The sequence below is a fragment of the Hydra viridissima genome, unplaced genomic scaffold (genome assembly GCF_058129835.1).
Source record: "Hydra viridissima isolate aposymbiotic clone 2 unplaced genomic scaffold, HvirCarnegie_v1 scaffold_11, whole genome shotgun sequence".
Classification (NCBI taxonomy): Eukaryota; Metazoa; Cnidaria; class Hydrozoa; order Anthoathecata; family Hydridae; genus Hydra; species Hydra viridissima.
The window spans coordinates 7,857,825-8,002,003 of record NW_028324310.1 but is presented as its reverse complement, the minus strand read 5'-3'; the positions used below and the strand labels follow the sequence as shown (position 1 = coordinate 8,002,003).

General features: G+C 30.8%; 10 protein-coding genes and 5 pseudogenes across 21 annotated transcripts in view; 10 read left to right on the top strand and 5 right to left on the bottom strand.

Annotated features, from left to right (window-relative positions):
• Positions 1-8,049, bottom strand: part of LOC145191197 (uncharacterized) — an 8,395-nt gene extending 346 nt beyond the window's left edge. The window contains exons 1-6 of the mRNA XM_090066645.1: positions 6,244-8,049; positions 3,857-4,045; positions 2,285-2,360; positions 1,331-1,365; positions 492-1,150; positions 39-383 (exon numbers count right to left, since the gene is read on the bottom strand). Coding sequence (XP_089922771.1) covers positions 39-383; positions 492-1,150; positions 1,331-1,365; positions 2,285-2,360; positions 3,857-4,045; positions 6,244-7,821 — 2,882 coding nt within the window. The 5' untranslated portion in view covers positions 7,822-8,049. The remainder of the gene's footprint in view (positions 1-38; positions 384-491; positions 1,151-1,330; positions 1,366-2,284; positions 2,361-3,856; positions 4,046-6,243) is intronic.
• Positions 8,050-10,009: 1,960 nt separating this feature from the next.
• On the bottom strand, positions 10,010-13,875 carry LOC149882005 (52 kDa repressor of the inhibitor of the protein kinase-like; annotated as a pseudogene). Its single transcript, XR_016445076.1, has 2 exons — positions 13,624-13,875; positions 10,010-13,095 (listed from the first exon to the last, which is right to left on the bottom strand). The product of XR_016445076.1 is annotated as a 52 kDa repressor of the inhibitor of the protein kinase-like (transcript).
• A 12,207-nt stretch (positions 13,876-26,082) lies between these two features.
• Positions 26,083-29,274, top strand: LOC145191335 (succinate dehydrogenase [ubiquinone] cytochrome b small subunit, mitochondrial-like). The gene is made up of 5 exons (XM_090067334.1): positions 26,083-26,241; positions 27,696-27,755; positions 28,448-28,501; positions 28,610-28,760; positions 29,001-29,274. Exons 1-5 carry the CDS (start codon positions 26,172-26,174, stop codon positions 29,161-29,163), a joined length of 498 nt encoding a protein of 165 aa, XP_089923460.1. The 5' UTR covers positions 26,083-26,171; the 3' UTR covers positions 29,164-29,274.
• An 8,327-nt stretch (positions 29,275-37,601) lies between these two features.
• LOC145191726 (alpha-1A adrenergic receptor-like) lies at positions 37,602-46,542 on the top strand. 5 transcript variants are annotated; one of them, XM_090066669.1, is made up of 3 exons: positions 37,602-37,926; positions 43,547-43,759; positions 45,029-46,542. In XM_090066669.1, exon 3 carries the CDS (start codon positions 45,064-45,066, stop codon positions 46,219-46,221), a length of 1,158 nt encoding a protein of 385 aa, XP_089922795.1. In that variant the 5' UTR covers positions 37,602-37,926; positions 43,547-43,759; positions 45,029-45,063; the 3' UTR covers positions 46,222-46,542. The 5 variants fall into 5 exon arrangements, with proteins under 5 accessions (XP_089922795.1, XP_089922792.1, XP_079925007.2 ...); XM_090066666.1 differs by having other exon boundaries at positions 37,636-37,926; positions 43,878-46,542; XM_080068881.2 differs by lacking the exon at positions 37,602-37,926 and having other exon boundaries at positions 43,450-43,759.
• LOC145191040 (uncharacterized) lies at positions 38,336-43,023 on the bottom strand. The gene is made up of 2 exons (XM_080067973.2): positions 42,364-43,023; positions 38,336-41,505 (listed from the first exon to the last, which is right to left on the bottom strand). The coding sequence occupies exons 1-2, from the start codon at positions 42,497-42,499 to the stop codon at positions 38,477-38,479; spliced, it is 3,165 nt and encodes a 1,054-aa protein (XP_079924099.2). The 5' UTR covers positions 42,500-43,023; the 3' UTR covers positions 38,336-38,476.
• Positions 46,543-49,399: 2,857 nt separating the features above from the next.
• LOC149882004 (uncharacterized) lies at positions 49,400-51,600 on the bottom strand (annotated as a pseudogene). Its single transcript, XR_016444944.1, has 2 exons — positions 50,940-51,600; positions 49,400-50,868 (listed from the first exon to the last, which is right to left on the bottom strand). The product of XR_016444944.1 is annotated as an uncharacterized LOC149882004 (transcript).
• Positions 51,601-53,018: 1,418 nt separating this feature from the next.
• LOC149882003 (BAG family molecular chaperone regulator 1-like) lies at positions 53,019-63,143 on the bottom strand. Of its 2 annotated transcripts, none has more exons than XM_090066638.1 (7): positions 63,057-63,143; positions 62,184-62,300; positions 58,334-58,416; positions 58,042-58,155; positions 57,807-57,914; positions 53,666-53,728; positions 53,019-53,536 (listed from the first exon to the last, which is right to left on the bottom strand). In XM_090066638.1, exons 1-7 carry the CDS (start codon positions 63,115-63,117, stop codon positions 53,474-53,476), a joined length of 609 nt encoding a protein of 202 aa, XP_089922764.1. In that variant the 5' UTR covers positions 63,118-63,143; the 3' UTR covers positions 53,019-53,473. The 2 variants fall into 2 exon arrangements, with proteins under 2 accessions (XP_089922764.1, XP_089922766.1); XM_090066640.1 differs by having other exon boundaries at positions 62,184-62,339; positions 63,057-63,133.
• Positions 63,144-63,338: 195 nt separating this feature from the next.
• LOC149882002 (dynein light chain Tctex-type protein 2B-like) lies at positions 63,339-73,555 on the top strand. Its single transcript, XM_090067606.1, has 5 exons — positions 63,339-63,499; positions 66,063-66,196; positions 66,387-66,456; positions 68,198-68,261; positions 73,396-73,555. The coding sequence occupies exons 1-5, from the start codon at positions 63,432-63,434 to the stop codon at positions 73,441-73,443; spliced, it is 384 nt and encodes a 127-aa protein (XP_089923732.1). The 5' UTR covers positions 63,339-63,431; the 3' UTR covers positions 73,444-73,555.
• An 8,646-nt stretch (positions 73,556-82,201) lies between these two features.
• On the top strand, positions 82,202-83,998 carry LOC149882001 (uncharacterized; annotated as a pseudogene).
• Positions 83,999-84,038: 40 nt separating this feature from the next.
• Positions 84,039-85,006, top strand: LOC149882000 (uncharacterized; annotated as a pseudogene).
• Positions 85,007-85,329: 323 nt separating this feature from the next.
• Positions 85,330-87,763, top strand: LOC149881999 (uncharacterized). Its single transcript, XM_090066947.1, has 3 exons — positions 85,330-85,457; positions 85,582-85,824; positions 86,235-87,763. The coding sequence occupies exons 2-3, from the start codon at positions 85,787-85,789 to the stop codon at positions 86,710-86,712; spliced, it is 516 nt and encodes a 171-aa protein (XP_089923073.1). The 5' UTR covers positions 85,330-85,457; positions 85,582-85,786; the 3' UTR covers positions 86,713-87,763.
• A 103-nt stretch (positions 87,764-87,866) lies between these two features.
• LOC145182685 (uncharacterized) lies at positions 87,867-95,867 on the top strand. 4 transcript variants are annotated; one of them, XM_090066945.1, is made up of 10 exons: positions 87,867-88,445; positions 89,074-90,669; positions 91,376-91,648; positions 91,850-92,124; positions 92,196-92,395; positions 92,577-92,736; positions 93,100-93,692; positions 93,854-93,907; positions 94,004-94,180; positions 94,470-95,867. In XM_090066945.1, exons 1-7 carry the CDS (start codon positions 88,402-88,404, stop codon positions 93,225-93,227), a joined length of 2,676 nt encoding a protein of 891 aa, XP_089923071.1. In that variant the 5' UTR covers positions 87,867-88,401; the 3' UTR covers positions 93,228-93,692; positions 93,854-93,907; positions 94,004-94,180; positions 94,470-95,867. The 4 variants fall into 4 exon arrangements, with proteins under 4 accessions (XP_089923071.1, XP_089923072.1, XP_089923070.1 ...); XM_090066946.1 differs by lacking the exon at positions 94,004-94,180 and having other exon boundaries at positions 94,948-95,867; XM_090066944.1 differs by having other exon boundaries at positions 93,854-94,180.
• A 5,110-nt stretch (positions 95,868-100,977) lies between these two features.
• On the top strand, positions 100,978-102,072 carry LOC149881998 (uncharacterized). The gene is made up of 2 exons (XM_090065875.1): positions 100,978-101,753; positions 101,847-102,072. Exons 1-2 carry the CDS (start codon positions 100,978-100,980, stop codon positions 102,070-102,072), a joined length of 1,002 nt encoding a protein of 333 aa, XP_089922001.1.
• Positions 102,073-104,734: 2,662 nt separating this feature from the next.
• On the top strand, positions 104,735-106,472 carry LOC149881997 (uncharacterized; annotated as a pseudogene).
• Positions 106,473-141,482: 35,010 nt separating this feature from the next.
• The window catches only part of LOC149881996 (uncharacterized), an 8,717-nt gene continuing 6,020 nt past the window's right edge, over positions 141,483-144,179 (top strand). The window contains exon 1 of one of the 2 annotated variants that reach the window (XM_090066715.1): positions 141,483-141,563. The gene's annotated coding sequence lies outside the window, so the exon portion shown is untranslated. Of the gene's footprint in view, positions 141,564-143,887; positions 144,047-144,179 lie in introns of those variants that run through there. The other variant, XM_090066714.1, reaches the window with a different exon arrangement.

Here is a 144,179-nt window from a genome sequence, read left to right as displayed (position 1 = left end):
TGTAAATTAAATACCTATTAACTTAGAGATTAACTCACCTAGATCTTTTCATATTTTGACGGACTTCTCGAATTTTGACCTGTAAACTCCAACGCGTGGGAAAATATTCTTTATATTTTAACTGGAAAGCTACAGTTACAGTTTCTGGAGGATAAAAACCATGCTGTTCAAAAAGTGATAAGACAAGATTACGTCTCTTATCTAAACTAACTCGCTTTGATGTTTGAGAAGTGGAAAAGTTTTGATAAGTTGCCACACCGTTTATGTTTTCACTTGGGTTTTCAACCTCAATGCCATTAATTGTTTGTGAAGAATTAAAAAAATTTTCTAAAACGGGATTACATTGTGCAACCTGATCGTTGGAATCAATTTCTCCCAGTAGTCTATTAGAATAAAAATGTGTAAAAGTATTTAAACAGTCTAACAGAAAAACAACCACAAATAAAATATGTATTCAAATAGTACAACTTAAAATTGTTGTAAACACTTACTTTTCAATTTCTTCAGGTTTCTTTTTTAAAATGGATTTTTTTGACGGACTTGAAGGTGTATGAGGAGGTTTAACATCATACAAATCTGCACCCAATTTAGTCTGAGAATCACAAAAGCGAATTCTGGGAGTGGAGATGCTTTTTGAACAAGAAATCTTAAAATCTAAATTCTTATTTTTGCCACGAAGATCTGTAGTTGATCCATTCAAGCTAACTAACCTGTTGTCTAAATTAAAAGGAAGAATTGTGCTTTTTAAATTGTTGTTTTGTTCCACATTGTTACATAAAGTAAGTTGCTTAGTTTGTTCCTCAGTTTCTGATTCGTCTTTTTTTATAAGTTCAGATATTGAATGAAAAACCTTATTTGGAGTAATTGAGGGAGAAACCTTTGATGTAATTTTTACAGGTAAGCAAAGCAAATTTTCATTTAAGGTAGGCGATATATTAGAAATATGCTGTTTTTCGAACATTATAGCTGCTCGTTCATGTTCATGTTCCTGAATGTCCTGAAAATCAAAACTAAATGATTTCTTTTTGGTGATTGAAAAATTCTTAGTAAAATGAGTTGTTTGAGAACATGGGATTTTTGCATCGAAGTCCAAAGCAATATTTGAATCTTCTTTACATTCAAGTTGAAATGACTCAGAAATATTTTGTTTCTAAACAAAAATAAAAAAAACAAAAATAAAAAAAACAACTCTGTTTCAATTTTATTTAATGAAATTTCAAAATTTCAAAATTCTACTTAAAAAGCAATTGGTTATCAAGTTATATCTTTTTTAAAATAATATTTAAAAATCAATTCATAAAAGTTGTAAACTTTATAACTTAAACTCTACCTTTTCATAAGAAATTGCATTGTGTTGGCTATTATCTAAAAAGATTAAAAATCACCTTTGAAAAAAAGTAAATTTAGTTAAATAAGTCAAATCTATTATTTTCAACACAGAATTTAAAATAAACTCTAGTAAACAAAGAGAAAATTATATTCATTATAGACCTCAGTGATTTTATGACTTAATTAAGAACTACTCAGTGATTTTATGACTTTGTTAAGAACTACTTGATGCACATAAAATCATTATGCACAAATATTTTATAAGCATACAGTAACAAATTAAATAGTAACTTATCTATGCTATTGCATGTTGCCAAATTCTCCATTACAAAAAAAAATATGAACAATAAAATGGTTGTTACTTAATTTGTGTATTAAAAAGTCTTTTGGATTTTTACGAAACTTTAATAATGCAGTGTCAAACATTACGATCCTTTAAAAAGATAAATTAAGAAAAAAAAATGGAACAAAGTTTCACTATGCTTAAAAAAATAATTTATAAACACATTTTATGATCTTTTTATCTAGGTTCAAATGTAAAAAGAAAATCTCAACAACAGATTTTTTTTTTGAAATAATTTTAAAAGATTAAACACAAAAAAAAAAGGAGAAAGACAAGTTAATTAGAAATACTTAATGTAATTTTCACTTAGTATGTTTTAATGTAAATTGTGCATAATCAATTTCCAGATTAACTTTAATTACTATTATCATACTGTTAATGTGACATGTTTATATAGGCTTTCTCATATTCCAAAATAGATATAGCATCTAATTTGGGATGCCTAATACACAAATATTAAAAAATTTATAAAAAATTTAAGGTATATAATAAATACAGATTGTTTCTATATTAAATGTTTAGATATAATAATAAGCTTGAAGTAGGGCTTTCTAAAAAAAACCATTCCAAATTAGACCACTCTATGGCTTTGTTACAATAAAAAATTCTTACCAATTTCTTTTTTTTTTGATTTGTCTTTAGTGGTCCATTTCCATTCAGGATTGTTTTTGTAGTGGGCATTTTTTACCTTAAAAAGATATATAGTTAAGAAGATAAAATATTTATTAAATTTTAATTTAAAGACCTACCTTTTTTTTTTTTTGCATTATAGGAAAAATATTTTTCTGAAAATAAAATCAATAACAATTTGGCTCATTACTTTTTTACTAACTCAGTTTTATTAAGTGCATATAAAACGGAGCTGGAAGTTTGAAAAATTGTATATATCAATGATCACATGTGTTTATGCATCTACATGTATTAAAGTAGTTGGTTTGAGAAGAAAATAGAACAAAAATCAATTTAAAACTTTCTATACCCCATTTTTTTAAAAAAAATTTTCCAGGATGTTTTTTTGTATGCACTTTACAAAAAACTGAATTTATAAAAAGGTAATGAACTTGTGAACTTATTTGGACCATATTAGTTGCAGAGAAATACTCTTCCCAACATGCAAAACAAAAAAAAAAAAACAAGTAAAAAAAAAGAACATATCATGATCAAATTTGGCAACATTTTTATGATATTTTTAAAAAAGAACAATCTTGGTTAACTTTTTATGAAACCACTCTATTATTCCATAACCTTTGTGTTGCTTTTTATATATAATAAAAAATAAAAAAAATAAAAAAAAAGTTATATTCATGCTTTATTTAGTTGAAAAATCAGTTAAAACCACAAAAATTAATAGAATATTTTAATAATTTCATTTACAGTTTTAATTTTAATGCCACATATTAGGAGCTCAATTCAGATCACAATTGATTTAATGACAAAAAATAATGGATAAAATCAACAGTTTTAAAAAGTTTATACAGAAATTTATTTTTTAATACTTTATTGGACCTCCTTTTACTTTGATTACAGCTAACAAATGTTTGGGAATTAATTCTACTAAAATTTTGGTCTCTTTAAGGTCAATTTGATCCAAGCTTTCAAGATTACATCTTTCAGATCTTCTTTCTTTCTATATAACCTATCTATGATCTAATGGCCCAAAATCGCCCATAAATTCTCAATAGGAGTAAAGTCTGGTGATTGTTCTGGTCATTCCATCACTTCAACAGTATTTTCAAAAAATCATTTTTGTGATTCCTTTGCTCTATGCTTGAGATCATTGTCTGGCTGGAAGGTTTAATTGTTTCCTGATCTTTATCTGGCAGAAGATTTGAGATTTATTTTTAGAATGATTCGAAGGAGTTTTTCTTTAATTGAATGATGTTTCTATGAATTGATTCAGTAGTCTTTCTTTATGAACTGTTCCAAGAATAACAGCAGTTGTACCAACTAAATTATACTTTTTTATTATGTTTGAAACTGTATTTTAAGAGATTTGAATTTTGAATGAATTTTAAGATTTGAATTTGATCAAAATTCAGCATCTGTTATTGATTGTATATGATAAAATAAAGAATTCATCAAAAAATTAAATCAAAATTTGTTTGGTCCATTAATTTTTTTGCTCATTGTATAAAAATATATACAGTGGTTTCAAATAAAATCAATATTAAAAAATATTCTTACATCATCAGCTATTTTTTTGTATTTAAGCTGCTCATCTTGAGTACTGTTATACCACATTTCACCAAGAATTTTTGACACAGTTCTGTTATCTTGGTTTGGGTGTTTCTTATGGACATCTTTACGATGTTTTTTACTAAATATCATGAATGCATTCATAGGCCTGCGTATATGATTTGCTACATGATTAAGCTAAAAAAAAAAAATTTAATACAAAATAGTTAACCCAGGTGGTCAATTTGAAGGGACATGCTAGTTTATCTTAATCATTTGACTTCATAATCGTAAAAAACTAAACACTTATTTATGCCTGGGTTTTTATTAACCTTTTAATAAGTAAACACATCAACATTTATGATTAGTACATAACTTTCATTTTCCTTTTTATATTTCTTGAATTAAATGTCTGATAAAAATCTCTTGAAAATGTGCTTGCAACCACCATGATAAATTTTGGCTTACTCCTAATATTTTGTGCAATCCTTAAAATTGGTGTTTGAAAAGAATTTTAAAATATCCAAAACCTAAACTAACTGCAAAACTTTTACTTACTTTACTTTAAAAAATTTTTAAAGAGAAGATGTTACACTAGTTTATAAAAATATCTGTTAAAACATCAGTAAGATGTTGAAAAATATTATCAAAAAGGCTGAAGCAAAAAATATTGTTCTTTTTGTTTTAATATTCTTGAATGAATGTACACATAAAATTATAAAAATAACTGCTGGAATAAAAAATCATATTTCAAATTTTTTCTCTTGAACAGAGGAGTTATCACAAGTTAATCAATAAAAGAAAACAAGATCACTTTTCATGCAACATCTAAACAGATTTAAAAAGATTTGCCTTAAATGGTATTGTAACGTGGCGCCCTTCTAGAAAGTAAACCCTTTACGCCATTCAGTTTTCTCAAGTACTGTTTTACTTTTGCCATGGCAGAACAGTATTCTAATACAGCTATAATTTCAGTAGATGCAGGGCAACAGTTTGTTAAATGTATTTTAAATGGTTTGACCTATTTGACAAGCAAATAACTTCAGAAATGTTTGAAAAGTTGAAAATATTTTAGAGCACAATAGAAACCTTAACAAACTTTGACATCAATTGCTCTAGAGTTTTTAAATTATTCATTAATAATTGACCTAAATAGCCATACAAGCAAATATGGGTATTTAGTTTAAATAATTTTCTGAAGCGAATGGGAAAAGTTTTTTTAGAAATTAGGGAAAAAACTTTTGGTTTCATAGATAGCAATTAAAGGAAGTTTGTTGATAAACTTAGGTAAAATATTTGAGGTAATTCAAAAAATATATTTTTTCCTTCTTGGCTGAATTAGTCTTAGATTTTAAACAGATACTACATACACTTTAGAGCACCTTAATGAAAATTTGTTTACAAAAAATTGTTTAGAAATGCTTTTCTGACACTAAAAAACAACTATTATGCAAAAAATTTAAGATTAATCCAAAATTTACCCTGAAAATCAATAGCACACAAAACAATACATCAGCAGATTTTAACTAAATTAGTAATAATTTGGCACATAATCATTTATATTACATATATGATTACTTGACATATTAGGAATGTTAAGATTCATGTTATGTTACTGTTAGTAACATAACATGAATCCTAAAGAGGCAAGTTAAACATTTTCAAAATCATTCCTTTTTTTTTTTACAAGATCAATTAGATATTTTTCTTTAAATGTTTGTTAAATATTAAAGTAAAAGAAAATGTTGTGATTGTTCACTATATAGATACCAAAAAATAAAAAAAAATCAATAAATAAAAGTTCATTAATATTTAACATGACCACTATTAAACCTCCACAACAAAATCCTTAAATATTTACTATAACTAAGTTTTAAATAAGTGTAGAAACCAGAGATTATGTAGATAAAAAGTACAAATTAAAACTTTTTTTTTAAAACTATTATGACAAATATCATATAACTTATTTATATTTATCATTAAAATTTACATATATATATATATATATATATATATATATATATATATATATATATATATATATATATATATATATATATATATATATATATATATATATATATATATATATATATATATATATATATAATTAAGAAAAACTTCTGGGGGATAAATTAATATAGAAACAAAACTAATATTAAGAAAAAAACAGAATTTAAACCTTAATCATACAGATTAAAAACCCATCTAATAGTTTCATTAAGTAAAAATATTAAAAAATAAATAGAAAACACCTGTTTAAACAGACTTATCTAACTTAGAAACTAAAAAACTGCTAACAAAATGAAAATTAAAAATTGCTTTAAGCAAACCTCAATTAAAACAAAAAAAAAACTTGACTCTTTAAGATAGCTTAAAAACAATCAGAACCTAACCTTTTTTTGTGCAACTTTTGTTGAAGCCCATTTTGATGGATTAAGCCCAAGATGTTTGATTTCTTGATCTCCTGCATTAGTATTACAGTTTTTAGTAGCTGAGTTTGTTGACTCATTACAATAAAAAGGTTTAGTGAAAACACTCATATTTGAGCCCAAAGGCATATGATTAGCAACAGAATTGGATACAGAAGTAATACAAGATGGAATACAAAAAAGAGGCTTTAATGCTTGAACAGCAACAGGAGAAAGTGAATTAACAACTAAAGATGTTGATGGATGAATTGGTGAAAAACCATCTACTGGTGGTAGTTTCTGGTTTCTGAACAATAGGTGACTAGTTGTGTTAATATTACTATTTGGTGACAAACTTAATGAGGATTTCTCTTCTTGCATTAATGAAATACCAGAGTCAGTAGGTGATGTTTTTGGTGTACTTTGAAGTGCTAGACTAGATGGAAGAAAAATAACATGCTGAAGTGGACTATTGCATGAGGCTCCAGTAGGTGACATTGGTTTTCCTGGTGATTTATTTAATGGAGTTGATGGTTCAGAGAAAGGTGTAGCACAGCGACTTAAGGAGATAAGTGAAGATGCAGCATCAAAATCAGACTCATCTAAATGATGATAATCATAAGATGGGGTAACACTGTGGTTACTTAAGTTATCTGGAGTAATTGAATCTGAAGCTCGTATCCTTTTTAGATCATATTGTGAAGACAAATGACGCGAGCAAAATCCTTTTTTTTGGGATTCTTTGTCACAATTTGTTGCTGAACAAAGACGCCTCCATTGTTTACCATTAAATTTTTTACGAAAACCATCTTGCGCAACAACTATTTCTCCTTTTTTATATAAGGAAGGGGTCGGAGCTCGACTAGATCGAGAACCATTACTCTGTGGTGTTAAGCAGCAACTTGAGGAAGACTGCATTACTGATACTTGGTTTGAAGTTGTAAAAACTTCATCAACTTCCAAATCCATCTCCATTTCTGAAACAGCAGAATCAGTTTCTTCATTATCATAAGTTTGCTTTAACTTTTCAATAGGAGCATTTAAGCAACGTATATCAGTGCGAGTTACCCATTTAATATGGTTATCCCCATTATGCAAAAAAAGTTTAACTTTGTACTTTAGAGGTCTATCTTTAACTTCAAGAACTTGTGATTTAACAAATATATCCTCTTCTTTATCTACACGAGAACATACAATAGACCCTACTTCAACTGCATTACGGTGAGGAGCAATGTTAATAATAACATCATCATTGCCATTGGTTAAGTCAAAAACATATGGAATAGAATCATCATTATCGAAAACAACTTTTACTTCTCCAAAATCATTTAGATTAGTAACTACTCCAGGTATATATCGATAACCTTGTTTTCCAAGTATTTCACTACAGCAAAGTTTATAAGCATTTTCAATTTTCATCTTCTTTGGTGATACATTTTGCTTTTCACTCATCCTTGTTTGCGACTGTGAAAATGCTATTGATGATTGTGATTTTTGTAACCTTTTATTCTTGTATAATAATTTTGAATAAGTTGATGGTACTAACTCACCATAGGATAACATTATTTATGTACTACAAGAAAAACCATTTTAATTCTTTTCAAGCTTTTATATATATATATATTGTTGAATGCATAAAAACAAAAAAAAAAAAACAAAAAAAAAACAAGCAGTTTAAACAAAAAAGCATTTTGAAATTTCAATTTATGTTAAAATGATAATTATCTTTCTGGCAAGAACACCCATATTGCTTCGCGCCTGGAGTTTCCCAAGTGACGAAATTCATGAATGAGCAAACTCAGTGAACACTAATTCGGATTATTCTGTAAAACGATTGGTTAAATTAAAAAACGTTTCTACAATTTAATTGGTTAAAAATTTTCACAGGTTGTGGTTTTTGTCGTAAATGAAATTTTTGCAAACTTTGCAAAATACTAAAAAGTAATTTGGGTGTAATGAAAAACTGTTAACTTTTTAGTTTTTAAATAAATTACTTTAAAAAAGTTTTCCAAAGTTATAATTATTAAAAATTATTTTTCATTTTTAGATTTTTAATTTTTTTATAGTTATGTAGCCTTGTCTTTTTCTTCTTTTTTTAATACTTATATCATTTACCTCCGTTATAAAAATGGATCTTGTATTTTGGGATTTCCCTTTTGCAACTTATATGTCTGAGCATGCCCTAAATGTTTTAAAAATTCCATTCATAAAGACATTTTTACACAAAATGACGAAAAAGATGATGAATGAAAGCATGGTTTAAACATGTTATTATAGTGTTTACAAGTTCATGAGAGAGGGGGAGCTCTTGATTACAAAGCGCTGACGTTACTATATTCTATGAGGATAAAGTATTTGCTACTATATTCTATAAGTAGTAAGTTGTTACTATATTATATAGGAATATGGTAACAAAAGCTCTTGGGTATATTACTATATCTCGTAAGGATTTACCAAATTTTACCAACTCCTAGTAATACACTGAATGAGTATTTTTATTTTCCAGAGAATTTCGTTCAAGAAGAAAGTTAATTTATAAATAGTTTTCTTTCACAAAATCAATATGTTGATTCAAATTTTCCATTGAAACAACATGGTCAATAACTTAAGCCAAGAATTATAAGTTAAAATTTCCAACATAAAAACGTATAAAACTTTTTTCTTTCAATAAATAAAAATAATATTAGTGATAATTAAAATCTATGCAATAAATTGTCATACTTTCGGTTAAGTATATAAATATAAAAGCTGCTAATCAAATCGTCAACCCAAATATCGTGATTTTTCAACGACCTTTAAGCAGATATCTAGGAGAAATTTTTCATTACCTTGAGGAGGAGATAAGAGTCACCTAAAATGTGTTTAATTTTTTATGTGTTATTCTCCATACCGTTCTATAGCAAGCACGTATAAATTGATAAAATGTTATGTCTTATATGACCTGTTGTATGCTTTCTGTTATAATCTATTCTTTGTCTTTTTTAAAAAAAATTAAAGGAAAAGTGTAATTGAAAATGACTTTTTTAAAAGCTCTTTATTATATACAGAATTGCAAAAATCCACCAAATCACTGCAGGGGCGGATTATTTCTCCTTCGGCAATTTTTTTTAAAAAAACGACCGCCCCCTGGCCCCATAAACCAATTTCTCCCAGACACTAAAACTCTCAGATACCAAATAAACACTATCTATCCTCCGTTAATTATTCGTAAACTCTCCTTCCCACTCGGATTCATACTTTTAAAAAGTTTCAATTTCCGTTTAAGTTTTCACTTTGTCTAGGCGTGGGGGGCTACCAACGCATAGCTCCCCCAATCGAACCACCCTATTTGCATGATTTGAAATGACTTTTTCTTGATGATAGCATACCTTTATAAAAATAAGAACACAATTTCTATAGTAATTTTAATTAAAATAATCTTAGTGATGTTCAGATTAAAATCAGCGCTACCATCATCAGCGCATTATATAGCATCAGCGCTAACAATGGTCTTTTTTTATTTGCCAATTTTTAGTCAATTTGAGGATTACTATTATCATTCATATATGGCTAAAGACACTTTTCTTCTGTCAAATAATGGATTTAATGGAACTTTAATTAATCAGCTTAAATTAAACTATTTAGTTTTTTAAACTATTCATTAAGTTGCAAAACGAAAAGAAAACCAAGAGCTTTATAATTAAAGACAAATTTTTTAATTGAATATAACAAAATATATAACAATAAATATAACGTAAAGTTTATACAATCTCTGAATCACGGAAGTGTTCATATTCTCACGAAACGTTTAACCTACGATTACCATTTCTTTGCACTAATTTTTTAATAACTTCTTGAGTATCTGGAACTATATCTCTATGTGTATACATCAATGTTAAACCATTCAAACGATCTCCAGACATAGTTGATCTTGACCAGGTTTTCAATCTGCGAAGACTTGAAATAGATCTTTCACAAGAGCATGTTGTCACAGGTGAAGTTGCTAATAACTGCAAACAAACAAAAATGTTGGCAAAAGTTTTTATACATGAAATTGACTTTAGAGTATCAGACACATTGTTTGGAATGGGATTATTAGTGGTAGTCCAGTATATCTCCCAAAGACCACACTCTGCTTCTAAAGCTAATGGATTTGGCAAATCTTCAGAAAAAAAATCTGAAAAAATCTTAAAGCTCTCCCTCCAATTATTTTTTTTTCTGATGGACCATTTAGCAAAGAAATTATTTTATCAGGGATAATACTCAAGCCGTGGAACAAAGTTAAATTATCATTGCCAAACCTATCAGAAAGAGCTAAATCTAAGTGATCAACTACAGGAATGGTTAAAAGTCGTTTAAAATATTCTGATGTATTCTCAGCTGGATGATTATCGCGGTGGATTTGCCTACCAACAGCTCTTTTTCGACATTCATCAACCCCAATTTGTTCAGCAATAACTTTGGCATCAAGATAACACTTATCATGAAAACTATCAATTTTGTTTTTAATAGCAGTAATTCTATTAGTCAAACAGATAATAAGATCTATACAGGTTTGAATATCTAAACTGCTAGATTGTAACATTTTAGTAACTACATGTGTTTCATCGAAAACAGCTCTAGTCACAACTAAAGAAACAATAAATTCAAAGGTAGTTATTAATTTAAATAAAGATGTAGCTGTTAGGGAGTCTGCCCCAAACTTATTTCTGTCATTGCTTATAGCTTCAAGGGAATAAACTATTGGAACATACAATTCCTGAAATGTGTCTAACCCATCTATTCTTTCAAGCCACCTAGTTCGACAAACATCTCTCAGCTTTTTTTTTTTTTATCAGGACAGTGTTCTGAAATCATTGCCTCAAGGATAGAATTTCTTTTAATAGAAAGATTAAAATAATAAGAAACCTCTTTTACGTGGTTCATTGTATTACAGAGAAATGGAACTTCACAAGAATTACACACAGCTAAATTCAATCGATGGCTAAAACAATGAGTGTATAAAGCCTTATTGTTTAACTTTAAAATTCGTGCAGCAACCCCCTTTTTTGTTCCAGCTACAGCTCCAGCACCGTCATAACCTTGGCCTCGACAATTTGTAATATCTAAACCTAGGGATGCAATGGTGTCTAAAATGTTAACAGACAAACTTTCCCCATCTAAACCATCATTGTTGTGTATGAATTTAACAAAGTCTTCGACAATGTTATTACTACTGTCAACATAACGCAACACTAAAGACATTTGTGATTTGTTTGAAACATCAATGGCTTCATCTGATAAAATAGAAAAAAATTTGGCAGTCTTTATGTTGGAAACAATTTTATCAGAGATTATCTCACCACAACAGAATATTATTTCATTCTGCATAGTTTTTGAAAGATATGATGCATTTTTCTTGTGGTTTTTTAGATGATTTTCTAATTCAGTATCACCACCTCTAACACGATAATTAAGAATCTCCATGAAGTTTCCAACATTACAAGAGGTACTATATTGGCCAATTTCTGAGTGATACTGAGAGTCATCATTATGACCTCTTAGAGCAAGTCCTTGACGGCCACACAAAATAATAGTATCAATTATTGGTCCAAGTTTTTTTTTATTCTCAGATATCTCTGCAAGGGTGTTTTGATCTATGATATCATAAATAGGTTTTGTATCACCAGCAGCTTGCCTCATAACATCATTAAAAAGACTCTGCGTTTGAGAATGCAAACCGTTAATGTTTGGATCACAATGGCGTTTTAAGGCTGGGAAAGCTTCATTAAAATTTTTCAGTGGTTCTTTAAATAACACTGAATACCTTGTAATTCTTTGTTGGAAAATCATCTCCAAATAATACACATGGCAAGCAAAACCCACCATTTAATTTTTTAGAATAACAAAGCCAAGAAAATGTCTCTAGCCATTTGATTGAAAACTTTCTATTGTTTTTGCCTTGTGGAAAATTGAAAGAATTATCTGGGATAAACACATTCTTTACTAAATGAAGAATTTTTTGACGAAACAGAATTTTGTTACATTGTAACTCTCTTCGTAGTTCTCGAAAATTTGCAACATCAAATTCGTCAAAAGATTTATTAACAAAATCAATTGAGCTTTCAACATTAGGTACAATCAAGGATTTATTAATATCACCATTGAAATTATCTTTTGCAGACAAATCTAATTCAGATGTTGTTGAAGATTTAGTAGCTCCTTTAGAGGATAAAAAATTCAAAAACAGTTGCTTTTTTTCCTTTGTTGGAGTTTCATTAAACTTTTTTAATTTGGCTGGCATCATAACAGAAAAAAAATTTCTTTTACGTGACACTTTTAAATCATAAACAACAAGCGGTACAAAATGATTTGGTGTAAAAGCAACCCCTGATGGTAACTTACCTACCTGACAGAACATTATATGTATTACTTTGTTTCTTGTTGGCTTCAACTCGGTAACCCTTGGTTTTATTATTCTGTTAAATGCAAAAAAAAAAACGATCAAGTCCAAATTCAGGATAATGACAAAAAATTTGTGAATTGACAACAGATGAAAAACCTAAGATACACATAAAAGATGACCATTGACTTTCAAAGCAATTATTACTTGCTTCCGACCGAACACATTCTTCATTTTTAGTGATATCTTGATCAACAACAGTTTTAGACAATGTCATCTTTAAAATGTTATCATAAGAAAAAAAATTATATTTACCACTGTTAATTATATCATTAAATATTGGATGCTTCGAATAAAAATCAGCATTAATATACAATTCCATTGAGGCGAGAACCCTTAAAATATCCACTAATGAATTACTTCCCACAATAACTAATGATACTGAGCTGTAGAGACAGTTACCAGATGAAGTTGATCTAAAATGAATTTAAAAAATGAATATATTTTTACATTTAAAAATAACAATACTTACATATGTATATGTGGCTTTATTATTATGGATTTCTTGATATATATATATATATAAATATATATATATATATATATATATATATATATATATATATATATATATATATATATATATATATATATATATATATATATATATATATATATATATATATATATATATATGTATATATATATATAAAAGTAGCTTTTGCAGTTGAATTCTAGTTCATATTCAATAAGAACTATAATTCAACTCAATCAATATAATATTGAAAAATTATTTTATAATCTGTAAAACTGACTTATGCTTTGCTAGCAAAACATGAACAACATGCTATGCATATTAAAACCTCTGATTAAACAACTTAATGTAAATAAAGCAGTATTGCTTTATACATAAAACCTCTGATTTAATAACAATAAAAATAAAGCATTATTTCTTTATTTACATTAAGTTATTTAATCTGAAGTATAAGCAAATAATAACCTACAGAATAGGTACAACTTTATTTGATTTTGCATTTTTGCTTAAGTATGCTTTTGCGAAGATATTTCGCTTTAGATGAACTTGATTAATTAATTAATTTAAGTTTTCTTCAGTTAAAAAACACAGAGAATCAACTTCAAAGGACAACTTCTTGTTAATCTCCTCGAGAGTAACTATATCGTTTCTCTCTAAAGCAATTCGTACATTATCAAAAATATTAGACATCTTAATGTAGAAATTCGAAAAGAGCAAAATCCCTAACCTAATCGGACAAATTTGTTTAATTTCCAGACTTTTTATGCCTAAATTATAACCCAATCGACCCAATTTTAATTTAAGTAACCATATTTTCTTTATTTCCAGATTTTTTAAGCATCAACTAAAACCCAACCGGCCAAATTTTAATCCAATCAGTCTAATTTTTATAATTTCCAGACTTTTTAAGCCTCAGATTAGGCGAAATTTGTTTCGCCTTATGCATGAAAAAGCCATTCCGCCTAATCAGAGTTTTTGACACTATCGCTCATTTGCACGGTTTGCAATCAGAGTTGTTACGGCATAATATGTCTGGCAGATCTGTCGACATATTTTTAGACATATTTTACATAGACATAAAATATGTCAGAATTATTTTTCTGTCCTCTTACTTTGACATAACTTTATGTCTGAAACATTTTCTGCCGACATAAAATATGTCCGAAATATTTTTCTGCCTACCAACTATGACATAATTTTATGTCTAAAACATTTTCTGCCGACATAAAATATGTCAGAGACATTTTTCTGTCCACTTACTTTGACATAACTTTATGTCTGAAACATTTTCTGCCGACATAAAATATGTCCGAAATATTTTTCTGCCTACCAACTTTGACATAATTTTATGTCTAAAACATTTTCTGCCGACATAAAATATGTCAGAGACATTTTTCTGTCCACTTACTTTGACATAATTTTATGTCTGAGACATTTTCTGCCGACATAAAATATGTCAGAAACATTTTTCTGTCCACTTACTTTGACATAATTTTATGTCTAAAACATTTTCTGCCGACATAAAATATGTCAGAAACATTTTTCTGTCCACTTACTTTGACATAATTTTATGTCAGAGACATTTTCTGCCGACATAAATTATGTCAGAAACATTTTTCTGTCCACTTACTTTGACATAATTTTATGTCTGAGACATTTTCTGCCGACATAAAATATGTCAGAAACATTTTTCTGTCCACTTACTTTGACATAATTTTATGTCTAAAACATTTTCTGCCGACATAAAATATGTCAGAAACATTTTTCTGTCCACTTACTTTGACATAATTTTATGTCAGAGACATTTTCTGCCGACATAAATTATGTCAGAAACATTTTTCTGTCCACTTACTTTGACATAATTTTATGTCAGAGACATTTTCTACCGACATAAATTATGTCAGAAACATTTTTCTGTCCACTTACTTTGACATAATTTTAGGCCTGAGACCTTTTCCGCCCGACAAATTATGTCAGAAATATTTTCTATCCACATATTTTAACATAATTTTATGTCTGAGACATTTGCTGTTTCTTATTTTAGAAGAAAAAATCGTACAACTTTATTGCTCATTTTAGATTAATTTGACGAGTAAAACAAAAGTTTCGATTTCCCCTTGTTAGAATGTAAAAACTTAGTCTCAAACTTAGTTTTTATTATTGAATGTGGTTTTTATTATATGGCGTCCTGTGCCGCACTAGAAATTATGTTAAGTAGAAAGGAAAGTAGAACTTTTAAAGGGTCGAACCATTTACAGCATAAATTCTACGATCTAATCGTCTGCAACATAATAAAAATAGAAAATAATTCTTTGTCAGAATATTTATATCCGTTCCATGATAGGTCGAATAATTTATGGTCGAAGCAAACCTTATTAAAAATATAGTTTTTCACCAGCGCGGCGTTTCAGGTTAAAATAGATTAACCACAGGACGAACGACAATTTAAAGCAGCGGTTAGAATACAATTTTAGCCGTAAGAAAATATCTGGCCAACGTTTATCTTTTAATTTAATCGAACCGTCAGAATCGTTTTTTGAAGAGTTGTGATCTTAACCGAAAATTTACTTCAAATAAAACAAATATCAGTGATAATGTTTGGTTGTTAAAATTTTTTTTTTCTCTTACACTTTTTCTAAAGAGAAAACATCCCTTTTCAGATTGTAAATGATACAACGCAAGCCATTAAAATGGCAATTAAATGCCTTAGAATCAAATATTTGTCTGCTCTCCTCAACAATCCACATGGCATTACAGGTTGCTAATATTTGGAAAATTGGCTTTTTTTTTTTATCCAGTTGTATTTTGTGGCCTTTTACCTTTATTTTGGCATTTTGACACAGAAAAATTTAAGTTCTTGAAAAAGTATTTGTTTTGGAAAAAAAGATGAAATCAATTTTTGCTCCTCAAGAATTTTTAAGGATAATAAAAAACAACTTTTGACTTCCGATCCGAAGATTAACTAGTTGATTTCATTGATGAAATTTGTTCAAAATAAAGTGACAGAATCGTTTTGAAACAGCCGCGATATGAAAAAGGGCATTATTATGGCATTTTACATTCACGCTTCTGGCATTTCACATGTAAAAAATGTTGGCAACACTGAAGTTAATTGTCAATTAAAACGACTAAAATATGACGACTTGGAATGCTCGCTTCCACGTTTGAGACATTAAAACGATTTTCCTAGCCGCATTAAAAAAACTCTTGATGCTGGAGTCTTTTGACCCAAATGCAATTCAGTTGTAGATTTTTATATCACGGCCGTTTAATCTATTCTCAAAATTAACTTTGACTTTTTGTGCTAGAATTTTGTCAAGTATTTTGCTAACACAAAATCTAAAAGAACTTTATTACGTTATAAAAAAATTTTTTTTTTGTTTCGACTCTAAAAAGGTTTTCAGAACTCGATTCTTGCACTGGGGCGCCATAAAAAATTGACTAATAGAAAATGTGAAACGTTTAGTTTTTTAAACAAATTTTATTTTATCAATCAAATCTAGATTATTTTTTACCACCATGATGGAGTCTAAGAAATCATTTGAAATGCGAGTACGTAGATGGCTATAAACCAAAGCGAATCCAGAGAAATCACGTTCAACTTTTACGCTGGAGAACGCTGCACCGTAAACTACTTGCGAGATTCCATAAAGCCGATTCCATTTTGTTTTCTGGTTTTTCTTCCAGTACGCAAGAATGTTGAATTCAACGTCTAATGACACTCGCGGTTCATTAAGAGTCCATTTTAAAATTAATTGACGAATATCTTGATCTGACTCTAAAGCTGCATTAGCAATATCTTGTCTGGTTCCTCCTCCAGTATATTCAATGAAACGGCGTACTTTTTCAGCATAAATTTCTTCTGAGTTCATAGGAATCATCTCTTCAGAAGTATTTGAGGAATATGACGCATTTAATTGTATGGATTCTTCTGTTGATGAAAAACTTGATTGTTCTCGTTGAGTACAAAGTTTTTGATGAATTTTGATTAGCTGTATAATTCCTCTATTCAACATTTCTGTATTAAACAGTTGATGACCCGATGTAAAGCAAAATCTAGGATCCATAACTAAAGCAGCAATAAATGCTTCACATTTAAAAAAAACTTGTTCTCGTGTTTTGATTGCGTTGGTCAGTAGCATTTTTAATCCCAAATCACCTGCTGGAACGTCTTCAATTCCTATTTTCATTTGAATCCATCGAACGTAGAACTCACTAATTGATAATTTTGCGGATTGAAAATCCATCATAGCCGAATGTATTGGTAAAAATGCATCGAAATATTCATCTATTAAACTCCATGAAGCATCATTTAATTTTAATTGGTCGTGTCTTAGCCTTTGATATGCTTCTGCGTTGGTATGGAAATCTTCTATCATCAAAAACGTGGAATCCCAGCGTGGTTCAATGTCTACACGAGGTTTTTTTAGATTTTTAAATGTTTGAATATATGCTACTTTCTTGGATTCGATAGCAACTTTTCTGATGTTATTTAATGCATCTTCAAACATTGATGTTACGTCCTTAGCAGCTAGCTGACACACATGTGCGCCACAAAACATGGCTAAACAGAACGATCCAACTGATTTTTCAACACAAACAGTTTGGGCTTCACTATAATTCCCTTCTTCATTCTCTAAAGCGCCAATATCAGTTTCCTCGTCTTCGAAATCTATAAATTCGTCACCATAAATTTCAAGGATCACTTTCATTTGAACTTGTGCATTTTGAAGAATTTTTGAAGCCTTCGTCATGTTTTTTCCTTGATCTGTGCAAGTTGCGTAGATATCATTAGCACATTTTCCAATTTTTCCAATTACATTTTCTAACTGAGCAGCTAAAATTTCGCCAAACTGTCGACTTTCTTGAGTAAGTATGCCTAAGGTTCTGTCAGCTATTTGCCCGTCCTTCACATATCTACAGCTAACTCCAAACACGTTTCTTCCATATTGCGACGCACTATCAAACATCAACGAGACAAGAACATTTTCAGTTTCTTCTCTTATGAGCGAAAAAATATTTTCACACGCAAGTTGAATGTAGCGTTTCATGCTGTGACGATTTATAACAATTTTGAATTCTTTGAGTGCATTTTTCACTAAAGACAATTGTCCGATTTCATCAGCTGACACGAAAGACAAGTTACGGTTCATCATTAACTTAATCATTTCTCTAATTAAATGATTTACATCAACATCCAGCTTGATTCGTTTAATTAATTGAATCTCATCGTTATTTCGATTCCTTGTAGCCGAAGTAGTTTCAACTAAGTCAATTTCGCCAGCTTTTTCTTTGTGTTTTCGAAGAAGGTGATCTTTGAGGTTATATAACTTGCCTTTGTAAAATTATTTGCACATTTTACACTTTCCTCCTTCTTTACTAATTTCAAATTGACTTTTCACTTGTTTGTGCAATAAATTATTCTCCATATTTGTCTTTAAATCTTAAGGAAAACAAAAACAGTGACAAGAAAATAGTTATTCCAAGATCTATTTATACCACAGGACAATCGTTTAAACCGCGAAAAATGAATAATTAGATTAATAATCGTTTTTTAATGCGGCTAGGAAAATCGTTTTAATGTCTCAAACGTGGAAGCGAGCATTCCAAGTCGTCATATTTTAGTCGTTTTAATTGACAATTAACTTCAGTGTTGCCAACATTTTTTACATGTGAAATGCCAGAAGCGTGAATGTAAAATGCCATAATAATGCCCTTTTTCATATCGCGGCTGTTTCAAAATGATTCCGTCACTTTATTTTGAACAAATTTCATCAATGAAATCAACTAGTTAATCTTCGGATCGGAAGTCAAAAGTTGTTTTTAATTATCCTTAAAAATTCTTGAGGGGCAAAAATTAATTTCAACTTTTTTTCCAAAATAAATACTTTTTCGAGAACTTAAATTTTTCTGTGTCAAAATGCCAAAATAAAGGTAAATGGCCATAAAGTACCATTGGATAAAAAAAAAAAATGCCAATTTTCCAAATATTAGCAACCTGTAATGCCATGTGGTTTGATTGAGGAGAGCAGACACATAAATATTTGATTCTAAGGCATTTAATTGCCATTTAATTTGTTTGAGTTGTATCATTTACAATCTGAAAAGGGATATTTTCTCTTTAAAAAACGTGTAAGAGAAAAAAAAATTTTAACAACCAAACATTATCATTGATATTTGTTTTATTTGGAATAAACTTTCGGTTAAGATCACTACTCTTCAAAAAACGATTCTGACGGTTCGGTTAAATTAAAAGATAAATTTTGGCCAGAATTTATGCTGTAAATGGTTCGACCCTTTACAAGTTCTACTTTTCTTTCTACTTAACATAATTTCTAATGTGGCACAGGACGCCATATAATAAAAACCACATTCAGTAATAAAAACTAAGTTTGAGACTAAGTTTTTACATTCTAATAAGGGGAAATCGAGACTTTTGTTTTACTCGTTAAATTAATCTGAAATGAGCAATAAAGTTGTACGATTTTTTCTTCTAAAATAAGAAACAGCAAATGTCTCAGACATGAAATTATGTCAAAATATGTGGATAGAAAAATGTTTCTGACATAATTTATGTCGGCAGAAAATGTCTCAGATATAAAGTTATGTCAAAATATGTGGACAGAAAAATGTTTCTGACATAATTTATGTCGGCAGAAAATGTCTCAGATATAAAGTTATGTCAAAATATGTGGACAGAAAAATGTTTCTGACATAATTTATGTCGACAGAAAATGTCTCAGATATAAAGTTATGTCAAAATATGTGGACAGAAAAATGTTTCTGACATAATTTATGTCGACAGAAAATGTCTCAGACATAAAATTATGTCAAAGTAAGTTCGCAGAAAAATATTTCTGACATATTTTATGTCGGCAGAAAATGTTTTAGACATAAAATTATGTCAAAGTTGGTAGGCAGAAAAATATTTCGGATATATTTTATGTCGGCAGAAAATGTTTTAGACATAAAATTATGTCAAAGTTTGTAGGCAGAAAAATATTTCGGATATATTTTATGTCGGCAGAAAATGTTTTAGACATAAAATTATGTCAAAGTTTGTAGGCAGAAAAATATTTCGGATATATTTTATGTCGGCAGAAAATGTTTTAGACATAAAATTATGTCAAAGTTGGTAGGCAGAAAAATATTTCAGACATATTTTATGTCGGCAGAAAATTTGTCTTGGACATATTGGACAGATAACAACTCTGTTTGCAATCTTGTTATTTGCCAACTTTGTGCAACCGTAAAGCATAAAAAATTCTGAAGTTTCAAAAATGTAAAGTAACACATTAACTATTATAAAATACTTCTCCTTAGGCGGCCGCCTAATCCGCCGTACTGTAGATCCGCCATTGCACTGGCATAGTTGAGTGATTGTAAATATATGAAAAAAATGTAAGTTGATTGTATTTCTTTCGTGATACAAAGAAAACCTTAGAAAATGAAAACACTGCAAGGCATTTACCTTTTAATTTAATAATCAAGAAAAATCTTCTCGTGAATAAATAAATTTTAAAAGTTAAGGTGGTCCTATACTAAAAAAAATCAAAAAAATCGATTTTTCAAAAATTGCATATTCTTGAAGCCCAAACATTCTACATTCTAAATATATATAGATCATTATAGGGAGTGAATTTAAAAATGCTCTAAAATAGCAAGTTTCACAGTGAAGTTAAATAATTTTCTTAGCAACGGCCTTAGCAACGGGTTGTTTATATTAGAAAATAGGCGTTTTAGAATATTGCGCCATTTACTTTTAGTTTTTGACACTGGTGCCAGTAACTGTTTCATGTTTATTTTCCTAAATAAGCCATGATTTTTAAGTACAATTACTATGTTTACATATATTACTTATAGAAAAATCAGCTTTGAGTTATACTTTGTGCCTCGTGCTTGTTTTTATTATGGGAAAAAATAAATGTGATTCAAATTTAAGAAGGAAAGCAGGTTGTAACAGGATTTTCAAAAAAAAGTACTTTAGAGGAAATCAATTTTCCCTAGCATCAACAGTCAGCATCAATTTAACTTCTAAATTGGAAATCACTAACTCAACTCAATCAAATATCTTGACATCAACATCTTCAAAAAAGTTATCACATAGCAGTAAAAATAGTAATGCAAAAAATAATGATTCAAATAAATTGCCTTCATGCTTTATACTTATTGACACAGACATTTTAAAATCAATTGTTACTTTGATTGGACATTGTCCTCAATGTCATAATAATTCAATTGAAATCTCAACTGATTTATCAAAAAAGAAAGGCTTGGCTGTGTTTTTAAATATTTCTTGTACAACATCTTTGTGCGATTGGAAACAGTCTTTTTATTCTAGCAAAGAGATTGAAAAGCAAGGTCCAGGAATGTCATCATTTGAAATAAATTATAGATCTGTTGTTGCCATAAGAGAGATAGGAAAAGGTCATTCTGGCTTGGAAAAATTTTGTGGTCTAATGAACTTACCTCCTCCAATGAACATAAAAGCATTTAATGATATTCAAGATAAAATTCATATGATATACCAAAGTGTAGCTGATGTGAAAATGAAAAATTCAGCAAATGAATTTCGATATCTTAACAACAATATCCAACCAAATGATTTTGATATTAATGTATTAGCTGATGTAGTTGTTTCATGTGATGGAACTTGGCAAAAAAGGGGTTATTCCTCACTTAATGGTGTTGTTACTGTTATTGCTAGTGACTCAGGGAAATGTGTTGACTATCGAGTTCTTTCAAAAATATGCAATGCCTGTACATCATGGGAATCAAGAACGTAGTTATTGTATATTATCTTTTTATATTCAAGCTTTTTTTCATTGAATAATTCTATTTTGGTTAACTGTTTTTCAAATATCAGAGTTTTCACTTTTTTTTTTTTCTGTGTTTTCAATAATGCTCAAGTCGTTTTGTTTTTCAATAATTTTTTGACCTTTTTATATATTGAAAATTTTTTTTTTCATTAAAAATCTTTATAATTGTTTTTCTCAATATGTGAGTTTTAAGCACGCTGCAATAAATATCTTGAGATTGGTTTGTCTGATTGTGTTGAAATTTTCAGGAGTTGCTTATTATATATATGCACATTCACCTTACCAAAAGAATTCATGTTAGTTAACTGGTTCTAAAAATAAGGTCTAGGTTCTAAGCCTTTTCAGGGCTTTTTTTTAGGCCTTAAGCCTGTTTTCTTACAAAAGCTTCAATAGTTTGTTAAATTATTTGATTTTGGCAGGGTGAGTGTAATCATCTGATATTAAAAAGCTGTGAAAATTTCATGATCATACCATTATTAGTTTACAGGCTGTTTATCGCAGCGCTTAGTCCATTTTTAGGGTTCATGGACCCAAAATTTTGACCAAAAAAAAAATTTTTTAATTTTTTTTTCCTTTACTGTGCTTTTAATATAAAACACTATTTCTTATATGAAAATCATAAAATATGAGTGTATTTTTAAAATTTTGGTTTTATTAGTATAGGACCACCTTAAAAAAAAAGTTGTAAAAACCAAGAAATAAAAGTTGGAGTTTCCCATATAAAATTATTTATATAATATAATTTTTTTCGTTTCGTTTTCAATTGATAAAAATAATTGTAATAAAAAGCAATGCAATAGGTGGCCACACCACTTTTGGTAAAGTATACAAATAAACGAATTGCTATGAAAATCGTCATCCCTAAATTTTTCTTTTATAATTAAAAATTTTTTAACAAAAATTTATGATGTTTAAATGCTTGAAACCTTATTTTTATTATTTTACAAAGAATTGTTGCTTATTCAGTTCTTACCTAAACAATTATTTGATTATTTTTTAAAAGTTTAAAATGCTCTTTCCTATAGAACGGAAGTTGTATGACTAAATAAAACCAAGTAATCTTCTTTACTTTACAACAACAACAAAAACAATGCTTTTAGGTCTCTAACAAAAAAACGTTTTTGAACGAGTCATTTGGATTGGTAAAGTCAGTTATTAGTTTTTTAGTGTCCATTTTTTTTGACATGTCACTTTCAATAGATAATAACACCAATCCATCCGATTCTGTGATATTGTTGACCGGAGGTAAGTTTTTATTGTTTTTAAAATAAGTGTAATTGCCCTTGCCACGGTTACAGGTAAAGTTACAAAAAGCACTCAAACAGTTGCCAATTCTGGAAATGAAGATATTATTTTTGCAATAGCAATCAGTTTTAAGATATTTGCAACTGTTTGTCTTTGTTGATGTTCATTTTTAAATTCTTGGCGAAAGTTACTTCATTTACATTGTTATGGTACGACACAGACAATATTTTATCAAGTGAACTATACGATTGTCTAAAAATAAACATGAAAACGTGTCTGAGACTAAGTTTTGTCCCTCAAAAAAGACCTTCGGTTTTTTTATAAGCGTATCAGTTATAATATTGAAAATATTTGTTTGAAATGAGTTTTCTGGGTCATCGTTCATTGCAAGCTCATCAAAAAACTTTGTTATTTTTATTCGCTTTGTATTGAACTTTGAAACTGTTCCAATTTTCTGCTAGTTCTTTAAAGCTTTACAACACATTATCCCAAGAGTCACGTAAAAACTGTAACTGTATGAGATACACAGTAGACTCATTGCACGAGACAAATGAATTAAAACGCGTGGTGTTACGCAGATGTGCTAACAAACGTTCCTAAGTCAATGTGAAAAAAATAAATTCAAAGCCATAGCATCATCTTTATTTTGGTTTATCACTTTAGATAGAGCGATTTTTTTAGAGTTTTTTAGATAGAGTTTTTAAGATATCTATATATCGATTCTTTAGTGCACGGACCGTATGTATTCATGAACAGAAACTGTTAGAAACAGTCCTTTAAGCTTCAGTTTCTTGCTATTTTAAACAGCCCTTGGAGCAAATGCATATTAACTCATACCATCAAATTACAAAAGCGCATCGAAAACTGTAAATGCAAAAAAACTGCTATCAGTACAAAAAAATTTTACAACTGAAGATTTAAGTTTGTTTTATTCTCGTTTAATTTTCATAATTAGAAAAAAAAAATGTTAGAGAGAATAAATCTTTAACACATGTTGCACATATTGAAAAATCATTAGGGTAATAACATCAAACAATGTGTAAGCTGCTTGCAAAGCGGTTTTATGAACACAATCTTCCCGGAATATTTTTTGATCTAAGTTAAATTTTTTTATCTAACAAAATGTTTTACATTTGATAGTTTGTTTAAGCTACAAATGTGAACTTAAATAACCAATTTGAAAAAGCATTTTTTAATAATGATGCTTTTAAATAAAATTGAAAACAAACTTTTCGAAAAAAAAAAAGATTTTAAAAATGCTTTTTTCCTTTTCTCAATTATTCTTCTCATTTACTCTCTTTTTTTCTCACTCCATTTGAGAAGACATTAAAAAATACTACGAAGAAGTTTTTTATTGAATTTGTGTTAAAAATTCAAGTCTAAAGTCATGGGAAAGAAATTTAGTACAATAATTGTTGAGTAGGCTGATAATACATTCAAGAGATTTAAATATCAAAATTCATAACGGCATTGAATCTAAGCAATTTGCATTAACTTTTGTTAATTAAACTTATGCTTAGATTCAGTGCCGATTCTGTTTGATGAACAAGAAAGCTCTTTACCAATGGAAAAATCCTACTTTGATGTTATATCAGTAGTTCGAGGATATGTGAGAAAATTTCGAAAATCTCCATTGAAAATTGCTCGCTTTAAAGAAAATGTCCGAGAAACAACAGGAAAAGAGTTAACTCTATTAGTTGACTGCAAGACAAGATGGAGTAGTGTACTTCCTATGTTGCAGAGATTTTATGAGCTGAAAGAAATTTTAAAAACTACAATAATTGAATTTGAAGGTTTATATGATGACAGCATTGAAATTAAAGTTAAAGACATACTAGATTGTTTGATTCTTGTTGAAGAAGTTATTAAAAAATTAAGCTCTAAATTCTGCAGTTTGATGGAGGCAGAAGGATCATTTATCTATTTATTCAATACACACTCAACGCACAGAAAAGTGATATTTCGCAAAAAGTGCTCGAAAATTTAAAAACTCGAATTGATTCACGAAGAAATGTCGATTTAATACCAACATTAATTTTTCTTCACACTGGTGATTATCCAAAGGAAAATGATTATTTTAAATATTCGTCAAAATTAACTATTAGAAAAGAAATTAAGGAACTAAAATGATGATGAAAATGATTCAAATACAACATTTAAGCTTGATGACACTATCAACCACTTTGTAAACCATTAGAAAACAGTCAAAACTTCGATCGAAAATGAAATTTAGGCGTTTGAAGGAACAAAAGAACGGATAAATAAACTTCAGATGATCCACGATGCTTTATTAACTGTGCAAGCAACATCAACAGACGTTGAAAGAGTCTTTTCTGTAGCTGGAAACTTCAAGACTAAACTTCGTAATAGAATGAAAGAAGAAAAATTAATATGCTTGTATTTTTTAAATTATCACTTCTTAAATAAAAGCTAAAATTTGAATTGAAATCAATCAATTTTTTTCATACATTTTACTATTTGGTATTTGTAAAAATATTTGGGGGTAACTATTTGGGGTACTTGGTATTTGTACAAATATTGAAAACCCAAATATTTGGCATCCCTAGTAGATATCCAAGTATAGAGTACATATAAAAAAAAAAAAATGGATGATATATTCATGCAGTATAAAGAATAATATATTAAATGAGCATTTTAAAGTTCCAGAGAATTCAACTGGAATCCACTTTGATGATGTGATTAAATAGTTAAAAATCTAGTTAAAAATCTTTTTCTTACGTGTTTAATTCACGGTTTTTAAATATTTTTTTGATATTTCGATTAACGTTGTTATCATTGAGGAGTAAAAAATCTCATAATGTTTGTAGAAAATTAATATGTGATTTTTGATGGGGATTAAAAAAAAACGTCGGAGTGAAAATCTTTTACAACACCTGTATCTTAAAATAAACTATTTATCGTTGTATATCGTTAGGTCCGAAGAAAACGAAAGATGGCGTGTTGTACCTTAGGCAATACTGCAATCCGTTTTGGAAAACAAAGGTTTTCTCTCCTACTACGCGGTAAAGAAAAATTCTTTATATGTTTAATAAAAAAAGATTATTTTTTTAAATATAATTTAGTTTGTTTTTTTTTCTTTCTTTTTTTTCAATATGTAACTTTTTACGTAAAAAGGGAGTATTTGATCATATTGAAAACGACCTTCCTTGCTGCTTTTATCCATAGTAAATTTTAAAGCTTTATATATAAAATTATTATTTCAATAATAATTAAGAATAAAATTAACTTATTTAGGGTTCATATAGAGTCTGAAAAACCTGGAAAATCAGGAATTTTATGTCATATTCAGGAAATTGCCAGAAAACTTTTCAAAACTAAGAGTTCCTTATAAATTACAACATAATAGAGAACGGTTTTGAAAGTAGAATGTTTTCTAATTTTATATAAACAAATTATAATAAATTTATTAAACGTATGAGTAGAATAAGTATAATGTTTATTCATTATATCTAAAATATAATATATTATATACATGGAATTTGGCCGAAAAATGGATTTTAGCTAGTACATAGTAATAGATATTAGGCATGTTCTTGCTGTTTTTATACTAAGAGCCTTCAGTATCACTGAAATAAATGCAGTGTTTTTTGGTAGGTATCATTTTCTAAAAAATAAATAGTTAAATAGCAGAATAGCAAGAGCTATTACAAAAATTGTTTTCTTTTTTAGCAAGCTATCTATCTTTAAATAACTTATTTTAATAAAATTACAGTCTTGAATAAAAACCAAGAAATGAAACAAAGAAAAGTCATCTTTTAAGAAAATTCACTTAAAAAATCTAGTTAAGTTTTTGTCTATTTTATGTCTATTAATGAAGAAATATCTTATTTCTTTTTTGCTTATCATTTTTCTTCATTTAATTTGATACAAAAGGTATTAAAAATATAGCCTTGTAAATCTTTTTATCAGAAAGTAAAAATATACATAAAAATTCCTGAGTATACAAAAAATATTCCATAAAAATAACTGGAATTGATTAGTTTCTAAATAATCAGTTATTATTAAAACTGATGATTATAGGATTCATTTCTTAAAAGAAAAACTTAGGATTTTTAAATAAATGAATGTTATAATAATTGATTTAGTCTTTTTTTTTTATTTGTAGTAAATGTTTTAGGCCAATTTCATAAATTTTTAGTTTGGTTTTTTTATTTTTATATTTCATAACAGCAAGTGAAAGATAGCAATATTTCTTAGTTTTCGAAGAATTTTGAGCTTCTTGTAATAGTTTTATGTCTTTTTTAGGTTTCAAACTTTATGAGTGTTAACACAAAAATAAAAATCATGATGAAAAATGTTGCTTCTTTTTTTGTTTAATAAGTTTCAAGCAATTATATTAGTTACATATAAATATTAGTTGTTACTAAATATTAAATAAACAGATATTCTTTTTAAAAAGCAGTTTTAAATTTGTAGTTGTTGAGCAGTAAACTAATTACTTTTTTCATTTTTTTAGGCGTGGCATCAGAAAGACTCACAATAAGACTTATCTTGCCAACGTCTTCATCAATTTCAGGTTATAAATGTTTTATTTTTTTCTTTTCGTAGAAAAAAATTTGCTTTTGGTTTTATAGTTTTAAAAAATTCTACTTAATATATTTTTTTTAATACAAAAAAAAAATTAATATAAGAAAATTTAATGCAAAAACTAATATCTTTTTCTTTTAAATTTAAGTTTTTGTAAGTTTTATTATAAATCTTTTGGTAAAAGTGAAATTTGATATTAGTTATGTTATTTTTTTCTGGAGAGACTTTTAAAGGAAAAGTTTTTATTTGTGTTTTTTTTCTATTTTTTTAAATCTGTTTATAAAAGTAAATACTGTTTGTACTGCTATGGATATCTGGAGAAGTGTTCTCTCATTTGAAGAAAACTTCAGAAGTGCATATGTCATAAAAACATTTTTAAAAAGGCTTTTTAAAGAATATTTTTCGTATGTTTGATATAACTTCTTTTTCAGAATTATCTTTTTTATTACAAATATTTTTTAAATGATCATTTCTAATAAACATTTGATTAATATTTAAAATTAATTCATTAAAGTCTCTGAAGGTTTTGAGAGAATTTATATTGCAAAAATTAGTCACTAAATTTCCAGTGGAAAAAAATATTGAAAAACGGAATAAGGTGATTTTGTTTTGTTTTTTTTCTTTAAAGAATAAAATTTAAAAAAATTGGCTAAAAAGATTCTGCATTCCTTTCATTTATAGAAAAAAGAAATGTTTACCACACTTCAACAAGAAATTTTGCTCAGAAATTTGTTTGTAAGTGGTTTACTGTCATGCAATCCTTTAATAGTATGGAACTACTGTTTTTCACATTTAAAGTTTTTAAGATGAAGTTTAAAGATTAAGAATTTGTTTTATTTTTAGTGCCAAATAATCCAAGTCGTGGATCAAAACATTGGATAACAGAAAGGATTGTTGCTGTTGGACTACTTGGATTAATACCGACAGCTTTTTTCTATCCTTTACCAGTCATAGACCACATTCTGGCTGTTGCACTTCCTCTGCATTCTTATTGGTATCATCTTTAAAACTCTGTTTTATAAAATGATGCATTTAAAAACATGGTGTGTTTTGAGAGTAAAGATGAATAAAAAATGTATTTTGGTAAAGTTATTTAGACAAAAAAAATGCTGTAATAAAAACTTCACCCTAATAGGTTATTTCAGGAAATTACTATTTTTTCTCTAAAACATCTTAATCCTTTTTGGATTTTATTGTTTTTTTGGTATTTGAAGTTGTGTATTTTTTTATTTAGGGGAGTAAAAGCTATCATGGTTGACTATTTTTGGAGGCCCGGTTTACCAGTAGCTAAAGCAATTTGGATGCTGGCTTGTCTTTTCACGGGTGGTGGTCTGGTATACTTAAATATCTACGATGTTGGTATTAGCAAGTTTTTTGGATTACTAATGACTCTTTAAGTTTACTAATGGTATTCAAGCTATTAAACCCTTTTTTATATAATATGTAGATTTAGTAGCTTGTAAATAAAGCAAAAAATTTCAAAAAATTTCTCTAAAGTAAAAAATCTATTTAGAGCCTTTTTTCTTTGTCGTTTATAAATAATGAGATGTAGTTGTAAGTTTTTTTTTAAAAAAAAAATATCGATTTTTCGTTATAAGTTGTGATACGCGGCTGATAAAAATCTTCTGTTAAAATATTGTTAAATATAAACTTATTTAAAAATCAAACACACAAATGACGCAGAGAATAACCTAGTCTATTCCAGGCTTAATCACGCAAAGTTTACAGTGCATGGTGTGCTCTGTTACAGGACTAACAAATGTGCAACCAGAAATAAATACTGGTGACCAGTTTTCAGTTTTAATTTTTTCATGCGAAAGTAATTTTTTGAATTTCAAAACTAATTTTGAAATGCTTTGCTTTCAAAGATCTTTTCCTAGATATTTTCTCTTTGCAATGGAAATTGTAACAAAGAACACAAAGTGTCATCGGATCGGTGAGAGTTCCGATATATACCGCAATTTAAACTAACTACAATACCGAATAAATTTTTTTTTACTGTTTTTCTGTCGTAATTATTCCGATGATACTTTTTTTTTTCCGCTATCGTATCGGCATGATAACAATACGGAAATGAAACGATACGCAGACCCTTAGTTTTAAAGCTTTTCAGGGGCTGTCAAATTTAGGTACTAAAATTTACTTCTTGTCCCGGGGAAACCCTTTGGCGGAAACAATATATTATGGTAAGAGGTTTAATTTCTCAAAGTTTGAAAATCATTCCTTGTATTTCGTAAAAGATATTAAATTTTTTATGTTTTTAGATATGCAGAAATCGTCTGTCATGTACTTATATAAATATATTTGCCTTCAGATTATATATTTTTTGACTCTAGACCAAAACAAATACTCCAGTACAAAAAAAAACACATTATTTAAAAATGTTATTTATTCACTCTTGTAAAGCAAATAAGAATCCTGATATGTTAATTTTATTCAAAGAAACCAAAGTTGCTCACATTCTGAGTTTTCTATAAATGTTTGCTGTTATAATCAACAATGCAGTTCATGATGAGTAGAAGTTCATTTGTATCTTTGCCAGTTCATGCTAAAATCTACATCTGTAGCTTGCAGTGTCTACTCGCTCACTGCTCCAAGTGGAATATTCTTTAACAAAATAAATTGTTTTACATGAAAAAAACTGCATGCACTTTGGTCGTAACTGTGAAATGAAATGGCAGGTATAGTGATTTGAACATTTCTATTTTTTGCTCCAAGTCTTCCTCAAGTACAGTTCTAAAATATCCTGACACAACATTTCTAAAATTTTGTAGTGTTTCGATAAACGGAGCTGTTTGGTAAGCCAAACTTGTTCTGGCAATGGTGCCCGAAATGTCAGTACTTTGTAGAAGTTTGTAGCAGCCATTGATGTATTGTTGCTGTTCTAGGTTAAGGGCACAAGGCCATCTCTTGGCATCAGGCCATCTGTCAAGTAATTTTTTATAGATGTGATTTACTCCACCAATCAACAGAGGAAGCTCCATTGGAGGAATCAGATCCAGAATCAGAGTAGAATCTGTGCGGAGAAGGAAATAAGTTGCATTTTCAAAATTCTTTGCTTTAGACAAGTCTTTTCTAGGGGTGACAAATGCTAAATGATTCTTTCTGATGGAACCAAGTGTTCTTATTGTTCACTTTTCAAGATTAACAGACTGAAGATTGCACCAGCAGCAAGGATGAGAGCTAGGGTGAAATTGGATTTCACATAATATGTTGACCATTTTCATGTCACAGCAGAGTATAAAAGAACTCTTGATACTGAATAAAGTCCAAAAGTTTCTTCACATTTTCATAGCTTTCTGAAAAGTCTTGAGCAGCATCAACCTTTGTTTCACACCTTTACCAAAGTTGGAATAAACAACTTAATGCTTTTGTGTGCTGGGTTTTAATATCATCAACGTTTGGTATATTCACAACTGATAGTGTTATTTTAAAAAAGTTACCTCCGCCACCAAGTCCAAATTTGTTAATGTGATTTTCTGTGAGATTCCTGTATGCCGCCAACTTTTTCAGCAGTTATTGAACATTTTTGCAATGAACAGCTTTCCTAGGAACTGAGTCATTTAGGTTTATGGTAGAATTAAAGACTTCACTAACTGTAAAGAACCTTTAAACCAGTCGTGAAGAACCTTTCCAGAAGAAGCAAAATGTTCCTTAAACTTTGGTTCAATAATTCTGATTTTAATGTAGAAGCCAAATGTCTCATTTTTATATTTGAAATACCTGTCCTGAACCTTGAAAAGATTTTCTGTTGTTAAGATTTCTGGATGTTTAAATATTTATACAGCTGATGGATCTAAATTGATTAAAATCTATTGCATAAGAAGTTAAAATTACAAGGTTTTGTGAGGAGGGAGAACTAAAATAAAAACGACGATCGATAAAAAAAACATACACAAGATGATTTACTAACTCTTCACATAAATAAGTGATAAAGCGTTAGAAGAAAAGTTAAATACAACTGTGAAAAAACGTAAACACGAAGACTCGTAAATGATAAAGCGATAATAAGAAAAGTTAAAAACAACGATCAGAAAAGACACATACAAGATGACTCGTCCACTATTCACATAAATAAATGATGAAGCAAACAGAATTAAGTTAAAAACAACAACTGAGAAAAAACGTAAACGTGGAGACTCGTAAACGATAAAGCGACAATTAGAAAAGTCAAAAACAACGTTCAGAAAAGACTTATACACGATGATTCACCGATCTATCACGTAAGTAGACGATAAAACGGAAAGAAGAAAAATTAAAAACAACTGAGAAAAGACGTAAACATGAAGACTCATCAACCTGCCATATAAATAAATGAAAAGATATCGCAACAGGAAAACAAGCAAAAATTATAAAAGCTCGAAAAAGAAAGAATCGGACAGTTGTTGTTAGGAGAAGAATTGAAGAAGTTAAGAATTAGAAGGCTTAGTTGAGAGAATTAGAGATAAAGAGATCGTCTCTTTTGAAGAAGAAAAATTTAAAAGAGAACTTTAAGAGAAAAGAGTTTTTAAGAGATTTAAAGAGATTTTTATGAGAAAAGATATAAAAGAAAGAGGAGTAATTGAAATAAACAGTATTGAACACTGCAAGAAGCGTAAGAGAATATTATTTGTATTATATAAAAGTTATAAGAGTAAGAGTGCTACCATTACATATTAATAGAACATTTGTTGAGTTTTATTATATTATAGAATATACTGAGGACGGCGATTATAAGTTTAGCCCTTTTAGATTAAATCTTGCCCATTCCTAACCAAACTATTCCCAAACCTCGCCCTTACCTAACCAAGTACTCCCCAGACCACTAACCTCGTTCCCAACCTCCATATGCCTAATCCGAACAAACCTTAACCCAAACCTTCCCCTTCCCCTTACCTTCATCAGCTAAACTAAATAATAATAAACTAAATAACAAACGAAACGTTAAATTAAATTAAAATTAAATAAATAAGCAGAAATATTTGAAGAAAACGTCACCCTCACAGTTTGATTATATTAGCGATTTTTAAGAAAAAATAGAAAGAGAAATGTAAAAAGAGAATTTAAAAAAACTTTATAACCTTTTGTAACTGGTAGTATTTTGGCTCCAGAGCCCTAACTTAGTCTCACAATTCCATGAGGAGAAGCTTTTTTGTTCACAATTTCATATGATGAAACTTTCCATCTCATCTTCATATTCCACGAGCTATTACAGAGAGACACAAGGTGGATCTTTTTTCAGATGTTTTTTCATCACTTTCACACTATGGGGCATCTATATGTGATTTCTTCTCCTTGGCCTAAGGGTATTTCTGTTTTCGCATCAGTTTGCCGATTCTGCATATTAGATATTTACAAGTGCTGCTGGTTCTGATTAGTGGTTTTGATTTCGATTGATACATAGTTGTAAAGTTCAGGTAATTTAATGGATTGATCCCCTTGATCAAGTCTTTTTAACTTTTTACGACAAGCATCACAAATGCCTCTTGGTATTATTTGTTGTGTGAAATCAAGGTTTGAACACACAAGAAAATGCACTCGGCCAGTCAGTTCATCTTCAGCTTGTATCCTGTACTATATAAAGTTTTACAACATCAACTTTCATCAGGTAACTTTATTTCCCAAACGTTAATTATTTTTATTATAATGTGAAATACCTTTTATAATATATGACAATATTTACTCCCTTTTTTGCCCCCTAAAAATGGACAGGCATATATAAATAATGTATGTATTAACAAACTAACCTACATTATATCACAGTATTGTTTCAGAACTTTATCTTCTGGGAGTAATGAGGGCCGATTTTGTCATTATTGCCTAACCTAACTAAAAATTTAAAATCTTTTACGGACAACAGCGAATGATTTCAGACTTCTAGAAATTAAACCTCTTACCATATACATTATTCTCACCAAAGGGTTTCTCTGGGACAAGAAGTTAATATTAGCACCTCAATTCGGCAGCCCCTGTTTTCCTTGAGTTTTGTGAAAACGAAATATAACGAAAATATCTTCGTAATTAAAAAAAAGTTACGAAATAACTTTGTGATTATGGAAAGAAATCATTAAATTTGTAAAGTACGAAAAAGTTTGTGTAAATCCGTAATTACGGAACTTCGTAGCTTTAAATGAAGACAATTTATTTTTAACGAAGTTACTCATTTGTATAAACTTTGATGGTGGATCATAACCTTACTCTTAAAGCTTTTCAGAAGTATTTTTTATTAAAACTTTGAATTCCCAGTGGAAGTGATATATCAAATAAAGCTCAATTGGTTAAAACTTTTTCTTTAGGTGCCATTATTCTGTTTGTATACACTGGATAAAAAATATTCCTTATGTTATACTTTACGTCTAAGACATGGTTTATCTTAATCCCTTATTTAGCATATTATCGGATATTTAAGTCTTTTTTAAATGTTATTTTTCTTTATGGCGTCTTTTTTTTAATGCTCAGAGATCACCAAGTTTAACACAGAATTAAAAATAAACACTTTTTTAGTTTAAAGTCTTTGAGATTCCACGTAGTAATTCAAATTTCACCAATTTCTAGCCGTAAAAAAATTTCCATTTTTTCAAGAAATGAAAAAATATTTAAACAAGTGAAACTACTTGTTTCCAAAGCATGTGAAAAACGAGACAACAGGATTAAATTTTAATTTAAAGAAACTTTTAAAATATAATGGTTAACACTCACAAGCTTTGGTTTGTTTTTTATTTTTATGTTTATTATTTGATTTCTTAAGAACTTTTTGTTGGCAAGGTTAGGTATGCCTCCTCTCCACTTAATTTTTTGTTCTTAAGTTGGCGCAGCTTTTTTTGAAGTTTGAAAAACATTAGAAAAGATTTATGATTTTGAGCATAAGGATTTTTACAAACTCCATTCCAGCAGTATACTTATTTTCGCAAGAGTCAGCATTTATTTAAATCAATCCTGGGTTACAGAATGACGCGTTGAGAGCCTAAGCCTGTTTAAAGTAATTCTGAGAAAAGAGTAAAAGATATTTTGAACTGAAACTATAAAAAGATGATAATATGTCAATGTTTTTATACTAACAAAAACTAATATCCTGTAAATGTGCACTTTTTGAGTAACTGAAGGGATACTTAGTCTAAGATTTAGGAAAAATCTTGCAAACATCCGTATAAAAATTCGGATGATATTAGGCAATTTAGTGCGCACCACTGTCAAATAACTCTTTCACAAAATTAGTGTTATCCACTGAAACCTTAAAATGCTTCCAGGATGATTGAAGTAGTGGTAGATGCTTTCTGATGCGTGCTCGGTGAAAATCCCTCAACTACACTTTTCTTCTTTGCAGAATGCAAATTTTGTGATCAAAATTCATTTTAATTTTTGGGGTTATAGAGAGTGAGATAACAACATGAATTTTAATTTTTGGGGTTATAGAGAGTGAGATAACAACATGAATTTTAATTTTTGGGGTAATAGAGAGTGAGATAACAACATGAATTTCTTCTTGTAAAACTGCTTTGATTCTTAAATAAAATTCTCAAAGTCTAAAAAAAGTAGAAGTCTACAACCTTCTAAAACATTCAAACAAAATCCGAAGCATTTTCCGTAAGTTCCCATTTTTCAAATCCAAACCATTCTGTATTTTTAACAATTTTCATGTTAGCGTTCTTGTTAAACTTTCCACCAACTACGTTGTTGAATACGCTTTTTATTCTCTTTACAAATAATTTACTGTTCCTTTCATAAAGTGCAATTCATGGGGACAGAAATCTTTGAAAACAGTTTTTGTTTGTAAACCTTTTTAAGCACAAGAGTCAACCACAAGAGTCAAACATAAGAAGAATGATTATCAATCAAAAGGAATGTTTTAAACATCAAAGTTTTGTTTTTCCGTTAATAACAATTAATAACCAAAAAAACACAAAACTTCGAAATTAGTCATTAAATAAATCAAGTTTAAAGTAATTTATATATTTATATAAATTAGATTATATATTTATATAAATTAATTTATATAAATTAGAATTCTTAAAGTTATTAAGAATTCAGAAATTTTTTTTGAGAACTCGTATGTCTTTTATTATTTTGTTTCAAACATTTAAGACATTGAGCAGGATTGCTACCAATTAAATCCGTTTAACCTTTTTTTTTTTAAAAAAAAAGGTAAAATAAGATAACAAATTATGCAGAAATATAAATTTGTCACTCCAAATACATTTTCTGTTTTAAACATCTAAAACGTTCAAATTGAATAAATTTCATAAAATTCAATTTATCCTAAAAGACTGATTTAGAAGCTTGTACTACATTCGTTATCATTCTTTGTTAACAGATTAACCAAACGCCGAAGCTTATTTTAAACCACGCATCATCTTTTCATTATTATCCATCTACATTTAGTAATTTCATTCTGTATGCATGAAAATTGCTCAACTTATAGAATTCAGCTTGGATTTGTTCATTTCAAATATTCCTAATAACGAAATAACTTTTTAATATGCATTTTTCTTGTATGTCCTTAGGCTCTGATTTGTTTTCATTAGTGCTGATTTACGTTAAGGTACTTTGAAACGCTAACACAATCACAATCGCGCTTAGCACTAGCGCCGCTATTTATTACTTTAACATTAAGAGCTGTTAAAAAATTTGGATTAATTTTATAAATGAAAAAAAAAAGGAAATCCACAAATGCTTGTGTGATGAAGTACTTTAAAGAAATTCCGAAAGGATAAAAATCAATATTTTTGAATGACAAAGAAACTCTAGCATGCTCCAACCATTATTGCTCCCACAGAATCTGCTGAAAAGGGATATTACAGCAAGTGAAATCGCCTCTTAAAATTTTTTACGTCTTATTTTGAAAAAAGGCTTTGCTAAACAATTTTCTGGCAGGAGATTTGTCGGTTGTCATGTCGATTGTCTTGTCGGCTGTCATGTAATATTGACAAATTTAATCTCTAAAAAAAATCTTTACTAGAGCAATATTCATTAACAACACAAGTCAACAATAAAAAAATTATATCGTTTTTATACTAATTTTACCTGAATGCAAATTTTTATCTCAGATTTCATTACTTCGTAATACATTTTTTGGTTTTTCCATTCTCTATAATTTACCAAAAATGATCTTTTGGTGTCGCTAATGATTGCAAGAGAGTGGTTTTACTAAATTTTTAGTTCTTTTAGTTTTTTTCGGCTAAGTTAATGTGTACCGTGATCCAGTAAACCGTGGCCCAGTAAAAGCTTTGGTTAGCAGAGTGGTTAAAAAAATGAGTTTTTTCAACTTTTTTCAAAATTCTACATGATATTTTAATTCAAGTTTTTTGTTAGAAAACTGACAACCATTCCTCTAACGTTTTTTTTTTTAAAAAAAAATCCTTTGCACATCTAAAACCAAAACGTCAATCATTCGTTTTTTTATTCATTATTTAAAAAATCTAATAAAAAACAACTGAAAAAACTTGATAAATCAAGATTTGAAGCTTGATGACGTTTTGATTAAGTAATCGATAAATTAGATGAAATTGGTTTCGTCAAATAAGCGGAAAAGTGCGGCTTTTTATTTTATTGCGCACATTTTGGTGAAAGCTTAACTGATTTTTTAAACTTAGTAAAGAAACTATTATTTAATGGGAGCATGACGTTTTATTTAGTATTATCTTCAGGTACATGAAAATGCATTTTGCTCTGTTTTTGCATTTAATATTAATAAACAAAGGATTTATTTTTAATAGTATTTTTGCATTTAATATTAATAAACAAAGGATTTATTTTTAATAGTATTTTTGCATTTAATATTAATAAACAAAGGATTTATTTTTAATAGTATTTTTTATTACATAACAATACTGTATATTTGATATGTAATTTGCGTTTTGTTGAATAAACATTAAATATAAAGTGAGAGAATTAAATTAACAAGTTTTTTTTTAGAATATACTATTCTTATTGATACTCTTCTTTTATTCTAAATATGTGCCTATTTTAAACACCCCCTCCTCCACTCCTTTTCCTCTCGAATTCTGCAACTTGTCAACTGCACTAATAAAGCTTCACTTTTAAGCTGGCTCACACAAGATACCGAAGCTAAACATGAAGCTTATACATTCATAACAATATAATCACGCTCACAATATTTCATGATGTCGGCAGTACTGGAATGTTTTTATTATTATATTAAAAGTGGTGTGTTTTTTCAAAATGTAAGTAATTGTCTAGTATTCTGTTAGTTGTTGTTTATGAAAACAAAAATGTAGACTTTTTCTAATGATAACATTGACAATAATTACGCAATTAGTTGTATTAGTAGTAATAGCTGAAAGATCATAACAACACGAATTGTATGTGAGAAATCTGCATTGTACATTAATAATGTGTATTTAACGTTAGCAATATGTGTCTTATACACTAACGATGTGCATTGCACGCTAACAACCATAATAAAAAGGAAGAACACAAACATGCAGTCGACCTAACGTCGGAAATTTTGAAGCTTAGTCTTTAGCAAGTTAGACCAACGGTATGCATTTTTATATTAACAAGCAGCAACCATTTTCAATGATTAAACTTGAAATTTCAGTAAGTTTAAATAAAAGTTAAAAAAACATTGAATTAAAAAAGAATACTTTTATTTCAAAAAATATTTGAAAGCCAGAAATCAAACTTATGTAAGTAAAAGCATGAGCAATTACGTTGAGGACATATTAAAATAGATGGCAATATAAAAGTGCAAACATAAAGAGAAAAAAAAAGTTAATCCTTCTTTGCGTGAAATAAACATATTTTTAACCAATCAGCTGTTATCGCAGCATTTTCACCTTTAATTTTCCATTCACGATCTTCTTGTAAAATATTGATAATGCAATTATCAGTTTGGTCAAGTGAAATTGGACAGCCTTTTAAAAAAATAGCCCCCGATATTTTCCCGCCTTTTTTTTTAAAGTATTGAAGGTAGCCGTTATCAGTTAATTCAAAGAACCGACGATCCCATTTTGGAGATCGCTTTTTACCGCCGCTGAGTTTTTCCAAAAAACCAGACATATTCTTCAATTCTTCGCTAAATATTTCTTCAGAATTTTGTTTCAAGTTCTGAGTTTTTAATTCTGGCTCAGGAATTTTATCACTAACTTCATTTTCTAAAAAAACCTTTTTAAACTCAAGTATCACTGCTTGAGCATTTTTCTTTTCGTCAACTTCTTTAACGTGCATTTTCTGTGAATTATTTGATAAACTTGAAGCCTGAGTTTCAAACTTTTGGATGAGATTAGTAGTTTCCTTGTTTTCCTTATTTGGACTTTCAACAACACACTCTTCTTTTGGTTTAGTTGAGTAAGATATCATTGTCGAGTCAGACAAATAGTTCCCATGTCTTCGTTCAGCACTTTCAACAGCTGTTTGTAAACATCTAATAAAGTTTCCTGTCTCACTTAACCAAGTCTCAAAGTTTATTGAGGATGATTCTCCAAACTTATCTTTTATTGAGGTATAAAGATCTTCTATCTTTCGACACATTATTCCTATATCGCTAATCATTTTGGAATGGTTTTCAAAAAACATCTTAACACTCTTGCATACATTTTCTCCAAGGTCACTCTCAATTCCTTTAACTTTTTCTTTTAGAGACTGCAACTCCTTTTCCATAATTTGATATTCCGCAAACAAATTTTTTAGAGAGAAATCAATCGGGTTTAGCAAGGCCCGCATATCTTTATAGCAAGTTATTGCGTCATGATCGGTAAGCCAGAGCTCATCAACAATGAAATCCAGCAACGTATATTTTGCATCAGAACTTCTGATGTCCATAAGTTTATTGAGAACTGACAGTTTGAAACCATAAGCAGCTCCACGAGCTGTACCACTGTTCATATAATTCCCTAAAGCTAGGACATATTCAAGAAACCTTATAAAGTGTTTGTTTTCGTGCAGACATAAACATGCATCCATAAGATTTTGAAGAGAAACTTTCATATTTTCTATTTCATCTGGCAATTCACGCATAGTTAACAAAATATCTAACCGACTTCCAAGATTTGGAATACTACATAGTTTCATCATAAACTTATCAACATCTGTTAGTTTGCTAATGTCTCCTTTAAATAGCTTATACATCTCCATTTCGTCCACAGTGGGTTGAAACCTTTTCAATCCAACAATTTCTTCACAAGTAAACCCCTCATTTCTACTAAATATTGCGAGCTTGGCATTGATGTTAGTATCATTTAACTTGAATCCACTTAAAAATATTCCCAAATTCTGAGCTTTCCGTTGGTCAAGTAAAGACGTACTTTGTGTCTTTGTCAAATCAACATCACCAGCCTTTTTGACATCTTTGTTTTCGCTTTGTTGTCCAAGCTGAAACATATTTTCCAACTTTTTTAAGTCTAATGAACTTGTTTTGTCTTGAGAATGTATCCAAAAAGACTTTGTGATTTGCGTATCAGGTATTTTACTCCAAAATAACGGTTTCATTTTACAAGTGGGAGCTAAATTGGATTTGCTAGGTAAATTTGCGACTACACCACCCATTGCAGGTGGAGCTGGGACCTTTAGAATTGAAGAATTCGGTATGTTCAACGGTGGAGGTGTTGGGACATTTAACAATGGAGGTGTTGGGACATTTAACAATGGAGGTGTTGGTACGTTTAACGGTGGAGCTGTTGGTAATTTTAAAAGCGAAGTATTTAGTGCAATAAAGGGTGGAGCTGCCGGTATGCTCAAGCATGGATCTGGTGTCGAATTTGTGGATTGAAATTGCTTTTTATATGATGAAATATCTTCAATATCCGATTTGTCTGAAACTTTCTTTTTCTCACGATTAATCAGTGGCTCATCAAAATTATTATCAACGTTCCAAAAGATTTTCGATTTTGTTTGCTCACTTATTGAAAAAACATTTTTCTGAATCATTTTTAAGTGTTCAAAAACTTGAACAGGTACTTCGCTGGTTTGCAGGATAGTACTAAGTTGTTTAAGTTGTACGTCAAGTGAAATAATCGCATTTTTAAATAATTTTCTTTGACCACTTATATCAGTTGTATCTTCTTCACTTTGATAAGAAGACGTGTTTAGCGCTTCTTGGATAGCTATCAACCAACTTTCGCGTTCTTTTTCAATGTCGTTGTTTTTAGAAGGACACACTCGAAATGAGTATTCTTTATCTTTTGATAGCAGACTGAAGCCACTGTCCACTTGTTTTTTCAAGACCACCTGACCAAGTTTCAAAGGAATAATGTTTAAAGCAGAACTTTCATCGTCTTGATCGCCTACCTTAAAATACATGATTTCCCCCGGAAAAACTTTAACAAATCGCTTTGTCCACATTAAAAACGCAGCACTATGACCCTTCTTTTCAAGAATTCCTTCCATGATAATCTTATCACGCTTTATAAAAAAACTGTTCAAACGTGATAGAGTTAGTTGGTCTTGGTTTATAATAGATAATAGTAAACGAGATATTTGATTTTTTTCCTCGAGAGACCCTGGTTCTACTTCTAAATATGAACCGTTTTCGAACTGAATAATAATTCGTGTGGAATCATCAACAGTATCAATGTTTTCTATAGAATCGAACTGGTAGCTTCTTTGCCTTAAACCACGTTTCAGCAAACACAAAAAATTTTCTTGGAAATCGAGTTGTAAAATGCATTTTGTGGCCTTATTGTTACGTCCATATTTATAGACACCGAAGTTACATACTTCACCTGACTTCTCCTGAAAATTTTGACTATTTAACGCTATTCCCATATCATGGGCTCTGCTTAAAGCTTCCTCCAATGATAAACCTAAACATAGATGAAAGATGTAAGTTTTACATTTTTACTGGCTTCATCTCTAAAATAAAACATAGTTTAAAGCACTCTAAATTCTCAGTGGTTGCTAAGACACCTCCAAATCCCAAGCATTCCACATTTTACCTCAATGCAAAAAATGCGGCAAAATTCAATTGATTAGTACTAACAGAACTAACTTGAATACTACAGGGAAAACATGCAGAAAAGATTCTTTTTAACATGCAATGGTTAAAGATATTACCATTAAAAAAATATGTTAAATGCTCTTAGTGACATCCCATCCTTGCAGCATTTTCTTCCCTAATTTGCAGAAATTTTTATTACTATTGCACAAATGTTCAAAGCAAAAATAAAGTATTGAGTAAGAAAAATTATTTTACAAGGAGTTCGAAGAGCTAATCTAATCGTTTAGAGTTTCTACTGAGAGTAGGAGATCAATGAGTAATGGGTAGACTAGAGTTAGTAATGGGTATATTGGACACAGGAACTCCAATAATTTAGGAGCTCATAATCAGGGAAATATTAAACCGTGGATGGGAAGCAAGCTGCAGACCCGGGTCGTTTCGTATGAATCGTTAGTATAAAATTAAACAAAAAAGATTGCTTTGTTTTTAGTTTTCAAATGGAAAAGTTACAAATGAAAAAAGTTAGATTGTTGAGTCTTAAACCGGGGTACTCATTTAAGAATGAACCCACTGAGCGCAAATCAATAAAAGTGTGAATATAAGAAATACATTACATAAATATGTTCATATTGCTAATAAAGAACCTATTACTAAGTTCCTGCGTTTTTGTTTTAAAACAGTATTCATTACCTGTAATCTAAACAGAAAACCTGAAAAAAATTACCTTCCTTCACCATTTTCATGAGTTCAATTCTTTTTTCGTCATCAGGCTTTAAAGAACCTTTGAAATCCCCGAGAACTGTCGGTTGTGATTCAATCAACAATGGCTGTCGATACACTGAAAAAGACTTCCAAGCCATTTTAGTTTCCTTCTTACAAACTATTTATTAAAAACTTCAACAAATTTAAAATCTTAAGTTGTTTTGATGTATCCTGGATTTTTTCCATACCTTTCCTTCACTACATTTCAGTTTCCTCATTCCAATTAAAAATCTACATTTTTTTTTTTTTTTTACATTTTACCTCAATTACTCACAAAGCAGTTCTTTAGCATTATATATTGAAATAAGAAAAGTTAGAAATAATTGCAATTTTGGTAGCAGATCAGAATTTTTTTCACTTAAATTTTACAAATCAGATGCTTTTCTCATCTAATAAAAAATCAAGAACAACAAACATTAGGAATAGCAACAACAAAAATAAAAAACAGCAATTCAATCATCTCCGCAAACGAAGTTTGTTTTTGTAAAACCTAAAAAGAAAAAACCTTGCAAAAAAAAAATAAGTAAACTTGTCTCATTTTGAAAAAAATCTGCACACGAACTTTTAGATCACTGCACACGATCTTTTTGATCGCTTCTCATAAATGTGTCATAAGAAAAAAAAAAAAAAAAAAAAAAGGTTTTTTGTCTTTTCAATAATCTTTCTATAGATTTTAAAATACCTTAAAGACTTAATTTAAGAAAAGGATTTCATGCAATTTTATGAAATAAGAATTACCGCAATGAAAGCTGTGCAATAGTTTCGCCGCGTCTCTGATCTCGATTTTTAGCTTTTTAAGCGTAATTCTATATACGAATTACTATAAATATTAAATTTAACACTCAGTTTAACGGAGCTGTTGGAGGAACAAAAAAATAATAATAAATAAATGAATAAATAAAAAATTTAAAAAAAAAAAAAAAAAAAAAAAAGGCTACACTTTAGGAACTTACCATGTTGATTTAGACTTACCACGGAAGTGTAAGAGCTCTTAAAGTTCTTTGGACATACTTACACTTCCATATTAAGTAGACTCTTTGTAAATTCACTGTTGCCACTTATTGTTTTGTTTTAGAGAAGCTTTTTTAAGTACAAAAATTGGTTCTTAAATTCTCCGACGAGAATTTAATGTACGTTTGTTTTAGAAAAGAAAGTTTCGTTGGTATATAACTGAAATTGACTGCAATCAAATAACATTACTGCCGACTTGGAAAATGGACATCTTAGGCCAGAACTTTCTGTTGGCACCGTGACTTTTATCAAATTTCAGCTATTTATTATTTACTTTTAATAGCGTTCACTTCAAACACAACAGAAGGATTGCAGCTGGATTGGTTTAGAAATTCTCATTAAAAGATGTATGTTAATATTTTAGTAATAAACTAAGGGAATTATGTAACTTATAAAATATACATTTGAAATTCTTGGCAGCAAAATTTAGGTAAATTAAACTTTTTTTTACTTTAAATTTATAAGAACCCAAAGAATTGATTATACTCAGAAGTATTCCAAGAATGTAGATAGTTTATACTATGAACTATGAAAGCCTTTATGTCTACCTAACCTTCCGTAAAACCACCCCGTTTTGCTGTAATCTTTTTACATACGAATTTAAGCTTTCATCAAATTGGAAAAAAGCAATGCTACGCAGTTTTTTTCGATTGTGTAAAAAATTGTTTTAATCCTCGTGTATCTCGATGTATTTGGTTTAATTCTTTTGTGACCATCATAATTTTTGGTTTGCATCTGTTTTAAGAAAAAAAAATTACTCCTAACTTTTTTGGTTTGCATTTGTTTGGTTTTTGTTGTTTTTTTGTTTTGTTTTGTTGATTTTTTTTTTTTTTTTTTTTGGGGGGGGGGGGGGGGTTAATGCCCCCTTGTTGTTTGCTGAAAGATTTTTACAATCCGTCTTTTTACACTGCTTGTTACTCAGTTTGATCGGTGTTCTGAAAAAATCTTTTGTTTTAAATGGATTTATGTAAAGTCTTTTTTTTTATCTTGCTGATTGCTTTTTTATGTGTTTTATGCGAAATATTTCATTTTTATGGTTCTTGTTCATATGGAAAAGTCGACTTTTTGTGGTTATTAAAGCAACAAAAATAAGCAAAGAATTCTTCAGCAAAACTGTTGGAAGATAAAAAGGGTAACGCATTTAATATTAAAAAAAAAAACAACAACAAAAAAACAAAAAACTAAAATCCTCGTTATTCAGTTAAATAGCTATTGGGGCGTCCGCATCAATTGTTTTAAATATCGATGTAATGATATAAAAATGAAATCAGAAAATTAAAAAAAAGCTTTAAAATTTATCTTTTTTGTCTCTTAGTTGTACTGTCGAATATAATTTGGCAGTTAAAACGATGCCGCTCCTCATAAATGTTACCAACGGTGACACCATTTGTGTTAAAAGTAGAATTTTCAGATGCTCTTTTGAATAAACGCAATCTGTTTTCCACTTTTTATTGCCGACTTTTTTCGGTGACGGTAGAAAATATTTTATTTATAAAACTTTGAACAAGTATCATATAAGAAGATTTTGTGAAGGTATATATAGTGCTAACTCTTAATAACTAAGCTTGTGTATATTTATTTAGGCGAATTTAAAAATCATTTTTAACTTATGTTAGAATAATTAAAAACTAAATGGTGAGGAAAAGAACGAATGGTTGAACAGATAATTAACTGCACAGAATTATTAGTGGACTGGTTTGGCAATTCAACGACTGATGGAAATAGCAAAGAAAAGATGGCTTCAGCGCAGTTCTTTTGTGAAAAAATCAAAATGTATGATAACTCATTGCCAAAAAAAGAATACTTTAACGAATTTTGTTGTAAAAACGATTTTTTAACTGAAATGTGCAAAAAATTTATCGAAGAATATGTTCATCATGAGAAGTTCAATGTGGTGTGCTCCCCATACGAGATTTACTCGTATATTCTGATTGGAGTATGCGTACCCCTTGGTATTCCAGCAAATATCTTAATTCTATTATTAAATCTTCGTCATCATATCTTGCCTAAGCAAACCAGCTATTTTCTATGTAGCTTATCTGCAGGTGACATTGGAGTCATGGCTAATTTTATTGCATTGACAGTTTACCAAAAGAGCAACCCAAACGTCTCAAAAAGAGTTAACGAATTTTTGATGCCTTCCATTCACGTTTTTTTTGTCTCAATATCTTTGTTACAAATTAGCGTAATCAGCATAGAAAGAGCTATCGCAGTAAATTGGCCTCTTCTATACCCGATCTTTGTCACACGAAAGAGAGCAAAATATGTTACGATAATCGTCTGGATATGGAGCATGACTAATTTAGTAATATCTTTACTTCGTATACCTGTGCAATCAACAGTGTACAAGAGCTCTGTATTTTATATTTACCTAATAACTTTGTTGGTCTTTCCAATAGTAGTTGTCCTATTTTCTTATTTACTTATTTCTTTATCAGCTTTCCAAAACATTAGACACGATAAAATTCGTGCAAAGTTGGCTGTGAATCTATTAAAAACGTCTCGAGTTGAACAAAAAAGAAGCTCTGGATGGAGTATTCATTCTCTGCGCCAGAAAGAAATAAAAGTGTCAGTGAATTTAGCAGTCATGGTTTTGCCGTTCCTTTGTTGCTGGATATTTTTTACATTTACGCATGTTTATGAAATTCTTACTCACTACCAATTTTCTGGTATTGCGAATTGGTTTATTCTTGCTTTACCGATGATTTTGTCATCCACGAACCCTGTGGCATATATCATTTTAACAAAACCATTGCGTAAAAAAACGCAAGCATTTTTAAAAAAACATTCACAAATGATTTTTTGCTAAAAGTTGATGCTTTGAAGATACAAGGAAATTTTCACAAGAACTTTTTTCAAGATCAATACTAAATCTCTATTGATTAAACTTAGACACACTTATCAAAAAAACACACACAAAATTCGATAAATCAATCAATCGAACAATAAAAACAAATAACATTATTCGATAAATCAATCAATCGAACAATAAAAGCAAATAAAGTTAAAACGGCGATACACCGATAACACCAAAAAATGTGAAGATTCGGTCCGGAAACTTAAAATCAAGTTGTTAGAAACATTTCTGTATATCTTGCATAAAACTCTGTGTTAATTATATTTTACCAAATACTATTAACTTTTTTTCTGAACAACAAAATAATAATTAGAAGATTTTAAATTGGATACAAAAAAAAAAAAAAAAAAAAAAAAAATGTTAAAAAAATTCACATGCTCATTCTTTTAGGATAATGAAATCTAAAAATGTAACTTTCATTTTAATTGTTCTCATGTATTTTCACCTTTTTATTTTTTCGTAAGAAAAAGAGAGTAATTGTCTCTTTTACCCTGAATTTATCAATCAAATAAGTTTTTAATATAAACTCATATATGAAAATATAAGACACAAGCTAGCCAGATACCTGCGGCAGTGACCTGAGCAGAAAATGAAAGATGAGATAAAGTTCACTTGGTGCATGGTATTTTATGCATGAAAGAGAGAAAGTACATCGGTCTTATGTTAAGTATTAAATTTTTTATTAATCTGCTCGATAATCTTACAAGGTTTCAGGGCTACGAAGATAAAATCAGCAGGCAGATTTTATAAACTTAATTGGTCTTAAATTAATTTTGAACTTAAAAACTTAGCGCTCTAAATTTTAAAACTAATATTCTCAATTGATAATTTGAAATTAAATATTTGCTAACTAAAATATGCAAATAAATCACAGCCGAAAAAATCAATTTAAAGCGAAGGGAGAAAATTACAAATTTGCTGGTGAGAAAGAAAGACACTCATTTAGATTAAAAATGTAACTTTTTATATAAAGTTTTATACTTAAAAGCAATCATTAAAAATATCTAAATCAAAAAACAAAACTCAATTAAAAGATAGAAATTTACAGTGAGTTTCAGATAGCATGAATAAGTAGAAAAATGAAATATTCATCTAATTGCAAAAAGCACATTCTAAAAGTTTTTCTAATACAACTCTTGTCATAGGCTGTGTAAATGACTATATAGAACCTCCTAATAGTTGTTGGTTTAAACAAAATTCTTCATTAGCGTCGAGAGTTTATGTATTTTTTAATGAACAAGAATACGAAACCATAATAACACTGGGCAACTTGCATTATTAGTAACTGGGTTCAACAATCCTACGCATCAATCCTGCGATAAGATGCGTAATTAATACAGAGGCGTGAAAACATAGGATGATCAAAACATGGGACGATCTCAATATCTCCTGCTTACATACCACCGTGGACTCATTCATCACTTATCTTGATGCATTATATTAGGCAAATGAAGATATTTTTGAGGTGTAACTGCTTTTTCTATTGTTGCAAAACAACATCACAGAAACTAATAGACACCTAGACAAGTATTATTTCTGCTTTTAATTCATGATTAATATTATTTACAGGAAATAATATTGTTAAACTAATTTAGATTATTTGACTAAAATTGCATATAACAATATTGAAATATGCCACGAACCAAAGGAACATCGGACCTATCTGAATTTCAGCGAGGACGCATAGTGGGTAAACATGAAGATAGCCAACGCAAAAAAAAAATCTGAAAATTTTTTAATTCCCCTTTCAACTCTTAATAGGAGTGTTTTTACAATTCACCAGAAAGGGCAATGAGTGCATAAAACTTCATTCAGGTCGCCCTGGGCCCTCTGAAAGAACCTTTCGTCTTGTCAAAAGAAATTTTGAAATGGATCCACGTTCCAGAGCCTTGGAATCTTGAATGACCTTAAAATGGTTCACAAAGTAGCACAATCAAAAAAGTCTTATACCTTGTTAGTTGATAGTTAATTAGTAGTTTTTTTCCGATATTTCTCATTAATAGGCCTAAATTAATTGATTTTGTCAAAAAACCTTATATAAATATAACTTACCTGGAATTAGTTAATCATTATTTAATAAATAAAAGTTAAGTTAGTTTTGCACTAAAAAGACGTGAAAAATGGGCAAAAGATGTATCACTCAAGCTGAAAGATGGAAAATTATTGCTCACATCAAAGAAGGAACCAAAAGTAATAGAGAAATCGCCAGGTTAATTGGAGTCTCTGAGAAATGCGTTCGGACAAAGAAGCAAAACTTTCTTCACACTGGTGGTGCCAGCGAGAAAACGAGGCCAGGTAGACCCTTGTCAACCACCAGAAAGGACGATAGTGCCCTTTTTAGAGCTGTCAGAGCTAATCCAAGAATTAGTTACAAAGAATTGAACATAGAATTCAATAAAACGCGAAATACATCTATTTCTAAAAGCACAGTCCGTCGAATACTTATCAAATACAAGATTGGAGTTTACTCTGCTTTGAAGAAACCGCTCTTGCGTCCATATAATAAACAAAGAAGACTAAAATGGTGTTGTGAAAGAAGGTATTGGACAATAGAACAATGGAAAAACATTACGTGGAGTAATGAGAGTAACTTTGAGCTAATCAATCGCAAATCTAACATAACAGTCAAAAGAATGGCTCACGAAAAGTATTACGCCAGGTACATTAGACCGACTGTGCAAAGTGGAGGAGGCTCGATAGGAATCTGGTCATGCTTCAATTACAAAGGTGTTGGTATGTGCCAAACATACACCGGAAGAATCAACTCCATAATATACACAGTGTTATAAAATGGGTTCTAGCCTTGACTTTCTGACCCGAGAAAACCCTTTTGTGGAATGATTGCCCACACTATGGGGATCACTTGGATATAAGTATTAAAATCAGATTACAACGTCCTGGCAAGTTATTGACTGGGCCGTACCGAACGACAAAGACGTGGGGGGGGGGGGGTGAAAATGAAAAAAACAAATTTTACCGACAAGATTTTTTTTTTTTTTTTTTAGAAGCCAAATTTCAGTTTTAACCGACATAAACCATAATTTTCGAGTTTTCCGTCAAAAATCGACAGAATATAGTACAAAATATAGGTTATTCCAATAAATATGAACTAGGGAAACAAAAAGACATATTCTGAGAGTTTATCGTGTATCTAAAATGAAAATTATGCTTTAAAATAAATATTCTAATACAAGAAAAAATCATTCTAAAATGGCTCTTTTCACAAGCAATGTTTACTATTAAAGTCCACAAGGCAGCATTGCAACTTTTTACTGTATTCAGGATGATGGTTAGGTCGTTTGTACCTTTGCCAATGCACTTGAAAGTTGTGATGCATTGCCTCTGTTGCTTGTTCTGAGTAAAGTCCGAGAGCTTGGCCGTGTTTGTCAATGAAATCTTTCACATGAAAAAATACAGCATGAACCTTGGGTGTCACAGAAACATTTTGCAGTGCCACATAAGCCACTCTGAAAGCTTCAATTTTTTGTACATAACTTGGATCAAGAACGCATCCAAAACAGACAGACACTACTGCATTGAATTTTCGAAATACATCAACTAATGGTATTGCAGCATAGCATGAGTGTTTCTCGACAATAGATTGAAGAAGATCAATATTTTTTAGCAGCTTCCTGCACTCATTTCCTGCAAAATGCCCTCCATGATAAGGCTGTTATTTAATGTGCAGTGAATCAGTCCAAAGAGTTCCTTGAGGGAAAACTTTTAGTAGGGCAGCAAAGAGATGATTGAAAACACCAATAAGGAGATGCAACTCCATTGGCGGTATGAAGTCCAAAACTAATGTGCCACCAGCAAGATCAAATACAGGAGAATGAACAACATTCATGTAATCACGAGCTCTTTTGATGTTTGATCCTGCTGCATTGAAAAGTGAGACATTCTGATCAAGAGATTGGAAAGTTCTTAATTTTCCTTGATTTAAAAGGTCCGTTGCACTTGACTCACACCAGGTGCAGGGGTGTGCACTTGAGTGTGCTTGGAGACCACAAATTATATTTGCCAGTTTTAGGTCACAGGACAAAACAAAATCTTGGTCTCTCATATTGATCAATTCGAAAATTTGAGACACATTTGAGTAGTTTTCTTGCAGGTCCTCAGAGACAGCAATAATAAGTTGCCGCTTAACTCCAGTGTCCTTGAAAAACTTGTTTGTGCAATTGAGTTTTGCTGGGGGAGTGTTAGGTTCACGATTTAATTCAATAATTCCAAGGCTTACTTTCAGGAATCCTCCCCCACCGTCAATTCCAACTTTCACAATATGATTGTTTGATGTGCTTCTCATAGAAATGAGTTCATTTTTAAGCTCTTTGAAGTCCTTGTAATGAATGACAGTCCTTCCACATCCAGCATGATCTTTAATCAATGAACTCGTGAAATGGTGAGAAAGCTGCTTACTAACTGCATCAAATTTTACAGCATAGTTTTTCTCAACAATATGTTGTGAAGTTGACTGATTAATTGTAGCAGCTAGTCTCTTGATGCCATTGTTTGAAAGCCCTGTGTTTGCCTGAACTTGAACAAGTTCTTTTATACTAATTGATGGGTTTGGAGGAAATAGTTTTCTAGCTGATGAGGAACCTAAAATAAATGCAGATATTGTTTAATTTCGAAATTTCTAAAATATCTTTTCATGAAAGTTAAACTTTTACCTGGAAGCATTATTTGAAGCATTCTTCCACCTTGTGGTTGACTCAATCGAACAGTGCCATGTGGAGAAGAATCCTTACTTGAAACAACAAGAGCAGCAACTCGTTCAGATGCAACAGGATCCTTGGTTGCAACAGCAACAAGGTTATTTCGCAAAGTGCCCTTTGTGCAATGATGAGGTAATCCTCTTCCAATAATTGAAAAACAGTCAGAGCATCGTTTTTGGACAGTTGAAGATGGAGTATTTTGTGCTGAGCTCTGCAAAAGCTGAGTTTTCTGTTGACCATTATTTCTCAGTTTTCCAACAGAACAAATCAAACAGTCACATTGTGTGTCTCTAGTTTGAGGTCGAATTTTTATAGTCTCAAAATTGTAAAGTGATGGGAGATTGATGTGTTCTCCAGAATCCTTTCTTCTTAAACAAGAACGACACTTTTCACAAATTCCAAGTGGAACTTTGTCATTACTAAAATCGATCCTCTCATTGAGTATTGTTTGGCATTTTTCTTTTAGGAAAGGTGTCAGTTCCCTCTGACATTTACTGAAGCAAAGAAAACAGACAGTTTTCCTGCAGTCTTGGTGGTTTTTTGCGGTATTCGGCATTTCTTTGTAAAATTAGATGTGCGCAGTTTTGCTCTCGTGAATAAAGTAAATAAATCATGCCTTTTCCCGAAATTTTCCCGAAATTCAAAAACTGTCTTATTTTCACAGTTAAAAATAATTTTTATGAAAAGTTAAACAGAAAAACAGAAGAATAAAAAAATATTATATTTGTTTGGTAATAAAGGAAGCTTATCTTCTTGATATCTTTTAATTTTTCAACTTTTTTTAATGTTTTCATAAAACATAATGCTCTTTATGCTACAGTATGTTTGTTTACTTGAATTTAAAGTTATATCTTACTGTAAAAATGCAAAACAAGCTGTCATTTCGAATGTGTATGTAATCAATAAATTCAGAAAATTTAAACATCAATAACTTGCCAGGACGTTGTAATCTGATTTTAATACTTATATCCAAGTGATCCCCATAGTGTGGGCTATCATTCCACAAAAGGGTTTTCTCGGGTCAGAAAGTGAAGGTTAGAACCCATTTTATAACACTGTGTATACTTAGAAGTACTGGAAAACAAACTCCACCAATTGACCTGTTTATGCTCAATGATAAACCATGGAAACTTCAACAAGATGGCGCTACTGCACATACTGCATACTATACAAAGAAGTGGTTCAACGATAATAATATCAAGACAACACCGTTGCCTCCATACTCACCTGATTTGAACCCAATTGAAAACATTTGGGCTTGGATTGACCGTGAATTGGCAAAGGTTCAAATTTCCACATTGGCAAGCTGAAGGACATCCTTAAGGAGACCTGGTATAGGGTCCCAGAAACGATGTGCAAAAATCTTGTTGAGTCTATGCCTAGAAGAGTTCTTAGTTGTATTAAAGCAAAAGGCGGATACACAAAATAGTGATTGGTTCATAGATTACGCCTCCTAATGTATCGTGCGTCTAAATTGAACAATCTAAATGAACAATTTTTTTTGTCTTATTTTTTTAATACCATGTAGTTGTACCTAATTATTACTTAGTGTTTGTATTTTTTTTATAATTTTTTTTTAATTTTGTATTCTGTATGTATTTATCTAATAAAAAGAAAAAAAACTAAACCGAAATCTTTTTTCGTTATTGTTTTATTGTCAAAAAACTAAAAATTTAAATTCTCAAATATGAGTGCGTCTAAATTTATGAAAACCACTGTATATTTTCACGGATTATCATGAGGGCGAGAGTATCTATTCGCCCCCCGTAATAATCCGTGAAAATATATTATTAGTAAAAATTTCCGGGGGGGGGCGGCGGGCACTTCACCTGTTCCCCTGTGGACTCGGCGCCTATGGTGGTACACGAACAAAGAAACTGCTTTTATGAGTTGGGGACTTTAAATTAAGCTTAAAGAAAGTGCTCATTTTCAATTTAAGTTTTCTCCAGAAACATGCTTAGGCGTAAGAGGTAAAAGACTTCAAATAAAAATTATTCGAAGATATCTAACGTGAATATCAAAGAGATGTTTATGTTAGATTCTAGCTAAATGCACTATCAGAAAGACTGCTAATAATTTGTTAGTACATTTTTTTTTTGTCACTTCAAAGAGACAAAAGAATCTGAATGCAGTTTCTTTATGAAGACGTCAGATTTATTGATTTGATTAAACCCAAATTAGATTAAATATTGGCTTTTTTTTTTAGTTTAGAAGCTGAAGTTGGTATTCCAATACATAACGGTGCAAGTTGGGCAGCATCCAATTCTGGTAAATTCATCCAATTGGGTATCAAAAGATTTTGATTACTCAAGTATTCAGTAATTTTCATTACAGAGCAAAAATACACAAAACCAAGCATGCTATCAACAGGACAGTAAGAGTGTATTGTAACATATTAGGACTACTCGTTTCACTGTGACCCAAAATGTGATGGTTAATATTCTAAATCACTAATATCTCCAATCTTTTATCGAGGTTTAAATGAAACTCTATAGCTTAAATGATAATTCTTTTATCTTTTCCTCTTCTTGATCCGCTTGGTAAATGTAATCCTGAAAAAAAATTTCAAAACATTTACATCAAATGATGGATCACAAGCATTTTCCTTACCACCATTATGATGCGATTGCAAACAATTATCACATTGGCGGCATAGTAAAAAATAAGAGAAGAATAATCACATTTATTTTAGAAATTAAGGATTTACGACTACTGCGTGCGTCAACGAAACTATCTTCTAAGACCTAAATAAAAAAATAACAGACATTTAATGAAAAAAGAACGACAAACAACTGAATTAGAGTCTCAAACCGGATGTTAGATGTTTAACACAATGTTGAATTGAGTTAAAGAAAAATGTATATATACCGCTTCATTAACTTAAATGAGACTTCTTAGGTGGTACTATTTAAGAGTATGTGTCATCAGATCGTGAAAAGTCTTGACGCAACCTGTTTAACTCATTCACGACTTTCATGAAAACTTGTGAATCGTGATTTTGTTAGTCACAAAAAATATTAAAGCCAAAAACATCTCGATCATATCATCTTAAATTTTTTTTCAAAAGAAGCAAAAAAAAAAAAAACTATTTTAAAACAAACTGAGTGATAAAAAAAAAATCTGAAAGAAAAAGTTTATGTGGGTAATTAAATTGATCCTTTTCTATTTTAAAGGAAACGCCCCTTGAAGTGTTAATAACAAATGGATCTTCTCAAACCATATAGAACTAAAGGTGGTGAAACGATGCTAACATTTTTATTTGATATTTTTATCTGACATATTTAAGACAATCGCTTCACACACACATAAACACACACACACGATACTTTCCGTACCGAGACTCCTATGCTTAGTGGCAGCACTGCTCCAAATATGATAATTATCTATTATTTCTATTCAATATAGTCTGATAATTCAAAATTGCAAATTATGTTTAATAGACTTTTTTAAAGCCTTTATAGCCATGTTTTACTAAGATGAGGTTTTATGTAAAATTCAAGAAAATAATATTCATTTGTGATTTTATTTACATAACTTTCTATAACATAAAATGTAGATAAAAAATTGTGTTATGTGTGTCCAATAAAATCATATTCTTTACACATTTTACGGCACATTCTGCACATATATTTAGTCGCTTAATATCAATTAATGTGTCATCTGAAAACCAAGAGTCCATCCATGTTCCTGTTGTAAAATTTTTTAAACAATTGGTCTGCACTGTGGAATTGGAATAAAAGCAAGCAATGTCAATGTCCCTGGAGTTCCACCTGGCATTATTCATATGAGACAGAGACTTAAAATGTATCTTTGGAAAATTTCCATCTGCCACATAATACAGCTATTCACGAAAGTTTAAACGATTGCAGAATTTTCAAATCTAATCTTCGGTTTTTCTTGAATAAAAATCTAACGGAAATAGATATCAAAATAATTATTTTTCCAATTTGGTAAATAGGTTATTTGTTAATAGAATAGAAAAAAGTAGGTTTTGACTCATTACCGTTTACTCAGAAATTTCATTAAAAGGTAGGTGATACAAATTAAGAGGTTTCACAAAAGTTTAAACGATTTTATTTAGGATCAATTATTTGCTAATTAATTGATAAATCCTCTGCGAAATTTTTTTCGAAGCGAATTTATCAATTAATTAGCAAATAATTGAGTAGTTTTTCAATCAAAATATTCATCACAACATCATCAGGCAGCTTTTAATTCATTAAAAATCAACTTAAAATATTGTGAATTTCAAATTAATTTCAATTGCGTGCAAATGGGTCGAAAATCAGTTTCTAGTGACATCAAATGGCAAGTTATTGGTATAGCGAGGACAAAAAATCACACAAACGTTCAAATAGACAAAATACTTAACATTTCTGAATATTGCGTTAGAAAAACCATCAAAACCTGGGAACTTACCAAGGACGTCTCCGACATGTCGCGTACTGGGAGACCATCCAAACTCAGCAACCGTGACAAAAATGGTATATTCAGAATGAGCAGAAAAAAAACCCCAGACTCAGCTACAAAAAGCTAGCACAAATCTTCAATGAGTCAAAAAATAATCCAAAAGTTAGCAGAGAGCTCGTGAGACGAACATTGTCGGACAAAGGTATTGGAACGTACATAGCTGCTAAAAAGCCTATTCTTTTAATCACGGATAAACGTAAACGACAAGTGTGGTCTTAAGAAAGGCTGAACTGGTCTCTAGAACAGTGGGCAAAAGTTATTTGGAGTGATGAAGCTAACTTTCAAGTTGTAAACCGCAAGGGAAGAATCTATGTCAAAAGATTTGCAACTGAGAAATATTCAGACAGGTTTTTGCAACATCGTCGACAAGGCGGTGGAGGTTTGGTTAGCATCTGGGATGTTTTTCTCACAAAGGTATAGGCTTCTGTGAGCTGTATGAAGGCCGAATTAATCAATACACCTACAAGAACACATTGGAAACGTGTTTAGTTCCATCAATCAGACACTTGTATGGCAGAAGCAAGCAATTCATCTTTCAACAAGACGGGGCTTCAGCTCATACAGCACACTCAATCAAAGAATATTTTTTGAAAAAAAAGTTCAATGTGATGCCCTGGTGCCCTAGATCACCAGATCTCAACCCAATCGAAAATATTTGGTCTTGGATCGACAATCAGCTGACATACCATGAAATTCAATCAACTCAGCATTTAAAGCAACTTTTGAATGAGTACTGGCTGAAGGTACCTCGCGTGATGTGCATAAAATTAGTTGAATCAATGCATAAACGAGTTTATCTTTGCTATAAAAACAATGGAGGACACTTCAAATATTAATTTCGCTTTTTTTTTTCAATTTTTGTTCGAATGTTGCAATTCGTTTAAATTTTTGTGCTTCTTATTTTTCCTATAAGATTTTTTGTAATAGCTTTTTTCTAACTAAATATTAAAATTTTTATAACATGTTCATATTCATTTTAAAGCTAATTACTTTTTCTTTAATAAATAAAAAAAATTAAGTCCATATCATTTTACAGTTTTTCTTTATTAAACAAAAACCAAACATACTTGATAAAAATTCTGCAATCGTTTAAACTTTCGTGAATAGCTATATTTGTAGAAAGATCTATGTTCCAACAAAAACTTCATTTCTTTATGCCTACTATGAATGGAAAATAAATCTCAGTTAAAGTTGGTTGAAATTCATCTACCAATTGAGTGTAATGCATCATCAATTCTTCAATAAAGAAAAAGCTAATGTTTGGAGATGTAGTTTTACCTTCTAAAATAGAATCCATTAGCTGACTCAAAATTAGATCTAGCACTTGGTGATGACCACCAACTTATTGTGGAATAAGCAAATTATTCTGGATAAACATTTCGTTCAGGAAAAGCTACTTTACCACATTTAGATCCTTTTTTTACTCTTACACTGCAGCTGCATCACAAATGATCACTCAGATGACATCTGACAAGTCAAAGTCATTCAGCAAGCCACAGATACAACTGAATATACTCTTGGCTTTACCATTTGGTAGTAAAAAAAAACAACTCCTTGTTTGATTTCTTTTCACAGTTTTTTTAAAATTAAAACTTGTATTTCTTTTCCATCAATTCTTTTCCCATCAAAACAAAGATCCCGGAATTTTTCTTTGTGTTTTTAAAATTTTCTTTTATTATGTCTGCTTCTCTCATAATACCTCTGTAAATGCTAGATTGAATTAGAGTTAGGACTTTAGACATCTTGTTTTGATAAATGTTGACATACCTTTTTATTTTGTTGGTGTGCTAATTCATTTTTTTAAGGTGAAACAGACCACAGTAGGCTGGTTACTTCCTTTTTTCTTATTTTTAATAGGAAAATGTAATCATAATCACTTTGAGAGTCTTTTGCAATTTCTTCTGTTGGTGTATTATCACTCACTGTAGTTTTCATGAGCATAGGTTTGTCGCAAAAATCTTTTTTTTTCATTTCTTTCTACTTGTAACTTTTAAAATGTGATCTTCTATTAGTTGACTTCTGAATTATCGTAAGGATATTCAATTTTAGCCCAGAGTGCAATCAAAAGTTCAGCAATTTTGTATCTAACATACACAGCCTTTTCTTTTTGGGTATTAAAATCTTCCAAAGACAATAGTTACTTTTGGAATTCTGACCTATTTTATCTAATTATTTGGTGGTCTCAGGATAAAATCTGCTTTATTTCAATACAGACTTTTCAAAATGAACCTATTCTGGCTTTTTTTTTCTTTAGAGAAATGACATTAAAAAATGGAAAAAGCTTTTATTAACTTTTTGATAGCAAAACTACTTTTTTTTCAAAGTTTGATTAAAAAGCATGTCATAACTCACCAAAGAATCTAGAGTTTCCAACAACATCATAAATTCTTCTACTATAAACTTGATTTTACTTTCAAGTTTAATAAGACTTTCATCAGATAAGCTTTTCTCAAGAAAACCCTGAAAAAAAAAATCTTTTTTCTATTCCAAATTTAAACACCAAAAATCATTTGTATTTATGCAGAAGCCAAAATTTGTTTTAAAAACTTTTGTAATAGAATCAATGACAAATAAATTCCCACCATACATTGCCTATGCTGGCTATAAATTGTTTGATATCTTCTAGTTTCTTTAGCAATTCTTCAGCAGTATTATTACAATTTCTAATTGTTCTTAGAGCTGCCTCTTCTGCTAAATCATTCTAAGATATAGAACAAGTAAAATAATTACTCCAACATTATTTTTTATAGGAATAGTAATCACAGCCACAAATGGTTACAACACATAACCAAACATAAATGTAGTACATTTAAGTTCATACTTATGAGGAATAAATATCAAAGCACTGAAATAAAAAAAAAAACTAACATTAAAGCTACCTTTTTGCCGATCACCATGATTTTACTGTTTGGCAAAACCTTGAGCTCACTTAAAGATGCAGTCAAAGAACTCAATGTTTTACCTAAATCAATTAAAAAAAACAAAAACATTCTACTTGTTGATACAGAAAATAATTATGATTATCAAATTTGTTTGCTTCATATTACTTAAAAAAGCCAGAGTAAGAGTAAATGTTGTCCAACTTCTTCCATCTTTGACTTAACTTTGATAACTTTCCAATGGAATATTTGTATTCCATTAAAAATATAAAAATTATACCCAAACTATTACCCAACTCATAATATCTTAATATTTTTTACAACTTATGGTCAAGTATATTTAAAAAAAATCTTGTTAGTGCCCCAAAAAATAGTGAAAAATTGTTGCAAAATAAGTTAAAAACTGAGAAGGCTATACCTATTAACCTTTTTCTAACTGATCTCTAAAGATTTTTTCTGATCTCTAAAGAGATTTCAATTGATCTCTTTAGAGATCAATTGAAAAAAGTTTAGTAGGTAGAGCCTCCTCAGCTTTTAACTTATTTGGCATTCTGTTACATTCTGGGTATTATAACTATGCTTTATGAAAAAATTATGAAAACTCGAAGAGTAGAAACTAAAGTTTATTTTCTTAAAAGTTTTACAAATTTGTTAATTTTAAAAGTTGTTTTGTTTAAACATATAATGTTTAAATAATCCCATAATAGGTACCTGACTGATTGAGGTTCACTATTTCAAGTATATATACAGTATGTATATACTTGAAAGTCACCCTTCACAATAAATTCTTGATATGCACACTCAAGTTTGAGCACACTTAACTCACAGAAATGCAAACACTTGTTACTAATTCAAGCTATTTTCATAGAAATAATTTATTACTATGATAAATATAATTACATACTATATCAAATATATTTATCTTACTATAATAATCACAATTAAACAAAAAAATGATGTATTTAACATTGCATGAAATATGGTTTATCAAATAAAACATTTATAAAACAAAAAATAAAAGATAATATTTGGATTTTTCTTTCAAAAAAAAAGCACATTAAGTAGTTAAGAACATTGATAAATTGAATTGTTAAGCTTAATACTTTACTCAAAATCTTTAATTTATCTATAACTTTAACTGTCCCATTAAAATTTTCATTTAAACATTCTTTTTCTGACATTTTACCAACTTTTTAAATTGTAGTTGGTATTTATAATTTGGAAAAAATAATAAATTGCTATTAACAGTATATAGAAAATCAAAATTGATCCAAATTAAATATTTCCTATTACTATTAGCAATGTGCTGCATGCAAAGTAAAGAAATTATATAATAGAATATTAAAAATAAAAAAAGCATTATAAAAGTAATAAAGTTTCAGCATTTAGTAAAAACTAAAAACAAAATAGAAAATAAACCAAAATTGTAGATTAAAGAATATGGTTAAATTTAACATTTGGTTAATCAACTTTTTTGTTTAAACATTGCAATTTTAACTTGAATGCCACATCAGAGTCATTAATGCATCACAACTAGATAAGCAAGATGCATGGTGTGAATGATTTCTCCCAGATCTAAAAGCCATGCATTCTTTTTTGATTATTGTACCTTAATGTTCTTGACAAGTTTCCAGTAATTTCAAAAGCTAAACTGAGCTCACTAAATATTAATTATGCAGCTATATCTGTTGTCAATCTGTTACAGTCAACAGAGGCACTTGTTGGTAGTAAGGTGTCTTCCATATATTATGTCATGCAACTTTTGATCATTTTTGACCCCTCCCAACCCCTTGTAACAAGTTGAAACATTTTCTCCCAACCCCTTGTAACAAGTTGAAACATTTTCATCAAGCAAATGAAATTGGCTTGGAAAAGTTGTCTTTGGAATGAATTGAAAATAAGGCAAATTTAATTCTTCTTCTTCAATCTAATCAATGTGCTCCTCATCTTCCTCAAACAAATTAATTGCCTTAAGTTCTGACTGATGACATGCTGTTAAATAAACTTGACTTGATGCTGTTCAGGATTTAAAACACAAGATGACATCGCTTGTAAACAAACAAACAAATGCTTCTTCATCAACACATTACATACAAAACACATACAATAATTCTTGCAGCAGTCATTCTGTAGAAGCACAGATGGACAGAAGAGATCGTAGGATAGGACCTTATACATCACTGTCAGATGTAAGACAATATTATCAAACTTTATTGCTTGTTCAACATAAAAAAAAAAGAGAATTGAGTTTTTTGTAGTCTAATGCTTTTGGAACTTAAAGCCTTCCTACTGACAATTGTGAGAAGGAGATTGGTGGTGGTGTTAGAAAACAACCAGGTATGACAGTTAAATAGAGTTCTCCAGGCCATTTACTGCATCTCTAATTTCCACACTGGACAATTTGAAGAAAACAATAATTTGTACATGTGCTTACCAGCTACCATCACTTTAACTTATTTGAAAATGAAGGGAATTTGTGCTGATAAATGTAATAAATCATTAAACTGATGGTGTTGGTAGCAACCAGAAAACTTTTAAGCACCCCTATGCCTGTGTCATTTTGGCTGACATCCAGAAATATTTTTGAATTTTATCATTTTTAAATTCACTTCAACTAATATGTACCAGTCTTCTTTTTTGTTTTTTTTACAGCTAAAGCAATGTCTCTTGTGATCTGTGTTTTGAGCAATAAAAATAACTTTTCTAGTGCACATAATTTTTTTTTTTTTTTTAAATTTTAGCAAAACAACTTTGATTAATTAGTAACTGAATCTCCTTATTTTTAATTCAGAAATAATACAATTGCCATTACAAAAACTCAAATTATTTGTAAATAATTGTAATCATTTGTAAAATAAAATTTTTTGTGTCAAAAAATTTGATATCTTTCCCCTTCTTCCATAATGAATTATCACTAAAACATACAATGTAATATATAGAAAACTCCTAAGCTCAATATTTATGTTGTTGAAGACTTCAGGATAGCATCAGGATGTTATTAGTTTTTTTGTACAGCAATTGTACATTTAAGATTTGGTTATCTCCTTCAACAATTGTTATGGCTATTGGCACTGTTTTGAGGAAGTTAAAGATGCCTTCTAATTTGTTCCAAAAAGTTTCTGATAGCAGAACTTTCTTATATTTTGGGTCTGAACCACTTTTTTTTGGCTTAAAACACAATGTTAAGATCTATGGCTGCTACAGAGGTAAGCAGCCATAGATCTTAAAATTGTGTTTTATTCACACACTATGGTCCAGACCTTGTTTTATATTTGCTATGTTGTCTGTCCAGACTCCTAGTACTTTTACAGGGCAAATTTCTTCCAAAGTTTTTATTAATTAAGAAAGAAGTTTTGATTAACTATTGTTTTATATTATAAATGTCAATAATTAATATAAAATGTGTTTTGAATCTTATTAAAATATTATGTCAAAAAAATATTGTATATTTTCTCAACATATAGCAAATAATCTATACATATAAAATAATGCAAATATTAAAATTTGATTAAAAAAATGAAAAAACATTTTTAGCTTCATTTTTTCAGGCTGTAATTTTTCTAGTGAAAATAAAACATTTTTTTCTGAAAAAACATGATTTTTTTTTTCTTTTGCAACCCTGGATTGAATTTTATATGCTAACTATTTTGATTATAATTTTGTAAAACTTTGTTTAGTTAGCGCCTACTTTTAATATAATAACTTTATGTTACAGCCAATATGATGCTTTCAATGGGTAATTTTCTATCACATTAGCATTAGCATTTGATTAGACTTTACTCATAATTTTTCTGTTTTTTTTTTTATTGTTGTTTTAACAAATTTGGTACCAAATTAATAACTTTGTTACCTTTGCAAATAAGTTTTTGCTTGTTTACTGGAATACCACATTTTTCTTTTATTGCTTCTGATAAATCTTGCAATGTTGGTTTGCTTAAAGACAGCTCTACTTCAAATTTGTTAGATCCTAGAGTAAGGTAGTGGTTATTCAATTATTGTTCATCTTCTAGAATATGAAAATAAATATAAGGTTATGAAAACAAATCCTAATACTTTATTTTTTTTAAATCAAGCAACTGCACAATCGTTATAAAAGTTTTGAACTAAAAAACAATACTTATTTAAAATATATGTATTTTTATTTTAGTCTTAAAGCAAGTAGCTTACAGCTTAGTAGCTCTTTAGCTTAAAAATACTATATTTTATATTCTGACTTAATCACAAAATGTGATTATTTTAATGTTTTAAAAATAGTACTGATGATGATAATGATGATGAGTACTGATGATGATAATGATGATGATGATGATGATGATGATGATGATGATGATGATGATGATGATGATGATGATGATGATGATGATGATGATGATGATGATGATGATAAAAATTTTTTCCTTTAAACTATTTATACTTTATGCAAATTACCTTATTAACTATATAGAAAAGTTTTCGAAAAGCTAATTTCCTTAAGTCTTTATTTTTAGTGAAAGAGCCTTTTTTTCCCGGTTTTAAAAACCTTAAAAGTTTTAAGAAAAATTGGCTGTGGTTTGCCGAGAAAACGGAAAAAGCTTTTTACAAGTTTTTATTTATGTGATCTGACCATAAAAAAAACTCTCTTTTCTATGTATTTTTATACTTGCAGTGTTAATATGTGTAACTAAAAAGAAATATTAGGGAAACTTTAAAACAAATTTATCACATGATTAATATTCAGAATTACCATGGGAAACATGAAAAGTCTGAGTCTCTCCTAGACGATTGTCAACTTCCGCATTTGCCATAGCTCCATTTATTTTTGTCTACCGTTATTTTTTAAGAACCAACGTTGAATTTTTCCAAACTTTGGGGGTTATTTTATCTAGTATTTAGTTAATATTACATAAAAAAAATTTTATTTTTATAAATATAATTTTAAATTATTAAATTTAGCTTATTATTATTATTTTTGATTATTTGAGAGAATTATGATTTAATCACTTTTATTTTCAAACCAGAAAATAATTAACTAAGCATCCTGTTTTGGTTTGTGTTGTTCGGGTTACAAAAACTTGTTTAGCCGAACGGTTGAGGGCAAAATTTCTCAACATTTTAGTTTATGATGACTGAAGTGGAAGATAAGAACAAAGAATATAATTACACAATAAGACCAAATTTTAAAAAAAAGTAACTATTTTTATTTTAACTTATTTATTTTTAATTTTTTTTCTTTGTGTATGTTATAATATTTTATTTGTGAACATGTGTGAATTATTCTATTAGTTATTTTACCTACATCTAAGAGTCAATTTGCAATAACCTGTGTTTTGTAGCATTCTTATTAACACAAAATATATTAGTATACCTAGATAATAATAGATGCACAATTCCTGATATATATATATATGTGTGTGTGTGTGTGTGTGTGTGTGTGTGTGTGTGTGTGTGTGTGTGTGTGTGTGTGTGTGTGTGTGTGTGTGTGTGTGTGTGTGTGTGTGTGTGTGTGTGTGTGTGTGTGTGTGTGTGTGTGTGAATAATTGAATAATTTTTGTGAATAATTTTTAGCCCACTTATTAAAACTCGTGTTTTTTTAACAGATTTTGAATAATAGCTTCTGATTATTTTTTTGTATAAAATAATGTCTAACTTCAAACAATACTAAACACTATTTTAACAAACAAAAGCAATATTTATCAAAATTTTACATAGATTTTTGTATTTAGATATCTAACGTGTTTATTTTTATTGTATGCTGATCTAAACCCAATTCATATCAGCTTGCTTGTTTTTAGTTTGCTCTTACATTTTTATTTATTTATTGCTGTGAAGGCTTCATATTAGATGATAGTACAGTTTACAAAGATATTTAATAGATACTGTGTGTTTAATATTATATTTTGTTTTTTTAAGAGCTTTTCTTCTTATAATTTACTTTTTTTTATATTTTTCTTTTGTTTTATTATTTTTATTGTTATTTAAGTAACAAAATGGGTAAAATTCCACTACTGGAGCGTAAAAAAATTATTGTGCTTCACGAAGAAGGTTATTCTCAATGACAAATTGTCCAAAAAACAAAGTATTCAAGGACAGCCATTAGAGAAATTATAAAAAAAATTTAAAAGCACGGGATCTCTTGAGGATAAAATTTGAAGTGGAAGACCTCCAAAGCTTACAAAACATGACATAAAGTATTTTAAAAATTTGTCTCTGCAAAATTGGAAAAACACCTCCAGTGAACTAGCCCAAGACATTCAGACTGTAACTGGAACAAATGTTTCCTCATCTTGCATTCAACAACATTTGCTAAAAGCTGGGTTAAGAGGGTGTGTTGCAGTTTGAAAGCCTTTACTACATCATGGCAATAAAGAAAAAAGACTTAAATATGCAAAACAGCATAATAATTGGACACAAGGAATGTTAAACCGTGTACTATACACAGATGAATCAAAATTTGAATTGTTCGGTAGAAGAAGACGACAGTATGTAAGAAGAAGGGTAGGAGAGGCTTATCTCCCTGATTGTCTACATCCAAAAATCAAGCATGAGGGAGGTTCTGTTTTAGTTTAGGGTTGTATTTCATCATCTGGAGTAGGTGATTTAATCAGAATTGATGGCAAACTGACAGGAGAACAGTATAAAGAAATTTTAAGACATTATGCAATACCATCTGGAATGCGACTAATTGGTAATAATTTCATTCTACAGCAAGACAATGATCCCAAACATTGTTCGTGAGTGGCCAAAAAATATTTACAGGAGATGTGTGAGGAGGGAGTTTTCAAAGTAATGAACTGGCCTTCTCAAAGTCCAGATTTGAACATTACTGAACTTGTTTGGGATTATTTGGATAAAAAAAAAGGCTGAATATAACCCCAAAAACGTCGAAGAATGTTTTCAAATATTAAAAAGAGAGTGGGACAATATTCCACAAAATTTCATTACAAATTTATATGAATCAATTCCCAGGAGATTCACTTCTGTGATCAATGCAAAAGGTGGACATACGAAGTATTAATTGTTCTTTCTTTTTGTATCATATTTTATCAAATTATTTCTAGGTATTTTTGTTTATGATATATGTGTCTATAAACCTGATTTTTTTTTACTTAATAAGTCCTTTATATTTTTACGATAAAATCAAAAATAATTATAAACTTATGGTGGGCCAAAACTTTTCACAGTACTGTATATTCCTCTCTTTCTCTACTTATGTCAACTTTTAGTAAAAATGAGATTTTTATGCAGAAATGTTTTTGATGTCTATTTTCTTGCTGAAGTGCTTTCATAGCTAGTTTTCTTAAAAATAATTATATCTTCTTACTAACTTAAAAATTGGTGTTTATATGGTCTGTAAAAATCTAATTAAATTGGTCTCCATCATTTGAATTAATTGATGGTAAAATATCCATTTCAGAAATGTATAGCTAAATGTAAAAAAAAAAAAAAATCAAAATATAGTTCAAACAGTAACTATTTTTTAAATTTTTGTCAATTTAAAAGGTAAAATAGCAAAAAAATAATAATTTTTTTTTTTACTATTTTATGTTTTAAATTGACAAAAGTTGATTATAATATAAACAATATTATCTCAAAATAAATATTTTTGACTTGATAAGTTTTTTCAAAGCCAAAGATGTATTACATCATAGCTACCTGGTATTTAAATACCAGCAAGAGCTGTAAGTGTATGATTATATAATGGAAAAAGTCATCTCTATTTCACCAAAGAATTATTAAATTTAAATTTCAGATTTCGAGTGGATAATGTCAAACTCATCATACAAGAAGTTCTTAGTGATAAACTCAGTCACAAACAGTATTGTAGTGAAAATAGTACAGAATTATCAAAGGATATTTCAGAGGCAATAAAAACTAAATTAAAAAGTATACAGAAAAGTTTATTTTTATTTGAAAGGATTAATCAACTATAAATGTTATTGTGTATTTGTAAAAGATCTGCAACATCTTTTTTTATGAAATTTTATTGTTTATGTTTAATGTTTTTATTTTAAAAAAATAAAACATCTAATTTCCTTTTCAATTTTGTAATTTGTAATCATTTTGATTATTTCAGCATTGGATTATGAGCGATATAAATTTATTGTTCAAACAGTTATTGGTGAGCAAAGAGGAGAAGGAATAAAGTAATCTTTGAATATTATGTTTTAGTATAGCATCTTTTTACATTACCTTTATGAGCATAGAAACAAAAATGGGTTAAAAATATTTATTTCTCTGAATCAAAACACATTAAAATGTTTCTGATTGAACTATTCAATCAAAAGCAACTTTTATTTAACGTTATTTGAATAATCAAATAACGTTAAATAAAAGTTGCTTTTGATTGAATAGTTCAATCAAATTATTCATATTGTACATAATTCTATTACTATGATAACAACTGTAAATGTGTAAAGAATTAACTCATTAACTTGATAATTTTATACTTGCCAGATATTTACCTAGATGAAAATTTATAAACTACACGAACTTTCTTTAAGTTACTCTAATTTTATATTGAAGTAACACACAATTATATTGGATGGTTTTTCTCTAGCATTTCTTTTATGAACCCTAAATGTTTGCAAACAAATTCAAAAAAAAATTATACTTTAAGCCATGCAGGTGGTATGTAACAATTTTTCTATTGGTTATTGGAACCAACAGACCAAACATAAATTTTGTTCATTTCTTTTGAAAAAATATTTTATTAGAGTATTCAAGGGTCAAGGCCAAGACCAGCTTTATTCTAGGCCAAGGCCAAGAAATCTATTTTAAAAAAATCATTGAATTATTCAAAAGGTTCAAATTATCAAAAGTACTAAATGTAGAATTAAAAGATCTTAATACCAAGCAACAGAAAGTTCTGTTAATTTTTGCTTCAATGTGTTATTGAACTTCATCCTACTACAAGTCAAAGAAATTTCTACAAAATCAACTCAAAGTTCTACTAAATTATGATTTTTTAAACCCTTTTTGATAATCTTTGATTTCTCAAAATTTTCCAGAAATTTTAAGTTCTAACATTCTTTCTAGCAGCATTTTCATGATTTGATAAGAAATTAAAATATACAATCAGATTTTGAGTGCTACTTGTTTTATTGCCCTAATAATCCTATAATTGATTATTACTAGGGACCAACCAGAAAAAGCACAGCAACAAAATATTATCTTAATAAGAATTCTTAATAAGAATGTGGCATTTTGTTGCTGTGCTTTTTCTGGTTTTCTTTTTTTTTTTCTTTTTCTTTTCCTTTTTTTTTTTTTTTGTGAATTTGGTTGGTCTCTAATCATTACACAATTATTTACAAGGATTAATCATATCTTGCTATATTAAGTTAGTAAAGTTAACTAAAATTGTCACAATTTGACAATTTTTTAGCTGCTCAAATATAAAAAGCTAAATATACATTTCAATTAAACTAAGCTCTTCATCATATCTAATAATTGATCTTGCTCTGTTTATCCCCTAAGATAGGTAGCTATGGCATTTATAGAATGTTTGAGATGGTTAGCTCAAATGTTATTGAAAATCTCAGTTAAGTCTTTAATGTTATTATAACCTTCAGAGAGAATAATTTTGCAGTGTAAGATGTTTTTTCGTTAATTTGAGCCAAAAGTTTAAAGTTATGTAAAATAAAAGTCTGAAATAAACTGTTTTAAAAATTGAACATTTTCAGTTTGCTGATTTCATTAAAACTTGAAATTTCTGAAAATTCTAGAGTACAATGTGGAATGGCTGTTAAGTAATAACCTATGAATCTCTTCTAAAGTTTAATAATTTCAAAGGATGGATTCAAATTTTTGCAACATTTTTGGCTAGAAAGTTACATTGAGAAAAAGTTGTTAGAATCATTTTATTTCAATATCACTTCTTTTCTTTAGAGTTGCTGCTCGTTGTTTATGGGATTCAGATACAGATAACTACGCTCAAGCTGTTTTTACAAATGTGAGTTATTAAATTTTTTGTAAAAGAAAATACATGTAAAAGTTTAAATCAGTTATCCAGAAATTTGATTCTGGACATTTAAAAAGCACTTTAGTTAAAATTTTAAGATATTTTTAAAATAATATTTTATTTACTAAAAATCACTTCTTAATAAATGTTCTTCAAACTCAAGGAAATAAATTTGCAAATTATTATTTATTATATATTTACACAAATAATTTATAACACATATTTTGCTGACTAGTACATTAGACTTATTTCTGGATAAATTTGGGGCTTTGAAAATGATATACATCATGTTGTGCCTTTGTTTTATCAAAATTTTTGTTCAGTTGTAATAAAAAGGATTCTATTTTTTCAATCAAATCCTTTTCTAAAACCTTTTCTCAAATCTTTTCTCTTGCCTTTTTAACTTGATTAGAAAACTATTCTAACAAATAATTTGATATCAGCAAATATATCTTGTAAACATAAAGAATATATTTGAATCAAAGACAAGGATCTCATATCATGCAGTAAAGAATATGTACTATGAGATATATCTCATAGTACATTTACATCTTATAGTACATATATGGTTTAAGTGAAAAAGATTCAATTTTTATATTTTAAAAAAAGAGTAATAGAGCGTGATTGTTCTATAAATTTTTATTTTATAATAAAATATTATCATGCAGTAAAGAATATGTACTATGAGATACATCTCATAGTACATTTACATCTTATAGTACATATATGGTTTAAGTGAAGAAGATTCAATTTTTATATTTTAAAAAAAGAGTAATAGAGCGTGATTGTTTTATAAATTTTAATTTATAATAAAATATTATAAAAATTACCATTATTATTTATATAGTATTAATATTATTACATAATAACAATATTTACTTAAAACATAATCTTCCGCTTTGTTTTTAAGGTTCGTTATTACTTTCTTCCTCACTACTTTCTTTACTGTCTTCTTTCTTCTCTTCTTCCATCAAAACTTTTGTCTTATCGCAGCAAATCATTAGAACAATCGGATGGGAGAATAATCCCTGGGCCAAATAATACTTTTTGATATGAGATATTATTTTCAATAATATCCCATATGCTGGTCTATATGCTGGTCCACTAAGATGTAGAGCAATTGTTTGAGCAATCTTTTAAAATTGCTTTAAAACAGTTTTCTATTTTTTTTACTGAAATTTTGTCTTATAAAAACAATAGATTACTGAAGAATCTTTAAGGATGAAACAATATTGTTTAATGTTATATATATATATATATATATATATATATATATATATATATATATATATATATATATATATACACACACGTACACACACGTACACACACACACACACACACACACACACACACACACACAAAATTGTTTGCAGTAAATCCATAACACATTTTTCAGCAAATTTTCCAGGTTATCAAAAATGTTTGCCATGAGTTCCAAAGCCATTGATATTTAGATGAATGCACATGTTACATGTGCTATAAATGTGTTAAACACCAGTAAAAGACGGTGGGCAGTCAACCGCCCTCAAAGCTCCATCCATGACAACTAAAAAAAAATCAAACAACCAAATAATGTATTATCTCATTTATTAATTGCCAAGAAAAGTTCATCATGGCTACGCGTATATAATCAGCAATTAATAAAATAAATGGAATATTCAAATGTGAATTAGAGTACTTTTTCTTTGTCATAAATAAAAATGAATACCATTTTTTTCCGTTTCAGACAAAGATCTTTCAGAATCTGCAAAAAAAAAAGGGGGGTGCGAAACCAGACAAGCGCCGAAACAATTCGCCCTTAAAATACCATTAACCGTTAAGAAATTTGTCATTTTAAGGCATGGTAATCCGGGAAGCCTGATAATAATACTAATATACAACTTATATGATAATTAAAACACATTGCAATTAACGAATGAGTTGAGCAGTATAAATTTTTGCTTTTTAAGGTTTTCTCACTCACAATTATAAAAAATTATATATGTATAATTACCCAGATAATATATTGTATTTATAACTAAATAAATTTTAAGGTTAAATATAATTGTTATGCATTTTCGTTTTTTGTCACTTTATTATATCATATTATAATTAACAAAATAATAAAAAACAAAATCTATAACAGCAATTCAAATTTAATTTCAAATCTATAAAAGTTATTCAAATTTTGTTTTTCTGATCTCCTTTTTAACATAGTTGTTAGTCTTGAACAATGGCGTCTTTCAGGCCTTTTTCAATTTTTACAACGTTTTTGTGGCCCAGATGTTTTACCATCCAAAATATCATTTGTTTCTTGAAGTGATTCTGTTATTCCTGATCTGATTCCAAAATGGTAGTAATGACTTGGAGGAATTTCCTGTATAACTACTTTTTCTGTAGGAGTTCTTGTTAATGCTTTAGGAGTTTTTGGCAATTTATCAGTCCAACATGGATGCCTTCTTAATAACTTTAGTAGTGTATTGGTTGCTCTTTTAGTTAGAGCAAACTCAACCACAAACGTTGCTAACTCTTGTCTAATATTTACTTCTTCATCACTTGAAAACAAGGCAGTTACATCTGATGAATCATCTGGAATAGGTGGAGGTATTTGAGGAAGTAGTGTTTGGAGAAGTGGTGTCTGCGTAAGTGGCAATATTGGTAAAGGTGAATCAACTAGTTGATGGATAGGTACTTCAGTATCTAAACTCTCAAAATCTGCATTACTTGAGTGTGTATCAGAGTTATGCTCTACTGTAGCCTGCTCTCTGCGATATTTTATTCTCTTGTAGGTTTGTGAGCGTGATAGCTTATGAAAATTAGTTTTCTTGCTCATATTTGCTGCAAAAATAATATGTCATTGTCATTATTAAAAAATCGCTATATTGACAGATGTATAATTATATATTTGTAGACAAAGTTTTTACATTCCATAATGTATAGTTCTAGTTACGTTAAAGTAGTTTAACATAAACAAAACTATATATAATTCCAGTATATATATCAATATATGAATATATAATTCCAAGTAACAAAAATAATATAAACAATATTAATAAAAATATTGTTTTAATCAGACTGACTGACACTGATTATCAGTATTTGTTTATAACACTATAGTGTTATAAACAGTTACTTATAGTATACTGTAAATTAAATACTAAATACACAAAATATTTATGAATAAAAAATTCAAATCCTAAACTCCTCCATAAACGAGCAATATATATTACTTGTGCAATATATTTTGTTAAAATTTCAAATAATTTAATTATAAATAAAATAGCACTTAAATATATATATTTAAGTTAAATATTTTTCAAGTATTTAATGTTACTTTCAGTTTACTCATTTAAATGAGTAAACTTACTTCAGTTTACTCATTTAAATGAGTAAACTTACTTTCAGTTTATTTATTTAAATGAGTAAACTTACTTTCAGTTTATTCATTTAAATGAGTAAACTTACTTTCAGTTCACTCATTTAAATGAGTAAACTTACTTCAGTTTACTCATTTAAATGAGTAAACTGAAAGTAACATTAAGTACTTGAAAAATATTATACATTCCTTGAAAAGACAAACTATAGCATAGGGTACATAATTTTCATATAAAAAGTGAAATTGAATCAATATAATATAATTTTCATATAAAAAGTGAAATTGAATCAATATAATACATAATATATGCACATAATAAAATTTACTCTTCAATCTACTCTCCAAGCAAAGTTTATTGGGGAGCTCTAAGAGCTCCACAAGAGCTCATTTTGCTCATAGGGCATGCATGATGAATGCTATGGATATAAGAGAGACAAAATCTCATTGGCATTCTAACATTATGCAGAGATTCTACACAAATTTCCTTTTGTTATGAAAAAAAATTTCATCTGTCATTATATTTGGTAATTTTGCAACTTTTAAATAACCTGACTGACCAAAACAGTATGTGTGCATGGATGTATGGAGGGGGTGGGGGTGGGGGTGAAGTTTCATTTATTCAATATTCTTTGGAAAAGCTCTTCATATCTCTTATGTCTTAAATGATTTGGCTCTGATCAAAGTTTCAGAATTACTGTTTATAATTCATTTTTACTTTTCAATTGGCACTTAAAGTTTGTAAAAAAGTATTTAGATAAGTTCCTTACATATTAATTTTATTAAAATGTTTTTTGAAACAGTCCTAAGTTTAATCCTTTTTTCTTTATGTCACATTGAGTTTGTAAAATGGTGATCTTTAATCAGCTTTTTAATTTTTTGACCATTAAATTCACTAGAATTTTTTTACATACATGAGGTAAGGAAATGCTTTGCATATTTACCTAAAATGTTCCCCTCCATACTAAGAGACTCAATATATTACCTTTGATTCTCCAGCATTTTAATAAGTTTCCACTACCCAATACTCAAAGTCCAATGCTCCTGGTTAGCCTAGTGAAAAGGTTAACCATTTTTCAATTTACCTTAACAATCCATTTATGCTTGTGATGTTTTGGTAACTCAATAATTTTCTTGTTTTTTTTTTTTTTGTTTTTTTCATATTCTTTTATACAGAATGACCAACAGGAACTGAACCACAAAAATTCCCATTTTGAAGTAAGACATACCCATTAAGACTCTATAGTGTCACACACATAAGTCAAGAAACACCACGACAGGTGATGGTTCACATCACCCGTCGTAATGTTTCTTGACTTATGTGTGTGACACTATAGAGTCACACACATAAGTCAAGAAACTAAAGAACGCGTCAGTGTGAAGAGCAATATAGTGGTTTTTTAAGGATATAACTTTCAAAACTAAAGAAAATTTATTTTCAAGAAGTGTGTTTTCTGTTTATGAAAGATTAAATGTGAATTAGTAAGAAATGAAAAATTTATTTCATTTTAAAATGGAAGTGTAACTTTTGGGCCACCCTGTGTAAAGGTACGTCACAAAGTTCTTTGAAAAACACTTTCTTTTTAAAGATGCATTTGGTTGAAAAATCATTTTTTGAAAAACACTTTCTTTTTAAAGATGCATTTGGTTAATAGAGAAAAACTCATCAAATATAATGCATAAAATAATTTTAAAAGTATTTTCATGTTTTAAAGTATTTTAACAGTTTCTGAATTGTCTTAATTTGTAATTTTTTCACTTTTTTTTCAGGAGTCGTTATTTTGCGTGGCAGTTGCATATGGAGTATATTATTATTAACATCACTGTGTCTATGTAAAAACAGAAAATTTAGAAACGAATAATTATTGTAATATAATAATATAAAAGTGCTTAAAATTTATGAATAGGTAATAAAGAATCTCTTGAAAAAGATATTATGACTTAATGGTGGTCTTAGCTTTTTTTTTTTTTTTGTGGTTTTCTTTTTTTTTTTTGGTTGCTTCTGCTTGTTTCTGTTGTTTCTTTTTTTAAAACTTATCTTATTCAAAAGATTACTTTTAGGCAGTGTTTTTGAAAAAAGAAGTAGCACGCATGCCCGGAGAGCCTCAAAACATAAAAGTCATGCTCAAAAAATAAAACCAATTGGGTTTGGTAGCCGATACATCCATGTTTCAAAAAATAAAAAAATTGAAATCATCTGCCTACGTCCAAGGAAAAAAAATGACTTTGATTTTTTTGGATTTTTTTGTTCCTTGCTTCATCGCCCGGAGAGCCTCAAACCACAAAAGACACTCAAAAATAAGAAATAAATAATAAAACTGATATTACTATTATTGATATGCATAGTCTATACATAGAGACTTTAAAAATAAAAAATTAAGCCATCAATCAATCTGTAGGAAATCTTTGTTACTTTGAACTTGTAAGTCATTTGACCTTACTTTTAATGGAAATGATTTCTTTGATCACCATTTTTTCTTTGAATTTGAATCATTTCTAAACTTAAAACACTGTCGCAAAATAAAAAAAACTATTAAAATAGTGTCTATAATTAAACTTTGGCAAAGACTGTTTCAAAATTCTAAATACAGGTTTTATTTACTGTGGGTTTTTTTTTACAAATTACAATTACACACAGGTTAAACAAATAAATATTTAAAAAGATTTAATCTCATAAATAAATTTTTGAATCAGTTTAAAAAAATCCATAGGTGTTCTAAAGTAGCAAGGTTTCCATGTTCATTAAAGATGCAACAGACATATTTCACCTAAATGTGCTTGCTATTGTATTCAACCACACATCTTTCAAGCCAATTTCCATATTGTGGATGTAATTTTGAATGTTTGTATCTTTGCCACTGAACAGAAAAATCGTGATGAAGAGCTTCTAAAGATTGTTTACTGAAAGGACCAAGGGATTTTTTCTTCATTCTGATAAAATCATCAATGTGAAAAAAAAACGATGTGCACTTTTGGGGTCACACTTACAAATCCTAGACTTAAAAAAGATGTCCGAAATTCTTCAATTTTTTTTCATATTCCTAGTTAAGGACATTTCCAAAGCAGGCTATATTAACAGCACTAAATTTTTTGAATGCATCAAAGATGGCCAAAACTGATTAATATAGGTTCTCAAACAGCTGATCTATCACTTCAATATTTTTCAGGAGTTTTTGGCAATCTTTGCCAGCAAACTGTCCGCCATGATATGGTTGGATTGTGATGTTGAGTCTTTTTGGCCACTCATCTGCTTCTGGCAATGCTTCTTTTAGTGCTTTGAACAAGTGATTTACTATCCCAATAAGCAGATGAAGTTTCATTGGGGGAAAAGCTTGGTTCAGCTTTTAGAAGCGGTTTATGTTGAAAAACTTTGCCCTACTAATGTCACCACCTTTAAAGAAAGTCTGTGTAACAATTTTGAAGATTAGACAGGTCTTGAGCGCATCTTTTTCAGCTAAGTTCTTTGCTTCACTATCACAGTATAGGCATGGATGTGAGCTAAATAGACATTGCAAACCACATAAAATGTTAGCAACTTTCAAGTCGCAAGAGACCACAAAGTCTACATTTCCAGGTTGAACAAGCTCAATAAAGTTTTTGATGTTGCTGCAATTCTCATGTAGATCCTCTGCAAGTGCAATTAGAAACTGCTTTTTAACTCCACTGCCTTTTAGAGCTCGAGAGGTGACTATTTTTTTTGAAGGTGGACTGCTTGAATCATCTTCATCATTCATTCTTTAAAGACTTACTTTAAGCTTTACGAAGCCTCGAACTCCATCAATCCCAACTTTTATGAGATGACCTGCTTGAAGTTGTCTCTTAAGTGAAACTTCTGCTAGAAAGTCAGAGAGATTTTTGCAGTGAACAACTGTGTACTCTTTGTGTGGGATTTTTTTGCCTGATGATGCAAATGTAGTTTTTGTAAAAAAATTTGCAAGTTGCAACTCTGCTTTATGAAAACTTGCTCGATAGTTTGGCTCAAAAAGAGGCGATTTGGAAACCAAATTTAGTGTTGTTGCAAGGTTTTTGACTCCAATATTAGACATGGCTGTAGCTTGGTGAATATGTATTAGGTCTTGGGCACTTAACTTATACTTTTCTGCAGTTATTGATTTTGAGCATGATGCTCCTGAAGGCAAATTTTAAAAAACCTTGTTATGAAATTTAATATTAGAACAGACAAAATGGGTACATTGAAAACAGGAAAGATACAAAATTTAAGTTACCGAGGGTACGAGGTAATGGACGACCTCCCTCAGTCACTGACAGCCTGATTGTCTCACCTGGTAATGATTCTTGATCTTTGAAAGTTGCAGAGGCTATTTGTTCAAAAACTTTTCTGTTTTTTGTTGAAATTTCTCTAAGGTTCAAATTCAAAAAAGTACAGTTGCATTTATGAGGTAAACCTTTCCCTAGTGATGACAAAAAATCTAAACATCTTTTCAGGGGATTTGTGCGATTTGAAGTTGTAGAATTATCCAAAGGATATTTTTCAGTCAGCTTCAGCTTACCAATTTGGCAAATCAGGCAGTTACAGTTGGAAGCTCTTGTCACAGTCTTGACATTGATAGTTTGAAAATTGTAAAGAGTAGGCAGCTTGACAGATACTCATCTTCCAACCCTTCTAAATGTTGATTTCTACACGTTCTACACATTCCAGTTGGAACTCTAGAGTCCAAAAAGTCAATGTCTGCTGATAAAATGTTTTTGAATCTCTCAAAGGCTATACCAGAAATTGGTGAATTGCACTTTTTCATACATACAACACACACTGTTTTTCTACACTCTTCATGAGATTTGGCACTGTTAGGCATTTTGAAAGAGTCCAAGTAAAGTTAAAATTACAAAAAGTACTTGTTTGCGTTTTCATTTGATGAAGGACTTATTTTATTGTCAGCAACTAATAAAAAATAAATGCTTTTGCAGGTTCCTTATTTCTCTATTAAATGACATAAATATATAACACTGTAACATTAAGTACTAAGTAATAAAATGGACCTAGTTATTCAAAAAATATGAACTTAAAAAAACGTTTAAAACACTTGACTTTTAAAAGAAAGCGAATTAGGAGGTAAAGATACCCCTAGGGTTATGCAATTTAAAGTGGATTAGCAATAAAAGCAATCTAGTTTCATTTTATTTATTTTATATGGTTATTTTTTATCAAATTTTATTTTTTCTAGTGATTATCAATCAAGTTTTATAGTTACTCATAAATAAGTATCATCTTTTCTTCCTAATGCCTTTAGGAAAGGAGCCAATAACATGAGAAAATTCAAAGTCATTTTTTTTCCTTGGACGTAGGCAGATGATTTCATTTTTTTTTATTTTTTGAAACATGGATATATGGGCTACCAAACGCAATAAGTTTTATTTTTTGAGCAAGACTTTTATGTTTTGAGGCTCTCCGGACAGGTGTGGTAGGCGAAAATCGTTGATAGAAGAGTTATCAATGGTTAGATTTTTGGAATGTGTTTAACACGTTCGCTGCCGAGCTATTTTAAACTACCCTGCTAGCCAACCCATAAGGTACCCGGGTGGGTCACAGCCGAGCCGCAGGACGGAACCCGTACGGGTAACCCAGACGAATCCCGCCGGTTTTTGTCCGTGGGACCCAGACAGGACCCGTCCGGAATTCCCGCCAGATAACACAAACGGGTCCCAGCCGGGGCCCAAATGGTATTCAGCCGGGATAGCAAACAGAACTCATACGGAACCCAGTTGTTATTTAGCTGGGATAACCCACATGAATCCCACAATTATCCTAGATATTATAGGTATAATGATAGTAATAATAATAATAATAACAATAATACTAATAATAACAATAATAATAGTAATATTAATAACAATAATAATAATAATAGTAAAAATATTAATAATAGTAATAATAATGTTAATAATAATAATAATAATAATAGTAATAAAAATAATAATAATGTTAATAATAATAATAACAAATAATAATAATAATAATAATAATAATAACAATAATAATAATATTAATAATAATATTATTATTATTACTATTATCATTATTATTATCATGGCCTACTTAAATACACGGCCTTCTTTTCTGCTTAAATCGAAAAAAAATAGAAGGCCAGTTTGAAAATCGCATATTCTGCCGGATGGACAAACTTTCTCAAAACAATTTTAATTATCGCGCTATAAATTTAAAGTAGTATATCTGGCACAGGATAAAAAATTTTACGTTGGCTAGCTAAACTCTACTAAACTTTGAATACTTAATTGTGCCTTCTTTTTAATATAAGATAATAATTATGGTTAAAAATGCTTTTAATTATGGTTGCACCTCTAATTATATTTGTTGTAAAGTAGGTTTTTGTTTCCAAAGTTCAATGATTTGAGAAAGAAATGGGTTATATTTGGCAATAGAAATTTTGGGACTGTTAGTATTGTGAAAGAAATATAAGTACACAAATTCTCAAAAATAAGCTTCAAAAGTATAAAAAAACTCTAACAAAAACTGATTAAAAATGAAACAAAATATTTTCATTTTTCTCTCTGTCTTTTTTTAAATGCAACAATGTTAACTGCAACAATGGAATCCCTGACTCTCTTTCTGGTGTTATTAAAATAAATATTTGAAATAACAATGTGTATAATTTATTTTCCATGACTTTGATGGTTTGTACATAAAAATGGTTGATACCCTTCTCTACTGCCAAGGACTAACTTTGCTGCTTTACGGTGTTGCATTTGAGACTGATAAATAACATCAAAAATGTGATCTAGCATAGCAAAACTGTCACAGACATATTCTAAAAGCAGTACTGATGGAGTTGTTAGCCCACCTCTGGACAATTTATTTAAATAATTATAATCAGTTGACTCCTGTTAAAAATGTTGAATACAAAGCAATTTGCATCATACTCAAAAGTTCTTCATCAATATTTTGGCAATAAAACCAGCAATGTAACTGGCAACTTTGTGAGAACCATCTGATAAAGTCACACTATCAAAATCTCTTTGATTTTCTCCATCAAGGATCTAACATGTTATATATCTTCATCAGCATTGATATCATTTTCAAAAATGTCAATTTCTTCTTTTACTAAACTTTTTATTTGAATTATACTCTCACTAAAAATAACATCTTTCAAACTGACAAGGAATCTGCCACCGCACATTTGACAGTATTATAATCTTTTTTTTTACCATGTGTATCAAGTAATTTTGTAAAAGAAGAAACATTTGAAGCATAATTGTCACAAACAACACCTCTAACATTAAAACTATTTTTTATTAAAAATTGAATCAGGTTAAGAATTTCAGATTTTAACTAGTCACTGTTCAATTTTACAATTGGAATTGCTATGACAACACAGGAGATAATTTCTTTCAAACCAACTACCATGAAACAATGCTTCTATAACATTCATTTTCCTCACTAATCCCAATTAAATTGCCACCAGAATATTCAGTACATTGTTGCAAATACTTTTCATCAAAAGTAATTATAAGATCTTTTGATAAGCAGTAAATGATAAGTTTGCAGTGATGTGTACCGCAACATCAATGCAAATTGAAGAACATTTGAAGAATAAATTTTTTTTTTTTTATTGGGTAACTTTTGAGTTCTTCAAGAATAGAAGACAACCTTTCTTTTTCTGTGCTAATGTGTGAATTGAGGTTTTCCAGCATACTCCTTTTTAAAATACATTGGTGGGTTACTCTGAACCAAAGCGGTAAGGTAACTGGAAGATTTTTATAAAAAAGTTGGACATGTAAATTTTTGTTGATGCAAATAGACTCAGCAGCATCAGGTATGTGTAGTTCATTTTGAATAATTTTATGGAACACAACACAATCATCAAATTTGGAAAATAAATATCCTGCTGGTGAATCAGCAGCTGAAAGAGAATTAACATCTTCAATAATATCCTTTGATAAGAATTTATGATATTCATCTTCTTGAAATATTCTTTTAGTTGGTGATTTTCTTGGTCCAGATATAACTGGAAGAGAAGCAGTTGTATGCTAGCAGGGTATATTGTAGGAACAGGGTTCAGGCTATACAGCAAACGAAATCGTTTTGATAATGCTCTTTTATGTATGAATTTTTTCTCAAAGTGTTTTAAACAGATCAAAGATAATTTTGTGACAGTCCAGAAATTTCTATTTACAAATCTAACCCATTACTTTCTTAAATCATAATCTTTTGGAAAACCAAAAACTGGAACTACTTCGCCAGCAAGATAATTGGAGGTACAACCAACAACACAGCATTTATCAACCATAATTACTATCTGTTAATAAAAAGAAGCTACAATCAAGTGTATGAGGTTTAGTTGATAAGATTTAGAAAACGCTCAAGTTTTTATCCTATGCCGTATTTACTTATTTAAAATTTATAGCGCAACATTTAAAATATGTTAAGAAAGTTTGTCCATCCAACAGAATATACGTTTTTTAAACTGGCCTTCTATTTTTTTTCGATTTAAGCAGAAAAGAAGGCCGTGTATTTAAGTAGGCCATGTTATTATCATTATTATTATTATTATCATTATTATTATCATTATTATTATTATTATCATTATTATTATTATTATTATTATTATTATTATTATTATTATCATTATTATTATTATTATTATTATCATTATTATTATTATTATTATTATTATTATTATTATTATTATTATTATTATTATTATTATTATTATTATTATTTGTTATTATTATTATTAACATTATTATTATTTTTGTTACTATTATTATTTTTATTATTATTATTATTATTATTATTATTATTATTATTATTATTATTATTATTATTATTATTATTATTATAACTGTTATAATGATATGTAATATATATAACAATTATATATCAAATATATATAACAATAAATAATGATAAATAACAATTACAATGCCAAAATCATGTCAAAGAGCTAAAACCAGCATAGTGTTTTCTGATGGCTAAGTGTAACTTGATTGGCCAACGAAGCAAAATAAAATTTTGAGCACTGCAACACTTTCAGATTTTGTTTATTAAGTATTCACTTCAAATTTGTACACCCACATTTAACAGCAACATTAATCTTGAGTTATTTATTTGGGTCACAACATTGAGACCTGCCGTCATAGCAGATAAGTGTTATATCTCAATACTATACCAATGACAAATTTTTTCAACTGGTAATTGTATGCTAATGAAAAAATAAATATTACGCAATTATACCAATTTGCTTTTAAAATGACATAGACGAAAAAATCTTTGCATAAATATGTTTATTTCGTCATTTTTTGTACAAATTCGGGAATTTGAATTTTAATTATGATACTTCATTTGTAATACGAATGGCATTTCATTCGACGATTAAATGTTAATTCTTCGTACTTGCAAATTTAACAAGTAAGCATCGTAGGGCATGTGAACATGAACAATTGATATATAATCGGCAGTTTTTTGTCCATAATTGTTAGTTGTGTACAAAATTTCATAGCAATAAGAAGACTCTTTTCAAGTTCAATATGTCATCTCCTGTTTGGAAATATTCCAGAAAAATTGATGGAAAGAACTATTCATTGTTTTTTAAATTTAAATTTTAGTTTAACTATTTTTTATGTATACAAGCCAAATGGGTACTGCATATCAAAATGTGGCAAGTTTTGATACACAGATGATTAGTTCTTACTAAATAAACTAAGTACAAGGCTGTAAAATGATATTTCAAAACGTAACATTGGTATTTTCAGTACTATACAATATCAGCTATTTTTATATTGATTTGAATACAAAACAGTTTAATATCAATACCATATTGTATCTATCTAAAACTGTATTAGAAACCAAAATTACTTAATTTCTATATTAGCCATAAATACCAATACTCTCAAAGCAATAAATAAAACATATTTTATATTGTTGATTTACATCTAATGATCTTTATCCTCCATAAACAATATTAATTGGCTTAATTTTTAGGTAGACGATGTGAATGCATTATTTGTAACAAGATATTTAAGGTGAAAAAAAGCAGCACAAACAATCCTAAACAGCATCTGCGATCAGTCCATCCTGAAGAATTTACTCAGATAGTACATGAGATAAAAGAAAAGGTTAAAAATAGTCTAGTCAAAATAAGTCTAAAAAAGGGCTAACCTGGACAAAATTTGGATATAAATGAATTTGGTATCATTCGAAGCGTAATTTTATCTACTTTAATATATCCAAAAAACACCAAAATTCATTTTGGGCAAAAAAAGTTATAAATATTATTGTTGACCTCACTTTGTAGATTTTTTTTTAAAAAATAAACTAAACCCGTACGACTTGCTGTCAATAAATTGTCATAATTCAGCGAAAAATGACGCGATTCATATAATATTTTTAAAAAAATTTGGTTTACAAATTATAAAAATGTAAAAATTAATTACATAAAATGATGACACCATCATTTTTTACTTTAATACCAGCATAGCATGCTCAAAATGCACTAATTTTTCTTTTCAAATAATATATTTTGTGTACTTGGTAAACTGTAGAGCTGAATTTTGACCATGACTATACCAATACTTCCTAGGAAGCTCATAAAGATTCCACATCTTTATGAGCTTCCTAGGAAGTATTGGTATGGTCATGGAGGGATCAGGGCTGAATAGATTACTGGAACTTATTTATGCAAACAACTCTGTCACGCATATAATGACTGGTAAAGCAGTAGCTAGAGCACTAAGAGCTCACTTCTTAGTTGAGTCTACCTTAATGAGTCTACTTTTTAAAAAAAGCCCCAAAGATGATGCTGATAGTTCTCTAGAAAATATGTATCAGGATCTGGTCTAAGGAAACATGGATTTGGAAGTGATAAACAATAGTAGTGAAGTTATAAGATTCACAAATCTTATTGAAAATTTAAAAACACAGCTTTCCCATTCATCCAGAACAGCAAAACTATGGTTGCAATATCTTGAATACATTAGCATTATCAAAATGTTCATCAGAGCAGAGAGAACTGGGAACTGGCACGAACATCTGGAAGCCACCAGGCTGATGATTATTTATTTGCCGCAACAGGGCATATAAACTATGCCAAAAGTGCTCGGTTGTATCTACAATCTATGCACTCACTTAATTCAGAACATCCTTGGCTTTACTGTAAATCAGGTTACCATTGTATTAGACGCACAGATCGATATTGGGCTGGTCTTTGGCCTGATTTAGTAATTGAACAGTGCATGATAAAATCAATGAAAAGCAATGGAGGCTTAACTAGAGAAGGGGTATGTCAGAGTCTACAAGGAATCTTTGGGTCAGTAACTTGCACAAATGCGGAGCAATCCATGATTCCATTTCAACATTGACAAAGCATCGTTTTCAGAGCAGTCAGCAACATTGTGAATCTGGTGAGTCTCGGCGAAAAAGAGATACTAAAGATTTTAAAGCATTAAAGGAGCAGCTCGAGCTGTTTAACCCATTTGAATTTCAAGACTCAGGACTTCAATGTATATTTACTAGCCTATGTGTTGATAAGAATGATGAAATCAATTGTGATCAAGCAGAAAATGTGGGTTTAGAGATTCAAAACAGTCTTAATAATATTGCAGTCAATCAAGCAGCTATCAAGCATTCAAAGCAGGTCAAGACACTTGCCAAGTTGATGCCATCTGTTAAAGTTAATGGCGATGCAGTCCACGTAGATCCTAATGTTTCGTTCCAAAGACTAATCATGCTAATTGAGAGGGTTGAAGATTTGACTGACTGCTTCGAATATGACTTAACACCGGAGCCCACATCTCTCTTCAAGGATGGATTAATGAGGAAACCAAACAAAGCAGAGCTTGGTAGAGAACTCATTAAGGATTCAACAATTTTAACTGTGAATAATGGCACAACCTATATTCTTGACGGCGGAGCTTTGCTGCATCGAGTTTTTTGGAGTCTCCCAGCTACATATTCAGACATTATTGAACAATATTGTACATATATTACAAAAAAGTATGGTAATCATACTTTAATTATTTTTGATGGTTACAAATCATCCATCAAAGATCAAGAACATCAAAGGAGAGCAAGAAAGTCTATCAACATTGTATTCCAACCAAAAAACCAAGTGAACTGCAAACAATCTGAATTTCTGTCAAACAGCAATAACAAAACTGCTTTGATCAAAGCATTGGTAATAAAGCTAAGAGAAAAAGGTCATATAGTAGTGGAATGCGAAGGAGACGCTGACAGAACCATTGCTACAAAAGGAATTGTGCTTGTACAAAATGGAAAATGTGTGACTATCATAGCTGATGATACAGACATTCTTGTTATGTTGGTTCACATGTGGGATCAAACCATTTGTGAGATTTTTTTGCGCCGTTAAGCTAAAATAATTATGAAAAAAAAAAAATACGGAAACAATTATCATAAAGAATGTTACATAAAGTTTATCATATCACGTGAAAAAATGTTTGTTGTTTATCCATGCATGGAGTGGATGTGATACTACCTTTGCGCTTTTTAGTCAAGGAAAGATAGCTGTACTGAAGTTTATTGAATCGAATAGTGAAATCGCTCAATCTTTATGTACAGTATTCCAAGATCCTTTTGCAACACAAGATCAGGTAGCTAATGTTGGAATACAAGTGGTTTTGAACATATATGGTATGCAAGACAATGATCATATTTTTTTTTATTGATTTATAATATTGTTTATTTTATAATTATACGTCCACATTGTTTTGCAGAGGTTTAATTTAGCTCAACTATTACTATAGGTGAAAAAAATAAACAAGTCTCGCTAGCACAACTAAGGAAACAAAAATATATGAGAATGGTGGCAACTTCCAAAAAAGGAATTCAGCCAGAACGACTACCACCAACTGAAAGCGCGATCAAGTACCATTCGTTTCGAGTGTATTTACAAATTCAGCAATGGTTGGGAGTCAATATGGATGAAACAAAGTGGGGATGGAGAAGGAAAAAATGACGTTTTAGTACCTATAAAGACAGACAATGTAGGTATACTGGAGCAGCAAAATAAACCACAAATGCCAATTTTACTTTCAAAACGGATTTCTTGAAAATACTCATTTTTCAATAAACAATCTAAGTTTAAACCAGCTCACAAAAATAGTTTTAATTAACTTTTCAACTTAAGTATTTTTTTATTCAGGATCCTGCACCAATTCACATTCTTAACATTATAACTGCGGCACTAATACTAAAACACCATGTGGAAAACAATGCCAATGTCGACGTCATGGAATAAATTGCATGACAGCCTGCGGACAGTGCCAAGGTTTGGAGTGCACAAATGCACCAAAAAATGACGTCAATATCGATGACAGCGAAAATGAATATGAAAGTAGTGAAGATGGAGATGGAAACATTTTTGAAAAAATGTTTTTTTTTATTTGACTTTTGATATTATTTCTAATTATATTAGTCGAGTGTAAAAAGCACTAACATTTAAACCTTAAATGAAAAATTATTCAACAGTAGTTAAAAATATATTTATTATGAAAGAAAATATTTCAAAAATGCTTGTTTTTTAAATAGTTATACTAATAAACAAGTTTTTTTTATTTCAGTCTCAATATCAACTATATATCTAATAAATTTTTAAGTAAAGGTGTGTTAATATACTATAAGTATTAGCCTATGTAAAAAATATTGTAAAAAAACTGCTGACATCAGCATTTAAAAGATTTCTGAAGCACATTTCATTTTTTTAAATTGTAACACATTAGGCTATATCTGCGCAAAATTTCATAAAGACTAAGCAACTTTATAACAAGTTATTACAACTTATTGACAGTAGACACGACGGTTTTTTTTTGTATTTTCAATAAATTTGAATAAAAGTGAGGTGAGCTAAAATAATCATAATTTTTTTTGCCCAATATGGATTTTGGTGGATTTTGGATATGTTAAAGCAGATAAAATTACGCTTCGAATGATACCAAATTCATCTTTATCCAAATTTTGTCCAGGTTGGACCCTAATTTGACTAGACTAAAAACGAATTGAAGAAGAAGCTGGTGTTTCAATGGCTGACAGCAGACAATCAAAGTGCATAAAATACCTCATCACTCTCTTCTTGTAGCTTTAAGGGACAAGCTAAAGTCCAATTTGTCTGACTGCAAAATGATGACATTCACACTAGATCACTAGACTTCAGTCACCAAGGAGGCCTGTATGGCCGTGACAATACACTGCTTAACAAAGAAATTTGAGTAAGAATATTTATTTTTCATAAGAACAAACTAACTTTTTTATTATATTATTAAGTAACTGAAGTACCCAGCACTGCCTGGGATGTTAAGTTAAAAAAGCTTAAACTCTTAACAAAATTGAAAGCTCTTAAAATTAAAAGGCATTTTTGTACCCATTGCTGTGGTATAGCTGTACTTATAACTTATGGGAACTGCACTCATTTAGGGCTATACAGTTTTAAAATTGATAAGCTTTGATTGTTAGAAATCCTTGCTTAAAATATAGTTACGATTTTTCTTGCTTAAATTAATTCAGACAATCTAGTAAAGGCCTAAGCCGATGGTTTTTGTTTGTTTGTATAATTGCAAAAAAATATACCTCCTTTGCTTAAATTTTTGTTTCTTAAACAAATTCATTTTTAAAATTTCAGGTACAACAGCTTTGTGTACCAGGTACAGCCATTCTCTGTCAGACACAAAGGAGAAAATATTGCATTTTATGTGAATGAAGTTGTTGAAAAAGAAGGGCTTCAACATCTCTCAATTGCAGCAGTTGTGGATCAATCAAGCAATATGGCAGCAGCTCTAAGGAAAAGTAAATGCTTGAGCTTATTGGATGAAAACAGTATGCAGTGCACGGATCACAAGCTAAATAACTGTTTGAGAAAAGCATCTGAATCAGACCCATTGCTTTCATTAGCTTTCAGAACAGTAAGAGAATTGTTGTCAAAAATACATCACTCTACAAGTTACATTACTCTCCTTGAAAATGAGTGCATATCTCATAATATATTTCCATTAAAGATTCCAACTTATTGTGAAACCCGATGGAATATTCATCTTCAACTCATTGATGCCATATTGAGAATGAGGTACCCTCTTCTAAAGCTGAAGTTTGACCTCTTCTAAAGCTGAAGTTTGAAGATTTTCATGATGCTATACCAGATGAAGATCAAATGGAACTTTTTGAAGAATTACTACCTGCTTTGAGCTATATCAAAGATTTCAGTGAATGGCTGTCATGAAACACCCAACCAAGGATGTATCAGGCATTACTCAAGCTCAAAATACTTTTTGGATTTATTGAAAGATTTGTTGCCAAGGAAAACTACAGTGAATCTGCAAAGTTATTCTTCTCTAAAGTACTTAAAAATCTGCATGCCACATTTCCTTTGAAAGGCAGTGGAATCTTTCCAATTGCAGTTGGACAATTACTGAATCCCTTCAATGCAGACTAATAATGAAGACATAACATCTCCAAGCATCCAGAAAGTGAGAGTCAAGAACGTTCTAATGATGCTTTGGAAGTGGAGAATTTGTTTCTAAACGAGTGAAGGCCCAATGGCAATGATATTTTTTCATCAAATAACTTGAATAAACCACCATTACTACGTGAGTTCATCCATTACTTTGGTTTACCAAGAGCTGATGAGCATACCTGTCCTTTGGCATGGTGGAAGGCACACGAACATTTTCTCCCACTACTTGCTGATTTGGCAAGAGGATTCCTTGGAATACCTGCGACATCTGCATCCTCAGAAAGAGCATTTTCTCAGGCTGGACATGTTATAACAAGAGAAAGATTCAATTTGTCACCAGAGCTGGCAAGTCAGTGCATATTCATTAAAGGCAACTATTCCAGACTGTCACCTTTTGTTCATAAGTGGTACCTCAGCAAGGAGGATGTTGAAGATCAGCCCATGGAGGAAATACCATCATCTCCAGAATCTCAATCTCAAACCTACTTTAAAGCTACCCTTTCACAAGCAATCTTTGACAAAAGGAAAGCTTTTAAATCCTTGAAAAGAAAGAAAAGTACTGTAAATCTCATGAGCTAAAGCCTTCTAAGCAATGAATCAGAAGAGACAGACAAGTTTTGAATGCTTTATTACGATCTGTGATTATAATCTCTAGTATTATTATGGAACATTTCATTTTATTGTATCTATGAAAAAATAAAGTAAATTATGAAAAATTACTTTGTTATATTTTTGGCATATAATTTTTGACACTTAAAAAAAATGTCATGGTAATTGACATATGAGAAAATCGATTTTAGGCTGTATTGTAATTGGCATATGCTAATATCAATTACAACATGATGTTCATAGTATTGTCTGATGGCTAGTTACATTGTCGCGCTTGCTTAGATGTCATTAAATTGGCCATGATTTGCTTGATAAATTTTGTCAAGCTGCCTCCACCATTACTGACAAAAACTAGCAAAGACATTGTTACCTTCAAGTTCTACAATCGAACCAAGAATTGGCTAGAGAGAAATTTTTGAGCTGTTAAATAAAGGAATAGCATCAATATTTTGTAAGCTGTGTACCCAGTGGGCATCGAACGTCGTTTGGACGTTTAACAGATGTCCAAACCAGGTCCGTCCGTCCATTTGTAGAACCGGACGTCCAATAGACGTCCAATAGTCATCCAATTTATTTATCTAACGCGGAATTGCGCCAAGGCATTTAATAAACGTTGTGATTGGTTTGCCAAAAAATGATTAAATATTCTTCCAATTTTTCCATTTGCTTTCAAAATCGTTTTACTGAAGCTATTTAATAAAATATACTTTCTGCAACGAACTTTAAAATTATGAAACGCTCTGTGTCTGCAAAAAACATTGTTAACAACGAAAGGTGAGTTTATGTTTCATAATTTTTTTATAAATATGGTTTTAATTTGAAGGTATATTTATATAAAATAATAATATTAATGAAAATATAAAATAATAACAGTAACAAACTTAAGTTTTCAAGTCAAAAAATTGATAACTATCTTTAATTAAAAGCAGTTCATTGAATTTTGCTTTATAATTTTATAGCGTTATTATTATATTAAAAATAAAAGTAATAATATTATTATATATTAAATGTTGTATCTTTTTATTAATGGATGCAAATTATTGGTTTTAAATGTGCTCTAATAAATAATTCATTAAACGTCAATGAATAATATCACATTTATGTGATTATATTGATTATATGAATATCACTTTTATAACCAATGAGTTGCATCCTTATTAAGCTAATCTATCTTTAACTTTATAATTTATATTATTATTGCCATTGTTTTTTTCTAAACTCCAGTCTACTGGACTATAAAAAATATTAGGTGACTATGTTTCCTCTTTAGGGAACATAGTCATTTTATATCTTTTTAACCCATGAAATCACAAAGTGTTATTTTAAAACTAAGCTTAAAATTTAAGGAAAGGACTGCTTTAAACAAATGTCTGCTAGTTATTTTCTCATTCTACTTTTAAAGAATCAAGCGTTGGAGAAAGAATAGGAGTGCAGTTCTAGATCTATCCAAACAACAATGTGAAAAGTTAGAACTACCAATACAACAATCTCTGAATAATAATCATGTTTCACCTGTATTTACTTCATGCAATGATGATCAATATTCAAATTTACCACTGGAGTTTATTCATGACGACAGTAATGTCCAGATTGACCATGCTAGTATTCAAAATGATGAACACTATCAAAGTAGCTGTTCTGACTCAGAATTTGATTGTGGTAGTATTGTGACTGACACAATTCTTCAAAAACACCTAAAAAATTGGGCTGTAAAACATGGGTGTACAAGGCAATGTGTTAATGATATTTTAGACATACTAATATCTATTGGTCATGATTTGCCAAAAGACAGCCGAACTTTGCTTCATACCAAAAAGAAAATTAAAACCAGACCATTAGGGGACGGGCAGTATATATATTATGGAATAAAATTTAGCATCGAAAAGGTTTTATCTGGAAGAACATATTTGGAGGCTGATATCCGTTTAATTGTTAATGTTGATGGTTTACCATTATTTAAATCAAGTTCAATGGAACTATGGCCAATACTTATTCAATTTGGAAATTTTGATCCTGTTGCTGTTGCTCTTTATGGCGGACATAAAAAGCCACCAATAGAAGAATTTTTGAAAGATTTTGTAAATGAAATTATTTTACTTACATCCAACTCTCTTGTATTTAACAATAATACTAATTTTGTTTATCTTTTTGCTATAACTTGTGATGCACCAGTCAGGGCTTTATTAAAAGGAATAGTTCAGCATACAGGATATTATGCTTGCGAGAGATGCACAAAGAAGGGTTTTGTTTTCAAAAATCGTGTGTGCTATAGTTATGCAGAGGAAAATATATTTATGAGAACCACTGAGGCATTTCAATCCTTTAGTTATGGTTTATCTGATTTATCAGGCAAATGCCATCAGACATCTATATCTGTCTTACTTCCGTTAAATGTTAACATGATAAATGTTTTTCCTTTAGACTATATGCACATGGTATGCTTAGGGGTTACACGCAGAATTTTAAATTATTTCAAAGGACATTATAAAGATATATTTAATGGACGACTCTCCTCTACACAAATAATGCAAGTGTCACAAAATTTGTTATTGTTACGAGGAAAACTACCAAGCGAATTCATACGACAACCTCGGTCTTTAGTTGAGCTGGATAGATGGAAAGCAACTGAGTTGCGAAGCTTCCTTTTATATTATGGCATTGTGGTGTTAAAGGGCATATGTAATCCTAATATGTATAAACATTTTTTAAGTCTCTCTTTAGCAGTTAGATTTTTGTGTGAGGAAAATAAAGATTCTCGAATTCATTATTTAAATTTTTCAAAAAAGCTCTTGAATTATTTTGTTACCAATTCTCAGGAGCATTATGGGAAATCATTTTGTGTGTACAATGTACATGGACTACTTCACATTGCTGATGACGTTGAATATTTTGAACAACCACTTGATGCAATATCAGCATTTCAGTTTGAAAATTTTCTTCAAAAATTAAAGCAGCTTGTTAGAAGCAAAAACAACCCAGTGGCACAGTTGACAAAAAGGTTTAGTGAAATTGAAATTTCTAAAGAAAAAAATGTTATTAGTACTAAAATATCCTCTAAAGCTAAGGACAGTTGTTTTTTAGTGCAAGGAGGAGTTGTTTTTATACTTAATAAACTCAAAGATGAAAATTTTCAATGTGATTATTATGGTGGAGACGTTTTAGAAAGATTTTTTGATTTACTTATAGACTCTAAGCAACTTTATATTTATATGATCAAAGGAAACATTAAGCCTTTGAAATGTGTAAAAAAAGTAAACGAACTATTGAGAAAATGTTGTTGTTTCCCATATAAAAATGGAAACGTAATCATACCATTGCTCAGTAATGTTACTGGACATTAGTCTTAAATAGTTTGCAGTTTTAAATACTAAAAAGACTTTTTACAACATTAAAACTATTTTAACCTGTAATATTGAAAAATGAAAAGTTTCTTTGTTCATTTTTATAAAGTTTTTTTTCTAAATTTATCTTGCATTTTTTTATTTATAAAATAAATAAATTGAATTTAAAAAATATTCAATTCATTTGTTCATTAAAATTTGTTATTAAAAATCTAAAAAGTATTACTTTTAAGATTTTTTCTTTCTAAGGAATTTATAATTTTTATTTTATCCATATTTTGAACAATGTGTTTCATTAATTGAATCTTTTCTTTTGACTCTTTTTGCAGTATATATGGTTTCTGACTGATTTTTTAACCATAGATATTGGTCAGTGCATATTATCATGGAAAATGAAAGACAAACTAGAACTATGTGTCCTTGTATTTGGGTTAATCCAATGAAGGGTTGTATATACTGGCCTCCAAAAGGTAAACCTCTGGGTGCATATATTGCAGATTGGTCTGTACCAGGAAGCGACTGGAAATGTTTGAAAGTTATCAAAACAATACTAGAATCTGGTACAAAAAATGAAGCAGATCAAATGATGAGAATGCCATCAACTACAGAATCTTCTGATTCAGAGGAAGATAATAGGTGAGTAGTCTTGCTAAAGTCTTGTTGTCTAGTTGTAGTCAATTTGTAAATTCTCATATTTGCTTTTTATAATAATAATCTAATTGCATATTTAGTATTAAAAGTATTGTAATAATGTGCAAAAATAAATGTACAATAAATAATGTACAAAATAATTTTAGTCTTTTATAATTCGATTTTAACAATTTTTTTCCTGCCAAGAATACATCAACATCCGCTGCAAGAGCATGTTGCAAGTCCTGTTTCAAAAAAGAAACATTCAGGAGGACTTGAAAAATGTTTTCCTATTGATTTTGATTTAAGAAGTCAAAGTACTCCACTAAGGAAATCTGTAAAAACGCAACTTGAAGTGATGCTTCCAGAAGTCGAAACACAAAAAAAATATTTCGAATCTGTGCCTACTACTTCAAATATCTCTCGAAGTTCCTCTAAACTTAAAGATGGTGGGGCAAGTTTTAAAGAAATGTCTAATAAACGTAAGTTTAATTTTTTTGTTTTATTATTTAAATTAAATTTTTTCATTTATTATTTGTTTGTGGTCTTTTAGAGTTCCAGTATGTGTCTTTGATGGAAGCAAGGTCAATTCAAGAAAATCAAACTTTGATCTTGGAAAAACTTGACAAACTTTTAGAGAGTGATATACATCTTACACCTGAGTGCTCTGAAGAAATAAAAAAATCAAACTCTTTTTTTGACTTTGATGAAGAAGAATTGAAATTAGAAGAAAAAGGTTATATGAAAATGAAGGTAAAAAAAACTTGAACAGTTTTATGAATGTTTGCACTATAAGTTGTCACATTCTTTCCAGTACCATTGAATATTATATTGCAATTGGTTGATCACTATTGTCAAAATATGAAAAAAATAGCAATGTTTTTTGACTAAAACTTACAATATATAATACATACAATAAATACTTTTTTAATAGAAATTGCAGTTAAGGTCAATTGGTGGCAGGAGTGTGAGAAATTCTGTCAAGAATGGTTTAGATGCGATGCTTACAAGATCTCTGCAGCAACAGTTCAGCAAAGATGGCCTAAAAGGCAAACGTGCTTTTGTTAAGACAAATCATTACAAATGTCTTATAGGTAAAAATTATATTTAGTATAGGGTTTTTTATTTTAATTTTTTTTTTTACCTGAACAACTCTCATGTGCTGGATTTATTACAATTAATTTTTTTAGTTCTTATTCTTAATTGTTCTAAAACATCTTGCTTTTTATATTTATGCTACAAATGTTTGGCAGGAAGGCCTATTGTTCCAATTGACTTTTTTAGTTTTTATAAGAGCTAAAAGTATTATATTTAAAAAATAGTTTAAAATGTTTATATTGTAAGGTGTTGTTTTATAATATAAGGTAAGGAATTATTTGAATTAATGAAGTTTTTCAATTAAATGGTGTTGCAAATAAGTTATTTTATTTACAAAAAAATTATACATTTTTTTATAGGAGCAATAGTTAATCCAGAGAAAGACGATTTCACTAAAAGTTCTGTTGATTACCTTGTTGGTGATTTATTAAAAAGAGCTGTTAAAAAAGTGGTTGTCCCAAACACACCTGAACATAACCTTATTTAATTAACGGATTAATCAAAAATTTTTATTGTTTGTGATGTGTATGGTTAAAATTTAAATTTTTTGGATATGTGAATAAAGCAATTTGTTTTCTTTTGTTGATCATCATATGGGGTGTATAGTTTATAAATAGTTAGGCCAATGTCTTACAATTCCAAAAGTATTTAATTGCCTAAAAGAAATATTCCTGAAAAAAAAAATCTTTGATGGAATTTAATATAATGAAATGATTGACTTTAAAGTCCTACATTTGAAATTATTAGCATTTCAAATAAGTTTTAATTATTTTTATACCTGTACTTTTTTTTGTCTGATTTAGCTTAATAAAATGTGAATTCTCTACCATAAAGGCGTTAGTTATCATAAATGTTGTAACATGGTAAATGCTCCCCAAATAATGGACATTATTTCACTTAATCGTCTAAAATAACCAATCATCTAACTCAGAAAGAGCATGCTTAAATAAAGGTAGCAGTATCACTTTGAATATGTTTCATAAAAATAAGTTTGGTTATTTTTGTAGAAATAAATGTATGATTTTTCATCTTAACCGAAATTTGTTCTTTATGATTTTCTTAGGTTTAGTTTCTTATATTTATCATGTATAGTTTCTTAATTTTTTTTTACAGATATCGTCTTATGGAATTAATCAGGCAATCAAGAACTCATTATACATAGTTAAGGTAAATTTTTTTTTTCTATTTTCTGTCCGATCATCAAACAGTATTTGATTTTAAAAACTATATGATAATTATTTTTAAAGTTTAATTTTTTTATAGGATTAGTTGATCAATACAAAACTACGAATTAGTGTTGTTATCGACTTCAACTAAATCGACTAAATCGACTAAAAGTCAACTAGTCGAAAGTCGAAATTAGTCGACTTTGAAAAATTTAATAGTCGATTTAGTCGACTATGGGTTTCCTACTAATCGACTAAAAGTCGATTTAATCGGGTAATTATCCTAACATCCTTATTTCTATATTTTCACTTGATATAACTTTATTAACCGTTAATTTTGTTATGATGCTGACCAATTAGTAAAGAGATATTTTTATTAGTAGTTTAACTTAAAAAGATAAATTATTTATAAAGATAGAGCCGTGCGTGAGAATATTATTCATAACGGTTTTTTTAAGTCAGCCAAAATATCTGAAGATTGAACCTAATTTGCTGTATCACATAAACTTAACTCTATGCTTACTGCACAACTTCATTAATATGTTTCCTTTTTCTCTTTATAGTAACCAGTTGATGCTTTTTAAAACAAAATGTTAAGTAATGTGTTATGGTACTCAGTTAGGGATGCGAAAAAGATGAGAAGTTTAATAAATCTGTCACCCCAGATAAGGTTTAGCCGGCCCAATCTGTCTCCAACTAGCTACGCCACTGTTTTTTTTAAATTAAACTTTTTATTAATTTTTTAATTGTTGTGAAAGATGATACAGAGAGAATTTAAAAAATTAACATTTCTTATCTCTATCATTTTTAAATAAGATAATATATAAGATAAAATAATGTAAGAATACTGCTTATATAATTTCATTTGAATTTAAACAGAAAGAATTTAAAAAATTAACATTTTTAAAATTCTCTTTGTTTAAATTCAAATGAAATTACAAGTAGTATTCTTATATTCAATTAAATTCAATACATTATGTAATGATTGGTACACAATATTTCACAATGGACATTATCAACGATTGGTTTAACTCCCTTTAGACAGTATTAAAGATTGGTATACAAATAAATCCCTTTGGAGAATACTCCCGCACGAAGGAATTCTCCTACGAACGCACTTAAAAGCCGTGCGACTAAACTTAAGAGAGACAAAACGACAGAGAACGTGCTGCCGAAATCATCACAGAACGGCGAAATAGACTTAAAACAGGTTTATATAAAATATATAAACCTGTTTTAAGTCTATTTCCAAGACATATAAAATGCCAATCTTTGTTTTTTTTCTTTTTTACTTTGTAATTGTAGTTTCCGTTTTATTTCGTTTGTTAACTCGATTTTAATTCATCAGTAGATTAGAAAAACTAAAATCGAACAAACAAATGCTTTTGTTATAACACCATGTATTATTATAAGTCACCTAGTTTTTTTGTTTACTCTCTTGAAGTTCTATTTGTTTCATACCATCTAAAAAGTAAATTGTCAAGCAACATTAAAGTATATGATTATGATAAAATTTTTTATTCAAATATTTCGACTAAATCGACTTATAGTCGACTTAGTCGATTTTAAAAATATATTAGTCGATTTTAGTCGACTTTAAAAAATACAAAAATCGATTTAGTCGACAATCGAATAATTTCAAAGTCGTAACAACACTACTACGAATAGTATGATCACCGCTAGTAATAGTAGTGGTTAATATATCACTTTATTTAAATTATTTATCTATATCATCTATCAATTTGATAAAAATATCAATCAGCAATCGTAGTTATCATCGAATCACAAGGTGCGAGGTATGCAATATACACGAAACTGTACACGAAAAATTAACGTTGAAATCAAAACAAAACTTGATAAAGTTCCAATGTATATATAGACAACAAAATTTCAAAAATCTGAAATAACTCATTTATTTTGTATAATTTATTGTTATTTCAGAATACATTTATTTTGCTATATTTACGTGTTAATATTGTTTCCGTTAGATAATTAGTTTTAAAAAAGTTATACTACTTCGAATGTTATTCAGTACAACATTTTACCTCATACTCACATATATATGTGAGTATGTACTTTATATTAGTATTGTAGTATCGAGTATATAGTATCGTAGTTGAAGTTTAACACAGTTATATATACTACAGTGTATTTAAATGAAAATGTTAAACAACCGTGGAGTTTCTAAGCAATACGTAGGTCAACTGAGTTCAGTCGTTAACGACCATATAAAGTCTAAATGGGACTTACATAAGACGTCTATGTGACGTCCTTATGTTAGTTTGACGTCAAATGGACGTCCTTTGGACTTCAGTTTGACATCATAATTTAGGTCCATATGAAGACGGACGGACGTCTTATGTTACATTTGGTACGTCCACCGGACGTCTAATCAACGTCTATAATGGACGTCCATTCGTCCAAAAAAGACGTCTTTTGGACGTCTATAAGACGTCCCCATGCCCACTGGGTAATATCAGATGAAATTGAAGATTTATTTAGAAGCAAAGATAACCTTTAGCTTTTTAATCCTATATAAAAATATTTACCACCAGCTACAGAAGCAATAATAATGTTTCGATCATTTCTAAGAAGTGTTCTAGCATCTTTAGGCAAATCTAAATTGGATTTTTGCAAATTCTAATGCAAATTATTTAAAGCACTATGAGATATGTTAATTGCAACCGTCCATTGCATTAATTCATATGATACACTTTCATTCACTTTTGTTACGCAATCGTTGCCATCAATATCATCACTGTCTAAATCATCATGCAAACAAGCTTTCCATTCGATGTTATCACTAGATTATTCTAAACTAATTATAGATTCAGTAAAAGGTAAATTTATGTTGTCATCCGACCAGCATTAATTTTCGGGAATTTTAGGAGAAGACTCGGGTAACAAAGTATAATTTTGACAATTGGACATGATTTAGAAGAGTTTAACACTAAAACATTATTCAACAACTCGGATTCATTGCATGATACTTCTTTCACAATTCTTGCTATTTCAGCAGCAATTTTTCTACGTTTTGTTCTGTCTGAACTCATAGTATATGTTATGTCACAGCAATATTTTTCTGTTATTTAACAAAATTAATTAATTAATAAACAATAAATAGATAATAATATAATAACAAATAATATAAAAAAAGTAAATGTGTAGTAAAATCTTATTAGATTATAAATATTCCCCTATTACCAAAACAGTTTTATTATAAATTAAATCAAGATAGATTTTATAAATTAAATGCGGTAAAAATTATTAACAACGTATATGTTGCTTTCTCGAGGCGAACGCAACGTTTTAACATTTTCTCTTCTAATAAAAAACTCCTATCCACAAAAAATTCGCCTTCAATTTACACTTTACTAATCAACTCAAATATGCCCATAAAAATACAGCTCAAAGTATGTTTATAGGATTTTAAGGAAACTGTCCACTCTTTGTAATTGCTTTTGCGCGTAGTGTAATTACAGTATCTCAGACAACTCAAAACCAGTGTTTTCAACTTAATGTTTCAATCAATTTGCAAAATCAACATAGAATTATCTATAAATAGTTATTGCAAACATAACGAAACAGTCAGTTCGTAAAAATTTTTCGGATTAATAATCCGAAAACTAATTTACGAACCACTAGTGAATTTTCTTTTTTGCGGATTCACTTCGTTGTTCGGATTATTAATCTGAAAAATTTTTACGAATCAAATTAACTTTAATTCGCTTAGCGAATTTAACGAATCGCGTTCCGTTCGCGTCACCATTAAATGGTGTGGTCCAAAAAAATTACATTTTTATTATGTGCGCGTCCTATAGATTTCTTTTTTATTTTCAATCAGTCCTATCTGGAAATCTTAACCTACAACAATTCGTTCAACAGATCAAGTCTACTATTCTTCACCTACATTTATTACGGTAAGCCATTATTATATTAATTTGATTTAAAAGTTAAGAATATTTCAAACTGAATTTTTGCGGTTTTTTTTTTTTTTGGATCGAATTCCTTTGTGAATTATTTCGAATTGCGGATTGCTTCAATTAGTGGATTGTTCCGATAAAATTTATATTGTTATATTTCTTCTACCTAAATAATAACAGAAATAAAAATAGAAAGAGAGATAAAAACTAGTTTGAAAAATTGTTACGTTCATTTCAATAATTAAGGCAAATAATTAGTTCTTTTATTGAAAACTTTATGCATGCCTCTAAAATATCATTTATTGTTAAGACGAATATTAAGGAAAATTTTCAAATAATTTAATAAATAATTAGTTCTTTTTCGGAGACTGTTTGTATGCATCAAAAACAATCACGTTTTATCAAGGCAAATATAAAGGAAATATTGAGGCAAATATTTCAATAAAAAGTCCGTAAACCGAAAGTGTGATTTGATCCGTGTTTTCGAATTTTTAATCCGAAAAGTAATCCTTATTAATAATCTGATCCATTTTTGTGGATTTTAAATTCAATAAATAATCCAAAATATTCGTCCGATCCGATATGGCAAACTTAATCCGATTCGTTTCTTTTTTTTTTATTTCACTTTTTTTTTCTTTTCAGTTGCCTAAGCTATCTAATATTTGGGAATTGTTCAACAATGTGGAAGAAAACAAGGCAAAATGCAAGTCCTGTGGCAAAAATACTTAATCAATAAAAGCACCACAAGTTCTTTAAGGAACCATTTGAAAAGAGTCCACTTGAATTTATATAAACAATTAGAAAGGAAAGACAAGCAAAAATCAACAATACCAGACATTTTTGATGAGCTTGCCTCTGAAGACTCAGATTTTGAACAAACACAAGAAAGAGGAAAAAAGAGGAGATGTCCACAGACACAAAAAGATACACCAGCATCGCCACAGCCTGGAACTTGTGGCACTTCCAATACACAGACACGGCAAGGCAGAAAACAGGCTACCAAACCTGAATGGGAAGTTATGGACATCAATCAAATAAGAACTGTTGTTGACATTACTAAATGGGTGATTGAGGACACTCAACCATTCTCTATTGTAGAAACTGACCCATTCACCCGGATGATGAAAACTGCAACCAGCGCACAGTGGGACAAAATCCCGATTTCGTGGCCAAAAGTCAAATTTTTGAGTTTTATATTTTCGTCTTTTTACGTTCAGATCTTGTTTACAGATAGTCCTAGAACAAAATTCCGAACAGGGCAGGTATATACCTGCTCTGGGCTGGCCTGGACATCAGTTGACATTTAGCCTCCGTTCGTTACGCACTAAACAAGTGGACACGTCGAAAAATTCTTGCCAGTTTTAAAGTGGTGTTAAACTGAAGAAACTATTTCAATTGGAATTCGGCAAAATGGAATCACTTTCTGGAGGCATGTAGAATATATCGTTATACACTGTTATTGCTAATTTTAATTTTTTTAATATTTAAATCGCGCGACAAGTAAACATAAAAAATTGTAAATTTTTTATCTGAAATCGATTTTCTAATGTCGTTTTAAAAATTTAACCATTGTTATCCACCTTCTTTCGACAAGGAATTGATAGTGTATAGTGTTAAATATAACATGAGTGCCATTTTAATAGTGAGACTAGTTTTTATTGAGGAATGCGTGGTGCGTTATTATTCTATTAACATAGATTTATGTCTGAAAATGGTCATGGAAATTAGTAAATTATTTTAAATATATGCTTTACAAGTTACTTCTCGTTCCGTTTTATGATAATCTCAAAATTTTATAAAATAGTCCTCAAAGAACTCTCAGCCGTTATAACTGTTTTTTTTTTTACAGAGTCTTCCAAATCTTCAAATATGGAATTTTCAAGAAAAGATATATTCTTTAAGGTGAAAGACAGTTTAAAAAATGAATATTAATTCATCATTGATGTTTTGACAGATGCAATTTTCAAAAAAACGGAACATCTGATACAAGTAGGCGAAGATGAAATGTCATTATCACGGTTATTTGCAAATTTGCGATTGAGATGGAGAGCAGCAGGAAGATGGGAAGATTTTTTTCTGAAAAAAAAAGAAGAATGATTGAAGGGCACCGTACAATTTTCAAAATTATCCAATACTGAATGCACAACAAATTAGAAGATTGTGAAGAATGATAATAAAAAAGGAACATGAGGGCGACCTTCGCAATCCTTTGCTTCATCTAGTGATAGATCAAAGAGACGAAAGACTCAATAACTACGTTCTACTTTTTCTACAGAAGAATTGGCATATGCTGCTCAAATGAGTTTAAGGACTTCTGGTCAAGTACATGCTGCTCGAGTAGTTAAAGATGTCACGTTAACAACCCCTCTCGAGCATCAGGAAATTGCCCCAGAGACCGGCAAAATCTCTACATCAAGAAGCTTTACAATTGTTAAAACAACCTGAAGTCACCAGACAAGAGACAAGGAACGATTCCGATTTAGATACAAGTGGTTCAACATCAGATTGCGAATCGAATGATTCGAACTTTGATGAATATGACATACGTGTTTTTGTTATTAGGATTAAATAAACAATTTTTTTACATATATGTGACTTAATCTTTTACCAATTAAAAAAAAATAATAAAACTAAAATTACAAATTTCTATTTTTTTATTAACAGCGTAAATTTGGAAATAATTTAACAATGTTTTTGCTCTAATTTAACTCTTGAATCATAAGCAATGACCTCGAAAACCAAACTACATTAGATTTCATATTTTCAACGTATAAACAGTTTTGGCAGCCATATTGGAGCATCCATTTTGAATTTTTTAAATCTGACCTCAGATTCGTAATCAGCGACCTCGAAAACCTTCGTGTAGGTAATTTGGGAATTTTGGCCACGAAATCGGGATTTCGTCCCACTGTGCAGCGGTCAATTCAGAGCCATTACAGCAAAGAATATATCTACAAAATACATTCCTCTCCTTTTTAAATTTATCAAGGAACAAGTAAAAAACATTTTCAATACAGACAAGTCAAATCTTGATGGAGTGGCCTTTACATCCGACGTGTGGACCAGTGATCACACCAATTTGTCTTTCATGAGCCTTACACTCCACTATATAGATTCAAAGTTCCAATTAAAGCGCTTCTTGGTGGAAATGTCCTACTTCCCCGAACAACATGCTGGCGACAATATTGCCAAGAAACTCAATGAATCTATCAACAAACTTGAACTTGATTTTGGAGTCAAAACCTGGATAACAATTGACGGTGCAGCTAATGTCCAAGCAGGTGTTAGGGAATCAATTGGGGTTCAAAGTGCAATTTGGTGTGTCGACCACCGTCTAAATCTAGTTTTCAGTGGTGCTGTCGATGATAAAAGATGTCCAAAATGGTCAATTCTCAACCACAAAATAACAAAATTAGTAGGTCACTTCAACCAGTCCTCTCAAAAAGCTACGACTTTAGTTAATGCTGCGAAAACCTTAAATAACTCCAGAACGAAGTTAGTACAGAGATGCCCCACAAGATGGAACTCTGACCTCCATCAAATTGAGTCTGTGGTGGATCTTCTTCCGGCGATGCATTCTTTAAAGAATCCGAACCCTACTATATCTGGAGGTTGTAAGTTGACAGATCTTTTACCAACAGATGATGAAGTGGAATCTATTCAATCTTTTATCCGGCTTCTGAGAGGCTTCTCAGAATTCTCTGAGAAATGCAGCAGCGAAAAGAATGTTAGCATCTGTTTCGTTGTTAATTGCCTATACAACATCAGAGGAAGATTAGCAAGGGAGATGATCAAGCCAAAAACCAAGGTGTCATCAGAGCTTGCTCACTACTTCAATGAAGATCTAAACAAAAGATTCGAAGAGGAGTTGATGAATATTGAATTCTCTATAGCTCATTTTTTAGATCCTAACAGCAAGGGCATGTGCTTTGTGGATGAGGGGGAAAAATTTGAAGTAGTTAAAACTGCAGTAAAAAAAGCTATGGAAGAACTGTCAAAAAAAGAAATTTCGGCTAGCCAAAGCACTCTTTCCCCTTCAATGTTGGATGATGAAGATGATGACGACTTTGATTTCACTGAACAACTGAGGAAGAAAGTGTTTGGTGCAGGTTACATTAATTCTGGAGGTGAAACAACCACCAAGAAAGCCATTTCTGCTGAAATTGAGGGGTATTTGAATTCAAAACCAGTTCCAGCAAATACAAATGGACAGGAATTCTGGAAACAAAACCAGTATATTTAACCAATAATGTCAAGGCTGGGCAGAAAAAACCTCAGTATACCTGCTGCATCATCAACATCTGAAAGAGTTTTCTCAACAGCAGGGAATATATACAGCTCTAGAAGAACCAATCTTTCAATCTCAAAGGTTGAGATGTTGGTATATATGAAAGAAAACACTAAGCAACTCAGTAAAATTCAAGACATTTTGTGGCCAGGAAATGAATTTGGAAAATGATTAACTTTCAGTTTAATTTTGATTTTTTTTATTTCTTAACAAGGAAATCATTTCGTTTCATTGTATATTTGAATATTATAAATAAATAAAAATGAATCTTATTTCAAAAGCATTTTTTATTCTGAATCCGTATAAATCCGTAAAAATAATGTCGGTTTGGATTCCAGTTCGAAAAAAAATTTTCGAATTGCAATCCGATCCGAAAGTATCGAATCGGATTGCTATCCGAAAAAATAGTCCGAAAAAATTTTAACGAATTTTTTTCCGATACATTATTTTCGGATCAAATCAATCCGTAAGTAATTTGAACCGTTTAGCATAGATAATTTGGTGCACAATACGCAAACCGATAAACAGTAACGAATCGGCGGTCTCTACCTAAAATACTGTTAGTAAAAAAGTTATCCTCAAAAAGATTTTCCTATAATCAAACAGTAAAAAAAATTTGTTCTTATCCGACAATCGTAATTTAAAAACGGATAACTTTAAGGAAAATTTTTGAAAAATATATGCAAAAAAATATATACCACTATTTAAAAAAGAAACAACTTAAAAGCGTAAAAGAAATATAATATTAACAAAACATTAGGAACTGCTATCTTTGACTAATTGTTGATACTTAAAGGTGGCTTAGCTTTGTTTTTATTTCAATAAAAATGTAAAGAGAAAGTAATGAAAATTACATATTAGATTAACTTTGAAAATTACACATTAAATTTGCCTGTAAATTTTAATTTTAAACAAACTTTTTAAATTTTAAAAGAAAAATTGACAAATCTATCACAAACATATTTGAAATTCTAAATACAGGGGCATGGGCATGATTTTGTTGTGTTCGAAACAATCCCCCGAATCCCCCACTAGGATATGGTTCCTTAAAACTCTTTTCGATTTTTTGTTTGTTTTATATTAAACTAGATCGAAATTCATCGACAGATTTCAAATTACATCAAAAAAAAGTTTTTTGTTTAAAAGATAAGACCATTTAAAGTCATTTCAGGGGGTAATTAGAGGTAATATTAAGCTTTGCATGGTTATAAATCTTAAACAAAAATAGATTTTTTGATCTACTTTATAATAGAAAAAAAAAAAAATTATGATTAAAGGGGACTTAGTTCTAGGAAGGGGACAGTTAGAGGTCGGGCGGGGTTGGTTTAGCTCCAATTACTCTAACTATTTGCAAGTCATCCTCATTCCACACCAGTATAAATTTGAGATGCCCTATGCTCATGGCCTCATTAACTTTTATTTTTAATTTTCAATGCTCAGAGCACGCTTCTTTTGGCCCTGGGTATATAATTGATCATAATGAGGGCCCCTTAAGAAAACTTTCCCGGGGCCCGAAATTTCTCTCGGCTGCTATGTCCATGCTTCTTAGTTACCTATCTTGAACAACAAAATTCCTTGCAATTTGATGGAGGTCGATTATCCGTTGACTACTAGAGGATTACTAATGATGACGTTAATAAGGAATACAACCCTAATGTGGATCCATTCCTTATGTGGACCCTAGCTGTATTTACATTTATTTTTATTACTTTGATGTGCTATACGAGGACTGTTATAAAAAAAGTATTTTGTGAGAAGTTAAATTAAAAGAGTTAAAACGAGGAAAGAGTTGAAATAAAGGTTTTTATTAAATCACTCTAAAAAGAATCCAAATAGTTTTTATTTGTATTATGGTATTCCATTAAAGAACATGCGAACAATGTGTTCACCTAGAACACAGTGATTTGTAACTACAAATGAAAAACTCTGTAAAAATATATATTTTACTATGGAGTTTTACAAAGTTTTTATCATTTTGGAGATATTTAGTGTTGAAGTCGAAAATTTCGTAAAAAAAATAATATTTCGTAAATCATGTTCTTAAAGACTTTTTTAGAAAAGCGTTTGTAATGTAAAGAATAAAACTTTCCCCAGACCTCTACATATCGTTGACATCTACATATCGTTGACATCTACATATCGTTAGACATCTACATATCGTTAGACATTTACATAGCGTTAGAACTAGGGAAAGGAAAACCGATTTCCAGAAACCGTAAAATTCTTGGAAATCGAAAACCGAAAATGTTATTTTCAAAACCGGTTTTTGGATATACAGTACAATCTCTCTAATTCGAACTTTATGGGGAAAAATAAAAGTTCGAATTAGAGAGATTTTCGAATTATAGAAAATTGACTTTTCTTATGCGCATTTCACGGTGACTTTACATTTAATCGAATTATGGAGATTTTCGAACTAAAGAGATTCGAATTAGAGTGATTATACTGTATATCTTTTGTACAAAACTTACTTTGTTATTTGGCAAATTCTTTTCTTGATGTGAAGTTGCTCAAGAAAATAAATGAAAACATTCAATTTGCTTCCACTTAAACTTTAACGTTAAGTTACTGCAATTTGTGATTTAAAAAAGTGAAACAAATTTTCACAAAAACGAAAATGTTGTTTTCTGAAGTCTACAAGGATAACACACCAGTTTGGAAGCACTTTTTGCACTCAAAAGAGCTTGAATTGGCTAAGTGCAAGCTCTGCAACCAAGAAATTAAGTACAAAGGAGGAACCACAAGCCCCATGAGGAACAATCTGAGGACAAAGCACAACATCACATTTGCTGCAGTTGTTACTCCTGAGAGGAAACTCGAAGTCATCAAACCTATTGATTCGTTTTTTAAGACTAAGGGCCCTGTTGATGTTGTTTTGGCTGAGCTTATTTCATGTGATGGGCTACCCTTTCGTGTTTTCTCAAATAGTCAACGTTTGAGAACAGCTCTTGCCCAAAGATATATACAAAATAGATACATAGAAATTGCCCAAAGATGCTAAATCGATTATGGCTCTGCTGATGAAACATTATGAAGATATCAAGAAAACATATCAGCAGCAATTTGTAGAAAAGAAGCTTTTTAGTCACAAATTTAGCTTAACCCTTGATGAGAATACTTCATCCAGAAACAGAAGATATATGAACATAAATATTTATATGGAAGGTAATTATTGGAACCTTGGAATAATCAGGGTACATGGGTCTATGCCAGTAGAGAAATTTTGTGTAATTGTTGACAAGAAACTGAAAGAATTTGGGCTGCATTTTGCCTGTGATATTGTTGCAGTAACCACAGACGGAGCTGTTGTAATGAAAAAATTTGGTAGCTCAATTTTACCAGACCATCAGCTCTGCTTCACACATGGAATCCACTTGGCTGTCTGTGATGTTCTATATGCACAATCTAGGAAAGAAGATAATGGCACACCTGAGCAAGTCACTAATCTAGAAGAGGACCAAGAAGATGATGACAGCGATGAGAAGGGAAGATTAGAAGTTTCAGCAGAAGCAGGTGCATCAGCTCTTCCAATAATCAGGGAGGATGTCACAGAACTCATCAACAAGGTCAGAAAATGTGTCAGATTGTTTCAAAATTCTTCAGTTAAAAATGATATGATTCTGCAAAAGTATGTCCAGTCTGAGTTTGGAAAGGAGCTACAGCTAATCTTAGACTTTAAGACACGTTGGAACAGCTTACTAGATATGATTTCAAGATTTGTTATCCTTAAGAAATGTATTCATATGTCACTGATTGAGTTATCAAGCGATATTATGATTTCTGAGTCTGAATTTACCACCTTACAAAATCTAGTAAATGCTTTAGAACCAATCAAGGATGGTGCTGAAGCACTTTGCAGAAGAGATTCGAACTTGCTCTCATCTGATGGCATTCTGAAGTTCATTTTCAAGCATCTAAAAAGCCAGAAAAACACTTTTAGTCAAGAGCTAGTTGACTCATTTACTAAAAGAGTCACTGAGAGGAGGAATGCTATATTAGTAAACTTAGTTAAACATCTGAATAATCCTGATGTCATTAATGGAGCAACTCATAACATTTTCGAAAATTCCATACCAAAGAGAAATGCAATTGCTACTACTGCATCAAGTTTGTTTAATCGTTTGTTTGAGCTAAAGAGAAGTAAGTCTATAGATGAGGAAAACTTGTCAGATAATGAAACTAGTCAGGAACAAGTACAGCAATTTACTTCCTTGTCAGAAGAGCTCGAGTTCTCCATTAGAGAGACAGTCAAATGGGTTTCACCAAAGAAACAAAAAATAGAATCAACTTCCAAACTAATGCTTAAAGAAATGACAGTATTTGAGCTAACAAAAAAAAATGAACTAGCAACTTAGATTTGTTGTACGCGGCTTTGAAGTCAATCCAAGTAACAATGTGGAGGCTGAAAGGTCATTTTCTGCAAGTGATCTATTTGTCACTAAACTAAGGTCAAGGTTAAATGATGAAACACTCAATGCTTTATGTTTTTTACGTGCTTATTTTCTAAAGAAACGTAAAATTAACCATTAAAAAGACTTATTTGTTTGCTGCTCAATTGTATTCAATGTACGTATATGACATTGTTGCTATATATATTTATACTTTTGCTGCTGTTGTTTCCCTGAAATATACATAATAAAAAGATACACTAGAAAACCGGAAAACCGGTTTTTAAAACATTGAAAACCGCGGTTTATTCGAAAAACCGGTTTTAGAAAAAACCTAAATATTTCCTTTCCCTAGTTAGAACCACAGTTAAACGTAATTTTCAATAATCTCTTCAGCATATTTTTAAAGTTCTCTCGTTAAATCGAACTTTGTCAAAAAGTATCGTAAATTTATCTTTCTTAGACATTTAAAATTTTGATTAAATTAGTTTAATTGAGATATTCGGCACGATTAAATCTATGACATGTTTATAAACTCCTGCCAAAAATTCAGTTTTGCATTTTTTCACTTTTGAAAAGTTGCATTGTTTAGATTGATAAATTGTATATTTCTAATATCAGGTTCAAAAATACCATATATTGTGCTTTTGAGAAAGAAATACCATATAGTGTGCTTTACGATATTGGAAAGAGTGTCTCAGTATGATGACTAGAACCTAGTCAAAACATGGGAAATAATTGAATGGTGTATTTAAAATGCAGAATAGTACAGAGGAATTGGATCATCTGAATTCCTAGGACCGTGAAATTGGGGGCTTGATGGTTCTTTGAGACACTCCCTATATTACCAGCAATTTTCTAATTGTGGAACAAATGATTCAGACGTTTGTATATGTAAAGAAGTGGTAGTAGTGGCTAAAATATCTGCATTACTTAAAGGTATTTTATTACTTTTAATCTTGGAGTTCATTAAGGAATGCAAGGATGTGGTTCTAAAAACTAAAGCTAGTGTAAAAAAAGAAGTTGAAGGTTTAGAACCAATCAAGGTTTACCTTCTAAATGACAAATATGTAATAATTGATTTGCCCTTAGTAATGTCAACTTTAGATGGAAAATTGCTTATATTCATTACAAACATCAATTCAAACTTTTACAATATGTGGAGCTACTTTAAAATTACTGACGGATAAACACGAATTTGATAAAGAATTCAAACCATAGCCGGATGCGTATTACCTTTGTATTTGTCCTCTTTATGCATGGATGAGGCTCTTCAACTCCCTGATTCATGCATCTTCTTGGCTTGAGTTAAAGGTCTGGAGAGTCCGAAAGGATCAAAAGCCTTCTTACATTAGGAGAAAACTCAAAATCCTAAAACGGTTTCTAAAAGAGTTTGGGTTAAAAGTTAATTAACCAAAAGCTGGAGCTTTCAAGACAGGCGATTTTTGTTAACGAGCTTTCTCCTATCCAAAAAAATTAAGTGAAATTTTAGATATACCAGAAGACCTGACTTTCGATTCAAAAACATATTGATCGTAATTAACTCTTTTATTAGAAATCAATGCAGAGAAGCTAGATTCATATTGCAAAATAACAATTTATTTCTCAATTTGTATGATTCTTGGTTTATGATTCCAGCTTCAGTGCATAAAGTTTTAGCACATGCTGATGAAATTCTGTTGCATTCGCCTGTTCCACCAGGAGTAATAGGTGTAGAAGTTACTGAGTCAAGAAATAAGTTATCCAGGAAGTATCGTTAACTCTACGCTTGTAAAATAAGTAGGAAAGCAAATTTAAAAGACATTATGAACTTAGAAAACTAGTTTAAAGAAAAAACTAAGGCTGCCATCGAACTTCCTTACTTAGCAAAAGACTTTTTAATCAATTCAGACACGACAAGTGAATGACAACTGAAAATATTGAACAGGAAATCTTTAACGACCTCGACGAAATTAACAAAAAATTTGAAGATGTTGAATTTGGGTGAAAATTCAGACCCAGAATGTAGGCTTAGTAACACTCTATTTTAACAACATAAACTACGATGTTATAGTTTTATGATAAAAGTTATTCTTTTTTAAGTATTTTGGTGTTTTTTTTTTATTTTTTAAAAATTTGCCTAAAATTCTTCACAAACTATTAACTAATATTGAGGTCTGCAGTCTTTCTCCTGGTTATATAAATTCCCTCTAATCTTACAAATGCTAAACAAGTTCTTAGAATTTAACCAAATCTTTTTTTTCACACAAGGGGAACACAAAAGGGCTCCAGACCTTTTTGTCATTGTGCCGAGTTACAAAGATGTTGCGCAAAGTGGTACGTAATTGTAAACAACTATCAACTTTAAAATGCCTTTTGAATAACATTAATTCACACAGTGGACAAAGAACCCCCCCCCCCCCCCCACTCATTTCAAATTCACTCGTTTGTAATTTAGCATCTGTAAAATTGAAGTACTTTTTGTGAATGGAACACGCAATTTAAAAAAATTTGCTATTTCCATAAGCATTAAAATTTAAAGGGGAATGTTAAGTTGCAAAAAAGTTTCGTTCAGGAAGGGTTCTTCACAAATCTTTGAATAAACCTCATTTTAGCTCAACACCAACAGTTCTATATCCAAGATTATAAACATTCTTGTCATCACGGTAAAAAAGTGTGGTAAAAATTGATGCAAACTGCTATCCATTAACAACTCGATTAGTGGTATAAAAGTTTAACAAAAATCGTCATTGAGATAATAAAATTATTTTGCTGATAATAAATGGTTTTCTAATCGTTTATTCCCAAAGAAAGTGCTCAAAATAATAACACGCTTCTTCCGCCACCCTCACATTGCGGAAAAAAGTTTTACGCATTTTAATTAACTTAAAGTTTTATTCTTTCAACTGTCATTTTTAATACCAACTTTATAAAATTAAAATTCAGAAGAGTAACACATAAAAAAAAAATCCAGACAAAGCAGCGCATAACAAATAACGAATAACCAAAAAACAAGTTTAAAGTTTACTTGACAGTTTAAATCTCTTCATCATAAAAACTGTCATCATTGTAACTATCCTCTAACAATCGAGGAAATATTTTATCATAAACAACTTTTATACCGCAAGTACCAAGGTTTAAAGAATTTAGAAAGTTGTGTCGGTATTGAATGGGGTTAAATCCTATCAGACGTTCTGTTTTTCCAGAATAACCCTGATTGATGCACTTTTTACATTTACTTTGCCATTCGTACCAAATAGCATCCAGCATTGCATGATGGGACCAAAACTCAAGCGAATATGATGCATATGTGGTTATCATATGACCGCCTATGAAAACAGAAACTTTTTAGAAAATAATTTACCAACAAAAAACAGAATGTGTAAAGTAAAACAAAAATCAGAAACAACGAGCAAGAAAAATACTTGCCAACACTGTTATGTATTAGATTATGCCAATCATCGCGAACAATCGACTCAAATCTTTGAAAATCTTTTATCTCAAATCTTTTTATTACGTTGAGAACTAAACCAATGTTTGGAACTCTTCCATTAAATCTTCTGCGTAAACATTTACTGTACTTTGGAAGAGTTGTGTCTTCGATGCATTTTGTTGTTTCAGGACTCTGTTGCAATCCAACACACGTATCTCTCCCAACTGTTCTTCGATCTTCTAAACTTGATGTTGTCCATTTATCAAAACTGAATACCCCCCCAGTGACACAATAACCCTTTGTCTTATTACCATTGCTCCCAAATCCTCCATTATTGTCCCACATGTGATAATTCGGAGTGGTTTTCCAAACCACGTTTGAAAACAGAGCCCAGTTCCAAACTGGCACTGTTACACTGCAATCAATTGTTCGAAGTAAGTTTTCGAAGCCCAAAACGTAACTAAAAATGAATAATATCAAGTTTAAAAAAAAAAAAATTTTAATTAGCTATGTAAAGGATGAACTTTTCTTACAACTGAAATTTTTTACCTTCGATGCCAAGGTAAAAATTGAGCTGCACCATGAAGTCCAGACCAAAAAAACCTCTGGTGGTAATCGATGTACTCCTCATATAATTTGACATACCTTTGGCTAGTTGTGAATTCCTTAAGCGTATTTATATATAACTCTCTATCCTTCAAAGACATAGAGGAAAACTCCCGACGGACACGCTTACAGTTCACCAACCTACCTTTGATGCAGTCACAAATACGTTTGCATTCATCGAAAAACGGTTTCTTTTTATTTCCGGTGCATGACTGACGATTTACTGAAAGTTTCAAGAAAATATTTTAAAAATTGTAAAAAACTTTTTCAAGGGAAGCAAGTTTACATTGAATACCTGGATTTAATAAATAGGTTTTATACTAAACTTTTTAAAGATATTTTTCTTAAACTCTAGGCTATTCCTAGCGTAAGCTTCACCTTGCAAAAGCGGTAGATGGGAGATAATGTCGTCAATGGATTTTATGCGAATTAAACGTATGTCGTTGTTTCCGTGTATAGTGCTATTTAGGGTACCAAGAACCAAAACAAAAATTTTAACAGGATTTTCCATAACTGTTGGAATATTTTTAAACGCCTCCATTACCGAAGCGGTTATTTCTTTATCTGTGACTACAGCAATAAAACCAGATTCATTTTTAAAGTCCGATGAAATTTCTTCAATACTGTCTAACAATGTTTCCATTAAGGTTCTCTTGGCCGGTTGCACAAAACTGAAAAAATATAAATAAATAAATATGGAGGATATTTTCTAAAATATCTGTCAAAAGAAGGCTTTTTAGAAGCCTATATGGTGGTATATATATATATATATATGTTTATATGTATATATATATATATATATATATATATATATATATATATATATATATATATATATATATACACATACCACCCCTAAAACAACGTAAGTAGGTATATTTGAAAAACTTACGTTAACTTTTGAAGCAAACAGTTTCTTGATTGAAACTCATGGAACCGCTGAGAAAATCCATTCGTTCCGTAGGCACTCACTCGATAAAGATCCAGAGGCAATTTATAAATTATCTCTGAAAACACTTTTTTTCCAAATTCGTTCGTTTTAGAATTGACGTCATTTAGTAAGACCACATTTTGACGACCTTCTGCTAAGAAGTCTATTAAAATAGGTAACAATCATTGTTTCTGTAACTTTAAATTATATTTCAAAACTTGGTACATTACATAAAATATCAAAATACATTACATAAAAAAGAGTAGCGTAAAAATAACACGTCAATGAGCTTAGAGATCACTAGAATGTATAGGGTAATTATAAGCCAAATATTTAGCACTTATTTTTATTTGTAGCATCCAGAACTTTACAGCGAACACACTGCTCAAAAGAAGCAATTTTAATGCTTCATGCATTTTTTTTTTTTGTTATGGAAAACGAGTTTTATAAAGTTGTGTGTTTTTTAATAAATGCTTCAACTTTAGTAAAAGTTGGATCAATTAAAACTACAATTAAGATTAATCAATTAAAATCGGGTTGGAGCTTTAAAGAACGCTTTAAATGTATAAAAAAATGATAAGACAAGAAACAACGTACCGATGATTTTTACAAATACTTTTCTTTCCTTCTTAACATTTAAATATAATGTCAAAAGAATTCTAGTTCAGTTATTAAGAAAAATGCTCATGCTTTCAAGAAAATAATAAGATACGTACGTTGGATGGTGCTAAAAAAGACCAGCACTGCTGTGCATTGAACAAAACCCATCTTTTCCTCTTCTTATGTCATTAGAGTATTATTATAAACTGATTCGATAATAAAACGGAGGAGGTTATTTAAACGTCAAACACGTGAAGTTCAGTCTTATGAGCCACTTCTCCATAGTTACAAGTTCAAATTGCTTAACAATCACCACTACTTTCAATGAGTAAAATATTAAACATTCCTGTCCACTTTTAATTACTCGTTAGTTAATCGTTTGTTTTCAACGTGCACTTTTAATTAAACCCATTTTTTAAAAAATTAACTAAACGTCATTGTTATTTTTTTGGTAAACCTTTAAATCTTTGAATCTCTATACGGTTGAATGTTTTTACCAGTGCTGTTATCAGTGTTTTTATCAGTGTTTGTTCTTTCGCAAATATTTCCAAATAAAACCTCATCAGCAAATTACTTATTTAACGCACTTAAAAGAATTGCAGTAAAAAGAGAAAGAAAGAAGAGTTAAAACAATTGATTTATAAAAAAGTAATCAGATCGAGCTTCTAAAAACCTCAAACCGATTTTACTGAGAAAGTAATGGTAGTGAAGATAAAGAAAACTTTTAGTATCATAAAATAATCTTATAAAGTTGTTCATGGCAAGATTAGGATTAGACAAACAAAAAAACAATTTTGCTTTTCGTTAAACTTATCCACCCATTTGAGACTACTTAATTTTTAATGACATATTCAAATACTGGGACTGTGCATCCTTAACACAATGTTCAATTATTGGTCATCAATGGTTATATCCTTGTGACAAGAAACGCATTTATTTTAACATATTTTATTAAATATTTAGGTTGTATAAAATTCTTCTGATATCAAAAATCTAATGTATAAACAAAGCCAAATTAATTTTAAAAATGTCATAAAACAAAAAGTTTGGAAACACTACCAACATAGCTTAAAATTTAGGAAAAAATGGAGCTCGTGAATTATAGCAAAGTCTCCGAAAAAAAGAAATTAATTCCTTCTTTTCAAAATATCGATATCGCTTTTTAACATCAACGTTCAAGCGCAGTCATGGTATTATGTTCATGCAAGCTATGCTATTTATGTTTGTATATACACATAATATACATGTAAATAACATACAGTGGGCAAAATAATTGTCCGTACATTAATGAAAAGTATCTATATTTGATCAAAACAACATTTAAAAGTATTTAGATAGTTGTAATTAAGAGTTTTTAAAGAAATATTATAATATTAAAGTAATTTTAAGTGTATTAATTAAAAATATATTAATATATGAAAAGTTATATAAGTTTATTTGAAAAGAGTTAAAAGTTTAAACAAAAAAATTGTCCGTACACTATGTTAATTTTTAAACTAAAATTAGTTAAAATTAAATTAATATCTTGTTGGACCACCATCAGCTTCAATAACTGCTCTACAACGATTTTTCGCTGATGAGACGAGTTTAGACGTAATTTCTTGATTAATTGATGACCAAACATCTAAAACCAATTCTTTGAGCTCGTTTTTATTCTATGGAGCTCGATCTTTCATTCTTTTTTCCACCACCGACCATAAATGTTCTATAGGGTTCAAATCGGGCGATTGTGCAACCCAATCCAACACGTTAATGCCATTTGCAGCAAGATATCTGGTTACAGATCCAGCTTTGTGCTTTGGATCGTTGTCATGTTGGAATATAAATTCCGTTCCAATTCCTAATTTTCCTGCCGAAGCCACCAAATTCCGTTCTAATATGGATTTATATAAGTGTTGATCCATTTTCTCATCAATAAATTCAATTTTGTCAACACCGGACGCACTCATGCAGCCCCAAACTATAACATTTCCACCACAAAATTTAAATGTTGCCTTCAAACACTTCACATTATATTCTTCTCCGACTCTTCTATAAACTTTTGCACCACCATCAGCTCCATATAAATTAAATTTACTCTCCTTTGACCAAATAATCATATTCCAGAATGTATCATCCTTCAGAACATGTTCCTTTGCCCACTGCAACCGTTTTCTCTTGTTCACTATGCTGATGAATGGTTTTCTCCGTGGCGTCCGTGCAAAAATATTGGCTTCATGCAGTCTGTTCCTAATTGTTTGTGGCGATAATTTAATATTTAATTCATTTTCCAGCTCTTTTGATACTTCTACTGCATTTTTTCTTCTATTCTGCTCGATTTTCCCAACTATGCACCTGTCAACTCTTGGCGTTGTTGATCTTTTTCTGCCTCGTTCACCATTATTTGCCACTGATTTTGTTTTTAAATACTTTTCCCATATTGAACAGAGCTTGGTGGTATTTTCAACATTTTTGCAACTTTTCTAATTGATAATCCATTTTCCCTATCAAAAATTACTCGTTTACGTAAGTCAATACTATATTCTTTTCTTTTTCCTTCCATCATAGCCACGTAGTTAAGAAAAGGTTTATTTTTATTTATTATAGTATTATTTAACTTAAAAGTACAAGATATTAATATAAAAATCATTTATAAACAAAATTTTACCTTTTAAATCAAATGTACGGACAATTTTTTGGTTTTAAAATTTTTAAAACTTTTTAATAAGTTAATTATAATTTAAATTGTCGGGAGAAAATCAAAGATGGTGTATCGTTTTTATTTGTTTTCTTGTGCGCTATCTATTGGTTTAATTTATTTTTTTCTATCATTTAAAGTTTTAGAGCTTTTTTCAAAAAACCTTATTTTTCATTAATGTACGGACAATTATTTTGCCCAATGTATATACATAAATAACATAACTTGCATGATAGGTTACATATTTTTCCCCTCATACGCATCGCTCTTTTATCTCCCCTTTCTTCAACTTTACCCTTAAAGTTGTAATATAACTTACTCTTGCCATTTAAATTTGCTAATCAAAAAGTTTAATTTAGTTAGTTCCTCTGGTTAAATAGGGGAGTTTATTGATAATTAGTTATGGAGGCTGGGATATACCATATGTTAATGAAAAACCACCATCCACTTCTGCAGTTAGAATTCATTAAGTTAATGAGAATAAGATTTTAGGATGAGAATAAGTTAATTGAGGAAGATATATAACCTACAATAATTGGAAACTTTGCTTTCAATAATGAATTGCAATTAGCAATAATAGATAGCAAGGTTGTGGCTGCCCTATCTGACGTGATACAGTCTTGCTCCATTTTTAGTTGCAAACTCTCTGAGATGAACAATTTAGAGATGGTTCTACTTCGCAAAAAATAAGTTAAATTGTTTTAAAAAAAGTTAAAAAACCAAAAGATACTCGAACAATTAACTTTTGGTTGTCCACTGAAAAATGTGACAAAATAAAATGCAATAGTTTTTAGTTGAAATATTGCACAAAAATAGCTTTTCTTGCATATTTGATTTATACAGTTATTGTAAGATTATGCAGCTTGTATTAGGTATAAATGAAAAAAAAAAGAAGTTACCTGATTTTTGGTCTGAAAAAAAAGAGCAAAAATGTGTGTATAAACATTATAAAGAAATTTTTTTTTGGAAAATCATAAACTTGCAAATAGAGGCATACCTAGAGTATGGCAGACATGGCACGTGCCATGGGCGCAAAGGGGTTGCGAAAAACATTTAAGTCTATTGTTAACTTGGCGCAATCTTTCGTTTTTCTTTTCTTCTTTTTTTTTTTTGTCCATGTTATCTAGTTCTTTATCTCACATGATCGATAGTTAAACGAAATAAATATATATTATGGTTATAATATATCTCTAAAAATATGTTTCAAGGCTTTCAGAGTATTCTAATTCTAATACTCCCGAAGAATTCCGATAATGGGTATGACGTAGATAGTGATGATGTTGAAGTAAAACTTCACATCCAAAGATACAGAAAATATTAAAAAAACCATAACTAGAGAGTTTAAAGAACATAACATTGGTCTTCTTAAGTTTTGTGAAGAATCAGGAAAGGCAATTGGAACTGATTAATTGAAAATAGAAAAAATAAAAATCGTTTTTAAGTATTTTCAAAGCATCGAAGATCCTTTTTAGTCCACTAACAACCGTTCTATGAACAAAATTTGGTTAAAAAAATTTGGGAAATGGCCTTGGTGAGCATTGTTGGTTTATTCGCCATTCAAAATGTCCGTCTTTTGCTCTCTTCTTTTTTCTCGGTTCGTTAACCAATCCAGTTTTTGAGCAAGAAAACGGATTTAAGCAATTGGAAGCACCTAAGGGAATGAGTGTTCATGAAAATTTAAATACTATCAACCAAAGAACTTTACTAGCATAAATGATGCATAACTACAAGAGCAAATTCAAAGAGAAAGTCGAAATTGGTTTGATATTTTGAAAAGACTTAAATAATGCATTTAAATACATTACAATAAAAAATCTAGGTTTGCGAGGAGTCACTTCACTTTGGTTTTAAAGCAGAAATTTATTTGGTGAAACTAATTTCTAACCTTGATCCTGTTGTAAAAGTACTTGATATTTGTGGAGAGCGATCCTAGATCCACTTCATATTTTTGACCGAAAGTACAAAACGAGTTTATCTACATTATGGTATTATGCACTAATGTTTGACTCGACTCCTGATCAAGTTCATTGTGATCAAATGTCTGAGGTAGTAAGATACTTTGGCACAAATTTTGAGAAAAAAGACTGATCAGATTAAAGAATTATTTCTCGGTTTTATATAAATAAACGATAAGGACACTACCATTTTTATTCAATATGTATTGAAGCAGTTTTAGAAAGACAAACGAATTTATAAGACTGTAGATCACAATGCTATGATGATGCTGCTGTTATGGCTGGACACAAGGCTAATGTTAATCAAGGGATTAAGAAAAAAAAAAAACTTTACAGTATTTGCCAATTTCGTAGGCGTCAGCCAAACAAGAAGTAATTATGGTAACTTTTTTCGGAACCATCGATGCAACCCAGCGCTCGGAAAAGCTTAAAGCTGTTGTACATCTGGGTTTAAAGTCTGGCTCCTATACCAGGTAGAGTGAATAAACGTAATCATTAAAACTAAACAAATATCTGAGGAAGAAACTGCTAACAAATATCTCGAGGAAGAAGTGGAAGTCCTCCAGAGAACGATATAAGATGAAAGCGCGACTAGAGAAACTTAATTCTCCAAAATTCTCTTAATGATGAAAGAGAAGTTTTAATTAGTCAATTAATTAAAAAGTAGAAGTGTTCGATGGGTTCGATGGTTCAGTTGATAATGTGATCTTGCTTTACTGAGGTTAAAATGACAAATGACCAAAGGAATTGACTTAGTTTACAATACAATTAATATAGCAACTTGTGTCAGCTAAAGCAAGAAAGATAAATTTGCTAATTTATCTTTCTTGCTTTAGCTGACACAAGTTGCTATATTAATTGTATTTCTAATTTAATTTCTGTACTTTTTTTTTATCCTATTAAAAAGTAATTTTTTAGAAAAACGAAAGCAACCTATCGTCGAAGAGAGGTGCAAAATAGATTGTTTGCCATAGCCGCTGTTTACCCTAGGTACGCTTTTACTTGCAAACATTTTTTGGCGGAAAAATACCAAAAAACACTATTTTTAATATAATCAATCGTTATGAAGCTTTTCGAAACGGTTTATCAGAAAAAAATTAAATATGAATTTTGTTACTTTTTATTTCAATTTAATAAAATTATTTTCCTTTTTTGAAAAAAAACACATTTCTTTTGGGATTTCAACATACTTCGCCATTTTTCAATGGACAAGTAAATATATGCGCAGCGCGCTATAGTTATAAGGCATAAAATTTAATATACCAAAAAATAGTAACTTGAAGTCAAAGAATTAAAGTTTTGAGCTTAAATTAGTCCTAAGTTCGTAAAGTGCGCGTATGGGAGTACGCACACATTAAGGGCATCAAGCGCGATTTGAATTAAAGCTCCAAACTTAGTTTTTAATTTTGATCCGAATTTCCATACTCTGATGTTTCACACGTTTATATTTTTTGCGCACTATTCGTACACCTGGCCCACTATGTGACACTCGAGGCCAAGAGAGCATGATGTTGGAGGGGTGAACCCTATAAAAAAACCAACTTTTTCGTAAACAATCTCTTCCGTTATTACAATAAAAGCGTTAATTATTGTTAGAAATCACTAGAAAAAGCGTAAAACTTAACCCGCAGTTATCCGTTTTTTCAACTTACTCCATGAAATTTATTGCAATTCATAATTGTATACAACTATTTTCCTTAAATAAGTCTTTTTTTTCTTTCTTTTTTTAACTTTTTGTATTTAAGGTGGTCCTCCACAGAAAAGGCTAACTTTTGAAAGCAAAGAGTTTTTGATTTAATTTTTTCACCAAAAATGTGGTTCTATAAACTATTTACAAAAATCAACTATTAAAAAAAAAAAAGTGTCTCGATTAGCCAATTATTTAAAAAATGAATGAAAAAACTAGCATTTTTTGTGACAAGATAGCAATCAAAATACTTGTCATGTCAAGTTGAAAATTGGTGTATATAGGGTAAACTGACCTATATCTGGCCGCGTCCTAATTCTGGCCAATTTTCAGAAGCTCAAAATGCTTTAATGTAATAGTTTATTGGTCTGTTATGAAATAAAACATGATATTTTAAGTTTTTAATTTTTAAATGTGCAGTTAAGAAAATATATAGAAATGCTGATGCTTTGAAAACATGCTGGAAATATTTGATAAATTTCTTGCGTCCGTAAACTCGATTTTTGATATTTTCAAAGTTTTGATAATGACATTCAAACATCATTGCGTTTGTAAATCGCTTGAATTGAAAGTAATATTAGAATGTAATGTTATTAAAACTGTATATGTAATTTTGCTGGTTTTGAATAATGTGCATAAATTCTATTTATATGTGAATTTCTATATATAAAATTGTAATATATTTTCTACCGAATGTCCTATATCTGGCCAAAGATTATTCCTAATTCTGGCCATAATTAAGTTTATGTTTACGATTTTTTTAAACTATAAAACATTTATAACTTTAAAAATGACACACTTTCATAGATATGTGTGTGTTTGTTTGTGTAATTTTGAAGACTATGGTATTTAATGTGTATTAATGATCATGTATATAGTTATGCAATTATTATGTGTTATATGTACATGTGTCAGTTTGTATAGACACAAATGTATCTATATTGCATTGTATTATGTATATAGCCTATGTAATGTTTAAAAGTAATCCAAACTTAACTTTGTATTCTTTATAAACATAGTATTATTTTTAACTATAAATTTTATTTTAAGTAGATTAATAACATATTTTTATAACATTACATTACAAATACCATTTTATAAATAAAATTCTATATATAGGCCTTGATACATGACCATGGTCTTGATTAAATGCTTTTTTGCATAATAATATTTTAATTTTGTTGTATGATAATGAATGTTATAGATACGCATCTACATATATTATGGCTATGTGCACTTATATGCAAGAACATTTGTTAAATATTAATAACTATCTTATAGTTTAATATTTATGTTTTTTATAGAACTCTGAAATTTCTTATTAGAATGGAAAAAATTAAGAAAGTTAAAATAAGAAAAAATTTATATAGACTAATAGATTCTAAAAAAACTGTTCAGAAGTAAACGTGAAAAACATTGTTTATGGAGTGATGCAGCTATGATATCAGCTATTGAAGCTGTAAAAAATGGATCTTCACAGCATGCACCATGTAAAGCTTTCGGTGTTCCAAGATGTTCTCTGCAGGTTAGACTTTCTGGAAAAACAGAATTGGGAGCCAAGCCTGGTCATCCCACCCTTCTAAATGATGAAGAAGAAAATAAAATAGTTGATTTTGCATGCAATTGTGCAGCATTAGGAATAGGATTTGGCCAATCTCAGTTTCTAAAATATGCTGAAAACTTTGCTGCAAAGCATAATAAATCATTCAAAAATGGAACACCTTCTGAAAAATGGTGGCGTGGGATGTGCAAAAGGCACAAACAGATAACTTTACGTCAACCAGAAGTTACAGCTGCTGTTAGACATCAGTGTATGAATGCTTGTAAAGTTTCAACATACTTTTCTATTCTTAAAAATGTATTAATGGAAAATAATTTAATTAGTAAACCACAGAATATATGGAATATGGATGAGACTGGAATCCAGTTTGATTATCGCCCTGGGAAAATAATTGTTAAAAAAGGAGTAAAGTACCTACATAGTCGTACATCAGGTAATCGGGAAACAATCACTGTTATAGCTTGTGTCAATGCAATTGGTAACTCTCTTCCACCACATTTTATAGTAAAAGGAAAAACAAATAGGTCACTCAACAGCTTTCAAATTGAAAATGCACCAGAAGGAAGCATATGGAGTGTTTCTGATAGTGGATGGACTAAGCAGGGAATTGCATTTCTCTGGTTTACCAAATCATTTCTTCCAAAAATTGGTTCTGACAGACCTCAATTACTTATTTTAGACGGCCATGACTCACACAACTTTGCCAGCTCACACTTCTAACTGGCTTCAGCCTTGTGATTGATCAGTACTTGGTCCACTCAAGAAAGCTTACAGAAAAGCATGTGAAAATTTGATTTGTAATTTTCCTGGGACACTAGTTTCAAGAATAAGTTTTTGTGGATTAATGAAGCAGGCTTGGAACGAATCTGTTACCCCAAATAATATTATATCTGGTTTTCAAGCTTGTGGAATTTATCCATACAATCCAAATATAATTCCATCTGAAGCTTACATGCCTAATTCTTTATACGTAGAACCCAGTTATCAAAATAATGAGAATCTGTTGAAAATTTTAGGCAACCTACCTCAAGTATCTAATGACCATTGTGAAACAACAGAATGCAATATTGATCAATTGAATCAATTGAAGAAGATGTTGAGTTTTTTATTTCAACATCTTTAGCAACAACGCATTCTTTAATGTTAAATTTTGACCACACATACGCTATTCCTAATCCATCCCCAGTAAAAAGTATAGTTACAGGTAATATCAAAACTCAGAATGTTGCCATGAACGAAATAGAAATAACAGCTTCAAGTGTTTATCAAAATTTTCCATTTAAAAATCAATCCTTTCCAGGAGATCCAGATTCTGATGTTTTAACATATCCCACTCCAATCATTAAAAAAACCAAAACTGCATTGAAACCAAAGTATTTTTTGCTCACATCTCAAGAAGTACTGGATAACAAACATGAAGAAGTTCAAAAAAAAAAATAATCAAAGAAAAAAAAAGAGAAGAAAATGTTATGTTAAAGAGAAAAAAACAGGAGGAAAAAAAACATAAAACTTCCAAACTGTAGGAAAAAAAAAAATTAACAATATATTATTCTTTTGTTTTTATTTTGTTGTTTTTGTTTTAACTTGAATTTTGGTGTGTCTTTGGTGAATCTTGCTTATGTAATGTGTCTTCTTTCAATTGAATTTTTTTCTGTTTAAAAACATGTAATTTAGAAAAGAAATTATGCCTAAATCTAGCCGATGGCCAGAATTAAGTAAGAAGCGGCCAGAATTAAGTCTCAGCGGCCAGAAATAAGTCTTTTAGCTAGCATCTGAAAAACTGATGCTTAAACACATATCAAGTTTGATTTTGTTAAAAATTTTTCTGAATTATATCCATCCCTAAATATTCCTATTTATATGTAAATTTATTTATTCATGTAACATTAAATGAATTTTTATTTTTAAACAATAAGAACGATGTGGCCAGATATAGGTCAGTTTACCCTACTCATTGAGTTATATTAATCCGGATGAGAGAAGCATTTTATATTATTCACAGTATATAAAAAGTTACAAGATTTGAAACAAACATAAAAAAATTGGTGGACAAGTGGCCAACATTAGTCTCATAAAAAAGTACTTTCCTTATTTTATTTTATATATCCTTCTCTCATCCGGATCTTTTTTAACTATGTGAAAAATCAAAAAAAAAATTAGATAAAAAGCTTAAACGAGTCCAAAGTTATCATGTTTTAAAGATTTTTATTCGAAGCAAAACTTTATTCTGAGAAAACGACAAATATATAAAACAAAAGAATAAAACACATAATAAAAAGTTCACAAAAAACATATCAAAACCTTCCAGGAATATATTTCGAGTTTTTTTCTTCATCATCTTTGTCTAAATAACCCTTTTTAATTGTTCTTAGTTGTTTTCTTCTCTTTTTGACACAGTCAGTGGACTTTTGAAGAGACTGCTTTATAGTTTCTTCTTTTCATTAAGTTTCATAGGGGTAACATATCCTGTTAGATGAAATTTATTTAGTACAGAGAGGATTCCATTAGGCCCTTCATTAAATTCAATAACAGATGAATTAACTGCAGACTCTAAGACCACTCTACCCACAAAAACATTTTTTGGGCAGCGTCTCCAAATAATCTGGTTGAGCGCTTCGTTGGCGTTTTGGGTCTTACCATGAAGACATTTTTTTAGTAAATCATCTGAAGATAAATCAGTAAAAGTTGGTTTCAAAATGTTAAAAGACTGCAACAGAAAGATTCACTTGCTCTACATAAGTATTTACACCATGAACTCTGTCTAAATGATACTTACACCAAGTCTCTGAATCTCTTGGGTTTGTTGTAAAGATGCTGATTCGTTCTCTTTCTTTTCCTGTTAAAAATTTTCTTATTCCCCTTAGCCATAATTTTAAATATAATTCGTTTGGTACCAATACAAATGGGGTTGCAATATAAACAAATATCCAAAAGCTCCTAAAATTGACAGCACTTTTTTCATTAACGAACAACTTGTACAGGCTGTTTTATAACTTATGACTTTAAGTTGCGTATAACCAAAACGAGGTTCTATATTCACATCAATTTTTAACAATAAAAAAGATATTTGACTAGTTATTAACCTAAAAATAACTCAAAATGTGGTTGCTATGGGCGTTTCTAAGGATACTTTTTTAAGATACCTAAATTATAACAGCTAATATCTTTTTAATAGAGTTTGTTTACAATCCAATATAATCAGAGACTATTCACAAGTGATGAATAAATAAAATAAGCTTTAAAAAAAAAAAATTTTTTTTTTTTATAAAAATAAGCTTTTATGAGTGTAGGACCACCTTAAAGATTTTTTTTACCAAAACAAAAAAAACTTTGAAAACGCAAGTTTTAACTTTATACCAAAAAAAAAAATTTTTTTTACTTTTGCAATTTTTATTTAATTACCGTGAGTTTTTATTGTAGTGTCCAATGGCTAAGGTTCTGTGAGTGTAACCATTACAAGTAGATGTAAAATGCGGGTTCTGAGCCATTGATACCTTTCCCATACTTAAGGGTGATACCTTTGATGTCCTTTCTCATCCGGGTTCTAAGCCATTGATACTTTTCCATAGTTAAGGATGTCATGTTAATAAGAAGTATAAAAATAATCATGTTATTTCTGTACCCTTCAAGATGCCTAAAGTTTTTAAGAAGTTAATTCAATTTTCTTACCTTGTAGTGTCCAATGGCTAAGGTTCTGTGAGTGTTATCATTTAATAGGATCCTCTTATCGTCGTTAGCGCTGAGTGCGACTTTGTTGATTTCTTCGGTGTAATTTTCATGAAGATGTGATCGGATAACGTTCATGGTTGCAAGTTTTTCTTTCTTATTCATTAAGCAGTCTTTATAATGTTGATGCTTGATGTGATTTTTAACAACGTTATTTTGTATACCTTTGCATTTTTTGTGTTCTTCATTTTCTTTGGGTATGTAGTAAGAGTAGAGCTTGGGTCGAAGTCCAACAAACTCTTTAATTTGTTTACCAGCAGCCTCATCTTTGAACATGCCAATAACCTTTTTATTTAAGCCTACTTTGAAGCCAACGTTTTCAATGGCAGGATGGTCTTTTGGAAATTCGCTTGTGTCAAATTTTTCAAGCACATCATCGGCAATGTCTTTGTAAAAATCTTCCGTTTCGATTTCGTAAAAGAGCGAGTCGGTATCGGTCATGAGTAATTTTGCTCGATCACCGTATTTTGGTTTCATGTAGTCATAGTGGTGTTCAAACATCAAAATCTTGCTGATGTCGAGGATGCTCATTCCCAAGTAAACAGGTTTATTGTAAACCAGCTTTTTTCTTTTCATGTGAACCGCGATTAATTTTTCATCAAAAATGGCGAAGCTTTCGAATTGAGGTTTTTTGGATAATTTTAAGGCTTCTTTTTTAGTGGTGACAAGTTTAACGTCAATATGATTTTCAATGTTTTCCATGGTTTTTCCAAAGACAGAGTTGTTCATGAGTTTGAAAAATTCCTTATCAGATTCGAAGGGTGTTTATGTTCTTTTTTTGGTATTGAAATCGATGTATGGTTTCATCCAAGGTTCTTCTCTAAAGGTGAAGCCTCGATGAATTTTGGTGATGACTAATCCCATTCGTTCATAGAGTTTTAAGTTTTCATGGTGGACGACGTATTTTTCTTTATTGTTTAAATTAGGAACCAGCTTTTCTACTTTTCCAATGGTTAATCTTTCAGGTGCTAAAGGGTAGTCATTGTGTAAATCGTGAAGCTTATCTGGATAGCTCAAATCGACTTCTAGAAAGCAAGGCATGTTGCGCCAATTTTCAAGATCATTCATCCATCTTAATCCTCCAACGGGAAGAGGTTTGCTCATGGCCTATCCATAAAGATTGTTGGCGTCTAAATACTGGAGGAATGTTCATGGTTGTGAAGGATCATAGTCTTGCATGTATTTGTTGTTAGCATTTCTAAGACGGTTGGAGATCATGCTGATTCCACCGCGTATTCCTTTTTGTGTCATGCGAAGCATATCAGGATCGCTAAAAAGTTCTATTTTAGCTTCAGTCTTTTTATAACAAGCTTGCATACCGAGCCCAGGACAGGTGTAATACCAGGTGGGATCTTGTTCGTAATATTTTATGCATACGTCTCTAAAATTTTCAATAACATCAGTTTGAATGAGTACGTCTGAGATGTTGTACAGCTCGTGGTATTCTTTAAACGTTTTACATCCAAATACTTTCCAAACGTTTTTAGCATGCGCGTATTCTTCATCAGTGATGTGTTTATCGTTTAGTCTGGAATAAAAGGCTTCTTTGGGTGGCAATTGCCTTTCGGAAAACTTTTCAATGGAGTCTACCCAATCATAGGGGTAAATGCCTTTTTTTCTTATCAAGTTGAACTGTTTATCTTCAGGATAATATTCTCTAACGTTTATGCATTGTTCATCGGTTAGATTTTTAGTTAGTTTGTCTAAACCGAAGGGTAAGAATCTGTAGCTGTCAAGAAACCTCATTTCTTTCAATACTTTTTTTGGTTTGCCTTTCTCATCAATATAGTCTCTCACTTTGATTTTTTTCGAGAAGCTGATGTAATTTTCTTCATTGTTGGGTATGCAAGTTAGCTTTCCGTCTTTGCCAGCTAATTTCTTGATAAACAAATAACTGTCGTAGCCGGATAAATTGTGTAAAAAAATGGGTATGAAACTAGGGATTTGATAATCAATGTTGCATTGTTTGTGAGCAGCACCACGGTACTTTCCAGTCAAATGACAGTGATCCCACACTTTGTCACCGTTAAGATCCTTTTTGCAAATGTGACATTGGATTGCATCTTCAAACTTCTTCTTATCCTCATCAGTCTCTATTCTATTTTCCTTCCATTGTTCTAGTCGTGAATCGATAATTTTCCAAATCTTTTTATGGTCTTCTCCAAGCCTGGTGACAAACTTTTGAGCCACGTCATCCTCTTCGCTTTCTGCTGTGTACATGACTGGCTTTCCCTTGTAAATGGTTTCGTCGAAGCATTTGATGAAGTAGCTAAACGAGCTTGGAACATGCTTTTGGTATTTTTTGGTGTACGATTCTTTATTATTATATTCAGTGTTGTCATCGATGGGTTTGGTGAAGCATTCAAAGTCTGCATTGACCACAAACGGAACTCTCATGGACATGTTGTAGTTTTTAAACTGAACGGTTGTCCCTTCTTTTGGAAGTTCAATTCGAACCGAGATGTGTTTACAGCAGTCTTCTTGATGTTTTTGGAGCTTTTCTTCTTGGTCATAAGCTTGCATACAATTTCTGCAAATGTGTTGTTTTCTTTTTCCTTTTGTTACTGAAGAACCAACCAGCCGACCTAAGCTTTTAATGAGACAGTAATGGTTAGTGTCTTTGTTTGAAATGAGCAGCAAATCGATATTATGCTTTCGATCTAAAATTTTGGATATTCGTAAAGGATGGATTATTTTTTCTTCGTACCCAAAGACGTTGATGCTAATATCTGGATTATTCGCTTCAAACTTGTTGATACCTTGAGTAAGAGAAACAGGAAATTCCATTCCGTTCCAATTGAGATCTTCTGATTTTAGAATCAAGTCTTCATCAATTCTTGAATTATGCATAGTTTTCATGTTAAGCGTCCTGGTGACACTCCACATAAAGCATTTATTGTCGTTGTTTTCCATGTTGATGATCGCCTTTTTACTTTTTAAGCTAGGAGACAGCTCTATGTAGGAAGAGCCGCTGAAAGGTATCCAATCAATCATGTTAACTTCTACTCTTAAAATTTTGTTAACTCTCCAATTGGATCCTTCCTTGTTGTAGTTGGACATATTTTCAAGAATTCTTTCTTTCCATGTTTTAAAGCTTTCTCCTTTGTCTGTTGATTCGAGAATAATTTCATATATAGACGGGAAGACCACAGTGCGAAGATTTTCTTCTCCAGTAGCAATATTCACACGCGTCATTTCACAGATTAAAACAAGGTTCGTTTTTGTGTTTTTTTTAATGACTTTGATGGCAGCCTCTTTAACCATGTTTAAAAAGGCTTCAGGGTCTTCATATCGAACAGAGGGGGTGTAAGTAAATTGCTCAGTGACGAGTTTTATCGCATAATTAGTCAACTCAAACTTTATTTGTGGCTTGTAAACTGCTGATCGCGCGATTGCTTTGAGAGCCATTGATTTGAGAGAGTCCACTTTTCTCTTCACTTCGTTCTTCACATTGCTCACTGCATTCTTCACCGATTCGGGAACGTAGGGATCAATGGCAGTGAGCACTTGGTTAAAACCGTTGGAGACAGTTGTCACAATTCTTGAAAGCCAACCAGGTCTAGGAGCAGGAACAGGTTTGGGTGTAATGACGTTTGTTGAATCGGCAACAGGTGTGTCAAGGATGGATGGTTCAGTTCTTGTCACTCGATTTTGCAAGCAAGAAGGTCCGAACGAAATCAAGTCATTGGAAACGGGTCTCGGTGCAGGCAACGGCCTTGCCTCAGTCGTACGTCTACGAGCAGGACCATGCCCAATGATGGGCTTTGTATTTTGTAGATCCTTTGGATCCATGGAAAATTTATGATTTTGTATAGCTGCAATGAGCTCAGCTTTTCTCAGCCTTGAGATGCCTTTGACACCTCGATCATCAGCCATCTTTCTTAACGCTTTCATATTAAGTTTATCCATTTTATATAGAGAGAAAAAATTCTTTAACCCACTTTCAATTTTTGCCGTGATCAAAAAGAATTTTAATTTTCAGCAAATTAAAATTTCTTACGACCAAATTATTTGATAACCGTGTTTATTGTCGAAGTATTTCCAGTAATGACCCGTTTTTTTTCTTAATTGGTAATGAGACTTGTATTCAGTTACTTCACCTGTTTCTACATGAATAATTTTGTAAGCGAAAGGATTTTTTCTAATTTCAACAAGTTTTGCCCATTTAGGATCGACAGGCTTTTTCTCCTTTGGTTCACGTGTTCTCGGTCTTCCCACAGGTTTTCTTTCTTTTACTTTTTTCATTAATTCTTCTTTATCGAGCAAATTGTTTTCATACGCGATCAGTGTCAAAGCCAACAAATTGTTTGATGTTTGCATAACACCATTTTCCCTCAGCAACTCTCTCAATTCCTTTTTTGTGTAATGCATTTTTATTACTGAAAGATTTTATTCTTCTTAATTCAATTTTTTTCAATTCTTCAAAAAGAATAAAAAATTCGAAGAATTTCCATAGATCTGAAGGATCTTAAAATTTAAATCCTTTCATTTTCCCAGTAATGGCAAATTGACATATATCTGAATGAATAGTATTAAATGTTTTTAAAAACTTAGACCAATTATGATATTGTTCAAGTCCTTTAGGGCTTAATATTCCTTCTCTATGATAAAAATGTAAAACAGTCACTGTTTTTAAAATTGGCAACACCTCTTTAAACGGCATTCCTTTAAGCATTTCTTTTAAAGCGATTTTTAGCTCCTTTGGAAGTTTTTCAACATTGCTAAAGAATACTAACAGAACTGGCGACTTTGTTTTGTAAGAAGTTGGATTATCGTCAAGAGCATTTGAAAGATCAGTTCCTTTATACCATTCCATTTTTTAATCATCGTAAATTATTTATCTTGAATTCAATTTTTTTTCAATTCTTTAAAAAGAATCAAAAAAAATCATTTTCCAGTGATCCAAAGGATCTTAAAATTTTTGACATCCACCAATGCAGAAAAAATGTTCACACTCTATGTACTCAGTTCTCCAACACTTGTTGGATCCAAATTCAGAAGAATATTTACTCTTTGGAGAATCTTTCTTAACAGCAGGTGCTTCTTCTTTAGATAATGCTTTATTAATTTTACCAGCTTGTTCTTCCATATATTCCATGATTAGCTTGTCACCCAATTCATCAAATACAATGGTTTCGTCAATAACCTCCATCATTTTTAAATGCTGTAAATTATTTATCTCAAATTCAATTTTTTAAATTCTTAAAAAAGAATCAAAAAGGATCTTAAGAAACAGAATAATTGGCAAAAATTTCGCTTATGGAGTCGTATACATGCGCTTGACCCGTTTCATCAAATCTAATCGTGTACTTTCTTCCCCATTCATCATGCGCAGTAAATTCACATCCGGCCGCATGAATTTCTTTGTCTTCAACAAACAGATGAGCACGACCCATGTCGTCAAATTCAATCACATACTTCCTTTCCATCTTTTTAAATATCATGAAATTTTTTAAAACGAGTTCAATTTTTTTAATTCTTAAAAAAGAATCAAAAATTCAAAGGCATACGGAAACTAAAAATTCAAAAAAACTAAGCAGCAGGAGCGCAATCAGATTTTTCCCACTCTTCTGCAATTAACTCTCTTTCCAACAATCTTCCCATTTCTTCATCATCATTTTCTTCATCATCATATTTAGGTGCTTCTGTGATACTGACAACATAATGATTTCCATCTCTGTATTCAATCTTAATAACCTCATTATCATCAGCCTCATTTAAACTGTGCACATTAGCAAGAACCTGATCCCCTGATTCGTTCATGACAACGGCATATGGAAGACAATCACTCTCATATTCAATGACAAGTCTATTAATAAAATCAGAACATACATATACATGATAGCGATGACCATATTCATCCATCATATACTCAATAACACCATCGTTGAAGCAGATGTACTTTTTACCATTTTCATCAAATTCAACATCATCTCCAGGCTCTTCAAAAACAGTGATTTCGCTGAAATGACCATTTAGCATTTTCACATACTGATGTCCCAATTCATCAACACGAACGACATATTGATGTCCAGACTCGTCAGTTCGGATCAAGACCCTTTTTCCGAAAGAGTCAAATTCTTAAGGAAAACTAAACCCATATCGACTTTCCCAAAGTTGCTCACCAGAGGGACCTGTTACGTATTTTCCATTTATATCATCCATCTTTTTTAATCGCTGTCAATGATCTTACTCGAATTCAATTTTTTCAGCAAATGGAAAATATTCATATTTTTGGAGCATCGTGTCCATTTTCAGTTTTGACGACATTTTTTTCTTTTCTTCCCAATCGCAGTCCAATTCAAGAACGCGTTTGTCGATTGCTCTCAGCTTTTCTTGCTTGTTAAAATGAACCCACTCTCTGTTGCGCTCTTTGATTTTTTTCTCCATCCGCGAAAAGTCATCCTCTTTTTTCTCCCACAGCATCGCGTAAAGCTCGTCTCTTTTTTCATCGCTGTACACTTCAGGAACTTTGAACCTCACCTCCTTGAACGCAAGAGCCTCGAGCTGTCTTTTCTTTTTTGCATCAGGCTCTCTTCGGCTACACTCCAGAAAAAACGGGTGAAACGTCATTTTATTTTATGATCTCAATCTTAATTCCTTTTTCATCTATTTTTCCGTTTCGCTTCTCAAAATAACTGCTGCTGTGTCCCGTCTCTTTCATCGCTTTGTAAAGAGAGCCGTATTCGATCACTTCTCCTGTTTCAGCGTGCGTCATTTTTACAGCCACGGGATGGTTTCGGATCAAACGAAGCCTTTCGTATTTGGAATCTATCGGCTTGACATCCTCCATCATCGCATTTTTGTCGATCAAGTTATTTTCAGCCGCAATCATCGCCAAACCCATTTTGCTTTTCGACGTTTTGGAAACGCCGTTTTCGATAAGTAAATTTTTCAAATCCTTTTTCGTATAAATCATCCTTTTATTAAGGATTTATTTTTTATCCCTAATACACAACGTTCATTTTGTTTCCGTCGGATTTGATTCTGAGCAGCTTGTCAGAGATCACCACGGCAAAGGCTTGAGTGTCTGCAGGAACGTTTGCGTTAAAGGTGGCTTTAATTTGCACGTCCAACACGGTCGATTTTAACCTCTCAGCTTGCTTGCTCACGTCAAAAACGAAAATAGGGCAAATGTGCCTGTAGTTCAGCGCTGTTATATTCGGCTGGGCAACAATTTCGCTGATTCCAAAAATCTTGTTGTCAAACTTGCATGCGTCTCTGTAAACCCTTGAAAATTTGTTGTTTGTAAAGGCCAAGTCGTAATCCACAGCAGGATACCTTTCGCTGTTTAAGGTCACATACATGTTTTTCAAATCGCAGTGGTTGAACACGGAAGGGTTTAGATCTTGACTGCCGTCTTTATTGGTCTGAAATCCAACAATGATGTACCTCGGTCGTTCACTGGCTGATCTAGCACTTAACCTCCAACTGAACGTATTGGACACTGGCACGGCAATGGAGTCGCACTGTCTGGATCTAAACGTCAACGGAACGTCCACTTTGGACTCGATGAGTTTGTAAAGACGGTTGTTGGCCATAACAGAGGGAGTGACATGAGGCATAAACAAAGACAGTTTGCTCAAGGTTACTTTTCCTGCGGCTGTTTCAGCGCTCTTAAAAATCGCATCAACGTCGCTCTTCCTTACAAGGGTTATCGTGTGCTTGAATCCGTAAAGAACTTTTTCGCAATCTTCACATAAACCAAAAATGTGCTTCAAAGGAATGCAGAATGAAAAGCTCCCTTTATCAGCAGGCTGCTTAATGATGAAATCCTGTCTTGCGCTAAAGCAAGACAAGATTTCATCATTAAGCATCGTATCTTTCGCTTCTTCAATGCGTGCTAATCCTTTACGGTACTCCTTTTTTAACTGCATCTTTTCTTTTTCAGCAAGATTTCGATCAAGCATTTGAAGATCGTGACTAGTAGGAGCTGAAACAGGATCTTCAGCCGTTTTGTGAGATTTCAGCTCATTTTCAATAGGGATGATGAATTGATTGTATTTTTCAATCTCTGAAGCTCTGGGTTTGTTATACCTCGCATCCGACTTTATAGCCTCACTCTCTACTAAAATTTTCGAGTAATTAGCCACATCTTCTGCTGTCACGTTCTTTGAAACGCTTGGATTGGTCATGAGATCCCAAAGACCTTTTGTTCCTTCATACTTTTCGCCTCCAACAATCATATCGTTTCCTTCAAACATCACTCCCATTTTTCCAATCGTATATTGACCATCGCTTTTGCTCAATTCAAACTTGTTCTTAAAGCTTCTTTTAAATTTTGCTCTTGTGTCCAGATCAAACAAACTTTTTATAAATTGGTCACCCTCAGGAAAAATAGATCCTGTTGACTCTAAAAAAGGCTCGGGTTTAACCTCCTCGTTTTTAACCTCGTTTTTAACCTCGGATTTTATCTTTTTGAGCGTCTTCTCGTTGCTTTGAATAAGAGGTTTAAACAGCTTTCCCACATCCGTCTGAAAATTTGCATCTAAAATATTGTCGTTGATGCTGTTCTGATAAATCCTCTTTCTTCTGTCATTAATTTCTCTCACAATTTCATCTCTTTTGTTCGGGTCTTGTATTTTAAAAAAAGACATGGTTTTTAAAATACGATAGAAATTATTTTTTAGATCCGTGGAAAATCTACGATTTTTTATAAAAATTGTTGAACGCTTTAATCGCGTCATCTCGACCTTTTTGGATCAAGTTCTCTTTAGCCAATTCATCTATTCCGTTCTTGGTTTTGGTTCGTATTTCCTCCGTCATGACCTTAAACTTTTGAAGCTCGCCAAGAATCAACTGAAACTCTAAATCGCTTATTTTATTATCCATCAACGCTTTGGAAATGTGCTCGCTGATCGTGTTCAGTTTTGACTCTGCCAGCACTTTTATCTTTTCATGCTTTTCCGCTTTCAAAGCCATTCTTTTGTTCACTTGGCCTCCGACAATCGATAAAAAACCCATTCCAATAGCTACCCCTTCACACGCAATCGCTGCTGGACTTGCAATAATCGTAGACAAAAGTCCTATTCCAGTCGCACCCAATGCTATGCACAATCCCTGCATCGTATTGTCCACATTCGAAATGATCCTGAAAACGCGATGGTACTTTTTGCTGAGATGAACTCTCTTCTTCCTCTCGTTGTCCATCTCTTTTTGGATCTCACTTATTTTTTGAAGACGGTAAACATGTCCATCATCCACTGGAGCCGTTGGAAGAGTGGGGTATATTTCTTTATAACTTTTAATATCCATTTTTTTATTAAGGAGAAATAAAAAAAATTTTCTTCCCTGGATCTGAAAGATCTAAAAGAAATTCACGATGCAAAGTCTCTCTCCCTTTTTAATCACGACGTCCTTGTCACTTCTGTTATAAATTTCCATGAAGATGTTCTCTACAGACTCTGAAAAAAGCAAAAAGTGGTTGAAATAATTCAGCTTTAAATTTAGCTCATGCCTCAAATTCACCAAAGCAACACCTCTATCCACTTTAATCCCAAACATAAAAACAATCGTCTGTTTGGATAAACGGTTCAACTTAATGTCTCTTTGAGCAAATATTTCACATCTAGAACGACGACAAAGCCTTCTAGGAGGATGATCCAAATGATCGTTAAAATAAACAGTGCCTTTCAACTTATTCTCGTCAATACAAATGATTCTTCTCATCTTTTTAACAGTAAAGGAAACTTTTTTCTCAATTTTTCTCTTCATTCCTCCTTCTCTTCTTTTTTACATTCATGAATATACTCTTTAATTTCTGCTATTTGCAAAAGTTTATCACAGATTTTTAATATCCTTTTTGGATCCTCAGACATTTTCATTTGTGTTGAAATTTATTTATTTTATTTTGCATAATATTTTTTATGGCTCAACTTAAGCATACGCTTTTAGGTCTTTCAGACTCACATAAATAGCTCCTAGCATAATTTTATGCGTAATAATAGGCTTGTCCGAGAAGAAGGTTAAAGCTTCCGGATTGACCGTCTTGTGCGTCTCCAGAGTTGAGAGTGACAACGAGCCTTCTTCCGGCTGCAACGCTGGGCATGGAGTCTGCCTCTCCAAAATTTCTGTAAAAGGAAATGGTTGTAGTGGACCCAATTGAAGCATTGGATTGGTACAGTAGCCCCGTCGATGTGTTGTTAAAAGAGGATACATTTGATCCGTTCCACGAAGACAAGTAAAAATCTTCCAATCCAGACGAGGAAAAGATGCATTTGCTGTTACCGTCATATCCAGAAAAAGTAGTGTAATTGTTTGTATTATAAGGAGTCCAAGGACTGAGAACGGTTCCGTTTCCAGGAGGTAAATTGCCGTCGTACATTCTGACTCTCGATTCCCACCAGTTTCCAGAAGCGCCGATGATGTGCATCCTGATGTATTTTAGAAAAACTCCATTTCCTTTTCCATTTGTGTCAAGCAAAACATATTCGTTTCCGTAAGTGGTGTTTAAATATCTGAACGTCCTGCCGTACAATTTAACGGATGAAAGGAGAAGAGGTATGGAGGTGAATGTGGAAATGAAAGGCTGAATCCAGTAAGTGATTGTAGAGGTATTTTTGTTAACCAGTTGAATGCCGATGTTTGTATTGAACGGCATGTCAAGAGTAAAATATCCTCCCAACTAAGTGTTGCTTAAAACGTTGCATCCTTGCAAAGAATTGGCGTAAAAAGGACCACCGATAGGAGAAAACAGCAAGTCGCAAGCAAGTCCAGTGTTATCCACTCCTATTCCTTCCGTGGTTTCCGAATAATTTCCAACGTTAATCTCGCCATCTGTAAATATTCGAATGAAAACATTTCCAGGAAAGTTTCCACTGAGAGCCAACCACAACCTTCTCAGAACTCCAGGTCCGTCCGAGTAAGTAAAAACTGTTGTCGTGGCGGCTGATGCCACCGTTTGCGATTTTAATCCCAAGGACGAAAAGCTTGAATTTGGAACAAGCCCTAAAAAGTTGGATTTTTGTAACAAAACGTCTGCGTAACTTTTTGTCGCGGCATCTTGCGCGTTTGAAGGGTCGAGCACATTGATCAATTTATGGGAATTCAAATTCAAGTCAGCCGTTCCTACTGTAGTTCCTCCTGACGCATGCGTGTCCACGTAATTTTTGGTGGCTGAATCTGAGGATGAAGTGGGCTCTGCCAAATTGGTCAATTTGTGTTGAGTTATGTTAACGTCTGTGTACAAAATATTGTTGTATGCCACTTTTGTGTCCACATACGCTTTTGTCGCAGCATCGTGAGAAGTGGTCGGATCTTTCACATTGAGTAATTTGTGGTTGTTTAAATCCATGTCAGCAGTGATGGTGCTCGTTCCATCTGTTTTAACGCACATGCTTGAGCTGACGTCCACGTAATTTTTAGTGGCAGCGTCGTGAAGATTGGTCAGCTCGTTCAAATTGATCGCTTTGTGAAAATTCAAATCAAAGTCCGCGGTTCCCACAGTAGTCCCTCCACCTGACGCATGCGTGTCCACGTAATTTTTGGTGGCAGCATCGTGCGAAGTGGTCGGTTCTGCCAGGTTGATGATTTTGTGAGAGTTAAAATCCAAATCTGCAGTGATAGTGCTGTTTCCTTCTGTCCTGACATACAGATCGCTTGAAAGAGAGGTTGAATAAGGGTTGTATAAATAACGACCCAATTCTGATCTACCAAATTTGTCAATCATTTTTATATGCCTCAGATTTTATTTTTTTACCTGGTCTAAGCGCCACGGATCACCACAAGGTGTTAATAATGCTTTGAAAGTCAAGACCTTCATCCCATTTTTTCAGGACGTAAAGACACAAGTGACCACAATAAGAGGTATGACCAAACTGCACTCTTTCGCTGTTGTAATTAACAGGACTCTTCAAGTATTTTACCAATTCAACAAGAGGAGGTTGACCGTAAGAATCAAAGCTGTATTTCTTATCACCGTCTTTGTACCAGCACACCCAATGAAATCCTCCAGTGCTTGAGTCACCAGTGTTTGCAATGCCGCATTCTTTTCTTCTTGGTTTTTTCGGCAATGTGTCTCTTTCAAAAACACCTCGAAAGTTTTCCAATTTTAACTGTTTGGCAGCTTTTTCCAATTGAAAGTTGGTCAAAGCCTCGTTGGGTAAAACAATTCCTTCGACGTTAATCATTTTTAAATTCGTGCAAAATTTAAAAATCTACATGTCCGTTTTCAATTAACAATTTTATGATATCCATTTTATATCATTTCTTCATCAGACTCCATTTCATCTAAATCTAAATCATCCATAATGCTTTGAACCAAAACAGGAGCATTTTTAGTGATGACCACTTCTGGAAGCTTGACTTGAATGGACTCGATCTGTGATCCAATAAAAACGCCTTCAATTTTTAAAGACGCAATGGCAAAACACCTTTGACGAACATACTCCAATGGATCTGCCTTTACAAGCTTTTTGTTCTCCCTTTTACTAAACAAGGAAGTAATCTTCTTTTCTCTTTTATACAGCTTTCCGAAAAATATGGAAGATGAACTTTCTGACTTTTTCTTAAAAATGGATAAATCCTCTGTCATTATTTTTTTGGTTCTTCCTCCTTTTTTCAACAAGGCTGTCTTAAGAATGACTTGCTCGCGAAGAAATTTTGTTTTTTTTTCAGTCACCTCCATAAACTTTTCTTCTTCTGATCCCTTTTAATCGTCATGAGCAACAAAAGACATGGAATATCCAGTCAGCTCTTTTGTCTTTGGATCAAAACACTCAAACACACCCAAAGAATACAAAATGGGGGTACTTAAAATAAAAGGACCTTTTCCATTGTCATACTCGTAATACAAAGGAATCTTTTGATACTGAATAGTTCTTGTGCCTGCGTAAATCTCCCCAGCTATTAATTTACTCTCGTCAAAATTCTCAATCGTCACGAAATTCATCTTTTTTAATTGGAAAGAAATTTTTTTTAGATCCTTTTTGGATCCGACACTTGCTTCTTGACTTTATTTATTTTTCTTCTAGCATATTCAAACATACCCTCCAGCCGCAAGCCACTTTTTTCAAAACGAATCCCTCCACACTTTATTTTCAACTCATATTCATCCATTCGACAAATAATGGTAAAATCCAAATCATTTTCAAAGCTGTAAATCTTGTAATGGTACTTTTCTTCATAAGGTGAATAATAATACGACTCCTCGTAATCCTCCGTCTTAAGGTACTCATCTATAAAGGGCTCAAACAAAACCATCATCTTGCTCATTTTTTAATGGACCTGAAAATTTTTTTTGGAAAGGAAATGACCAATGTCGCTCGAAAGCAAACTGATCAACTCTTTATTGTCTACCCACGAATTAAACGAGTCTGGATACCCCAACCATTTGACCAATGATTTTTTATTAGTCTTTCGAACGATTTTTTCAATCCTGAATATATCCTGATATGTCTTTTGCATCTCCTGCTCGTAAAAAGTACCTTGAATTTCACCGTAAAAAAGTACCTTGAATTCACCGTTAGCATCAGCGATTTTATACGTTGGAGGATCCGTATACTGAACTTTTGACACGGTAAAAAGCTCTTCAGTCCATCTCGGTGTATACCCCTTTTCAAAATGAGACTTCTTTTTTGTGATTCGAACTTTGTCACCCATAGAAAATTTCGGTTTTGCTCTTTCTCTCTGTTTACCATTCAGGTTCATCCAGACCTTACTTTTATTCTTTTCATCACTAGCTTCCACTAGAGTCATTTTGATGGAAGAGTGCTTTGTATTGTTGTAATTTTTTACCATCTCATCTAAAACATCAATGTATTTATTAGTATTGTTGGCTGAAAAATATTTAAACATTCTCTCTTTCATCGTTCTGTTCCATCGCTCAACGACACAGCTTTTTTCCTCGTTTTCAGTGGAATACAATTGCACACCCAACGCTTTCACATGCTTGTTGTAAAATTCTTTTCCTTTATCCACCCACATTTTGACGCATTTTCTTTCACCAAAAATCTTTTTTAGCGCTTCAGCTACTTCAAAGCCTGTTTTGCTTTTTAACGGAACGATCCATCCATACTTTGAAAACACGTCGATCACCATGAACAAATATTTTACGCCGTTGTTGAATTTTGAAAACGATTGCATGTCTATCAAATCTGCAGCCCATATCTCATCGATGTCGTTCACAGTCACCCTTCTTCTTTTAAAATGACGAATAACCGGTTTATGAAGCTCCTCTGCAAGCTGATCCGTCCATTTCAGAGGCTTTTTTTTTTTTAGATCCTTCAGATCGCTTCGAATTTTTCACGACTCCCAATCCAAATTTAGCTTTGGCTTTAATCACAGGAGTAATGAGCTTTCTCTCATTAATTTCTCTTTGAGTGGGGTTTGGAATCGAATTCATCTCCTCAAGCATCATTTGATCTGCCACATTCCTGTTTTGTCGGTCGTTAAAATATTTATAAGCCAAATCATGGTGATACGCTGCATTGTCCACTCTGTCTACCGGCTTGCTCCAATCTTGATACATGTCCGTAGAAGTTAGTCGCTTGTCCAGGTTTGTGCCGGGTCCTGCAAAGTTCATCCCAGGAATGTGCATTTCTCCTGGAAATTTTGCCCATGGAAGCTTCACTTTGCTCGACAGCTTATTAATCGATTCCACCAAATCACCTCCTTTTGTTTCTTTAGCAATAAACTTGCATTTGGTTGTTCCGCAAGAGTCGCAAGTCCCTTTCAACATAGGTCTATTGTTTTTTGTCATCTCCTTTTTCAAGTGGATGGTTTCAGTTTCTCTTTTGCATTTAACGCAGTACATTTTAAATACAGTAAAAAAATTTTTAGCTCACTAAAAATGGACATTGTTGATTTGTCATATGATAAAGAAAGCACAAGAAATCATAACAACTTCTTTCCAAGAGATATTCGAGGACTCATCGTTTGGAAAATCTGGCTGTGGAAAAACAACATTGATGTTAAACCTGTTATTAAGACCTGGATGGCTGGATTATAACCACTTGCAAGTCTTTGGCAAATCCCTTTTCCAACCCGAATACAAAATACTCAAAAAAGCCTTTGAAAATAACCTTCCAAAAGAACCCATTTGCAAATTATTCATCGCTCTAAAAAAATATAAAAAGGTGGATCCTGATGAACTCATTAAAGAAATCTCTAAAAATTCTTTCCATGGAGGTTCTGATAACATAGAGAGTCATTTTTTCGAAAGTGAAGAAGACGTGCCTGACCCTTCCGTACTTGATCGAACAAAAAACAATTTGATGATCTTCGACGATTTAAAAGGAGAAAAGCAAAGCATGTGTGAAAAATATTATACCAAAGGAAGGCACTCCAACGTCGACATGTTTTACCTTGCTCAAAATTTTTTCGATCTTGACGAACATGCCATTAGAACCAATGCCAATTTTATTTGTCTATTCCCTCAAGACGATGGAACTATTGGCGAAATTTATAAAAGGCACGCCTCATGTGATATGGACATAAAAGAATTTAGAAAGTTTTGTAGAGATTGCTGGTCTAAACATCGTGGATTTGTCGTCATTGATCTATCCTCTGAAAAAGATAATGGAAAATACAGAAGCGGGTTTGACGATTTTTATTTTCCAAACGTATAAAAAACATGTCTGGATTTTATTTGCTTGCTAAATCTAAAAAAGATCTTCCCACCGTATCAAACAGCTCCATCAAAACATACTTTGAAAGACCTATCGAGCTGGATTTAAACAAACAGTACGAAATGGCTCTTGTAGGACTTGAAACCTATCGAAGCTACCCCAACATCACCTCTAAAAATAACGTTTTCAGATACAGTCCAAACGCTGGATCGAACAGCTACACCATCTACATTCAAGAAGGATCCTACGAAATCAACCAGCTCAACGAATACCTTCAAAATGAAATGCAAAAACAAACAGGAAGCTTGTACAGAGTAGACGGAGTCACCATTACAGCAAACGGGTCTTCGTTAAAAGCCGTATTGACTTTTGGAAAGCCTACAGCAACGACAAGATACTGGGTTGATTTTAACATGAATAACAGTATAGGTTCGCTCCTCGGATTCGATAAAAACGAATACACCTACGTCGAAAAAAAAGAAGATCCTGTTGACCCTAATAAAGTCACAAGCGTCATCGACACCTACGAGTCTGAAAATATCGTGAGAATTGAAGAAACTGCAGTCATTCGAGTCACCAACGACATTATCGGCTCGTCTTATTTAGACGGAAGAACAACAAACGACATTTACTCCTTCTACCCACAAGTTGAACCCGGAACCAAAATTGTTGAAAAACCTTTTCACCTCATTTACCTTCCCATCGTTGTCAGCAATATTTCAAGAATGGAAACACAAATCGTTGATCAAGATGATCATTTGATCGATTTTAGAGGAGAAGACATCATTGTCAGATACCACATCAGAGAAAAAATCTCATCCACTCTACACGATCTTTTCTCCGGAAGGGCTTTCAGCCGATGAAAAAAAAATTTCCTTTTCTATTAAAAATGTATCAAAAGATCAGTCTCAACATTTCGAAAGGACAAGCTGACAAAATTAAAAAAGCATTACATGATAAAACTGCAACCAGCATAAAACTCACTCATCAAGACTTGAACGGCGAACATGTTCTTGCTGTCACGCAAACCCAACTCAACCAAATTGCAAAAGCATATAAAGCTGGAAAAGGTGTCACGCTCAAACTCAGCAAAAACAACTCATGCACAACGCAAAAGTGGAAGGTGGATTCATTGGTGCCCTTTTACCTTTACTAGGGATGATCGGAAGCACCATCGCTGCAAAAGTCGTTCCTGCTCTTGCCACTGGACTACTCTCTGGTGTTGGAGCCTCTGCCGGTTCTGCCATGGTAGACAAAATCGCTGGACGTGGTATCGTTTACTTAAAAAAAGACGGAAAAGGACTAAAAATATCCAGATTAGGATCAGGTATATACCTAAACCATTGGGCTGGAAACACTCAAGGTGATGGGCTTTACATCAAGAATAAAAAAGCATACGATCGTATTGACTCTGGAGGAGAAGAACAATTCTCCGGTCTTGGTTTACTTCTCGGTCCAAATTCACCCTTCAATAGCATACCCATTTTAGGCTCCATTTCGTAAAAAAAATCATTTATGGAAGAAATTTTTTATCCAACAAGAATAAAAAATCATAGAATTTACCAGGATCCGTAGGATCATAGAAAATATACCTTTATCATTCCTATTTCTCCTTCAGACGAAATCATTAACGTCTCTCCCACATACACATCCAACACGCTAGAAAAAGAAACGATTTTTGAAACCCGATACAGCTGATCAGACTTACGCACCAAATCCAATTTCTTATCATCGCTCTCTTCTCCAAACTTAAAACTCTCACTAATAACACCACTTGTCTCCATTGAAAATATCAACATCCCTTTCTCTAAACACACTCTAAATTCCGATGTCGGCTTTACCATCTTACACATTTCACTAAACCTACTAGCCGAAACTCTTCTCTTTGGCCAAAAAGAATTGCGCTCACTCAAACTCACGTTTTGAACGCTTTCCGTCGCCACCTTAATATTATACGCAAACTGGTCTAAAGTTCTCACGGCGATTTCTAAACTTCCCGCGCTCAAAATCGACAAAGTCAACTCGCTTCCATTTTTTACCGTTTTAAACACCTTGCTCACATAACTCTCAACACCTACATGCAACGATTCCTCAAATTCAAACACGTACTCATCAAAACGATCTGAAAAAAGATTCACCTCAAACATTAAATTTATCGTTGTTTTTGTTCGCACACTTATACCTTCTTTACTTATTCGCAAACACACCATCCTCATATTTTTGAACAAAAGATCAAACAACGCTTTCACTTCACCTGCATTCTTTGTTCTCGCTATAAACATTTTTTAAGAAGAAAAGAAATTTTTAAATCACATGGTAAGAAAATTGAATAACAAGGTAAGAAAATTGAATTAACATCTTAAAAACTTTAGGCATCTTGAAGGGTACAGAAATAACATGATTATTTTTATACTTCTTATTAACATGACATCCTTAACTATGGAAAAGTATCAATGGCTTAGAACCCGGATGAGAAAGGACATCAAAGGTATCACCCTTAAGTATGGGAAAGGTATCAATGGCTCAGAACCCGCATTTTACATCTACTATTACAGCTACATAATGTTGAAGTTTTTTTTGGATGTAAAGTTAAAAGTAATTCTTTAAATGGTACTGTTGCAACTTGTCTCTGTTGCAAATCGTCCCGGTCTACCCTACATTTTGATTTACAAACAACATTTAAAACATTTGTTGATTTCTTAATTTGACCGATCCGCATATTAAGAAGAATACTCCAAAACGGACAGTTTATAATAAATAATAAGATATTCAAAGTTATGTAATTTACTAAAGATTTATTTTACGTCATTTTTGAGGTTAATTCATTGATAAATGTGTCATTCTACTGAGATTACTGACAAGTTTGTTAATCTTGCTTCACTCATAATAGACCTTAAATGTGATTTGAAAAATTTGACCTTTAAAAAAACTACTTAGGCATCTAGTAATTCTAACGAACCTTATCAAAAAAATGTGTAGTGCTATGGTTAAGTTAGGATGAGATCCTAATTCAAAAACTTCCTAAAAAGCAATCCCCCCCCCCTCCCACCCAAAAAAAAAAAAATAATGATAATAACATCAAGCCTTTGCCATCCATAGGTTTAACGGTTCCAAAAGTGTACACTTATTTTTATCATTTGCCAACTGGTCTTCTCATACTTCGTTTATCATTTAAACCTTTCAGGTTAAACTTTGACTCATCCAACCATAATATTCGTCTCCACTGTTCAAAGTCTGATTTCTGTGAGAATTTGGAAACTCTAAATGCTGTTTGGTTTTTTGCCGATAAGAATGGTTTTTTTGCTACACGATATTTATACAACCCTGATAATTCAAACGTCGCTGTACATCGTGAAGCTTTTCGTTATTAAGCTAACATTCGGAATTCTTACTTTAAAGTTTCATGTCTTACGAAAATGTTCTGAATTTAACCTATCGTAAATTACAACTGTTCGTAACTGGGAATTTCTTTTGTAAAGCAGATGCCTAATTTAAACCTAGATTCGAAATAAACAATTTATATTTAAATTGCGATGCTGTTTTACAGTTTAATGGTATTAACTTTGAAGTTCCCTTTGTTTTGAAATGTTACTTTTTTTAGACTGTTTTGTATTCATGCAAAAAAACAGTTAAAAGAGAGTCACACAAGTGATTACGAAACAATAATATATTCCACATTTATTAGCAATTTTTTTTCTGAAACACACCATAAATATTTAATTATATTAAGGTCAAGAGATCATGGTGGCCTGAGAATGTGTTTAACTTCGCCAGAATACTCCTCGTACCAAGCAGTGATCACTTTAGCAGAATGAATTTGAGCATTATCATCTTGAAAAATTGTGTTTCCCTCTGGAAAAAGTATCAAGACAATAGGATGAACATAGTCTGATAAAATAATTAACTAATCTTAGCTTTTTATTCTGCCATGAAAAGAAACTATTGGACCGGCCGATTTCCATAATAAACCGCCCAAACCATCACAGATCTTCCTCCATGACTAACAGTCGGAAGAAGACAATCTGAGTCATACGGTCGGTGGAAGAAAATAAGGTTAGAATGGCTCATCAGAGAAAATTACATACTTATATTGCTTCAATGACTAATTTTGAAGCTTTTTGCGTCACTCCAGATGCTTTGCAACATTTGTCTTTAAAAGTAAAGGTATTCTTATTGCAGCTCTTCCGTGAAAACCGGTTTTATGTAATTCACGGCGAACTGCTTTTGTAGACGCTGGATTTTCAATACGGGCATTAAGTTCTGCTAATTTTATTCCACAATACTTATTCGTATCCGACGGTTCCTTTCTAAAATCTTTGCCTTTCTTCCGGAGTTTTGCTTGAAGATGTTTTTCCCTCCTTTTCAAATGCAGACATGTTTTTCCCTCCTTTTCAAATGCAGAAAGCTTTCGAGATGTTAGGCCGGGTGAATAAAAATGAGCAATTGCTTTTACTCAGTAATTGGTCAGCTTTACGTGAATAGAAACTTCAACAACTTTAGTTAAGTTTTTATTCACGTAAAATTCAGCAATTACTGAGTAAATTGCTTACCTTTACTTGAATAAAAATATAAGGAAAACTCCTGAAGTTTTAGTTCACGTAAAGCTGACCAATTACTGAGTAAAAGCAATTGCTCATTTTTATTCACCCGGCCTATTGTTTCTTGAAACTCTAGTTAATTCTGCTGTTTCTGCATTACTAGCGCCTGCCATAAGAGTACCAGCAATGTGTCTTCTTTTAAAATTTGAAAAGTTATTATGCTAACTTTTTCTATTTCTTATTATGATATCTGGTTATAAACAAAGATTTTAGAACATTATGGTAAAGTACATAAATAATTAACTTAAAAGCCATAAAAATTTCTTTGAAGATTTTATAGAAATTTAAAAACTTTACTTTCTTTAATTGGTGCATCTATAATTTTGTCCAACCCATGTATGCATGTATGTATGTA

Coding starts and splice junctions, on each gene's coding strand:
- LOC149881998 (XM_090065875.1), top strand. CDS start 100,978: ATGTCCTACTTCCCCGAACAACATGCTGGCGACAATATTGCCAAGAAA. Junction 101,754..101,846: donor GATCCTAACAGCAAGGGCAT/GTGCTTTGTGGA, acceptor AATTTCGGCTAG/CCAAAGCACTCTTTCCCCTT.
- LOC145191040 (XM_080067973.2), bottom strand. CDS start 42,499: ATGGCTTGGAAGTCTTTTTCAGTGTATCGACAGCCATTGTTGATTGAA. Junction 41,506..42,363: donor CATGAAAATGGTGAAGGAAG/GTAATTTTTTTC, acceptor ATCTATGTTTAG/GTTTATCATTGGAGGAAGCT.
- LOC145182685 (XM_090066946.1), top strand. CDS start 88,402: ATGAAACGCTCTGTGTCTGCAAAAAACATTGTTAACAACGAAAG. Junction 91,649..91,849: donor GATTCAGAGGAAGATAATAG/GTGAGTAGTCTT, acceptor TTTCCTGCCAAG/AATACATCAACATCCGCTGC. Junction 92,737..93,099: donor TCATTACAAATGTCTTATAG/GTAAAAATTATA, acceptor ATTTTTTTATAG/GAGCAATAGTTAATCCAGAG.
- LOC145191335 (XM_090067334.1), top strand. CDS start 26,172: ATGGCGTGTTGTACCTTAGGCAATACTGCAATCCGTTTTGGAAAACAA. Junction 27,756..28,447: donor AACGTCTTCATCAATTTCAG/GTTATAAATGTT, acceptor TTTCATTTATAG/AAAAAAGAAATGTTTACCAC. Junction 28,761..29,000: donor CTTCCTCTGCATTCTTATTG/GTATCATCTTTA, acceptor TTTTTTATTTAG/GGGAGTAAAAGCTATCATGG.
- LOC149882002 (XM_090067606.1), top strand. CDS start 63,432: ATGATGACTGAAGTGGAAGATAAGAACAAAGAATATAATTACACAATA. Junction 63,500..66,062: donor AGACCAAATTTTAAAAAAAA/GTAACTATTTTT, acceptor TTTAAATTTCAG/ATTTCGAGTGGATAATGTCA. Junction 66,457..68,197: donor CAAAGAGGAGAAGGAATAAA/GTAATCTTTGAA, acceptor TCTTTTCTTTAG/AGTTGCTGCTCGTTGTTTAT.
- LOC149882003 (XM_090066638.1), bottom strand. CDS start 63,117: ATGGCAAATGCGGAAGTTGACAATCGTCTAGGAGAGACTCAGACTTTT. Junction 62,301..63,056: donor GACTTTTCATGTTTCCCATG/GTAATTCTGAAT, acceptor ACCTTACTCTAG/GATCTAACAAATTTGAAGTA. Junction 53,729..57,806: donor TGGAAACTCTAGATTCTTTG/GTGAGTTATGAC, acceptor TTTTTTATTTAG/GTCTTAGAAGATAGTTTCGT.
- LOC149881999 (XM_090066947.1), top strand. CDS start 85,787: ATGGCCGTGACAATACACTGCTTAACAAAGAAATTTGA. Junction 85,825..86,234: donor TGCTTAACAAAGAAATTTGA/GTAAGAATATTT, acceptor TTAAAATTTCAG/GTACAACAGCTTTGTGTACC.
- LOC145191726 (XM_090066669.1), top strand. CDS start 45,064: ATGGTTGAACAGATAATTAACTGCACAGAATTATTAGTGGACTGGTTT.